Below are 144,179 nucleotides of genomic sequence, written 5' to 3' on the forward strand. Positions count from 1 at the left end.
TCTGCTGTACTCCGCTGCCTCCACTTCATAGGCTGCACTCCGCCGCCTCCACTTCACAGGCTGCACTCCGCTGCCTCTACTTCATAGGCTGCACTCTGCCACCTCTACTTCATAGGCTGCACTCCAGGCTGCACTCTGCCGCCTCTACTTCATAGACTGCACTTCGCCACCTCTACTTTATAGGCTGCACTCCACCGCCTCCACTTCATAGACTGCACTTCGCCGCCTCCACTTAATTGGCTTCACTCTGCCACCTCTACTTCATAGGCCGAAATCCTCTGCTTGTACTTCATAGGCCGCACTCCGCCCCCTCTACTTCGTACACTGCACTCCGCTGCCTCTACTTCATAGGCTGCACTCCAGGCTGCACTCTGCCGCCTCTTCTTCATAGACTGCACTCCGCCACCTCTACTTCATAGTCTGCACTGCGCCTCTTCTACTTCATAGACTGCACACCGCCGCCTCTACTTCATAGGCTGCAATCTGCCGCCTCTACTTCATAGGCTGCACTCCACCACCTCTACTTCATACGCTGCATTCTGCTGCCTCTACTTCATAGGCCGCACTCCACCGCCTCTACTTCATAAGCCGCACTCTGCAGCAGTCCGCTGCCTCCACTTCATAGGCTGCACTCTACCACCTTCACTTCATAGGCTGCTCTCCACCGCCTCTACTTCATAGGCCGCACTCTGCCGCCTCTACTTCATAGGCCGCACTCCACTGCCTCTACTTCATAGGACGCACTCCGCCGGCTCTACTTCATAGGCCGCACTCCACTGCCTCTACATCATAGGTCGCACTCCGCCACCTCTACTTCGTACGCTGCACTCCGCCACCTCTCTGCTGCCTTTACTTCATAGGCTGGGCTCCGCTGCCTCTACTTCATAGGCCACACTCCGCCGTCTCTACTTCATAGGCCGCACTCTGCCACCTCAACTTCCTACACTGTACTCCCCCACCTCTCCGCTGCCTCTACTTCATAGGCTGCATTCCACCGCCTCTACTTCAGAGCCCGCACTCTGCCACCTGTACTTCATAGGCCGCACTCCGCCACCTGTACTTCATAGGCCGCACTCTGCCACCTCTACTTCATAGGCCGCACTCTGCCACCTCTACTTCCTACTCTGCACTCCGCCACCTCTCTGCCGCCTCTACTTCATAGGCTGCACTCCACCGCCTCTACTTCGTAGCCCGCACTCTGCCACCTCTACTTCATAGGCCGCACTCTGCCGCCTGTACTTCATAGGCCGCACTCTGCCGCCTCTAATTCATAGGCTGCCCTCTGTAGCCTCTATTTCATAGGCAGCAATCTGCCGCCTCTACTTCATAGGCCGCACTCTGCCGCCTCCACTTCATAGGCTGCACTCCACCACCTCCACTTCATAGGCTGCACTCCGCCACCTCTACTTCATAGGCTGCAGTCCGCCGCCTCTACTTCATAGGCTGCATTCCACTGCCCCACTTCATTAAGTGCATTCCAACGCCTCTATTTCATAGGCCGCACTCCACCGCCTCTACTTCATAAGCTGCACTCTGCCACTTCTACTTCATTAGCTACACTTTGCCGCCTCTACTTCATAGGCTGCACTCCGCCGCCTCTACTTCATAAGCAGCACTCCGCCGCCTCTACTTCATAGGCTGCACTCCGCCTCTTCTACTTTATAGACCGCACTCCGCCGCCTCTACTTCATAGGCCGCACTCTGCCGCCTCTACTTCATAGGCCGCACTCCGCCGTCTCTACTTCATAGGCCACACTCTGCCGCCTCTACTTCCTACTCTGCACTCTGCCACCTCTCTGCCGCCTCTATTTCATAGGCTGCACTCCACCGCCTCTACTTCATAGCCCGCACTCTGCCACCTCTACTTCATAAGCCGCACTCTGCCACCTGTACTTCATAGGCCGCACTCTGCCGCCTCTACTTCATAGGCCACACTCTGCCACCTCTAATTCATAGGCTGCACTCCGCCGCCTCCACTTCATAGGCTGTACTCCTGCTCCTCCACTTCATAGGCTGCACTCCACCGCCTCTACTTCATAGGCCACACTCCACGCCTCTACTTCATAGGCTGCATTGCACTGCCCCTACTTCATAGGCTGTATTCCAATGCCTCTACTTCATAGGCTGCACTCCACCGCCTCTACTTCATAGGCTGCACTCCACCGCTTCTACTTCATTAGCTACACTCCGCCGCCTCTTCTTCATAGGATCCACTCCGCCTACTCCACTTCATAGGCTGCACTCCGCAGCATCTACTTCATGAGCAGCACTCCGCCGCCTCTACTTCATAGGCTGCACTTCGCCTCTTCTACTTCATAGACTGCACTCCACTGCCTCTACATCATAGGCTGCACTCCGTCTCTACTACTTCATAGACTGCATTCCGCTGCCTCTACTTCATAGGCTGCAATCTGCTGCCTCTACTTCATAGGCTGCACTCCACCACCCCTACTTCATACGCCGCATTCCGCCGCCTCAACTTCATAGGCCGCATTCTGCCACCTGTACTTCATAGGCTGCACTACAGGCTGCACTCTGCCGCCTCTACTTCATAGACTGTACTCCGCCGCCTCTACTTCATAGGCCGCACTCCACCGCCTGTACTTCATACGCTGCGCTCCGCCACCTCTACTTCATAGGCTGCACTCCAGGCTGCACTCTGCCACCTCTACTTCATATTCCACAATCTGCCACCTCTACTTCATAGGCTGCACTCCACCACCTCTACTTCATAGGCTGCATTCCGCGGCCTCTACTTCATAGGACGCACTCCACCGCCTCTACTTCATAGGCCTCACTCTGCTGTACCCCACTGCCTCCACTTCATAGGCTGCACTCCGCCGCCTCCACTTCACAGGCTGCACTCCGCTGCCTCTACTTCATAGGCTGCGCTCTGCCACCTCTACTTCATAGGCTGCACTCCAGGCTGCACTCTGCCGCCTCTACTTCATAGACTGCACTCCGCTGCCTCTACTTCATAGGCTGCACTCCGCCGCCTCTACTTCATAGGCCGCAATCTGCCACCTCTACTTCATAGGCCACAATCTGCCACCTCTACTTCATAGGCCGCACTCCACCACCTCTACTTCATTGGCTACATTCTGCCGCCTCTACTTCATAGGCCGCTCTTCGCTACCTCTACTTTATAGGCTGCACTCCACCGCCTCCACTTCATAGACTGCACTTCGCCGCCTCCACTTAATTGGCTTCACTCTGCCACCTCTACTTCATAGGCCGCACTCCTCTGCTTGTACTTCATAGGCCGCACTCCACCCCCTCTACTTCGTACACTGCACTCTGCTGCCTCTATTTCATAGGCTGCACTCCAGGCTGCACTCCGCCGCCTCTTCTTCATAGACTGCACTCCGCCGCCTCTACTTCATAGTCTGCACTGCGCCTCTTCTACTTCATAGACTGCACACCGCCGCCTCTGCTTCATAGGCTGCAATCTGCCGCCTCTACTTCATAGGCCGCACTCCACCACCTCTACTTCATACGCTGCATTCTGCCGCCTCTACTTCATAGGCCGCACTCCACCGCCTCTACTTCATAAGCCGCACTCTGCAGCAGTCCGCTGCCTCCACTTCATAGGCTGCACTCTACCACCTTCACTTCATAGGCTGCTCTCCACCGCCTCTACTTCATAGGCCGCACTCTGCCGCCTCTACTTCATAGGCCGCACTCCACTGCCTCTACTTCATAGGATGCACTCCGCCGCCTCTACTTCATAGGCCGCACTCCACCGCCTCCACTTCATAGGTCGCACTCCGCCACCTCTACTTCGTACGCTGCACTCCGCCACCTCTCTGCTGCCTTTACTTCATAGGCTGGGCTCCGCTGCCTCTACTTCATAGGTCGCACTCCGCCGCCTCTACTTAATAGGCCGCACTCTGCCACCTCTACTTCCTACACTGCACTCTGTCACCTCTCCTCTGCCTCTACTTCATAGGCTGCATTCCACAGCCTCTACTTCATAGGCCGCACTCCACTGCCTCTACTTCATAGGCCACACTCTGCAGCACTCCGCAGCACTCCGCTGCCTCCACTTCATAGGCTGCACTCTGCCACCTCCACTTCATAGGCTGCACTCCACTGCCTCTACTTCATAGGCCGCACTCTGCCGCCTCTACTTCATAGGCCACACTCCACCGCCTCTACTTTATAGCCCGCACTCTGCCACCTCTACTTCATAGGACGCACTCTGCCGCCTGTACTTCATAGGCCGCACTCTGCCGCCTCTACTTCATAGGCCACACTCTGCTGCCCCACTTCATAGGCTGCACTCCGTCGCCTCTATTTCATAGGCTGCATTCTGCCGCCTCTACTTCATAGGCTGCACTCTGCCGCCTCTATTTCATAGGCCGCAATCTGCCGCCTCTACTTCATAGGCCACACTCCGCCGCCTCTACTTCATAGGCTGCATTCCACCGCCCCTACTTCATAGGCTGCATTCCAATGCCTCTACTTCATAGGCCGCACTCCACCGCCTCTACTTCATAAGCTACACTCCACCGCTTCTACTTCATTAGCTACACTCCGCCGCCTCTACTTCATAGGCCGCACTCTGCTGCCTCTACTTCATAGGCCGCACTCTGCCGCCTCTACTTCATAGGCTGCACTCCGCTGCCTCTACTTCATAGGCCGCAATCTGCCGCCTCTACTTCATAGGCCGCACTCTGCCACCTCTACTTCATAGGCTGCATTCCACCGCCCCTACTTTATAGGCTGCATTCCAATGCCTCTACTTCATAGGCCGCACCCAACCGCCTCTACTTCATAAGCTGCACTCTGCCGTTTCTACTTCATCAGCTACACTCAGCCGCCTCTACTTCATAGGCTGCACTCCGCCTCTACTACTTCATAGACTGCACTCCGCCGCCTCCACTTCATAGGCTGCAATCTGCCATCTCTACTTCATAATTAACTACCACAAGGGCAGCCCTAACCACCTGAACCAGGGGCAATCAATAATGTATCCTAACAATGGTTCACAGAGTTTACTAAATAATCAGCATATAAAAAATATATATGATCAACACATAACCATACAAATTATACCGTGTTCCTAAAAACAATGAAAAACCAAACAAATTATAAAAAATGGATAGAAAAATGGAAAATAAGACCCTTATACAAAAAACAAGTTTAATCATCAGCATAAAATATTCTTAAATAAAATATAATGCTCAGACATACAAGCTGGTACAAATAATCAATTCAATAAACATATAAAACCAGACAAAAATGGCGTACACAAACAGAGATTTACATAAAAGTCGGAGTTCCAAAACAACACTGGAACTTCAACACACAGAACAATGTGTCCTCTATGAATTGTGGCCACAAATGCGTCGACGGCGTTTCGACCTTTGTCACAAGTACATGGTCATCATCAGGACAATTAGATAGCTGAGCATCTCACCAAATAATTAAATCCTTGATACAATCTAGCATACAGTTTACATCCGTGCTAGTGTATCGGTTGAATTCTAGAGTTATATATATAAGAAATGTGAGCTCTTAAAATTCAGCTTCCATTTGCTTAAGAATTCAATAACTTAGTGCAGTATAATTATACACATCCTGCTTGGTCTGACAAAAATCCCAGTCGTATCTATCTTCAGGGGGGTTCCCAGACGTTACTGGTTCAATTCACGCAACTTAATTTGCCGAATATGTTCTAGGTGCACTCCGCCACCTGTCCGCTGCCTTTACTTCATAGGCTGGGCTCCGCTGCCTCTCCTTCATAGGCCGCACTCTGCCGCCTCTACTTCCTACACTGCACTCCGCCACCTCTCCACTGCCTCTACTTCATAGGCTGCACTCCACCACCTCTACTTCATAGCCCGCACTCTGCCACCTCTACTTCATAGGCCGCACTCCGCCGCCTGTACTTCATAGGCCGCACTCTGCCGCCTCTACTTCATAGCCCGCACTCTGCCACCTCTACTTCATAGGCCGCACTCCGCCACCTGTACTTCATAGGCCGCACTCCACCACCTCTACTTCATATGATGCATTCCGCCGCCTCTACTTCATACGCCGCATTCTGCCGCCTCTACTTCATAGGCTGCACACCGCCGCCTCTACTTCATAGGCTGCAATCTGCCGCCTCTACTTCATAGGCTGCACTCCACCACCTCTACTTCATATGCTGCATTCTGCCGCCTCTACTTCATAGGCCGCACTCCACCGCCTCTACTTCATAAGCCGCACTCTGCAGCAGTCTGCTGCCTCCACTTCATAGGCTGCACTCTACCACCTTCACTTCATAGGCTGCTCTCCACCGCCTCTACTTCATAGGCCGCACTCTGCCGCCTCTACTTCATAGGCCGCACTCCACTGCCTCTACTTCATAGGATGCACTCCGCCGCCTCTACTTCATAGGCCGCACTCCACCGCCTCCACTTCATAGGTCGCACTCCGCCACCTCTACTTCGTACGCTGCACTCCGCCACCTCTCTGCTGCCTTTACTTCATAGGCTGGGCTCCGCTGCCTCTACTTCATAGGCCACACTCCGCCGTCTCTACTTCATAGGCCGCACTCTGCCACCTCAACTTCCTACACTGTACTCCCCCACCTCTCCGCTGCCTCTACTTCATAGGCTGCATTCCACCGCCTCTACTTCATAGCCCGCACTTTGTCACCTCTACTTCGTACGCTGCACTCCGCCACCTCTCTGCTGCTTTACTTCATAGGCTGGGCTCCGCTGCCTCTACTTCATAGGCCACACTCCGCCGTCTCTACTTCATAGGCCGCACTCTGCCACCTCAACTTCCTACACTGTACTCCCCCACCTCTCCGCTGCCTCTACTTCATAGGCTGCATTCCACCGCCTCTATTTCCTAGCCCGCACTCTGTCACCTCTACTTCATAGGCCGCACTCCGCCGCCTGTACTTCATAGGCCGCACTCTGCCGCCTCTACTTCATAGGCCGCACTCCGCTGCCTCTACTTCATAGGCCGCAATCTGCCGCCTCTACTTCATAGGCCGCACTCTGCCACCTCTACTTCATAGGCTGCATTCCACCGCCCCTACTTTATAGGCTGCATTCCAATGCCTCTATTTCATAGGCCGCACCCAACCGCCTCTACTTCATAAGCTGCACTCTGCCGTTTCTACTTCTTTAGCTACACTCAGCCGCCTCTACTTCATAGGCTGCACTCCGCCTCTACTACTTCATAGGCTGCACTCTGCCGCCTCTACTTCATAGGCCACACTCTGCCGCCCCACTTCATAGGCTGCACTCCGTCGCCTCTATTTCATAGGATGCATTCCGCCGCCTCTACTTCATACGCCGCATTCTGCTGCCTCTACTTCATAGGCTGCACACCGCTGCCTCTACTTCGTAGGCTGCAATCTGCCGCCTCTACTTCATAAGCCGCACTCCACCACCTCTACTTCATACGCTGCATTCTGCCGCCTCTACTTCATAGGCCGCACTCCACCGCCTCTACTTCATAAGCCGCACTCTGCAGCAGTCCGCTGCCTCCACTTCATAGGCTGCACTCTACCACCTTCACTTCATAGGCTGCTCTCCACCGCCTCTACTTCATAGGCAGCACTCTGCCGCCTCTACTTCATAGGCCGCACTCCACTGCCTCTACTCCATAGGACGCACTCCACCACCTCTACTTCATAGGCCGCACTCCACCGCCTCCACTTCATAGGTCGCACTCCGCCACCTCTACTTCGTACGCTGCACTCCGCCACCTCTCTGCTGCCTTTACTTCATAGGCTGGGCTCCGCTGCCTCTACTTCATAGGCCACACTCCGCCGTCTCTACTTCATAGGCCGCAGTCTGCCACCTCAACTTCCTACACTGTACTCCCCCACCTCTCTGCTGCCTCTACTTCATAGGCTGCATTCCACCGCCTCTACTTCATAGCCCGCACTCTGTCACCTCTACTTCGTACGCTGCACTCCGCCACCTCTCTGCTGCCTTTACTTCATAGGCTGGGCTCCGCTGCCTCTACTTCATAGACCACACTCCGCCGTCTCTACTTCATAGGCCGCACTCTGCCACCTCAACTTCCTACACTGTACTCCCCCACCTCTCCGCTGCCTCTACTTCATAGGCTGCATTCCACCGCCTCTACTTCCTAGCCCGCACTCTGTCACCTCTACTTCATAGGCCGCACTCCACCGCCTGTACTTCATAGGCCACACTCTGCCGCCTCTACTTCATAGGCCTCACTCTGCCACCTGTACTTCATAGGCCGCACTCTGCCGCCTCTACTTCATAGGCCCCACTCTGCCGCCCCACTTCAAAGGCTACACTCCGTCGCCTCTATTTCATAAGCTGCACTCCGCCGCTTCTACTTCATTAGCTACACACCGCCACCTCTACTTCATAGGCCGCACTCCGCCGCCTCTATTTCATAGACCGCACTCTGCCGCCTCTACTTCATAGGATACACTCCGCAGCCTCTATTTCATAGGCCGCAATCTGCCACCTCTACTTCATAGGCTGCATTCCACCGCCCCTACTTCATAGGCTGCATTCCAATGCCTCTACTTCATAGGCCGCACTCCACCACCTCTACTTCATAAGCTGCACTCTGCCGCTTCTACTTCATTAGCTACACTCCGCCGCCTCTACTTCATAGGCTGCACTCCGCCGACTCCACTTCATAGGTGCACTCCACCGACCACTTCATAGGCTGCACTCCGCCGCCTCTACTTCATAAGCAGCACTCCACCGCCTCTACTTCATAGGCTGCACTCCGCCGCCTCTACTTCATATGCTGCACTCCACCGCCTCTACTTCATAGGCTGTGCTCCGCCACCTCTACTTCGTAGGCTGCACTCCAGGCTGCACTCTGCCGCCTCTACTTCATAGACTGCACTCCGCTGCCTCTACTTCATAGGCTGCACTCCGCCGCCTCTACTTCATAGGCCGCACTCCACCACCTCTACTTCATACGCTGCATTCCACCGCCTCTACTTCATAGGCCGCACTCCACCGCCTCTACTTTATAGGCCACACCCTGCAGCACTCCGCTGCCTCCACTTCATAGGCTGCACTCTGCCACCTCCACTTCATAGGCTGCACTCCACTGCCTCTACTTCATAGGCCGCACTCTGCCGCCTCTACTTCATAGGCCGCACTCCACCGCCTCTACTTCAAAGGACGCACTCAGCCGCCTCTACTTCATAGGCCGCACTCCACCGCCTCCACTTCATAGGTCGCAGTCCGCCACCTCTACTTCGTACGCTGCACTCCGCCACTTCTCCGCTGCCTTTACTTCATAGGCTGGGCTCCGCTGCCTCTACTTCATAGGCCGCACTCCGCCGTCTCTACTTCATAGGCCGCACTCTGCCACCTCTACTTCATAGGCTGCACTCTAGGCTGCACTCCGCCGCTTCTACTTCATAGAGTGTACTCCACTGCCTCTACTTCATAGGCCGCACTCTGCCGCCTCTATTTCATAGGCCGCACTCCGCCACCTCTACTTCATAGGCAGCAATCTGCCGCCTCTACTTCTGAGGCCGCACTCCACCACCTCTACTTCATAGCCCGCACTCTGTCACCTCTACTTCATAGGCCGCACTCTGCCGCCTGTACTTCATAGGCCGCACTCTGCCGCCTCTACTTCATAGGCCACACTCTGCCGCCTCTAATTCATAGGCTGCAATCTGCCGCCTCTACTTCACAGGCCGCACTCCGCCGCCTCCACTTCATAGGCCGCACTCCGCTGCCTCTACTTCATAGGCTGCATTCCACTGCCCCTACTTCATAGGCTGCATTCCAACGCCTCTACTTCATAGGCCGCACTCCACCGCCTCTACTTCATAGGCTGCACTCTGCCGACTCCACTTGATAGGCTGCACTCCGCCTACTCCACTTTATAGGCTGCACTCCGCCGCCTCTACTTCATAAGCAGCACTCTGCCGCCTTTACTTCATAGGCTGCACTCCGCCTCTTCTACTTCATAGACCGCACTCCGCCGCCTCCACTTCATAGGCTGCACTCTGCCGCCTCTATTTCATAGTCGCACTCCACCACCTCTACTTCATAAGCTGCACTCTGCCGCTTCTACTTCATTAGCTACACTCCGCCGCCTCTACTTCATAGGCTGCACTCTGCCGACTCCACTTCATAGGTGCACTCTGCCACCTCCACTTCATAGGCTGCACTCCACTGCCTCTACTTCATAGGCCGCACTCTGCCGCCTCCACTTCATAGGTCGCACTCCACCACCTCTACTTCGTACGCTGCACTCCGCCACCTCTCCGCTGCCTTTACTTCATAGGCTGGGCTCCGCTGCCTCTACTTCATAGGCCGCACTCTGCCGTCTCTACTTCATAGGCCGCACTCTGCTGCCTCTACTTCATAGGCTGCACTCCAGGCTGCACTCCGCCGCCTCTACTTCATAGAGTGTACTCCACTGCCTCTACTTCATAGGCCGCACTCTGCCGCCTCTATTTCATAGGCCGCACTCTGCCGCCTCTACTTCATAGGCCGCAATCTGCCGCCTCTACTTCATAGGCCGCACTCCACCACCTCTACTTCATAGGCTGCATTCTGCGGCCTCTACTTCATAGGCCGCACTCCTTCGCCTCTACTTAATAGGCCGCACTCTGCCACCTCTACTTCCTACACTGCACTCTGCCACCTCTCCGCTGCCTCTGCTTCATAGGCTGCACTCCACCGCCTATACTTCATAGCCCGCACTCTGCCACCTCTACTTCATAGGCCGCACTCTGCCGCCTGTACTTCAAAGGCCGCACTCTGCTGCCTCTACTTCATAGGCCACACTCTGCCGCCACTAATTCATAGGCTGCACTCCGCCGCCTCTACTTCATAGGCCGCACTCCGCCGCTTCTACTTCATAGGCTGCATTCCACTGCCCCTAATTCATAGGCTGCATTCCAACGCCTCTACTTCATAGGCCGCACTCCACCGCCTCTACTTCATAAGCTGCACTCCGCTGCTTCTACTTCATTAGCTACACTCCGCCGCCTCTACTTCATAGGCTGCACTCCGCCGACTCCACTTCATAGGCTGCACTCCGCCTACTCCACTTCATAGGCTGCACTCCGCCGCCTCTACTTCATAAGCAGCACTCCGCCGCCTCTACTTCATAGGCTGCACTCCGCCTCTTCTACTTCATAGACCGCACTCCGCCACCTCTACAACATAGGCCGCACTCCGCCGTCTCTACTTCATAGGCCGCACTCCACCACCTCTACTTCATACGCTGCATTCCACCGCCTCTACTTCATAGGCCACACTCCACCGCCTCTACTTCATAGGCCACACTCCGCAGCACTCCGCAGCACTCCGCTGCCTCCACTTCATAGGCTGCACTCTGCCACCTCCACTTCCTAGGCTGCACTCCACTGCCTCTACTTCATAGGCCGCACTCTGCTGCCTCTACTTCATAGGCCGCACTCCACCGCCTCTACTTCATAGGACGCACTCCGCCGCCTCTACTTCATAGGCCGCACTCCACCGCCTCCACTTCATAGGTCGCACTCCGCCACCTCTACTTCGTACGCTGCACTCCGCCACCTCTCCGCTGCCTTTACTTCATAGGCTGGGCTCGCTGTCTCTCCTTCATAGGCCGCACTCTGCCGCCTCTATTTCATAGGCTGCACTCCATCGCCTCTATTTCATAGGCTGCAATCTGCCGCATCCACTGCATAGGCTGCCCTCCGCCACCTCCACTTCATAGGCCGCACTCCGCTGCCTCTACTTCATAGGCCGCACTCCACCGCCTCTACTTCATAAGCTGCACTCCGCCGCTTCTACTTCATTAGCTACACTCCGCCACCTCTACTTCATAGGCCGCACTCCGCTGCCTCTACTTCATAGGCCGCACTCTGCCACCTCTACTTCATAGGCTGCACTCCGCTGCCTCTACTTCATAGGCCGCAATCTGCCGCCTCTACTTCATAGGCCGCACTCTGCCACCTCTACTTCATAGGCTGCATTCCACCGCCCCTACTTTATAGGCTGCATTCCAATGCCTCTACTTCATAGGCTGCACCCAACCGCCTCTACTTCATAAGCTGCACTCCGCCTCTACTACTTCATAGACTGCACTCCGCCGCCTCCACTTCATAGGCTGCAATCTGCCATCTCTACTTCATAGGCCGCACTCCACCACCTCTACTTCATACGATGCATTCCGCCGCCTCTACTTCATAGGCTGCACTCCGCCTCTACTACTTCATAGACTGCACTCCGCCGCCTCCACTTCATAGGCTGCAATCTGCCATCTCTACTTCATAGGCCGCACTCCACCACCTCTACTTCATACGATGCATTCCGCCGCCTCTACTTCATAGGCTGCACTCCGTCGCCTCTATTTCATAGGCCACAATCCGCCGCCTCTACTTCATAGGCTGTGCTCCGCCACCTCTACTTCATAGGCTGCACTCCAGGCTGCACTCTGCCGCCTCTACTTCATAGACTGCACTCCGCTGCCTCTACTTCATAGGCTGCACTCCACCGCCTCTACTTCGTATGCTGCACTCCGCTGCCTCTACTTCATAGGCTGCGCTCCAGGCTGCACTCTGCAGCCTCTACTTCATAGACTGCACTCTGCCGCCTCTACTTCATAGGCAGCACTCCGCCTCTTCTACTTCATAGACTGCACTCCGCCTCTTCTACTTCATAGACTGCACTCCATCGCCTCTAATTTATAGGCTGCAATCTGCCCCCTCTACTTCATAGGCCGCACTCCACCACCTCTACTTCATAGGCTGCACTCTGCCGCCTCTACTTCATAGGCTGTACTCCACCGCCTCTATTTCATAGGCCGCAATCTGCTGCCTCTACTTCATAGGCCGCACTCCGCCGCCTCTACTTCATAGGCTGCATTCCACCGCCCCTACTTCATAGGCTGCATTCCAATGCCTCTACTTCATAGGCCGCACTCCACCGCCTCTACTTCATAAGCTGCACTCTGCCGCTTCTACTTCATTAGTTACACTCCGCCGCCTCTACTTCATAGGCCGCACTCCGCCGCCTCTACTTCATAAGCCGCACTCTGCCGCCTCTACTTCATAGGCTGCACTCCGCCGCCTCTATTTCATAGGCTGCAATCCGCCATCTCTACTTCATAGGCTGCGCTCCGCCACCTCTACTTCATAGGCTGCACTCCAGGCTGCACTCTGCCGCCTCTACTTCATAGACTGCACTCCACTGCCTCTACTTCATAGGCTGCACTCCACCGCCTCTACTTCGTATGCTGCACTCCGCTGCCTCTACTTCATAGGCTGCGCTCCAGGCTGCCCTCTGCAGCCTCTACTTCATAGACTGCACTCTGCTGCCTCTACTTCATAGGCTGCACTCCGCCTCTTCTACTTCATAGACTGCACTCCGCCACCTCTACTTCATAGGCTGCACTCCGCCTCTTCTACTTCATAGACTGCACTCCGTCGCCTCTAATTCATAGGCTGCAATCTGCCCCCTCTACTTCATAGGCCGCACTCCGCCGTCTCTACTTCATAGGCCGCACTCTGCCGCCTCTACTTCATAGGCTGCACTCTGCCGCCTCTATTTCATAGGCCGCAATCTGCCGCCTCTACTTCATAGGCTGTGCTCCGCCACCTCTACTTCATAGGCTGCACTCCAGGCTGCACTCTGCCGCCACTACTTCATAGACTGCACTCCGCTGCCTCTACTTCATAAGCTGCGCTCCAGGCTGCACTCTGCAGCCTCTACTTCATAGACTGCACTCTGCCGCCTCTACTTCATAGGCTGCACTCCGCCTCTTCTACTTCATAGACTGCACTCCACCACCTCTACTTCATAGGCTGCACTCCGCCTCTTCTACTTCATAGACTGCACTCCGTCGCCTCTAATTCATAGGCTGCAATCTGCCCCCTCTACTTCATAGGCCGCACTCCGCCGTCTCTACTTCATAGGCCGCACTCTGCCGCCTCTACTTCATAGGCTGCACTCCGCTGCCTCTATTTCATAGGCCGCAATCCGCCGCCTCTACTTCATAGGCTGTGCTCCGCCATCTCTACTTCATAGGCCGCACTCCGCTGCCTCTACTTCATAGGCTGCATTCCACCGCTCCTACTTCATAGGCTGCATTCCAATGCCTCTACTTCATAGGATGCACTCCACCGCCTCTACTTCATAAGCTGCACTCCGCCGCTTCTACTTCATTAGCTACACTCTGCCACCTCTACTTCATAGGCCGCACTCCGCCGCCTCTATTTCATAGGCCGCACTCTGTCGCCTCTACTTCATAGGCTACACTCCGCAGCCTCTATTTCATAGGCCGCAATCTGCCACCTCTACTTCATAGGCTGCATTCCACCGCCCCTACTTCATAGGCTGCATTCCAATGCCTCTACTTCATAGGCCGCACTCCACCACCTCTACTTCATAAGCTGCACTCTGCCGCTTCTACTTCATTAGCTACACTCCGCCGCCTCTACTTCATAGGCTGCACTCCGCCGACTCCACTTCATAGGTGCACTCCACCGACTCCACTTCATAGGCTGCACTCCGCCGCCTCTACTTCATAAGCAGCACTCCACCGCCTCTACTTCATAGGCTGCACTCCGCCGCCTCCACTTCATAGGCTGCACTCCACTGCCTCCACATCACATGCTGCACTCCACCGCCTCTACTTCATAGGCTGTGCTCCGCCACCTCTACTTCGTAGGCTGCACTCCCGGCTGCACTCTGCCACCTCTACTTCATAGACTGCACTCCGCTGCCTCTACTTCATAGGCTGCACTCCGCCGCCTCTACTTCATAGGCCGCACTCCACCACCTCTACTTCATACGCTACATTCCACCGCCTCTACTTCATAGGCCGCACTCCACCGCCTCTACTTCATAGGCCACACCCTGCAGCACTCCGCTGCCTCCACTTCATAGGCTGCACTCTGCCACCTCCACTTCATAGGCTGCACTCCACTGCCTCTACTTCATAGGCCGCACTCTGCCGCCTCTACTTCATAGGCCGCACTCCACTGCCTCTACTTCAAAGGACGCACTCAGCCGCCTCTACTTCATAGGCCGCACTCCACCGCCTCCACTTCATAGGTCGCAGTCCGCCACCTCTACTTCGTACGCTGCACTCCGCCACTTCTCCGCTGCCTTTACTTCATAGGCTGGGCTCCGCTGCCTCTACTTCATAGGCCGCACTCCGCCGTCTCTACTTCATAGGCCGCACTCTGCCACCTCTACTTCATAGGCTGCACTCTAGGCTGCACTCCGCCGCTTCTACTTCATAGAGTGTACTCCACTGCCTCTACTTCATAGGCCGCACTCTGCCGCCTCTATTTCATAGGCCGCACTCCGCCACCTCTACTTCATAGGCAGCAATCTGCCGCCTCTACTTCTGAGGCCGCACTCCACCACCTCCACTTCATAGCCCGCACTCTGTCACTTCTACTTCATAGGCCGCACTCTGCCGCCTGTACTTCATAGGCCGCACTCTGCCGCCTCTACTTCATAGGCCACACTCTGCCGCCTCTAATTCATAGGCTGCAATCTGCCGCCTCTACTTCACAGGCCGCACTCCGCCGCCTCCACTTCATAGGCCGCACTCCGCTGCCTCTACTTCATAGGCTGCATTCCACTGCCCCTACTTCATAGGCTGCATTCCAACGCCTCTACTTCATAGGCCGCACTCCACCGCCTCTACTTCATAAGCTGCACTCCGCCGCTTCTACTTCATTAGCTACACTCCGCCACCTCTACTTCATAGGCTGCACTCCGCCGACTCCACTTGATAGGCTGCACTCCGCCTACTCCACTTTATAGGCTGCACTCCGCCGCCTCTACTTCATAAGCAGCACTCTGCCGCCTTTACTTCATAGGCTGCACTCCGCCTCTTCTACTTCATAGACCACACTCCGCCGCCTCTACTTCATAGGCTGCACTCTGCCGCCTCTATTTCATAGTCGCACTCCACCACCTCTACTTCATAAGCTGCACTCTGCCGCTTCTACTTCATTAGCTACACTCCGCCGCCTCTACTTCATAGGCTGCACTCTGCCGACTCCACTTCATAGGTGCACTCTGCCACCTCCACTTCATAGGCTGCACTCCACTGCCTCTACTTCATAGGCCGCACTCTGCCGCCTCCACTTCATAGGTCGCACTCCGCCACCTCTACTTCGTACGCTGCACTCTGCCACCTCTCCGCTGCCTTTACTTCATAGGCTGGGCTCCGCTGCCTCTACTTCATAGGCCGCACTCTGCCGTCTCTACTTCATAGGCTGCATTCTGCGGCCTCTACTTCATAGGCCGCACTCCTTCGCCTCTACTTCATAGGCCGCACTCCACCGCCTCTACTTCATAGGACGCACTCCGCCGCCTCTACTTCATAGGCCGCACTCCACCGCCTCCACTTCATAGGTCGCACTCCGCCACCTCTACTTCGTACGCTGCACTCCGCCACCTCTCCGCTGCCTTTACGTCATAGGCTGGGCTCCGCTGTCTCTCCTTCATAGGCCACACTCTGCCGCCTCTATTTCATAGGCTGCACTCCATCGCCTCTATTTCATAGGCTGCAATCTGCCGCCTCCACTTCATAGGCTGCCCTCCGCCACCTCCACTTCATAGGCCGCACTCCGCTGCCTCTACTTCATAGGCCGCACTCCGCCGCCTCTACTTCATAGGCTGCATTCCACTGCCCCTACTTCATAGGCTGCATTCCAACGCCTCTACTTCATAGGCCGCACTCCACCGCCTCTACTTCATAAGCTGCACTCCGCCGCTTCTACTTCAGTAGCTACACTCTGCCGCCTCTACTTCATAGGCTGCACTCCGCCGACTCCACTTCATAGGCTGCACTCCGCCTACTCCACTTCATAGGCTGCACTCTGCCGCCTCTACTTCATAAGCAGCACTCCGCCGCCTCTACTTCATATGCTGCACTCCGCCTCTTCTACTTCATAGACTGCACTCCACTGCCTCTACTTCATAGGCCGCACTCCACCGCCTCCACTTCATAGGTCGCACTCCGCCACCTCTACTTCGTACGCTGCACTCCGCCACCTCTCCGCTGCCTTTACGTCATAGGCTGGGCTCCGCTGTCTCTCCTTCATAGGCCACACTCTGCCGCCTCTATTTCATAGGCTGCACTCCATCGCCTCTATTTCATAGGCTGCAATCTGCCGCCTCCACTTCATAGGCTGCCCTCCGCCACCTCCACTTCATAGGCCGCACTCCGCTGCCTCTACTTCATAGGCCGCACTCCGCCGCCTCTACTTCATAGGCTGCATTCCACTGCCCCTACTTCATAGGCTGCATTCCAACGCCTCTACTTCATAGGCCGCACTCCACCGCCTCTACTTCATAAGCTGCACTCTGCCGCTTCTACTTCAGTAGCTACACTCTGCCGCCTCTACTTCATAGGCTGCACTCCGCCGACTCAACTTCATAGGCTGCACTCCGCCTACTCCACTTCATAGGCTGCACTCCGCCGCCTCTACTTCATAAGCAGCACTCCGCCGCCTCTACTTCATATGCTGCTCTCCGCCTCTTCTACTTCATAGACTGCACTCCACTGCCTCTACTTCATAGGCTGCACTCCGTCTCTACTACTTCATAGACTGCATTCTGCCGCCTCTACTTCATAGGCTGCAATCTGCCACCTCTACTTCATAGGCCGCACTCCACCACCTCTACTTCATACGCGGCATTCCGCCGCCTCTACTTCATATGCCGCATTCTGCTGCCTGTACTTCATAGGCTGCACTCCAGGCTGCACTCCGCCGCCTCTACTTCACAGACTGTACTCCACCGCCTCTACTTCATAGGACGCACTCTGCCGCATCTACTTCATAGGCTGCATTCTGCCACCTCTACTTCATAGGCCGCACTCCGCCACCTCTACTTCATAGGCCGCACTCTGCCGTCTCTACTTCAATGGCCGCACTCTTCTGCCTCTACTTCCTACACTGCACTCCGCCACCTCTCCGCCGCCTCTACTTCATAGGCCGCACTCCGCCGCCTCTACTTCTTAGGCCGCACTCTGCTATCTCTACTTCATTGGCTGCACTCTGCCGCCCCTACTTCCTACACTGCACTCTGCCACCTCTCCGCCACCTCTACTTCATAGGCTGCACTCCACCGCCCCTACTTCAGAGCCTGCACTCTGCCACCTCTACTTCATAGGCCGCAATCTGCTGCCTCTACTTCATAGGCCACACTCCACCACCTCTACTTCATCGGCTGCGTTCTGCCGCCTCTACTTCATAGGCCGCACTCCGCCGCCTCTACTTAATAGGCCACCCTCTGCCACCTCTACTTCCTACACTGCCCTCCACCACCTCCTTGCTGCCTCTACTTCATAGGCTGCATTCCACCGCCTCTACTTCATAGCCCGCACTCTGTCACCTCTACTTCATAGGCCGCACTCTGCCGCCTCTACTTCATAGGCTGTACTCTGCCGCCTCTACTTCATAGGCCCCACTCCGCCGTCTCTACTTCATAGGCCGCACTCTGCCGCCTCTACTTCCTACTCTGCACTCCGCCACCTCTCCGCCGCCTCTACTTTATAGGCCGCACTCCGCCGCCTCTACTTCTTAGGCCGCACTCTGCTATCTCTACTTCATTGGCTGCACTCTGCCGCCTCTACTTCCTACACTGCACTCTGCCACCTCTCCGCCACCTCTACTTCATAAGCTGCACTCCACCGCCCCTACTTCAGAGCCCGCACTCTGCCACCTCTACTTCATAGGCCGCAATCTGCTGCCTCTACTTCATAGGCCGCACTCCACCACCTCTACTTCATAGGCTGCGTTCTGCCGCCTCTACTTCATAGGCCGCACTCCGCCGCCTCTACTTAATAGGCCGCACTCTGCCACCTCTACTTCCTACACTGCACTCCACCACCTCTCCGCTGCCTCTACTTCATAGGCTGCATTCCACCGCCTCTACTTCATAGGCCGCACTCTGTCACCTCTACTTCATAGGCCGTACTCTGCCGCCTCTACTTCATAGGCCCCACTCCGCCATCTCTACTTCATAGGCCGCACTCTACCGCCTTTACTTCCTACTCTGCACTCCGCCACCTCTCCGCCGCCTCTACTTCATAGGCTGCACTCCACCGCCTCTACTTCATAGCCCGCACTCTGCCACCTCTACTTCATAGGCTGCACTCCGTCGCCTCTATTTCAAAAGGCTGCAATCTGCCGCCTCTACTTCATAGCCTGCACTCTGCCACCTCTATTTCATAGGCCACAATCTGCCGCCTCTACTTCATAGGCCGTACTCCGCCACCTCTACTTCATAGGCTGCATTCCACCGCCCCTACTTCATAGGCTGCATTCCAATGCCTCTACTTCATAGGCCGCACTCCACCGCCTCTACTTCATAAGCTACACTCTGCCACTTCTACTTCATTAGTTACACTCCGCCGCCTCTACTTCATAGGCCGCACTCCTCCGCCTCTACTTCATAAGCCGCACTCTGCCGCCTCTACTTCATAGGCTGCACTCCGCCGCCTCTATTTCATAGGCTGCAATCTGCCGCCTCCACTTCATAGGCCGCACTCCGCCACCTACACTTCATAGGCCGCACTCTGCCATCTCTACTTCATAGGCCGCACTCTGCCGCCTCTACTTCATAGACTGCACTCCGCCACCTCTACTTCATAGGCTGCACTCCGCCGCCTCTACTTCATAGGCTGCACTCCACCACCTCTACTTCATACGCTGCATTCCGCCGTCTTTACTTCATAGGCTGCACTCTGCTGCCTCTACTTCATAGGCTGCATTCCACCACCTCTACCTCATAGACTGCATTCCAATGCCTCTACTTCATAGGCGGCACTCCACCGCTTCAACTTCATAAGCTGCACTCCGATACTTCTTCTTCATTAGCTACACTCCGCCTCCTCTACTTCATAGGCTGCAATCTGCCGCCTCCACTCCATAGGCCGCACTCCGCCACCTACACTTCATAGGCCGCACTCTGCCGCCTCTTCTTCATAGACTGCACTGCGCCTCTTCTACTTCATAGACTGCAGACCGCTGCCTCTACCTCATAGGCTGCAATCTGCCACCTCTACTTCATAGGCCGCACTCCACCACCTCTACTTCATACGCTGCATTCCGCCGTCTTTACTTCATAGGCTGCGCTCTGCTGCCTCTACTTCATAGGCTGCATTCCACCGCCTCTACTTCATAGACTGCATTCCAATGCCTCTACTTCATAGGCGGCACTCCACCGCTTCAACTTCATAAGCTGCACTCCGATACTTCTTCTTCATTAGCTACACTCAACCTCCTCTACTTCATAGGCTGCACTCCGCCGACTCCACTTCACAGGCTGCAGTCCACCGCCTCTACTTCATAGGCTGCGCTCTGCCACCTCTACTTCATAGGCTGCACTCCAGGCTGCACTCTGCCGCCTCTACTTCATAGACTGCACTCCGCTGCCTCTACTTCATAGGCTGCAGTCTGCTGCCTCTACTTCATAGGCCCCAATCTGCCACCTCTACTTCATAGGTCACAATCTGCCACCTCTACTTCATAGGCCGCACTCCACCGCCTCCACTTCATAGGCTGCACTCCGCCGCCTCCACTTTCTAGACTGCACTTCGCCGCCTCCACTTAATTGGCTGCACTCTGCCACCTCTACTTCATAGGCCACACTCCGCCGCCTCTACTTTGTACACTGCACTCCGCTGCCTCTACTTCATAGGCTGCGCTCCAGGCTGCACTCCGCTGCCTCTTCTTCATAGACTGCACTGCGCCTCTTCTACTTCATAGACTGCAGACCGCCGCCTCTACTTCATAGGCTGCAATCTGCCACCTCTACTTCATAGGCCGCACTCCACCACCTCTACTTCATACGCTGCATTCCGCCGTCTTTACTTCATAGGCCGCACTCCGCAGCACTCAGCTGCCTCCACTTCATAGGCTGCACTCTGCCACCTCCACTTCATAGGCTGCTCTCCACCGCCTCTACTTCATAGGCCGCACTCTGCTGCCTCTCCTTCATAGGCTGCACTCCACCGCCTCTACTTCATAGGACGCACCCTGCTGCCTCTACTTCATAGGCCGCAATCCACCGCCTCCACTTCATAGGTCGCACTCCGCCACTTCTACTTCGTACGCTGCACTCCGCCACCTCTCCGCTGCCTTTACTTCATAGGCTGGGCTCCGCTGCCTCTACTTCATAGGCCACACTCCGCCGTCTCTATTTCATAGGCCACACTCTGCCGCCTCTACTTCATAGGCTGCACTCCAGGCTGCACTCCACCGCCTCTACTTCATGGAGTGTACTCCACTGCCTCTATTTCATAGGCCGCACTCTGCTGCCTCTACTTCATAGGCCGCACTCTGCCACCTCTACTTCATAGGCTGCACTCCGCCGCCTGTACTTCATAGGCCGCACTCTGCCACCTCTACTTCATAGGCCGCACTCCGCCGCCTCTACTTCATAGGCCGCACTCTGCCGTCTCTACTTCATAGGCCGCACTCTGCCGCCTCTACTTCCTACTCTGCACTCTGCCACCTTTCCGCCGCCTCTACTTCATAGGCTGCACTCCACCGCCTCTACTTCATAGCATGCAATCTGCCACCTCTACTTCATAGGCCGCACTTTGCCGCCTGTACTTCATAGGCCGCACTCTGCCCCCTCTGCTTCATAGGCCACACTCTGCCGCCTCTACTTCATAGGCTGCACTCCATCGCCTCTATTTCATAGGCTGCAATCTGCCGCCTCTGCTTCATAGGCTACACTCCACCGCCTCTATATCATAGGCCGCAATCTGCTGCCTCTACTTCATAGGCCGAACTCCGCTAACTCTACTTCATAGGCTGCATTCCACCGCCCCTACTTCATAGGCTGCATTCCAATGCCTCTACTTCATAGGCCGCACTCCACCACCTCTACTTCATTAGCTACACTCCGCCCCCTCTACTTCATAGGCCACACTCCGCCGCCTCTACTTCATAGGCCGCACTCTGCCACCTCTACTTCATAGGCTACACTCCACCGCCTCTATTTCATAGGCTGCAATCTGCCACCTCTACTTCATAGGCTGCACTCCGCCGCCTCTACTTCATAGGCTGCATTCCCCCGCCCCTACTTCATAGGCTGCATTCCAATCCCTCTACTTCATAGGCCGCACTCCACCACCTCTACTTCATAAGCTGCACTCTGCCGCTTCTACTTCATTAGCTACACTCTGCCGCCTCTACTTCATAGGCTGCACTCTGTCGACTCCACTTCATAGGTGCACTCCACCGATTCCACTTCATAGGCTGCACTCCGCCGCCTCTACTTCATAAGCAGCACTCCGCCGCCTCCTATTCATAGGCTGCACTCCGCCGCCTCCACTTCATAGGCTGCACTCCGCCGCTTCCACTTCACAGGCTGCACTCCACCGCCTCTACTTCATAGGCTGCGCTCCGCCACCTCTACTTCGTAGGCTGCATTCCAGGCTGCACTCTGCCGCCTCTACTTCAGAGACTGCACTCTGCTGCTCTGCTTCATAGGCTGCACTCTGCCGCCTCTACTTCATAGGCCGCACTCCACCACCTCTACTTCATACGCTGCATTCCACCGCCTCTACTCCATAGGCTGCACTCCACCGCCTCTACTTCATAGGCCACACTCCGCAGCACTCCGCAGCACTCCGCTGCCTCCACTTAATAGGCTGCACTCTGCCACCTCCAATTCATAGGCTGCACTCCACTGCCTCTACTTTAATGGCCGCACTCTTCTGCCTCTACTTCCTACACTGCACTCCGCCACCTCTCCGCCGCCTCTACTTCATAGGCCGCACTCCGCCGCCTCTACTTCTTAGGCCGCACTCTGCTATCTCTACTTCATTGGCTGCACTCTGCCGCCCCTACTTCCTACACTGCACTCTGCCACCTCTCCGCCACCTCTACTTCATAGGCTGCACTCCACCGCCCCTACTTCAGAGCCCGCACTCTGCCACCTCTACTTCATAGGCCACACTCTGCCGCCTCTACTTTGTACACTGCACTCCGCTGCCTCTACTTCATAGGCTGCACTCCGCCACCTCCACTTCCTAGACTGCACTTCGCCGCCTCCACTTAATTGGCTGCACTCTGCCACCTCTACTTCATAGGCCACACTCTGCCGCCTTTACTTTGTACACTGCACTCCGCTGCCTCTACTTCATAGGCTGCGCTCCAGGCTGCACTCCGCCACCTCTTCTTCATAGACTGCACTGCGCCTCTTCTACTTCATAGACTGCAGACCGCCGCCTCTACTTCATAGGCTGCAGTCTGCCACCTCTACTTCATAGGCCGCACTCCACCACCTCTACTTCATACGCTGCATTCCGCCGTCTTTACTTCATAGGCCGCACTCCGCAGCACTCAGCTGCCTCCACTTCATAGGCTGCACTCTGCCACCTCCACTTCATAGGCTGCTCTCCACCGCCTCTACTTCATAGGACGCACCCTGCTGCCTCTACTTCATAGGCCGCAATCCACCGCCTCCACTTCATAGGTCGCACTCCGCCACTTCTACTTCGTACGCTGCACTCCGCCACCTCTCCGCTGCCTTTACTTCATAGGCTGGGCTCCGCTGCCTCTACTTCATAGGCCACACTCCGCTGTCTCTATTTCATAGGCCACACTCTGCCGCCTCTACTTCATAGGCTGCACTCCAGGCTGCACTCCACCGCCTCTACTTCATGGAGTGTACTCCACTGCCTCTACTTCATAGGCCGCACTCTGCTGCCTCTACTTCATAGGCCGCACTCTGCCGCCTCTACTTCATAGGCAGCAATCTGCCGCCTCTACTTCATAGGCCGCACTCCACCACCTCTACTTCATAGGCTGCATTCTGCCGCCTCTACTTCATAGGCCACACTCCGCCGTCTCTACTTAATAGGCTGCACTCTGCCACCTCTACCTCCTACACTGCACTCCGCCACCTCTCCGCTGCTTCTACTTCATAGGCTGCACTCCACCGCCTCTACTTCATAGCCCGCACTCTGCCACCTCTACTTCATAGGCTGCACTCTGCCGCCTGTACTTCATAGGCCGCACTCTGCCACCTCTACTTCATAGGCCGCACTCCGCCGCCTCTACTTCATAGGCCGCACTCCGCCGTCTCTACTTCATAGGCCGCACTCTGCCGCCTCTACTTCCTACTCTGCACTCTGCCACCTCTCCGCCGCCTCTACTTCATAGGCTGCACTCCACCGCCTCTACTTCATAGCATGCAATCTGCCACCTCTACTTCATAGGCCACACTTTGCCGCCTGTACTTCATAGGCCGCACTCTGCCCCCTCTGCTTCATAGGCCACACTCTGCCGCCTCTACTTCATAGGCTGCACTCCATCGCCTCTATTTCATAGGCTGCAATCTGCCGCCTCTGCTTCATAGGCTGCACTCCACCGCCTCTATATCATAGGCCGCAATCTGCTGCCTCTACTTCATAGGCCGAACTCCGCTAACTCTACTTCATAGGCTGCATTCCACCGCCCCTACTTCATAGGCTGCATTCCAATGCCTCTACTTCATAGGCCGCACTCCACCACCTCTACTTCATAGGCTACACTCCGCCGCCTCTATTTCATAGGCCGCAATCTGCCACCTCTACTTCATAGGCTGCACTCCGCCGCCTCTACTTCATAGGCTGCATTCCACCGCCCCTACTTCATAGGCTGCATTCCAATCCCTCTACTTCATAGGCCGCACTCCACCACCTCTACTTCATAAGCTGCACTCTGCCGCTTCTACTTCATTAGCTACACTCTGCCGCCTCTACTTCATAGGCTGCACTCTGTCGACTCCACTTCATAGGTGCACTCCACCGACTCCACTTCATAGGCTGCACTCCGCCGCCTCTACTTCATAAGCAGCACTCCGCCGCCTCCTATTCATAGGCTGCACTCCGCCGCCTCCACTTCATAGGCTGCACTCCGCCGCTTCCACTTCACAGGCTGCACTCTACCGCCTCTACTTCATAGGCTGCGCTCCGCCACCTCTACTTCGTAGGCTGCAGTCCAGGCTGCACTCTGCCGCCTCTACTTCAGAGACTGCACTCTGCTGCTCTGCTTCATAGGCTGCACTCTGCCGCCTCTACTTCATAGGCCGCACTCCACCACCTCTACTTCATACGCTGCATTCCACCGCCTCTACTCCATAGGCTGCACTCCACCGCCTCTACTTAATAGGCCACACTCCGCAGCACTCCGCAGCACTCCGCTGCCTCCACTTAATAGGCTGCACTCTGCCACCTCCAATTCATAGGCTGCACTCCACTGCCTCTACTTCATAGGCCGCACTCTGCCGCCTCCACTTCATAGGTCGCACTCTGCCACCTCTACTTCGTACGCTGCACTCCGCCACATCTCAGCTGCCTTTACTTCATAGGCTGGGCTCCGCTGCCTCTACTTCATAGGCCGCACTCTGCCGTCTCTACTTCATAGGCCGCACTCTGCTGCCTCTACTTCATAGGCTGCACTCCGCCGCCTCTACTTCATAGAGTGTACTCCACTGCCTCTACTTCATAGGCCGCACTCTGCCGCCTCTATTTCATAGGCCGCACTCTGCCGCCTCTACTTCATAGGCCGCAATCTGCCGCCTCTACTTCATAGGCCGCACTTCACCACCTCTACTTCATAGGCTGCATTCTGCGGCCTCAACTTCATAGGCCGCACTCCTTCGCCTCTACTTAATAGGCCGCACTCTGCCACCTCTACTTCCTACACTGCACTCTGCCACCTCTCCGCTGCCTCTACTTCATAGGCTGCACTCCACCGCCTATGCTTCATAGCCTGCACTCTGCCACCTCTACTTCATAGGCCGCACTCTGCCGCCTGTACTTCAAAGGCCGCACTCTGCTGCCTCTACTTCATAGGCCACACTCTGCCGCCACTAATTCATAGGCTGCACTCCGCCGCCTCTACTTCATAGGCCGCACTCCGCCGCCTCTACTTCATAGGCTGCATTCCACTGCCCCTACTTCATAGGCTGCATTCCAACGCCTCTACTTCATAGGCCGCACTCCACCTCCTCTACTTCATAAGCTGCACTCTGCCGCTTCTACTTCATTAGCTACACTCCGCCGCCTCTACTTCATAGGCTGCACTCCGCCGACTCCACTTCACAGGCTGCACTCCGCCTACTCCACTTCATAGGCTGCACTCTGCTGCCTCTACTTCATAAGCAGCACTCCGCCGCCTCTACTTCATAGGCTGCACTCCGCCTCTTCTACTTCATAGACCGCACTCCGCCGCCTCTACTTCATAGGCCGCACTCCGCCATCTCTACTTCATAGGCCGCACTCCACCACCTCTACTTCATACGCTGAATTCCGCCGCCTCTACTTCATAGGCCACACTCCACCGCCTCTACTTCATAGGCCACACTCCGCAGCACTCCGCAGCACTCCGCTGCCTCCACTTCATAGGCTGCACTCTGCCACCTCCACTTCCTAGGCTGCACTCCACTGCCTCTACTTCATAGGCCGCACTCTGCTGCCTCTACTTCATAGGCCGCACTCCACCGCCTCTACTTCATAGGACGCACTCTGCCGCCTCTACTTCATAGGCCGCACTCCACCGCCTCCACTTCATAGGTCGCACTCCGCCACCTCTACTTCGTACGCTGCACTCTGCCACTTCTCCGCTGCCTTTACTTCATAGGATTGGCTCCGCTGTCTCTTCTTCATAGGCCGCACTCTGCCGCCTCTATTTCATAGGCTGCACTCCATCGCCTCTATTTCATAGGCTGCAATCTGCCGCCTCCACTTCATAGGCTGCCCTCCGCCACCTCCACTTCATAGGCCGCACTCCGCTGCCTCTACTTCATAGGCCGCACTCCGCCGCCTCTACTTCATAGGCTGCATTCCACTGCCTCTACTTCATAGTCTGCATTCCAACGCCTCTACTTCATAGGCCGCACTCCACCGCCTCTACTTCATAAGCTGCACTCCGCCGCTTCTACTTCAGTAGCTACACTCTGCCGCCTCTACTTCATAGACTGCACTCCGCCGACTCCACTTCATAGGCTGCACTCCGCCTACTCCACTTCATAGGCTGCACTCTGCCGCCTCTACTTCATAAGCAGCACTCCGCCGCCTCTACTTCATATGCTGCACTCCACCTCTTCTACTTCATAGACTGCACTCCACTGCCTCTACTTCATAGGCTGCACTCCGTCTCTACTACTTCATAGACTGCATTCCGCCGCCTCTACTTTATAGGCTGCAATCTGCCGCCTCTACTTCATAGGCCGCACTCCACCACCTCTACTTCATACGCCACATTCCGCCTCCTCTACTTCATATGCCGCATTCTGCTGCCTGTACTTCATAGGCTGCACTCCAGGCTGCACTCCGCCGCCTCTACTTCATAGACTGTACTCCACCGCCTCTACTTCATAGGACGCACTCTGCCGCATCTACTTCATAGGCTGCATTCTGCCACCTCTACTTCATAGGCCGCACTCCGCCGCCTCTACTTCATAGGCCGCACTCTGCCATCTCTACTTCAATGGCCGCACTCTTCTGCCTCTACTTCCTACACTGCACTCCGCCACCTCTCCGTCGCCTCTACTTCATAGGCCGCACTCCGCCGCCTCTACTTCTTAGGCCGCACTCTGCTATCTCTACTTCATTGGCTGCACTCTGCCGCCTCTACTTCCTACACTGCACTCTGCCACCTCTCCGCCACCTATTCTTCATAGGCTGCACTCCACCGCCCCTACATCAGAGCCCGCACTCTGCCACCTCTACTTCATAGGCCGCAATCTGCTGCCTCTACTTCATAGGCCGCACTCCACAACCTCTACTTCATAGGCTGCGTTCTGCCGCCTCTACTTCATAGGCCGCACTCCGCCGCCTCTACTTAATAGGCCGCACTCTGCCACCTCTACTTCCTACACTGCACTCCACCACATCTCCGCTGCCTCTACTTCAGAGGCTGCATTCCACCGCCTCTACTTCATAGCCCGCACTCTGTCACCTCTACTTCATAGGCCGCACTCTGCTGCCTCTACTTCATAGGCTGTACTCTGCCGCCTCTACTTCATAGGCCCCACTCCGCCGTCTCTACTTCATAGGCCGCACTCTGCCGCCTCTACTTCCTACTCTGCACTCCGCCACCTCTCCGCCGCCTCTACTTCATAGGCTGCACTCCACCGCCTCTACTTCATAGCCCGCACTCTGCCACCTCTACTTCATAGGCTGCACTCTGCCGCCTGTAATTCATAGGCCGCACTCTGCCGCCTCTACTTCATAGGCCACACTCTGCCGCCTCTACTTCATAGGCTGCACTCTGTCACCTCTATTTCAAAAGGCTGCAATCTGCCGCCTCTACTTCATAGGCTGCACTCTGCCGCCTCTATTTCATAGGCCGCAATCTGCCGCCTCTACTTCATAGGCCGTACTCCGCCGCCTCTACTTCATAGGCTGCATTCCACCGCCCCTACTTCATAGGCTGCATTCCAATGCCTCTACTTCATAGGCCGCACTCCACCGCCTCTACTTCATAAGCTACACTCTGCCGCTTCCACTTCATTAGTTACACTCCGCCGCCTCTACTTCATAGGCCGCACTCCACCGCCTCTACTTCATAAGCCGCACTCTGTCACCTCTACTTCATAGGCTGCACTCCGCCGCCTCTATTTCATGGGCTGCAATCTGCCGCCTCCTCTTCATAGGCCGCACTCCGCCACCTACACTTCATAGGCCGCACTCTGCCATCTCTACTTCATAGGCCGCACTCTGCTGCCTCTACTTCATAGGCTGCATTATGCCACCTCTACTTCATAGGCTGCACTCCGCCACCTCTACTTCATAGGCCGCACTCCACCACCTCTACTTCATACTCTGCATTCCGCCGTCTTTACTTCATAGGCTGCGCTCTGCTGCCTCTACTTCATAGGCTGCATTCCACCGCCTCTACTTCATAGACTGCATTCCAATGCCTCTACTTCATAGGCGGCACTCCACCGCTTCAACTTCATAAGCTGCACTCCGATACTTCTTCTTCATTAGCTACACTCCGCCTCCTCTAGTTCATAGGCTGCAATCTGCCGCCTCCACTTCATAGGCCGCACTCCGCCACCTACACTTCATAGGCCACACTCTGCCGCCTCTTCTTCATAGACTGCACTGCGCCTCTTCTACTTCATAGACTGCAGACCGCCGCCTCTACTTCATAGGCTGCAATCTGCCACCTCTACTTCATAGGCCGTACTCCACCACCTCTACTTCATATGCTGCATTCCGCCGTCTTTACTTCATAGGCTGCGCTCTGCTGCCTCTACTTCATAGGCTGCATTCCACCGCCTCTACTTCATAGACTGCATTCCAATGCCTCTACTTCATAGGCGGCACTCCACCGCTTCAACTTCATAAGCTGCACTCCGATACTTCTTCTTCATTAGCTACACTCCGCCTCCTCTACTTCATAGGCTGCACTCCGCCGACTCCACTTCACAGGCTGCACTCCACCGCCTCTACTTCATAGGCTGCGCTCTGTCACCTCTACTTCATAGGCTGCACTCCAGGCTGCACTCTGCCGCCTCTACTTCATAGACTGCACTCCGCTGCCTCTACTTCATAGGCTGCACTCTGCTGCCTCTACTTCATAGGCCCCAATCTGCCACCTCTACTTCATAGGTCACAATCTGCCACCTCTACTTCATAGGCCGCACTCCACCGCCTCCACTTCATAGGCTGCACTCCGCCGCCTCCAATTCCTAGACTGCACTTCGCCGCCTCCACTTAATTGGCTGCACTCTGCCACCTCTACTTCATAGGCCACACTCCGCCGCCTCTACTTTGTACACTGCACTCCGCTGCCTCTTCTTCATAGACTGCACTGCGCCTCTTCTACTTCATAGACTGCAGACCGCCGCCTCTACTTCATAGGCCGCACTCTGCCATCTCTACTTCATAGGCCGCACTCTGCTGCCTCTACTTCATAGGCTGCACTCCGCCGCCTCTACTTCATAGAGTGTACTCCACTGCCTCTACTTCATAGGCCGCACTCTGCCGCCTCTATTTCATAGGCCGCACTCTGCCGCCTCTACTTCATAGGCCGCAATCTGCCGCCTCTACTTCATAGGCCGCACTTCACCACCTCTACTTCATAGGCTGCATTCTGCGGCCTCTACTTCATAGGCCGCACTCCTTCGCCTCTACTTAATAGGCCGCACTCTGCCACCTCTACTTCCTACACTGCACTCTGCCACCTCTCCGCTGCCTCTACTTCATAGGCTGCACTCCACCGCCTATGCTTCATAGCCTGCACTCTGCCACCTCTACTTCATAGGCCGCACTCTGCCGCCTGTACTTCAAAGGCCGCACTCTGCTGCCTCTACTTCATAGGCCACACTCTGCCGCCACTAATTCATAGGCTGCACTCCGCCGCCTCTACTTCATAGGCCGCACTCCGCCGCCTCTACTTCATAGGCTGCATTCCACTGCCCCTACTTCATAGGCTGCATTCCAACGCCTCTACTTCATAGGCCGCACTCCACCTCCTCTACTTCATAAGCTGCACTCTGCCGCTTCTACTTCATTAGCTACACTCCGCCGCCTCTACTTCATAGGCTGCACTCCGCCGACTCCACTTCATAGGCTGCACTCCGCCTACTCCACTTCATAGGCTGCACTCTGCTGCCTCTACTTCATAAGCAGCACTCCGCCGCCTCTACTTCATAGGCTGCACTCCGCCTCTTCTACTTCATAGACCGCACTCCGCCGCCTCTACTTCATAGGCCGCACTCCGCCATCTCTACTTCATAGGCCGCACTCCACCACCTCTACTTCATACGCTGCATTCCGCCGCCTCTACTTCATAGGCCACACTCCACCGCCTCTACTTCATAGGCCACACTCCGCAGCACTCCGCAGCACTCCGCTGCCTCCACTTCATAGGCTGCACTCTGCCACCTCCACTTCCTAGGCTGCACTCCACTGCCTCTACTTCATAGGCCGCACTCTGCTGCCTCTACTTCATAGGCCGCACTCCACCGCCTCTACTTCATAGGACGCACTCTGCCGCCTCTACTTCATAGGCCGCACTCCACCGCCTCCACTTCATAGGTCGCACTCCGCCACCTCTACTTCGTACGCTGCACTCTGCCACCTCTCCGCTGCCTTTACTTCATAGGATTGGCTCCGCTGTCTCTTCTTCATAGGCCGCACTCTGCCGCCTCTATTTCATAGGCTGCACTCCATCGCCTCTATTTCATAGGCTGCAATCTGCCGCCTCCACTTCATAGGCTGCCCTCCGCCACCTCCACTTCATAGGCCGCACTCCGCTGCCTCTACTTCATAGGCCGCACTCCGCCGCCTCTACTTCATAGGCTGCATTCCACTGCCTCTACTTCATAGTCTGCATTCCAACGCCTCTACTTCATAGGCCGCACTCCACCGCCTCTACTTCATAAGCTGCACTCCGCCGCTTCTACTTCAGTAGCTACACTCTGCCGCCTCTACTTCATAGGCTGCACTCCGCCGACTCCACTTCATAGGCTGCACTCCGCCTACTCCACTTCATAGGCTGCACTCTGCCGCCTCTACTTCATAAGCAGCACTCCGCCGCCTCTACTTCATATGCTGCACTCCGCCTCTTCTACTTCATAGACTGCACTCCACTGCCTCTACTTCATAGGCTGCACTCCATCTCTACTACTTCATAGACTGCATTCCGCCGCCTCTACTTTATAGGCTGCAATCTGCCGCCTCTACTTCATAGGCCGCACTCCACCACCTCTACTTCATACGCCGCATTCCGCCGCCTCTACTTCATATGCCGCATTCTGCTGCCTGTACTTCATAGGCTGCACTCCAGGCTGCACTCCGCCGCCTCTACTTCATAGGACGCACTCTGCCGCATCTACTTCATAGGCTGCATTCTGCCACCTCTACTTCATAGGCCGCACTCCGCCGCCTCTACTTCATAGGCTGCACTCTGCCATCTCTACTTCAATGGCCGCACTCTTCTGCCTCTACTTCCTACACTGCACTCCGCCACCTCTCCGCCGCCTCTACTTCATAGGCCGCACTCCGCCGCCTCTACTTCTTAGGGCGCACTCTGCTATCTCTACTTCATTGGCTGCACTCTGCCGCCTCTACTTCCTACACTGCACTCTGCCACCTCTCCGCCACCTCTTCTTCATAGGCTGCACTCCACCGCCCCTACATCAGAGCCCGCACTCTGCCACCTCTACTTCATAGGCCGCAATCTGCTGCCTCTACTTCATAGGCCGCACTCCACCACCTCTACTTCATAGGCTGCGTTCTGCCGCCTCTACTTCATAGGCCGCACTCCGCCGCCTCTACTTAATAGGCCGCACTCTGCCACCTCTACTTCCTACACTGCACTCCACCACATCTCCGCTGCCTCTACTTCAGAGGCTGCATTCCACCGCCTCTACTTCATAGCCCGCACTCTGTCACCTCTACTTCATAGGCCGCACTCTGCCGCCTCTACTTCATAGGCTGTACTCTGCCGCCTCTACTTCATAGGCCCCACTCCGCCGTCTCTACTTCATAGGCCGCACTCTGCCGCCTCTACTTCCTACTCTGCACTCCGCCACCTCTCCGCCGCCTCTACTTCCTAGGCTGCACTCCACCGCCTCTACTTCATAGCCCGCACTCTGCCACCTCTACTTCATAGGCTGCACTCTGCCGCCTGTAATTCATAGGCCGCACTCTGCCGCCTCTACTTCATAGGCCACACTCTGCCGCCTCTACTTCATAGGCTGCACTCTGTCGCCTCTATTTCAAAAGGCTGCAATCTGCCGCCTCTACTTCATAGGCTGCACTCTGCCGCCTCTATTTCATAGGCCGCAATCTGCCGCCTCTACTTCATAGGCCGTACTCCGCCGCCTCTACTTCATAGGCTGCATTCCACCGCCCCTACTTCATAGGCTGCATTCCAATGCCTCTACTTCATAGGCCGCACTCCACCGCCTCTACTTCATAAGCTACACTCTGCCGCTTCCACTTCATTAGTTACACTCCGCCGCCTCTACTTCATAGGCCGCACTCCACCGCCTCTACTTCATAAGCCGCACTCTGTCACCTCTACTTCATAGGCTGCACTCCGCCGCCTCTATTTCATGGGCTGCAATCTGCCGCCTCCACTTCATAGGCCGCACTCCGCCACCTACACTTCATAGGCCGCACTCTGCCATCTCTACTTCATAGGCCGCACTCTGCCGCCTCTACTTCATAGGCTGCATTACGCCACCTCTACTTCATAGGCTGCACTCCGCCGCCTCTACTTCATAGGCCGTACTCCACCACCTCTACTTCATACTCTGCATTCCGCCGTCTTTACTTCATAGGCTGCGCTCTGCTGCCTCTACTTCATAGGCTGCATTCCACCGCCTCTACTTCATAGACTGCATTCCAATGCCTCTACTTCATAGGCGGCACTCCACCGCTTCAACTTCATAAGCTGCACTCCGATACTTCTTCTTCATTAGCTACACTCCGCCTCCTCTACTTCATAGGCTGCAATCTGCCGCCTCCACTTCATAGGCCGCACTCCGCCACCTACACTTCATAGGCCACACTCTGCCGCCTCTTCTTCATAGACTGCACTGCGCCTCTTCTATTTCATAGACTGCAGACCGCCGCCTCTACTTCATAGGCTGCAATCTGCCACCTCTACTTCATAGGCCGTACTCCACCACCTCTACTTCATATGCTGCATTCCGCCGTCTTTACTTCATAGGCTGCGCTCTGCTGCCTCTACTTCATAGGCTGCATTCCACCGCTTCTACTTCATAGACTGCATTCCAATGCCTCTACTTCATAGGCGGCACTCCACCGCTTCAACTTCATAAGCTGCACTCCGATACTTCTTCTTCATTAGCTACACTCCGCCTCCTCTACTTCATAGGCTGCACTCCGCCGACTCCACTTCACAGGCTGCACTCCACCGCCTCTACTTCATAGGCTGCGCTCTGTCACCTCTACTTCATAGGCTGCACTCCAGGCTGCACTCTGCCGCCTCTACTTCATAGACTGCACTCCGCTGCCTCTATTTCATAGGCTGCACTCTGCTGCCTCTACTTCATAGGCCCCAATCTGCCACCTCTACTTCATAGGTCACAATCTGCCACCTCTACTTCATAGGCCGCACTCCACCGCCTCCACTTCATAGGCTGCACTCCGCCGCCTCCAATTCCTAGACTGCACTTCGCCGCCTCCACTTAATTGGCTGCACTCTGCCACCTCTACTTCATAGGCCACACTCCGCCGCCTCTACTTTGTACACTGCACTCCGCTGCCTCTACTTCATAGGCTGTGCTCCAGGCTGCACTCCACCGCCTCTTCTTCATAGACTGCACTGCGCCTCTTCTACTTCATAGACTGCAGACCGCCGCCTCTACTTCATAGGCTGCAATCTGCCACCTCTACTTCATAGGCCGCACTCCACCACCTCTACTTCATATGCTGCATTCCGCCGTCTTTACTTCATAGGCCGCACTCCGCAGCACTCAGCTGCCTCCACTTCATAGGCTGCACTCTGCCACCTCCCCTTCATAGGCTGCTCTCCACCGCCTCTCCTTCATAGGCCGCACTCTGCTGCCTCTCCTTCATAGGCTGCACTCCACCGCCTCCACTTCATAGGTCGCACTCCGCCACTTCTACTTCGTACGCTGCACTCCGCCACCTCTCCGCTGCCTTTACTTCATAGGCTGGGCTCCGCTGCCTCTACTTCATAGGCCACACTCCGCCGTCTCTATTTAATAGGCCACACTCTGCCGCCTCTATTTCATAGGCTGCACTCCAGGCTGCAATCCACCGCCTCTACTTCATGGAGTGTACTCCACTGCCTCTACTTCATAGGCCGCACTCTGCCGCCTCTACTTCATAGGCCGCACTCTGCCGCCTCTACTTCATAGGCAGCAATCTGTCGCCTCTACTTCATAGGCCGCACTCCACCACCTCTACTTCATAGGCTGCATTCTGCCGCCTCTACTTCATGGGCCACACTCCGCCGTCTATACTTAATAGGCCGCACTCTGCCACCTCTACCTCCTACACTGCACTCCGCCACCTATCCGCTGCTTCTACTTCATAGGCTGCACTCCACCGCCTCTACTTCATAGCCCGCACTCTGCCACCTCTACTTCATAGGCTGCACTCCGCCGCCTGTACTTCATAGGCCGCACTCTGCCGCCTCTACTTCATAGGCCGCACTCTGCCACCTCTACTTCATAGGCCGCACTCCGCCACCTTTACTTCATAGGCCGCACTCTGCCGTCTCTACTTCAATGGCCGCACTCTTCTGCCTCTACTTCCTACACTGCACTCCGCCACCTCTCCGCCGCCTCTACTTCATAGGCCGCACTCCGCCGCCTCTACTTCTTAGGCCGCACTCTGCTATCTCTACTTCATTGGCTGCACTCTGCCGCCCCTACTTCCTACACTGCACTCTGCCACCTCTCCGCCACCTCTACTTCATAGGCTGCACTCCACCGCCCCTACTTCAGAGCCCGCACTCTGCCACCTCTACTTCATAGGCCGCAATCTGCTGCCTCTACTTCATAGGCCGCACTCCACCACCTCTACTTCATAGGCTGCGTTCTGCCGCCTCTACTTCATAGGCCGCACTCCGCCGCCTCTACTTAATAGGCCACCCTCTGCCACCTCTACTTCCTACACTGCACTCCACCACCTCTCCGCTGCCTCTACTTCATAGGCTGCATTCCACCGCCTCTACTTCATAGCCCGCACTCTGTCACCTCTACTTCATAGGCCGCACTCTGCCGCCTCTACTTCATAGGCTGTACTCTGCCGCCTCTACTTCATAGGCCCCACTCCGCCGTCTCTACTTCATAGGCCGCACTCTGCCGCCTCTACTTCCTACTCTGCACTCCGCCACCTCTCCGCCGCCTCTACTTTATAGGCCGCACTCCGCCGCCTCTACTTCTTAGGCCGCACTCTGCTATCTCTACTTCATTGGCTGCACTCTGCCGCCTCTACTTCCTACACTGCACTCTGCCACCTCTCCGCCACCTCTACTTCATAAGCTGCACTCCACCGCCCCTACTTCAGAGCCCGCACTCTGCCACCTCTACTTCATAGGCCGCAATCTGCTGCCTCTACTTCATGGGCCGCACTCCACCACCTCTACTTCATAGGCTGCGTTCTGCCGCCTCTACTTCATAGGCCGCACTCCGCCGCCTCTACTTAATAGGCCGCACTCTGCCACCTCTACTTCCTACACTGCACTCCACCACCTCTCCGCTGCCTCTACTTCATAGGCTGCATTCCACCGCCTCTACTTCATAGGCCGCACTCTGTCACCTCTACTTCATAGGCCGCACTCTGCCGCCTCTACTTCATAGGCCGTACTCTGCCGCCTCTACTTCATAGGCCCCACTCCGCCATCTCTACTTCATAGGCCGCACTCTACCGCCTTTACTTCCTACTCTGCACTCCGTCACCTCTCCGCCGCCTCTACTTCATAGGCTGCACTCCACCGCCTCTACTTCATAGCCCGCACTCTGCCACCTCTACTTCATAGGCTGCACTCTGCCGCCTGTACTTCATAGGCCGCACTCTGCCGCCTCTACTTCATAGGCCACACTCTGCCGCCTCTACTTCATAGGCTGCACTCCGTCGCCTCTATTTCAAAAGGCTGCAATCTGCCGCCTCTACTTCATAGCCTGCACTCTGCCACCTCTATTTCATAGGCCGCAATCTGCCGCCTCTACTTCATAGGCCGTACTCCGCCACCTCTACTTCATAGGCTGCATTCCACCGCCCCTACTTCATAGGCTGCATTCCAATGCCTCTACTTCATAGGCCGCACTCCACCGCCTCTACTTCATAAGCTACACTCTGCCACTTCTACTTCATTAGTTACACTCCGCCGCCTCTACTTCATAGGCCGCACTCCTCCGCCTCTACTTCATAAGCCGCACTCTGCCGCCTCTACTTCATAGGATGCACTCCGCCGCCTCTATTTCATAGGCTGCAATCTGCCGCCTCCACTTCATAGGCCGCACTCCGCCACCTACACTTCATAGGCCGCACTCTGCCATCTCTACTTCATAGGCCGCACTCTGCCGCCTCTACTTCATAGGCTGCACTCCGCCACCTCTACTTCATAGGCTGCACTCCGCCGCCTCTACTTCATAGGCCGCACTCCACCACCTCTACTTCATACGCTGCATTCCGCCGTCTTTACTTCATAGGCTGCACTCTGCTGCCTCTACTTCATAGGCTGCATTCCACCACCTCTACCTCATAGACTGCATTCCAATGCCTCTACTTCATAGGCGGCACTCCACCGCTTCAACTTCATAAGCTGCACTCCGATACTTCTTCTTCATTAGCTACACTCCGCCTCCTCTACTTCATAGGCTGCAATCTGCCGCCTCCACTCCATAGGCCGCACTCCGCCACCTACACTTCATAGGCCGCACTCTGCCGCCTCTTCTTCATAGACTGCACTGCGCCTCTTCTACTTCATAGACTGCAGACCACCGCCTCTACTTCATAGGCTGCAATCTGCCACCTCTACTTCATAGGCCGCACTCCACCACCTCTACTTCATACGCTGCATTCCGCCGTCTTTACTTCATAGGCTGCGCTCTGCTGCCTCTACTTCATAGGCTGCATTCCAATGCCTCTACTTCATAGGCGGCACTCCAATGCCTCTACTTCATAGGCGGCACTCCACCGCTTCAACTTCATAAGCTGCACTCCGATACTTCTTCTTCATTAGCTACACTCCGCCTCCTCTACTTCATAGGCTGCACTCTGCCGACTCCACTTCACAGGCTGCACTCCACCGCCTCTACTTCATAGGCTGCGCTCTGCCACCTCTACTTCATAGGCTGCACTCCAGGCTGCACTCTGCCACCTCTACTTCATAGACTGCACTCCGCTGCCTCTACTTCATAGGCTGAAGTCTGCTGCCTCTACTTCATAGGCCCCAATCTGCCACCTCTACTTCATAGGTCACAATCTGCCACCTCTACTTCATAGGCCGCACTCCACCGCCTCCACTTCATAGGCTGCACTCCGCCGCCTCCACTTCCTAGACTGCACTTCGCCGCCTCCACTTAATTGGCTGCACTCTGCCACCTCTACTTCATAGGCCACACTCCGCCGCCTCTACTTTGTACACTGCACTCCGCTGCCTCTACTTCATAGGCTGCGCTCCAGGCTGCACTCCGCTGCCTCTTCTTCATAGACTGCACTGCGCCTCTTCTACTTCATAGACTGCAGACCGCCGCCTCTACTTCATAGGCTGCAATCTGCCACCTCTACTTCATAGGCCGCACTCCACCACCTCTACTTCATACGCTGCATTCCGCCGTCTTTACTTCATAGGCCGCACTCCGCAGCACTCAGCTGCCTCCACTTCATAGGCTGCACTCTGCCACCTCCACTTCATAGGCTGCTCTCCACCGCCTCTACTTCATAGGCCGCACTCTGCTGCCTCTCCTTCATAGGCTGCACTCCACCGCCTCTACTTCATAGGACGCACCCTGCTGCCTCTACTTCATAGGCCGCACTCCACCGCCTCCACTTCATAGGTCGCACTCCGCCACTTCTACTTCGTACGCTGCACTCCGCACCTCTCTGCTGCCTTTACTTCATAGGCTGGGCTCCGCTGTCTCTACTTCATAGGCCACACTCCGCCGTCTCTATTTCATAGGCCACACTCTGCCGCCTCTACTTCATAGGCTGCACTCCAGGCTGCACTCCACCGCCTCTACTTCATGGAGTGTACTCCACTGCCTCTACTTCATAGGCCGCACTCTGCTGCCTCTACTTCATAGGCCGCACTCTGCCGCCTCTACTTCATAGGCAGCAATCTGCCGCCTCTACTTCATAGGCCGCACTCCACCACCTCTACTTCATAGGCTGCATTCTGCCACCTCTACTTCATAGGCCACACTCCGCCGTCTCTACTTAATAGGCTGCACTCTGCCACCTCTACCTCCTACACTGCACTCCGCCACCTCTCCGCTGCTTCTACTTCATAGGCTGCACTCCACCGCCTCTACTTCATAGCCCGCACTCTGCCACCTCTACTTCATAGGCTGCACTCCGCCGCCTGTACTTCATAGGCCGCACTCTGCCGCCTCTACTTCATAGGCCGCACTCCGCCGCCTCTACTTCATAGGCCGCACTCCGCCGTCTCTACTTCATAGGCCGCACTCTGCCGCCTCTACTTCCTACTCTGCACTCTGCCACCCCTCCGCCGCCTCTACTTCATAGGCTGCCCTCCACCGCCTCTACTTCATAGCATGCAATCTGCCACCTCTACTTCATAGGCCGCACTTTGCCGCCTGTACTTCATAGGCCGCACTCTGCCCCCTCTGCTTCATAGGCCACACTCTGCCGCCTCTACTTCATAGGCTGCACTCCGTCGCCTCTATTTCATAGGCTGCAATCTGCCGCCTCTGCTTCATAGGCTGCACTCCACCGCCTCTATATCATAGGCCGCAATCTGCTGCCTCTACTTCATAGGCCGAACTACGCTAACTCTACTTCATAGGCTGCATTCCACCGCCCCTACTTCATAGGCTGCATTCCAATGCCTCTACTTCATAGGCCGCACTCCACCACCTCTACTTCATTAGCTACACTCCGCCCCCTCTACTTCATAGGCCACACTCCGCCGCCTCTACTTCATAGGCCGCACTCTGCCACCTCTACTTCATAGGCTACACTCCACCGCCTCTATTTCATAGGCCGCAATCTGCCACCTCTACTTCATAGGCTGCACTCCGCCGCCTCTACTTCATAGGCTGCATTCCACCGCCCCTACTTCATAGGCTGCATTCCAATCCCTCTACTTCAAAGGCCGCACTCCACCACCTCTACTTCATAAGCTGCACTCTGCCGCTTCTACTTCATTAGCTACACTCTGCCGCCTCTACTTCATAGGCTGCACTCTGTCGACTCCACTTCATAGGTGCACTCCACCGACTCCACTTCATAGGCTGCACTCCGCCGCCTCTACTTCATAAGCAGCACTCCGCCGCCTCCTATTCATAGGCTGCACTCCGCCGCCTCCACTTCATAGGCTGCACTCCGCCGCTTCCACTTCACAGGCTGCACTCCACCGCCTCTACTTCATAGGCTGCGCTCCGCCACCTCTACTTCGTAGGCTGCATTCCAGGCTGCACTCTGCCGCCTCTACTTCAGAGACTGCACTCTGCTGCTCTGCTTCATAGGCTGCACTCTGCCGCCTCTACTTCATAGGCCGCACTCCACCACCTCTACTTCATACGCTGCATTCCACCGCCTCTACTCCATAGGCTGCACTCCACCGCCTCTACTTCATAGGCCAACCTCCGCAGCACTCCGCAGCACTCCGCTGCCTCCACTTAATAGGCTGTACTCTGCCACCTCCAATTCATAGGCTGCACTCCACTGCCTCTACTTCATAGGCCGCACTCTGCCACCTCCACTTCATAGGTCGCACTCTGCCACCTCTACTTCGTACGCTGCACTCCGCCACATCTCCGCTGCCTTTACTTCAAAGGCTGGGCTCCGCTGCCTCTACTTCATAGGCCGCACTCTGCCGTCTCTACTTCATAGGCCGCACTCTGCTGCCTCTACTTCATAGGCTGCACTCCGCCGCCTCTACTTCATAGAGTGTACTCCACTGCCTCTACTTCATAGGCCGCACTCTGCCGCCTCTATTTCATAGGCCGCACTCTGCCGCCTCTACTTCATAGGACGCAATCTGCCGCCTCTACTTCATAGGCCGCACTTCACCACCTCTACTTCATAGGCTGCATTCTGCGGCCTCTACTTCATAGGCCGCACTCCTTCGCCTCTACTTAATAGGCCGCACTCTGCCACCTCTTCTTCCTACACTGCACTCTGCCACCTCTCCGCTGCCTCTACTTCATAGGCTGCACTCCACCGCCTATGCTTCATAGCCCGCACTCTGCCACCTCTACTTCATAGGCCGCACTCTGCCGCCTGTACTTCAAAGGCCGCACTCTGCTGCCTCTACTTCATAGGCCACACTCTGCCGCCACTAATTCATAGGCTGCACTCCGCCGCCTCTACTTCATAGGCCGCACTCCGCCGCCTCTACTTCATAGGCTGCATTCCACTGCCCCTACTTCATAGGATGCATTCCAACGCCTCTACTTCATAGGCCGCACTCCACCTCCTCTACTTCATAAGCTGCACTCTGCCGCTTCTACTTCATTAGCTACACTCCGCCGCCTCTACTTCAGAGGCTGCACTCCGCCGACTCCACTTCATAGGCTGCACTCCGCCTACTCCACTTCATAAGCTGCACTCTGCCGCTTCTACTTCATTAGCTACACTCCGCCGCCTCTACTTCATAAGCAGCACTCCGCTGCCTCTACTTCATAGGCTGCACTCCGCCTCTTCTACTTCATAGACCGCACTCCGCCGCCTCTACTTCATAGGCCGCACTCCGCCGTCTCTACTTCATAGGCCGCACTCCACCACCTCTACTTCATACGCTGCATTCCGCCGCCTCTACTTCATAGGCCACACTCCACCGCCTCTACTTCATAGGCCACACTCCGCAGCACTCCGCAGCACTCCGCTGCCTCCACTTCATAGGCTGCACTCTACCACCTCCACTTCCTAGGCTGCACTCCACTGCCTCTACTTCATAGGCCGCACTCTGCTGCCTCTACTTCATAGGCCGCACTCCACCACCTCTACTTCATAGGACGCACTCTGCCGCCTCTACTTCATAGGCCGCACTCCACCGCCTCCACTTCATAGGTCGCACTCCGCCACCTCTACTTCGTACGCTGCACTCTGCCACCTCTCCGCTGCCTTTACTTCATAGGCTTGGCTCCGCTGTCTCTTCTTCATAGGCCGCACTCTGCCGCCTCTATTTCATAGGCTGCACTCCATCGCCTCTATTTCATAGGCTGCAATCTGCCGCCTCCACTTCATAGGCTGCCCTCCGCCACCTCCACTTCATAGGCCGCACTCCGCTGCCTCTACTTCATAGGCCGCACTCCGCCGCCTCTACTTCATAGGCTGCATTCCACTGCCTCTACTTCATAGTCTGCATTCCAACGCCTCTACTTCATAGGCCGCACTCCACCGCCTCTACTTCATAAGCTGCACTCCGCCGCTTCTACTTCAGTAGCTACACTCTGCCGCCTCTACTTCATAGGCTGCACTCCGCCGACTCCACTTCATAGGCTGCACTCCGCCTACTCCACTTCATAGGCTGCACTCTGCCGCCTCTACTTCATAAGCAGCACTCCGCCGCCTCTACTTCATATGCTGCACTCCGCCTCTTCTACTTCATAGACTGCACTCCACTGCCTCTACTTCATAGGCTGCACTCCGTCTCTACTACTTCATAGACTGCATTCCGCCACCTCTACTTTATAGGCTGCAATCTGCCGCCTCTACTTCATAGGCCGCACTCCACCACCTCTACTTCATACGCCGCATTCCGCCGCCTCTACTTCATATGCCGCATTCTGCTGCCTGTACTTCATAGGCTGCACTCCAGGCTGCACTCCGCCGCCTCTACTTCATAGACTGTACTCCACCGCCTCTACTTCATAGGACGCACTCTGCCGCATCTACTTCATAGGCTGCATTCTGCCACCTCTACTTCATAGGCCGCACTCCGCCGCCTCTACTTCATAGGCCGCACTCTGCCATCTCTACTTCAATGGCCGCACTCTTCTGCCTCTACTTCCTACACTGCACTCCGCCACCTCTCCGCCGCCTCTACTTCATAGGCCGCACTCCGCCGCCTCTACTTCTTAGGCCGCACTCTGCTATCTCTACTTCATTGGCTGCACTCTGCCGCCTCTACTTCCTACACTGCACTCTGCCACCTCTCCGCCACCTCTTCTTCATAGGCTGCACTCCACCGCCCCTACTTCAGAGCCCGCACTCTGCCACCTCTACTTCATAGGCCGCAATCTGCTGCCTCTACTTCATAGGCCCCACTCCACCACCTCTACTTCATAGGCTGCGTTCTGCCGCCTCTACTTCATAGGCCGCACTCCGCCGCCTCTACTTAATAGGCCGCACTCTGCCACCTCTACTTCCTACACTGCACTCCACCACATCTCCGCTGCCTCTACTTCAGAGGCTGCATTCCACCGCCTCTACTTCATAGCCCACACTCTGCCACCTCTACTTCATAGGCTGCACTCTGCCGCCTGTAATTCATAGGCCGCACTCTGCCGCCTCTACTTCATAGGCCACACTCTGCCGCCTCTACTTCATAGGCTGCACTCCGTCGCCTCTATTTCAAAAGGCTGCAATCTGCCGCCTCTACTTCATAGGCTGCACTCTGCCGCCTCTATTTCATAGGCCGCAATCTGCCGCCTCTACTTCATAGGCCGTACTCCGCCGCCTCTACTTCATAGGCTGCATTCCAATGCCTCTACTTCATAGGCCGCACTCCACCGCCTCTACTTCATAAGCTACACTCTGCCGCTTCCACTTCATTAGTTACACTCTGCCGCCTCTACTTCATAGGCCGCACTCCACCGCCTCTACTTCATAAGCCGCACTCTGTCACCTCTACTTCATAGGCTGCACTCCGCCGCCTCTATTTTATGGGCTGCAATCTGCCGCCTCCACTTCATAGGCCGCACTCCGCCACCTACACTTCATAGGCCACACTCTGCCATCTCTACTTCATAGGCCGCACTCTGCCGCCTCTACTTCATAGGCTGCATTCCGCCACCTCTACTTCATAGGCTGCACTCCGCCGCCTCTACTTCATAGGCCGCACTCCACCACCTCTACTTCATACTCTGCATTCCGCCGTCTTTACTTCATAGGCTGCGCTCTGCTGCCTCTACTTCATAGGCTGCATTCCACCGCCTCTACTTCATAGACTGCATTCCAATGCCTCTACTTCATAGGCGGCACTCCACCGCTTCAACTTCATAAGCTGCACTCCGATACTTCTTCTTCATTAGCTACACTCCGCCTCCCCTACTTCATAGGCTGCAATCTGCCGCCTCCACTTCATAGGCCGCACTCCGCCACCTACACTTCATAGGCCACACTCTGCCGCCTCTTCTTCATAGACTGCACTGCGCCTCTTCTACTTCATAGACTGCAGACCTCCGCCTCTACTTCGTAGGCTGCAATCTGCCACCTCTACTTCATAGGCCGTACTCCACCACCTCTACTTCATATGCTGCATTCCGCCGTCTTTACTTCATAGGCTGCGCTCTGCTGCCTCTACTTCATAGGCTGCATTCCACTGCCTCTACTTCATAGACTGCATTCCAATGCCTCTACTTCATAGGTGGCACTCCACCGCTTCAACTTCATAAGCTGCACTCCGATACTTCTTCTTCATTAGCTACACTCCGCCTCCTCTACTTCATAGGCTGCACTCTGCCGACTCCACTTCACAGGCTGCACTCCACCGCCTCTACTTCATAGGCTGCGCTCTGTCACCTCTACTTCATAGGCTGCACTCCAGGCTGCACTCTGCCGCCTCTACTTCATAGACTGCACTCTGCTGCCTCTACTTCATAGGCTGCACTCTGCTGCCTCTACTTCATAGGCCCCAATCTGCCACCTCTACTTCATAGGTCACAATCTGCCACCTCTACTTCATAGGCCGCACTCCACCGCCTCCACTTCATAGGCTGCACTCCGCCGCCTCCAATTCCTAGACTGCACTTCGCCGCCTCCACTTAATTGGCTGCACTCTGCCACCTCTACTTCATAGGCCACACTCCGCCGCCTCTACTTTGTACACTGCACTCCGCTGCCTCTACTTCATAGGCTGTGCTCCAGGCTGCACTCCGCCGCCTCTTCTTCATAGACTGCACTGCGCCTCTTCTACTTCATAGACTGCAGACCGCCACCTCTACTTCATAGGCTGCAATCTGCCACCTCTACTTCATAGGCCGCACTCCACCACCTCTACTTCATATGCTGCATTCCGCCGTCTTTACTTCATAGGCCGCACTCCGCAGCACTCAGCTGCCTCCACTTCATAGGCTGCACTCTGCCACCTCCCCTTCATAGGCTGCTCTCCACCGCCTCTCCTTCATAGGCCGCACTCTGCTGCCTCTCCTTCATAGGCTGCACTCCACCGCCTCTACTTCATAGGACGCACCCTGCTGCCTCTACTTCATAGGCCGCACTCCACCGCCTCCACTTCATAGGTCGCACTCCGCCACTTCTACTTCGTACGCTGCACTCCGCCACCTCTCCGCTGCCTTTACTTCATAGGCTGGGCTCCGCTGCCTCTACTTCATAGGCCACACTCCGCCGTCTCTATTTAATAGGCCACACTCTGCCGCCTCTATTTCATAGGCTGCACTCCAGGCTGCAATCCACCGCCTCTACTTCATGGAGTGTACTCCACTGCCTCTACTTCATAGGCCGCACTCTGCCGCCTCTACTTCATAGGCCGCACTCTGCCGCCTCTACTTCATAGGCAGCAATCTGCCGCCTCTACTTCATAGGCCACACTCCACCACCTCTACTTCATAGGCTGCATTCTGCCGCCTCTACTTCATGGGCCACACTCCGCCGTCTATACTTAATAGGCCGCACTCTGCCACCTCTACCTCCTACGCTGCACTCCGCCACCTATCCGCTGCTTCTACTTCATAGGCTGCACTCCACCGCCTCTACTTCATAGCCCGCACTCTGCCACCTCTACTTCATAGGCTGCACTCCGCCGCCTGTACTTCATAGGCCGCACTCTGCCGCCTCTACTTCATAGGCCGCACTCTGCCGCCTCTACTTCATAGGCCGCTCTCTGCCGTCTCTACTTCATAGGCCGCACTCTGCCGCCTCTACTTCCTACTCTGCACTCTGCCACCTCTCCGCCGCCTCTACTTCATAGGCTGCACTCCACCGCCTCTACTTCATAGCACGCACTCTGCCACCTCTACTTCATAGGCCGCACTTTGCCGCCTGTACTTCATAGGCCGCACTCTGCCCCCTCTGCTTCATAGGCCACACTCTGCCGCCTCTACTTCATAGGCTGCACTCCGTCGCCTCTATTTCATAGGCTGCAATATGCCGCCTTTGCTTCATAGGCTGCACTCCACCGCCTCTATTTCATAGGCCGCAATCTGCTGCCTCTACTTCATAGGCCGAACTCCGCTAACTCTACTTCATAGGCTGCATTCCACCGCCCCTACTTCATAGGCTGCATTCCAATGCCTCTACTTCATAGGCCGCACTCCACCACCTCTACTTCATAAGCTGCACTCCGCCGCTTCTACTTCATTAGCTACACTCCGCCACCTCTACTTCATAGGCCGCACTCCGCCGCCTGTACTTCATAGGCCGCACTCTGCCACCTCTACTTCATAGGCCGCACTCTGCCGCCTCTACTTCCTACTCTGCACTCCGCCACCTCTCCGCCGCCTCTACTTCATAGGCTGCACTCCACCGCCTCTACTTCATAGCCCGCACTCTGCCACCTCTACTTCATAGGCCGCACTCTGCTGCCTGTACTTCATAGGCCCCACTCTGCCGCCTCTACTTCATAGGCCACACTCTGCCGCCTCTAATTCATAGGCTGCACTCCGTCGCCTCTATTTCATAGGCTGCAATCTGCCGCCTCTACTTCATAGGCCGCACTCCGCCACCTCCACTTCATAGGCTGCACTCTGCCACCTCCACCTAATAGGCCGCACTCTGCTGCCTCTACTTCATAGGCCGCACTCCACCGCCTCTGCTTCATAGGATGCACTCCGTCGCCTCTACTTCATAGGCCGCACTCCACCGCCTCCACTTCATAGGTTGCACTCCGCCGCCTCTACTTTATAGGCCGCACTCCGCCGCCTCTACTTAATAGGCCGCACTCTGCCACCTCTACTTCCTACACTGCACTCTGCCACCTCTCCGCTGCCTCTACTTCATAGGCTGCAGTCCACTGCCTATACTTCATAGCCCGCACTCTGCCACCTCTACTTCATAGGCCGCACTCTGCCGCCTGTACTTCATAGGCCCCACTCTGCCACCTCTACTTCATAGGCCGCACTCTGCTGCCTCTACTTCCTACTCTGCACTCCGCCACCTCTCCGCCGCCTCTACTTCATAGGCTGCACTCCACCGCCTCTACTTCATAGACTGCACTCTGCCACCTCTACTTCATAGGCCGCACTCTGCCGCCTGTACTTCATAGGCCCCACTCTGCCACCTCTACTTCATAGGCCGCACTCTGCTGCCTCTTCTTCCTACTCTGCACTCCGCCACCTCTCCGCCGCCTCTACTTCATAGGCTGCACTCCACCGCCTCTACTTCATAGGCCCCACTCTGCCGCCTCTATTTCATAGGCTGCACTCCGTCGCCTCTATTGCATAGGCTGCGATCTTCCGCCTCTACTTCATAGGCCGCACTCCGCCGCCTCCACTTCATAGGCTGCATTCCGCCGCCTCTCCTTCATAGGCTGCACTCCGCCGCCTCTACTTCATAGGCTGCATTCCACTGCCCCTACTTCATAGGCTGCATTCCAACGCCTCTACTTCATAGGCCGCACTCCACCGCCTCTACTTCATAAGCTGCACTCCGCCGCTTCTACTTCATTAGCTACACTCTGCCGCCTCTACTTCATAGGCTGCACTCCGCCGACTCCACTTCATAGGCTGCACTCCGCCTACTCCACTTCATAAGCAGCACTCTGCCGCCTCTACTTCATAGGCTGCACTCCGCCTCGTCTACTTCATAGACTGTACTCCACTGCCTCTACTTCATAGGCCGCACTCCGTCTTTACTACTTCATACACTGCATTCCGCCGCCTCTACTTCATAGGCTGCAATCTGCCGCCTCTACTTCATAGGCCGCACTCCACCACCTCTACTTCATATGCCGCATTCCGCTGCCTCTACTTCATATGCCGCATTCTGCTGCCTGTACTTCATAGGCTGCACTCCAGGCTGCACTCCGCCGCCTCTACTTCATAGACTGTACTCCACCGCCTCTACTTCATAGGACGCACTCTGCCGCCTCTACTTCATAGGCTGCATTCTGCGGCCTCTACTTCATAGGCCGCACTCCGCCGCTTCTACTTCATAGGCCGCACTCTGCCGTCTCTAGTTCATTGGCCGCACTCTTCCGCCTCTACTTCCTACACTGCACTCCGCCATCTCTCCGCCGCCTCTACTTCATAGGCTGCACTCCGCCACCTCTACTTAATAGGCCGCACTCTGCCAACTCTATTTCCTACACTGCACTCTGCCACCTCTCCACTGCCTCTACTTCATAGGCTGCATTCCACCGCCTCTACTTCATAGCCCGCACTCTGTCACCTCTACTTCATAGGCCGCACTCTGCCGCCTCTACTTCATAGGCCGCACTCCATCACCTCTACTTCATAGGCCCCACTCCGCCGTCTCTACTTCATAGGCCGCACTCTGCCCCCTTTACTTCATAGGCTGCAATCTGCCGCCTCTACTTCATAGGCCGCACTCTACCGCCTGTACTTCATATGCTGCACTCTGCCGCCTCTACTTTGTAGGCCACACTCTGCCGCCTCTACTTCGTAGGCTGCACTCCGTCGCCTCTATTTCATAGGCTGCAATCTGCCGCTCACTGTATATACTATGCACAATTCGGTCACTTATGTCACCTTGTCACAAATTCACTGACTCACTCTACAGTTTATTACTTTGGTAACCTTGCGTTACAAGTGTTATGTGTTTTTTTCATATAAATGATGCAATTTATATATAAAGAATGACATCACACCCTTCAAATCAAGCCTTACCGTGATTTGTACTTTGAGATTGTGTGGTCAACTTTTGATTGATTCCCTACTTTTTCTTGATTCATTTTTACAACAAAGTAATTGTTTTGCTCATACCCGACAGAACCATTGTTTTCTTATAATAATCTTACCCAGGTTCTGAGGGACACAGGTTCACCCCATTGTTTATACATTATAATACGTGCAGGTGCTGATCTGCGAGGGTATTGCTCTCTCATTTGTTTGTCTTCTATAAATGTGCGGACATTTTTTTACATTAATATTTGTCCTTGAACATTATCTTTCATTGTATTATGTCTGAAAAAGAGACACTGTCGTATACTGAAGAATATATAGCCAACCTAATAAAAGAACAGGGAAGCTCCGGCTTCCTTTTAGGCCCAGACAGATTATCAGTGGATGTTGGCCTTAATGAGAAATTGGCTAGACTAGAGCGGTTGGAGAAGAAATTAGTGCGCTCTAGACTGCATGGCCATGTATTGACCAAATATCTTGAATCGAACATAATTCCCAAGGGTTTGCAGGTTCGCAATGAACCAGCAATATTCATAGACGTACCTAAATTCAGGGAAGGGTTTAGTTTTGTGGCGAATAACTGTTCCAGGCACTGGATGGTGCTTGGAATAGAGACTGCAATTGAATACGTGAAAAAACTCACACAGGAGATTACGGAACTCAAGAGAGAAATCTTGGGGGACAGTGCTCTAACAAATGCCAAGGAGGCTCTGGAAAGGGCCGAGAAAACCTTAGTTGAGTTCAATACGACAACTTTGAATAAAAAACTGGATAAGCTGTCTAAGGACATTAGAAATTACGACAAAAAATCCACATATCCATACTTGGCGGAGGATTACTATCAACAGGATAGTCAAGGTTTCTTTTCCAATAAAAGCAGACAGGGCCCAAGAAGATTTAAGACCTTCTCTGACTCTACAGTTGGCAGTGGTTCAGATTCAGATTTGGATAGACCTTCCACCAGCCACCAGGATAACCAATTGTCCCTTTTTTTAGGGGAGGGCCCTCGACAATCAAACAGGGGTGGAGGTCAGGATCAGTTCTGGGGTCGCTCAAGAGGATGGAACAACCGAAGGGGAGGGAACAGTCGGCGCACCAATTCACGTGTCCGCTTCTTCCAGCCAGAAGCTCATGGGGAGATCTCGACCCGCAGACAAACATACCGATGGTGAATACGCATTCTGATGATACAATTACCATTTGTCCATTACCACTTTTGACGATGTCATTACCCTCACAGCAAAGCACCAAAACACTAATGTCTGATCATAATTCCCCAGCAATAATTACAAGTGAGATCCCATTGGAGCATCATGGAGACACACCGATATTAACTCCACAGTTGGAGCAACCCACTACTAGCGACTTTGGGAATGATATTTCCCAGCATGTACCAGTCCATCAAGCTAACATCAGCCTCGTAATGACTCAAGTAAACACTGACTCCATGCCCTCTGACACTTTAGATCCCATAATCAATCTCTCAGATTATGCACTAACAAATGAAGAAAAGATGGTCTTGTCGAAAGGGTTATCATTTGTACCCACATCTGTTCCTGATTCTTTTAATGTTAAGGTTGAATTGCAACGCTTCTTCTGGAAAATCCGGTTGAAATATTACTTTTCGAAAAACATCTATGTCCCAGCTGCCACAGCCACACCTTTCCGACCTATCTCAACATTTACACCAAGTGCATACATGATGAGCGAAAAAATACTCGCTTATGAAAAGATTGTACTTGAGGAGATCATGGGCCTACTTGAGAAAAAGGAATACATCAAATATAACATCAGTAAGCCTGAAAAGCTGGCTCTCTCAACTCTGGGAACTAATGAGGCAATTGTAATAAAAGCCGCGGATAAGGGTGGAGCAGTTGTCCTGCAGAACACACAAGACTATGTTGCAGAAATAGAGCTCCAATTGGCATGTAGAGACAGCTATTGCCCGGTACCAAGAGACCCCACATCTGAAATTAAATCATTGATTGAAAGGATTACGATGGATGGAGTATCACAAGGTTTCCTCAGTCAGTCTGAATGTGATTTTCTGAACAAACGTGAGGCCAGGATTCCGACTATATATACCCTCCCGAAGATTCACAAACGTCTGGACAAACCTCCAGGCAGACCAATTGTCTCGGGATGCGGTTCTATACTGGAACCGCTTAACCAATTCATAGATCACTTCTTGCAGCCATGGATACCACAGACTAAATCATATGTCCGCGACACGATGCATATCATCCAATTGTTGGAGGGACAACCATTTGATACTCAAACTCAGCTATTAGTCACGCTAGACGTATCCTCGCTTTATACCTCCATTCCCCAGACAAGGGCCCTTGAAGTGATCAAAGAAATCCTTGACAAAAGAACGAGACCGCACTGGATACCGACCGACTTTCTGCTGGGCTTGTTGGAAATTGCCATGAGACATAATTACTTTATTTTTATGAAGCAGTTTTATTATCAATGTAAAGGCGTGGCGATGGGGGCTACCTATGCGCCGAGTCTGGCCAATATCTTCATGGATGCATATGAAGAGGAACATCTGTATAACCACCAAAATCCATTCATTGACCACATCACTGTTTGGAAACGTTATATAGACGACGTTATAATGATCTGGTCTGGTACTAAGGACGAACTCAATCTGTTCTATAGCTGGCTGAATGCTAGATCCAATGATATCCAGTTCACCATGTTGAATGATAACAGTACCATCGATTTCCTGGATCTCACCTTTGAAGTTGATGATGGACAACTAATCTGTGACCTCTTTCGTAAACCAACGGAACGGAACACCCTCCTTAAGTATGACTCTCACCATCCACGCAGCTTAAGAGATAACCTTCCTTATGGTCAATACCTTAGACTAAGGAGGAACTGTACACGCAGAGCTGATTTCTTTAAAGAAACCGAGATCCTCACCGCTCGACTAAAGGAACGAGGGTATCCAGTGGGTCTCTTGAAACGCGCACGTAAACGCGCGTGGTATTGCCCGAGAGACGAACTCTTGCAGGTCAAGGAAAACAGATCGAAGAGTGAAAACATTGTTTGTGTCACATCCTTTAACACGAAGAGTAATGGGATGAAGAAAATTATCAAGAAGTACTGGAATCTTGTTGCCAGTGAGCTCCCTACCATTGAAGAACCTATCTTCGCGTTCAAACGGGGCAAGAATGTGAAAGACAGAGTGTTGTTAAGGCATACCTTGAACCACCGAAAACACATGGTCTCAGGGAACAGTTGGGCCTACCTTCCATTGTGGGCCATTACAAGTGTGGCCAATGTAAAGCCTGTCCGTTGTCAATAGAGGGCTCTTCCTTCACCCATAACAACAGAACATATAACTCATCAACTTTCACAAATTGCAACAGCTCCAATCTAATATATGTGATAAGATGTCCTTGTGATTCCCTGTATGTGGGACAAACAACACAAAAAATAAAAGTGAGGATACTACAACACATGAGTCGCATCAGATGCAAGACACAAGGGGCCCCCATGGTGGATCATTTTCTGGCACTAAGCCATCAGCCTGAAGAACTGAAATGGTGGGTGCTAGAAAAGGCAAGTCTTGCGCCCAGAGGGGGTTCAATGGCTTTGAATATGAAGAGAAAGGAATGTAGATGGATTCATTTCCTCAATACTGTCCAGCAAGGTCTCAATAGCCTCGAGGAAACATCCAGGGAGATGGGGCAACTATGATACTTCCCTTTGAACTCTGTATTGCATAACCTTTGGCTCATCTGCAGTCTGTATATATGAGTCATTCACAATTTTATCTTGATACCTTTATTCTACAGTGGCAATTTCACATGTGGATTTGGGACGGCCCTCAAACTCATACATGTAGTGTAGATGGATTCATTTCCCCAATACTGTCTAGCAAGGTCTTAATAGCCTTGAGGAAACATCCTGGGAGATGGGGCAACTATGATACTTCTCTATGAACTCTGTATTGCATAACCTTTGGCTCATCTGCAGTCTGTATATACGAGTCATTCACAAATTCATTTTGATAAACCTTGTTGTAAACAGGCACTTTCACATGTGGAATTGGGACGGCCCTCAAACTGTATTCAATCAATGTCTTTGAGCTTGCTGTTCTTAATAGTTGTCCTATTGCATACATGTGATGTAAACAATGACGCATGTCTTTTCCCTCGATATCATTGTCATCATGAACCAGTTCTATATGTATTCGCAGACGCAGAGATGGGGGGCTGCAATTTATCTCGGTGAATATACACAACTGTACATAATGTTTTAACTGCCTCGACTAGCACGCGTACAATCTCGTACAAACACCGACTGTTCTTAGTAGTGATCATAGTTGCCGGACACCCCCTCGACACACTGCTTTGCATACGTCTGCCTAATCACCTCCTACGTGCGAGAATAGCCTACACGTCCTAGCATTGCTGCACACCTCTATATAACCATCTCCTATGCGCATGAATAGTCCACACTCCCTGCAAATGCTCGCCGGTCTTTTACCTATTCAATCACTCTCTGTCAATGCTTGCCGGGGCAATTTTCCCCATCCAATCGCACGTTAATCAAGTTAACCTTGCAGATTGACACACTGCCTGTCGTTTTACGTCAGCATAGCGCGCGGTCTACCTCGCGCTGGCCTCAGCTGCTTCGGTTCCCCAAAGCGACCGTGGTTGCTAGGCAACCCTCCTGACACATCACTCTGTCTACGTCAGACAGGACTGCCCCGTTTACCTTCATGTAGCAGCCGGTCTGTCAGTTGCGGCTTCCTCCGACTGAGACAGGAGGTGCTGCAGCGTGAGTCGTGATCGCTTTGCTCCTTCTCTTCCCAAGTAAGCAATCATTCCCCAATCCAGTGACCATGGTTCTTTACTCGGTCACGAATAATTCCTCATTGAATGCTTATCCTTCCAGATAATAATAGGAATTCTATTTCGGATTGGTTCCGACGGAGTTCATTCACCGGAGTCGGCCTTACTTAAAGGAAAACGCCGTTTAAGGTGAGCGTCCTTTTGAGCACCGAAGTTGTTTTCTGTAACCGATGATTGCAGTGCTTAATTTCCCAAATCGGTTGAAATGGAGGGCATTTCTTGTAGTTTACTAACCCTTACTCTACCCCTTATCGTAATTTTCGCACTCCTCGTAACCTTACATTGTAAAGGCGTAGTCTCAGTGTTGGTTATTGACGGCATCACGCGCTTCACTTTGACTTACAGAGACTACATCGGATGAGGCGCTCTGTATTTCTACGCGTGAACGTTTGTTTGCCAGGCCATCCTAGACCACTGGCTAGGTGAGTGATGGCCTTTTATTATTCGGGACCACACATTAAAATAATCACACATTACAGTATTGATACGTACTTTACTTGCTCTTGCAGGTTGCCATCGTTTATTTTAATGTCCTGATGAAGACCCTACATGACGATTTAAAGTCGCTTACTCTGGGTTGAAACGTCGACGATAATTGCTAGGACCAGTCCAAGACCTGTTTTCCATATATGTTTTGATTCATTCGTGAAACAGTGTCATTGTGATTTTCCTCGATACTGGCCCTCCTCATGTATATTGTGTACATAAAAAGTTTTTTCTGTATTTGATCACTGTATATACTATGCACAATTCGGTCACTTATGTCACCTTGTCACAAATTCACTGACTCACTCTACAGTTTATTACTTTGGTAACCTTGCGTTACAAGTGTTATGTGTTTTTTTCATATAAATGATGCAATTTATATATAAAGAATGACATCACACCCTTCAAATCAAGCCTTACCGTGATTTGTACTTTGAGATTGTGTGGTCAACTTTTGATTGATTCCCTACTTTTTCTTGATTCATTTTTACAACAAAGTAATTGTTTTGCTCATACCCGACAGAACCATTGTTTTCTTATAAAAAGCCTCTACTTCATAGGCTGCACTCCGCCGCCTCTAATTCATAGGTCACAATCTGCCGCCTCTAATTAATAGGCCGCACTCCGCCGCCTCTACTTCATAGGCTGCATTCCACCGCCCCTACTTCATAGGCTGAATTCCAATGCCTCTACTTCATAGGCCGCACTCTACCGCCTCTACTTCATAAGCTACACTCCGCCGCTTCTACTTCATTAGTTACACTCCGCCGCCTCCACTTCATAGGCCGCACTCCGCCGACTCTACTTCATAAGCCGTACTCTGCCACCTCTCCTTCATCGGCTGCACTCCGCCGCCTGAATTTCATAGGCCGCAATCTGCCGCCTCCACTTCATAGGCCGCACTCCGCCACCTACACTTCATAGGCCGCACTCCGCCATCTCTACTTCATAGGCCACACTCCGCCACCTCTACTTCATATGCTGCGCTCCGCCACCTCTACTTCATAGGCTGCACTCCGCTGCCTCTACTTCATAGGCCTCAGTCTGCTGTACTCTGCTGCCTCCACTTCATAGGCTGCACTCCGCCGCCTCGACTTCATAGGCTGCACTCTGCCACCTCCACTTCATAGGCTGCACTCCGCTGCCTCCACTTCATAGACTGCACTTCGCCGCCTCCACTTAATTGGCTGTACTCTGCCACCTCTACTTCATAGGCTGCACTCCTCCGCCTGTACTTCATATGCCGCACTCCGCCGCCTCTACTTCGTACGCTGCACTCTGCTGCCTCCACTTCACAGGCTGCACTCCACCGTCTCTACTTCATAGGCTGCGCTCCGCCACCTCTACTTTGTAGGCTGCACTCTAGGCTGCACTCTGCCGCCTCAACTTCATAGACTGCACTCCGCTGCCTCTACTTCATAGGCTGCTCTCCGCTGCCTCTACTTCATAGGCTGCACTCCACCACCTCTACTTCATACACTGCATTCCACCGCCTCTACTTCATAGGCCGCACTCCACCACCTCTACTAAATAGGCCACACTCCACAGCACTCCGCAGCACTCCGCTGCCTCCACTTTATAGGTTGCACTCTGCCACCTCTATTTCATAGGCCGCACTCTGCCACCTCTACTTCATAGGCCACACTCCACCGCCTCAACTTCATAGCCCGCACTCTGCACCTCTACTTCATAGGCCGCACTCTGCCGCCTGTACTTCATAGGCTGCACTCTGCCACCTCTACTTCGTAGGCCACACTCTGCCGCCTCTACTTCGTAGGCTGCACTCCGTCGCCTCTATTTCATAGGCTGCAATCTGCCGCCTCTACTTCATAGGCTGCACTCCGCCGCCTCTAATTCATAGGTCGCAATCTGCCGCCTCTACTTAATAGGCCGCACTGCGCCGCCTCTACTTCATAGGCTGCATTCCACCGCCCCTACTTCATAGGCTGCATTCCAATGCCTCTACTTCATAGGCCACACTCCACCGCCTCTACTTCATAAGCTACACTCTGCCGCTTCTACTTCATTAGTTACACTCCGCCGCCTCTACTTCATAGGCCGTGCTCCGCCGACTCTACTTCATAAGCCGTACTCTGCCACCTCTACTTCATCGGCTGCACTCCGCTGCCTCTATTTCATAGGCCGCAATCTGCCGCCTCCACTTCATAGGCCGCACTCCGCCGCCTACACTTCATAGGCCGCACTCCGCCATCTCTACTTCATAGGCCGCACTCCGCCGCCTCTACTTCCTAGGCTGCGCTCCGCCACCTCTACTTCATAGGCTGCACTCCGCCGCCTCTACTTCATAGGCCTCACTCTGCTGTACTCCGCTGCCTCCACTTCATAGGCTGCACTCCGCCGCCTCGACTTCATAGGCTGCACTCTGCCACCTCCACTTCATAGGCTGCACTCTGCTGCCTCCACTTCATAGACTGCACTTCGCCACCTCCACTTAATTGGCTGCACTCTGCCACCTCTACTTCACAGGCTGCACTCCACCGCCTCTACTTCATAGGCTGCGCTCCGCCACCTCTACTTTGTAGGCTGCACTCCAGGCTGCACTCTGCCGCCTCTACTTCATAGACTGCACTCCGCTGCCTCTACTTCATAGGCTGCACTCCGCCGCCTCTACTTCAAAGGCCGCACTACACCACCTCTACTTCATACGCTGCATTCCACTGCATCTACTTCATAGGCCGCACTCCACCGCCTCTACTTCATAGGCCACACTCCGCAGCACTCCGCTGCCTCCACTTCATAGGCTGCACTCTGCCACCTCTACTTCATAGGCCGCACTCTGCCGCCTCTACTTCATAGGCCGCACTCCACTGCCTCTACTTCATAGGACGCACTCTGCCGCCTCTACTTCATAGGCCACACTCCACCGCCTCCACTTCATAGGTCGCACTCCGCCACCTCTCCGCTGCCTTTATTCATAGGCTGGGCTCCGCTGCCTCTACTTCATAGGCCGCACTCCGCCGTCTCTACTTTATAGGCCGCACTCTGCCGCCTCTACTTCATAGCCTGCACTCCAGGCTGCACTTCGCCGCCTCTACTTCATAGAGTGTACTCCACTGCCTCTACTTCATAGGCCGCACTCTGCCGCCTCTATTTCATAGGCCGCACTCCGCCGCCTCTACTTCATAGGCCGCAGTCTGCCGCCTCTACTTCATAGGCCGCACTCCACCACCTCTACTTCATAGGCTGCATTCTGCGGCCTCTACTTCATAGGCCGCACTCCGCCGCCTCTACTTAATAGGCCACACTCTGCCACCTCTACTTCCTACACTGCACTCTGCCACCTCTCCGCTGCCTCTACTTCATAGGCTGCACTCCACTGCCTATACTTCATAGCCCGCACTCTGCCACCTCTACTTCATAGGCCGCACTCCGCCGCCTGTACTTCATAGGCCGCACTCTGCTGCCTCTACTTCATAGGCCGCACTCCGCCGCCTCTACTTCATAGGCCGCACTCCGCCGTCTCAACTTCATAGGCCGCACTCTGCCGCCTCTACTTCCTACTCTGCACTCCGCCACCTCTCTGCCGCCTCTCCTTCATAGGCTGCACTCCACCGCCTCTACTTCATAGCCCTCACTCTGCCACCTCTACTTCATAGGCCACACTCTGCCGCCTGTACTTCATAGGCCGCACTCTGCCGCCTGTACTTCATAGGCTGCACTCTGCCGCCTCTACTTCATAGGCCACACTCTGCCGCCTCTAATTCATAGGCTGCACTCCGTCGCCTCTATTTCATAGGCTGCAATCTGCCGCCTCTACTTCATAGGCCGCACTCCACCGCCTCCACTTCATAGGCTGCACTCCGCCACCTCCAATTCATAGGCTGCACTCCACCACCTCTACTTCATAGGCCGCACTCTGCCGCCTCTACTTCATAGGATGCATTTCACTGCCCCTACTTCATAGGCTGTATTCCAACGCCTCTACTTCATAGCCCCCACTCCACCGCCTCTACTTCATAAGCTGTACTCCGCCGCTTCTACTTCATTAGCTACACTCCGCCGCCTCTACTTCATAGGCTGCACTCCGCTGACTCCACTTTATAGGCTGCACTCCGCCGCCTCTACTTCATAAGCAGCACTCCGCCACCTCTACTTCATGGGCTGCACTCTGCCTCTTCTACTTCATAGACCTCACTCCGCCGCCTCTACTTCATAGGCCGCACTCCGCCGTCTCTACTTCATAGGCCACACTCTGCCAACTCTACTTCCTACTCTGCACTCCGCCACCTCTCCGCCGCCTCTACTTCATAGGCTGCACTCCATTGCCTCTACTTCATAGCCCGCACTCTGCCACCTCTACTTCATATGCCGTACTCTGCCGTCTGTACTTCATAGGCCGCACTCTGCCGCCTCTACTTCATAGGCCACACTCTGCCACCTCTAATTCATAGGCTGCACTCCTTCGCCTCTATTTCATAGGCTGCACTCCATCGCCTCTACTTCATAGCCCGCACTCTGCCACCTCTACTTCATAGGCCGCAATCTGCCGCCTGTACTTCATAGGCCGCACTCCGCCGCCTCTACTTCATAGGCTGCACTCCGCCGACTCCACTTCATAGGCTGCACTCCGCCTACTCCACTTCATAGGCTGCACTCCGCAGCATCTACTTCATAAGCAGCACTCCGCCGCCTCTACTTCATAGGCTGCACTCTGCCTCTTCTACTTCTTAGACTGCACTCCACTGCCTCTACTTCATAGGCTGCTCTCCGCTGCCTCTACTTCATAGGCTGCACTCCACCACCTCTACTTCATACACTGCATTCCACCGCCTCTACTTCATAGGCCGCACTCCACCACCTCTACTAAATAGGCCACACTCCACAGCACTCCGCAGCACTCCGCTGCCTCCACTTTATAGGTTGCACTCTGCCACCTCTACTTCATAGGCAGCACTCTGCCGCCTCTACTTCATAGGCCACACTCCACCGCCTCAACTTCATAGCCCGCACTCTGCACCTCTACTTCATAGGCCGCACTCTGCCGCCTGTACTTCATAGGCTGCACTCTGCCACCTCTACTTCGTAGGCCACACTCTGCCGCCTCTACTTCGTAGGCTGCACTCCGTCGCCTCTATTTCATAGGCTGCAATCTGCCGCCTCTACTTCATAGGCTGCACTCCGCCGCCTCTAATTCATAGGTCGCAATCTGCCGCCTCTACTTAATAGGCCGCACTGCGCCGCCTCTACTTCATAGGCTGCATTCCACCGCCCCTACTTCATAGGCTGCATTCCAATGCCTCTACTTCATAGGCCACACTCCACCGCCTCTACTTCATAAGCTACACTCTGCCGCTTCTACTTCATTAGTTACACTCCGCCGCCTCTACTTCATAGGCCGCACTCTGCCGCCTCTACTTCATAGGCCACACTCTGCCGCCTCTAATTCATAGGCTGCACTCCGTCGCCTCTATTTCATAGGCTGCAATCTGCCGCCTCTACTTCATAGGCCGCACTCCACCGCCTCCACTTCATAGGCTGCACTCCGCCATCTCCAATTCATAGGCTGCACTCCACCACCTCTACTTCATAGGCTGCGCTCCGCCACCTCTACTTCATAGGATGCATTTCACTGCCCCTACTTCATAGGCTGTATTCCAACGCCTCTACTTCATAGCCCCCACTCCACCGCCTCTACTTCATAAGCTGTACTCCGCCGCTTCTACTTCATTAGCTACACTCCGCCGCCTCTACTTCATAGGCTGCACTCCGCTGACTCCACTTTATAGGCTGCACTCCGCCGCCTCTACTTCATAAGCAGCACTCCGCCACCTCTACTTCATGGGCTGCACTCTGCCTCTTCTACTTCATAGACCTCACTCCGCCGCCTCTACTTCATAGGCCGCACTCCGCCGTCTCTACTTCATAGGCCACACTCTGCCAACTCTACTTCCTACTCTGCACTCCGCCACCTCTCCGCCGCCTCTACTTCATAGGCTGCACTCCATTGCCTCTACTTCATAGCCCGCACTCTGCCACCTCTACTTCATATGCCGTACTCTGCCGTCTGTACTTCATAGGCCGCACTCTGCCGCCTCTACTTCATAGGCCACACTCTGCCACCTCTAATTCATAGGCTGCACTCCTTCGCCTCTATTTCATAGGCTGCACTCCATCGCCTCTACTTCATAGCCCGCACTCTGCCACCTCTACTTCATAGGCCGCAATCTGCCGCCTGTACTTCATAGGCCGCACTCCGCCGCCTCTACTTCATAGGCTGCACTCCGCCGACTCCACTTCATAGGCTGCACTCCGCCTACTCCACTTCATAGGCTGCACTCCGCAGCATCTACTTCATAAGCAGCACTCCGCCGCCTCTACTTCATAGGCTGCACTCTGCCTCTTCTACTTCTTAGACTGCACTCCACTGCCTCTACTTCATAGGCTGCTCTCCGCTGCCTCTACTTCATAGGCTGCACTCCACCACCTCTACTTCATACACTGCATTCCACCGCCTCTACTTCATAGGCCGCACTCCACCACCTCTACTAAATAGGCCACACTCCACAGCACTCCGCAGCACTCCGCTGCCTCCACTTTATAGGTTGCACTCTGCCACCTCTACTTCATAGGCAGCACTCTGCCGCCTCTACTTCATAGGCCACACTCCACCGCCTCAACTTCATAGCCCGCACTCTGCACCTCTACTTCATAGGCCGCACTCTGCCGCCTGTACTTCATAGGCTGCACTCTGCCACCTCTACTTCGTAGGCCACACTCTGCCGCCTCTACTTCGTAGGCTGCACTCCGTCGCCTCTATTTCATAGGCTGCAATCTGCCGCCTCTACTTCATAGGCTGCACTCCGCCGCCTCTAATTCATAGGTCGCAATCTGCCGCCTCTACTTAATAGGCCGCACTGCGCCGCCTCTACTTCATAGGCTGCATTCCACCGCCCCTACTTCATAGGCTGCATTCCAATGCCTCTACTTCATAGGCCACACTCCACCGCCTCTACTTCATAAGCTACACTCTGCCGCTTCTACTTCATTAGTTACACTCCGCCGCCTCTACTTCATAGGCCGTGCTCCGCCGACTCTACTTCATAAGCCGTACTCTGCCACCTCTACTTCATCGGCTGCACTCCGCTGCCTCTATTTCATAGGCCGCAATCTGCCGCCTCCACTTCATAGGCCGCACTCCGCCGCCTACACTTCATAGGCCGCACTCCGCCATCTCTACTTCATAGGCCGCACTCCGCCGCCTCTACTTCCTAGGCTGCGCTCCGCCACCTCTACTTCATAGGCTGCACTCCGCCGCCTCTACTTCATAGGCCTCACTCTGCTGTACTCCGCTGCCTCCACTTCATAGGCTGCACTCCGCCGCCTCGACTTCATAGGCTGCACTCTGCCACCTCCACTTCATAGGCTGCACTCTGCTGCCTCCACTTCATAGACTGCACTTCGCCACCTCCACTTAATTGGCTGCACTCTGCCACCTCTACTTCACAGGCTGCACTCCACCGCCTCTACTTCATAGGCTGCGCTCCGCCACCTCTACTTTGTAGGCTGCACTCCAGGCTGCACTCTGCCGCCTCTACTTCATAGACTGCACTCCGCTGCCTCTACTTCATAGGCTGCACTCCGCCGCCTCTACTTCAAAGGCCGCACTACACCACCTCTACTTCATACGCTGCATTCCACTGCATCTACTTCATAGGCCGCACTCCACCGCCTCTACTTCATAGGCCACACTCCGCAGCACTCCGCTGCCTCCACTTCATAGGCTGCACTCTGCCACCTCTACTTCATAGGCCGCACTCTGCCGCCTCTACTTCATAGGCCGCACTCCACTGCCTCTACTTCATAGGACGCACTCTGCCGCCTCTACTTCATAGGCCACACTCCACCGCCTCCACTTCATAGGTCGCACTCCGCCACCTCTCCGCTGCCTTTATTCATAGGCTGGGCTCCGCTGCCTCTACTTCATAGGCCGCACTCCGCCGTCTCTACTTTATAGGCCGCACTCTGCCGCCTCTACTTCATAGCCTGCACTCCAGGCTGCACTTCGCCGCCTCTACTTCATAGAGTGTACTCCACTGCCTCTACTTCATAGGCCGCACTCTGCCGCCTCTATTTCATAGGCCGCACTCCGCCGCCTCTACTTCATAGGCCGCAGTCTGCCGCCTCTACTTCATAGGCCGCACTCCACCACCTCTACTTCATAGGCTGCATTCTGCGGCCTCTACTTCATAGGCCGCACTCCGCCGCCTCTACTTAATAGGCCACACTCTGCCACCTCTACTTCCTACACTGCACTCTGCCACCTCTCCGCTGCCTCTACTTCATAGGCTGCACTCCACTGCCTATACTTCATAGCCCGCACTCTGCCACCTCTACTTCATAGGCCGCACTCCGCCGCCTGTACTTCATAGGCCGCACTCTGCTGCCTCTACTTCATAGGCCGCACTCCGCCGCCTCTACTTCATAGGCCGCACTCCGCCGTCTCAACTTCATAGGCCGCACTCTGCCGCCTCTACTTCCTACTCTGCACTCCGCCACCTCTCTGCCGCCTCTCCTTCATAGGCTGCACTCCACCGCCTCTACTTCATAGCCCTCACTCTGCCACCTCTACTTCATAGGCCACACTCTGCCGCCTGTACTTCATAGGCCGCACTCTGCCGCCTGTACTTCATAGGCTGCACTCTGCCGCCTCTACTTCATAGGCCACACTCTGCCGCCTCTAATTCATAGGCTGCACTCCGTCGCCTCTATTTCATAGGCTGCAATCTGCCGCCTCTACTTCATAGGCCGCACTCCACCGCCTCCACTTCATAGGCTGCACTCCGCCACCTCCAATTCATAGGCTGCACTCCACCACCTCTACTTCATAGGCCGCACTCTGCCGCCTCTACTTCATAGGATGCATTTCACTGCCCCTACTTCATAGGCTGTATTCCAACGCCTCTACTTCATAGCCCCCACTCCACCGCCTCTACTTCATAAGCTGTACTCCGCCGCTTCTACTTCATTAGCTACACTCCGCCGCCTCTACTTCATAGGCTGCACTCCGCTGACTCCACTTTATAGGCTGCACTCCGCCGCCTCTACTTCATAAGCAGCACTCCGCCACCTCTACTTCATGGGCTGCACTCTGCCTCTTCTACTTCATAGACCTCACTCCGCCGCCTCTACTTCATAGGCCGCACTCCGCCGTCTCTACTTCATAGGCCACACTCTGCCAACTCTACTTCCTACTCTGCACTCCGCCACCTCTCCGCCGCCTCTACTTCATAGGCTGCACTCCATTGCCTCTACTTCATAGCCCGCACTCTGCCACCTCTACTTCATATGCCGTACTCTGCCGTCTGTACTTCATAGGCCGCACTCTGCCGCCTCTACTTCATAGGCCACACTCTGCCACCTCTAATTCATAGGCTGCACTCCTTCGCCTCTATTTCATAGGCTGCACTCCATCGCCTCTACTTCATAGCCCGCACTCTGCCACCTCTACTTCATAGGCCGCAATCTGCCGCCTGTACTTCATAGGCCGCACTCCGCCGCCTCTACTTCATAGGCTGCACTCCGCCGACTCCACTTCATAGGCTGCACTCCGCCTACTCCACTTCATAGGCTGCACTCCGCAGCATCTACTTCATAAGCAGCACTCCGCCGCCTCTACTTCATAGGCTGCACTCTGCCTCTTCTACTTCTTAGACTGCACTCCACTGCCTCTACTTCATAGGCTGCTCTCCGCTGCCTCTACTTCATAGGCTGCACTCCACCACCTCTACTTCATACACTGCATTCCACCGCCTCTACTTCATAGGCCGCACTCCACCACCTCTACTAAATAGGCCACACTCCACAGCACTCCGCAGCACTCCGCTGCCTCCACTTTATAGGTTGCACTCTGCCACCTCTACTTCATAGGCAGCACTCTGCCGCCTCTACTTCATAGGCCACACTCCACCGCCTCAACTTCATAGCCCGCACTCTGCACCTCTACTTCATAGGCCGCACTCTGCCGCCTGTACTTCATAGGCTGCACTCTGCCACCTCTACTTCGTAGGCCACACTCTGCCGCCTCTACTTCGTAGGCTGCACTCCGTCGCCTCTATTTCATAGGCTGCAATCTGCCGCCTCTACTTCATAGGCTGCACTCCGCCGCCTCTAATTCATAGGTCGCAATCTGCCGCCTCTACTTAATAGGCCGCACTGCGCCGCCTCTACTTCATAGGCTGCATTCCACCGCCCCTACTTCATAGGCTGCATTCCAATGCCTCTACTTCATAGGCCACACTCCACCGCCTCTACTTCATAAGCTACACTCTGCCGCTTCTACTTCATTAGTTACACTCCGCCGCCTCTACTTCATAGGCCGTGCTCCGCCGACTCTACTTCATAAGCCGTACTCTGCCACCTCTACTTCATCGGCTGCACTCCGCTGCCTCTATTTCATAGGCCGCAATCTGCCGCCTCCACTTCATAGGCCGCACTCCGCCGCCTACACTTCATAGGCCGCACTCCGCCATCTCTACTTCATAGGCCGCACTCCGCCGCCTCTACTTCCTAGGCTGCGCTCCGCCACCTCTACTTCATAGGCTGCACTCCGCCGCCTCTACTTCATAGGCCTCACTCTGCTGTACTCCGCTGCCTCCACTTCATAGGCTGCACTCCGCCGCCTCGACTTCATAGGCTGCACTCTGCCACCTCCACTTCATAGGCTGCACTCTGCTGCCTCCACTTCATAGACTGCACTTCGCCGCCTCCACTTAATTGGCTGCACTCTGCCACCTCTACTTCACAGGCTGCACTCCACCGCCTCTACTTCATAGGCTGCGCTCCGCCACCTCTACTTTGTAGGCTGCACTCCAGGCTGCACTCTGCCGCCTCTACTTCATAGACTGCACTCCGCTGCCTTTACTTCATAGGCTGCACTCCGCCGCCTCTACTTCAAAGGCCGCACTACACCACCTCTACTTCATACGCTGCATTCCACCGCATCTACTTCATAGGCCGCACTCCACCGCCTCTACTTCATAGGCCACACTCCGCAGCACTCCGCTGCCTCCACTTCATAGGCTGCACTCTGCCACCTCTACTTCATAGGCCGCACTCTGCCGCCTCTACTTCATAGGCCGCACTCCACTGCCTCTACTTCATAGGACGCACTCTGCCGCCTCTACTTCATAGGCCGCAATCCACCGCCTCCACTTCATAGGTCGCACTCCGCCACCTCTCCGCTGCCTTTATTCATAGGCTGGGCTCCGCTGCCTCTACTTCATAGGCCGCACTCCGCCGTCTCTACTTCATAGGCCGCACTCTGCCGCCTCTACTTCATAGCCTGCACTCCAGGCTGCACTTCGCCGCCTCTACTTCATAGAGTGTACTCCACTGCCTCTACTTCATAGGCCGCACTCTGCCGCCTCTATTTCATAGGCCGCACTCCGCCGCCTCTACTTCATAGGCCGCAGTCTGCCGCCTCTACTTCATAGGCCGCACTCCACCACCTCTACTTCATAGGCTGCATTCTGCGGCCTCTACTTCATAGGCCGCACTCCGCCGCCTCTACTTAATAGGCCACACTCTGCCACCTCTACTTCCTACACTGCACTCTGCCACCTCTCCGCTGCCTCTACTTCATAGGCTGCACTCCACTGCCTATACTTCATAGCCCGCACTCTGCCACCTCTACTTCATAGGCCGCACTCCGCCGCCTGTACTTCATAGGCCGCACTCTGCTGCCTCTACTTCATAGGCCGCACTCCGCCGCCTCTACTTCATAGGCCGCACTCCGCCGTCTCAACTTCATAGGCCGCACTCTGCCGCCTCTACTTCCTACTCTGCACTCCGCCACCTCTCTGCCGCCTCTCCTTCATAGGCTGCACTCCACCGCCTCTACTTCATAGCCCGCACTCTGCCACCTCTACTTCATAGGCCACACTCTGCCGCCTGTACTTCATAGGCCGCACTCTGCCGCCTGTACTTCATAGGCTGCACTCTGCCGCCTCTACTTCATAGGCCACACTCTGCCGCCTCTAATTCATAGGCTGCACTCCGTCGCCTCTATTTCATAGGCTGCAATCTGCCGCCTCTACTTCATAGGCCGCACTCCACCGCCTCCACTTCATAGGCTGCACTCCGCCACCTCCAATTCATAGGCTGCACTCCACCGCCTCTACATCATAGGCCGCACTCTGCCGCCTCTACTTCATAGGATGCATTTCACTGCCCCTACTTCATAGGCTGTATTCCAACGCCTCTACTTCATAGCCCCCACTCCACCGCCTCTACTTCATAAGCTGTACTCCGCCGCTTCTACTTCATTAGCTACACTCCGCCGCCTCTACTTCATAGGCTGCACTCCGCCGACTCCACTTTATAGGCTGCACTCCGCCGCCTCTACTTCATAAGCAGCACTCCGCCACCTCTACTTCATGGGCTGCACTCTGCCTCTTCTACTTCATAGACCTCACTCCGCCGCCTCTACTTCATAGGCCGCACTCCGCCGTCTCTACTTCATAGGCCACACTCTGCCACCTCTACTTCCTACTCTGCACTCCGCCACCTCTCCGCCGCCTCTACTTCATAGGCTGCACTCCATTGCCTCTACTTCATAGCCCGCACTCTGCCACCTCTACTTCATATGCCGTACTCTGCCGTCTGTACTTCATAGGCCGCACTCTGCCGCCTCTACTTCATAGGCCACACTCTGCCACCTCTAATTCATAGGCTGCACTCCTTCGCCTCTATTTCATAGGCTGCACTCCATCGCCTCTACTTCATAGCCCGCACTCTGCCACCTCTACTTCATAGGCCGCAATCTGCCGCCTGTACTTCATAGGCCGCACTCCGCCGCCTCTACTTCATAGGCTGCACTCCGCCGACTCCACTTCATAGGCTGCACTCCGCCTACTCCACTTCATAGGCTGCACTCCGCAGCATCTACTTCATAAGCAGCACTCCGCCGCCTCTACTTCTTAGACTGCACTCCACTGCCTCTACTTCATTGGCTGCACTCCGTCTCTACTACTTCATAGACTGCATTCCGCCGCCTCTACTTCATAGGCTGTAATCTGCCGCGTCTACTTCATAGGCCACACTCCACCATCTCTACTTTATACGCCGCATTCCACCACCTCTACTTCATAGGCCGCATTCTGCCACCTGTACTGCATAGGCTGCACTCCAGGCTGCACTCTGCCGCCTCTACTTCATAGACTGTACTCCACCGCCTCTACTTCATAGGACGCACTCTGCCGCCTCTACTTCATAGGCTAAATTCTGCCGCCTCTACTTCATAGGCCGCACTCCGCTGCCTCTACTTCATAGGCTGCACTCTGCCGTCTCTACTTCATTGGCCGCACTCTTCCGCCTCTACTTCCTACACTGCACTCCACCATCTCTCTGCCGCCTCTACTTCATAGGCCGCACTCCGCCGCTGCTACTTCTTAGGCCGCACTATGCTATCTCTACTTCATTGGCCGCACTCTGCCACCTCTACTTCCTACACTGCACTCCGCCACCTCACCGCCACCTCTACTTCATAGGATGCACTCCACTGCCTCTACTTCAGAGCCCGCACTCTGCCACCTCTACTTCATAGGCCACACTCCGCCACCTGTACTTCATAGGCCGCACTCTGCCACCTCCACTTCATAGGCTGCACTCTGCTGCCTCCACTTCATAGACTGCACTTCGCCACCTCCACTTAATTGGCTGCACTCTGCCACCTCTACTTCACAGGCTGCACTCCACCGTCTCTACTTCATAGGCTGCGCTCCGCCACCTCTACTTTGTAGGCTGCACTCCAGGCTGCACTCTGCCGCCTCTACTTCATAGACTGCACTCCGCTGCCTCTACTTCATAGGCTGCACTCCGCCGCCTCTACTTCAAAGGCCGCACTACACCACCTCTACTTCATACGCTGCATTCCACTGCATCTACTTCATAGGCCGCACTCCACCGCCTCTACTTCATAGGCCACACTCCGCAGCACTCCGCTGCCTCCACTTCATAGGCTGCACTCTGCCACCTCTACTTCATAGGCCGCACTCTGCCGCCTCTACTTCATAGGCCGCACTCCACTGCCTCTACTTCATAGGACGCACTCTGCCGCCTCTACTTCATAGGCCACACTCCACCGCCTCCACTTCATAGGTCGCACTCCGCCACCTCTCCGCTGCCTTTATTCATAGGCTGGGCTCCGCTGCCTCTACTTCATAGGCCGCACTCCGCCGTCTCTACTTTATAGGCCGCACTCTGCCGCCTCTACTTCATAGCCTGCACTCCAGGCTGCACTTCGCCGCCTCTACTTCATAGAGTGTACTCCACTGCCTCTACTTCATAGGCCGCACTCTGCCGCCTCTATTTCATAGGCCGCACTCCGCCGCCTCTACTTCATAGGCCGCAGTCTGCCGCCTCTACTTCATAGGCCGCACTCCACCACCTCTACTTCATAGGCTGCATTCTGCGGCCTCTACTTCATAGGCCGCACTCCGCCGCCTCTACTTAATAGGCCACACTCTGCCACCTCTACTTCCTACACTGCACTCTGCCACCTCTCCGCTGCCTCTACTTCATAGGCTGCACTCCACTGCCTATACTTCATAGCCCGCACTCTGCCACCTCTACTTCATAGGCCGCACTCCGCCGCCTGTACTTCATAGGCCGCACTCTGCTGCCTCTACTTCATAGGCCGCACTCCGCCGCCTCTACTTCATAGGCCGCACTCCGCCGTCTCAACTTCATAGGCCGCACTCTGCCGCCTCTACTTCCTACTCTGCACTCCGCCACCTCTCTGCCGCCTCTCCTTCATAGGCTGCACTCCACCGCCTCTACTTCATAGCCCTCACTCTGCCACCTCTACTTCATAGGCCACACTCTGCCGCCTGTACTTCATAGGCCGCACTCTGCCGCCTGTACTTCATAGGCTGCACTCTGCCGCCTCTACTTCATAGGCCACACTCTGCCGCCTCTAATTCATAGGCTGCACTCCGTCGCCTCTATTTCATAGGCTGCAATCTGCCGCCTCTACTTCATAGGCCGCACTCCACCGCCTCCACTTCATAGGCTGCACTCCGCCACCTCCAATTCATAGGCTGCACTCCACCACCTCTACTTCATAGGCCGCACTCTGCCGCCTCTACTTCATAGGATGCATTTCACTGCCCCTACTTCATAGGCTGTATTCCAACGCCTCTACTTCATAGCCCCCACTCCACCGCCTCTACTTCATAAGCTGTACTCCGCCGCTTCTACTTCATTAGCTACACTCCGCCGCCTCTACTTCATAGGCTGCACTCCGCTGACTCCACTTTATAGGCTGCACTCCGCCGCCTCTACTTCATAAGCAGCACTCCGCCACCTCTACTTCATGGGCTGCACTCTGCCTCTTCTACTTCATAGACCTCACTCCGCCGCCTCTACTTCATAGGCCGCACTCCGCCGTCTCTACTTCATAGGCCACACTCTGCCACCTCTACTTCCTACTCTGCACTCCGCCACCTCTCCGCCGCCTCTACTTCATAGGCTGCACTCCATTGCCTCTACTTCATAGCCCGCACTCTGCCACTCTACTTCATATGCCGTACTCTGCCGTCTGTACTTCATAGGCCGCACTCTGCCGCCTCTACTTCATAGGCCACACTCTGCCACCTCTAATTCATAGGCTGCACTCCTTCGCCTCTATTTCATAGGCTGCACTCCATCGCCTCTACTTCATAGCCCGCACTCTGCCACCTCTACTTCATAGGCCGCAATCTGCCGCCTGTACTTCATAGGCCGCACTCCGCCGCCTCTACTTCATAGGCTGCACTCCGCCGACTCCACTTCATAGGCTGCACTCCGCCTACTCCACTTCATAGGCTGCACTCCGCAGCATCTACTTCATAAGCAGCACTCCGCCGCCTCTACTTCATAGGCTGCACTCTGCCTCTTCTACTTCTTAGACTGCACTCCACTGCCTCTACTTCATAGGCTGCTCTCCGCTGCCTCTACTTCATAGGCTGCACTCCACCACCTCTACTTCATACACTGCATTCCACCGCCTCTACTTCATAGGCCGCACTCCACCACCTCTACTAAATAGGCCACACTCCACAGCACTCCGCAGCACTCCGCTGCCTCCACTTTATAGGTTGCACTCTGCCACCTCTACTTCATAGGCAGCACTCTGCCGCCTCTACTTCATAGGCCACACTCCACCGCCTCAACTTCATAGCCCGCACTCTGCACCTCTACTTCATAGGCCGCACTCTGCCGCCTGTACTTCATAGGCTGCACTCTGCCACCTCTACTTCGTAGGCCACACTCTGCCGCCTCTACTTCGTAGGCTGCACTCCGTCGCCTCTATTTCATAGGCTGCAATCTGCCGCCTCTACTTCATAGGCTGCACTCCGCCGCCTCTAATTCATAGGTCGCAATCTGCCGCCTCTACTTAATAGGCCGCACTGCGCCGCCTCTACTTCATAGGCTGCATTCCACCGCCCCTACTTCATAGGCTGCATTCCAATGCCTCTACTTCATAGGCCACACTCCACCGCCTCTACTTCATAAGCTACACTCTGCCGCTTCTACTTCATTAGTTACACTCCGCCGCCTCTACTTCATAGGCCGTGCTCCGCCGGCTCTACTTCATAAGCCGTACTCTGCCACCTCTACTTCATCGGCTGCACTCCGCTGCCTCTATTTCATAGGCCGCAATCTGCCGCCTCCACTTCATAGGCCGCACTCCGCCGCCTACACTTCATAGGCCGCACTCCGCCATCTCTACTTCATAGGCCGCACTCCGCCGCCTCTACTTCCTAGGCTGCGCTCCGCCACCTCTACTTCATAGGCTGCACTCCGCCGCCTCTACTTCATAGGCCTCACTCTGCTGTACTCCGCTGCCTCCACTTCATAGGCTGCACTCCGCCGCCTCGACTTCATAGGCTGCACTCTGCCACCTCCACTTCATAGGCTGCACTCTGCTGCCTCCACTTCATAGACTGCACTTCGCCGCCTCCACTTAATTGGCTGCACTCTGCCACCTCTACTTCACAGGCTGCACTCCACCGCCTCTACTTCATAGGCTGCGCTCCGCCACCTCTACTTTGTAGGCTGCACTCCAGGCTGCACTCTGCCGCCTCTACTTCATAGACTGCACTCCGCTGCCTTTACTTCATAGGCTGCACTCCGCCGCCTCTACTTCAAAGGCCGCACTACACCACCTCTACTTCATACGCTGCATTCCACCGCATCTACTTCATAGGCCGCACTCCACCGCCTCTACTTCATAGGCCACACTCCGCAGCACTCCGCTGCCTCCACTTCATAGGCTGCACTCTGCCACCTCTACTTCATAGGCCGCACTCTGCCGCCTCTACTTCATAGGCCGCACTCCACTGCCTCTACTTCATAGGACGCACTCTGCCGCCTCTACTTCATAGGCCGCAATCCACCGCCTCCACTTCATAGGTCGCACTCCGCCACCTCTCCGCTGCCTTTATTCATAGGCTGGGCTCCGCTGCCTCTACTTCATAGGCCGCACTCCGCCGTCTCTACTTCATAGGCCGCACTCTGCCGCCTCTACTTCATAGCCTGCACTCCAGGCTGCACTTCGCCGCCTCTACTTCATAGAGTGTACTCCACTGCCTCTACTTCATAGGCCGCACTCTGCCGCCTCTATTTCATAGGCCGCACTCCGCCGCCTCTACTTCATAGGCCGCAGTCTGCCGCCTCTACTTCATAGGCCGCACTCCACCACCTCTACTTCATAGGCTGCATTCTGCGGCCTCTACTTCATAGGCCGCACTCCGCCGCCTCTACTTAATAGGCCACACTCTGCCACCTCTACTTCCTACACTGCACTCTGCCACCTCTCCGCTGCCTCTACTTCATAGGCTGCACTCCACTGCCTATACTTCATAGCCCGCACTCTGCCACCTCTACTTCATAGGCCGCACTCCGCCGCCTGTACTTCATAGGCCGCACTCTGCTGCCTCTACTTCATAGGCCGCACTCCGCCGCCTCTACTTCATAGGCCGCACTCCGCCGTCTCAACTTCATAGGCCGCACTCTGCCGCCTCTACTTCCTACTCTGCACTCCGCCACCTCTCTGCCGCCTCTCCTTCATAGGCTGCACTCCACCGCCTCTACTTCATAGCCCGCACTCTGCCACCTCTACTTCATAGGCCACACTCTGCCGCCTGTACTTCATAGGCCGCACTCTGCCGCCTGTACTTCATAGGCTGCACTCTGCCGCCTCTACTTCATAGGCCACACTCTGCCGCCTCTAATTCATAGGCTGCACTCCGTCGCCTCTATTTCATAGGCTGCAATCTGCCGCCTCTACTTCATAGGCCGCACTCCACCGCCTCCACTTCATAGGCTGCACTCCGCCACCTCCAATTCATAGGCTGCACTCCACCGCCTCTACATCATAGGCCGCACTCTGCCGCCTCTACTTCATAGGATGCATTTCACTGCCCCTACTTCATAGGCTGTATTCCAACGCCTCTACTTCATAGCCCCCACTCCACCGCCTCTACTTCATAAGCTGTACTCCGCCGCTTCTACTTCATTAGCTACACTCCGCCGCCTCTACTTCATAGGCTGCACTCCGCCGACTCCACTTTATAGGCTGCACTCCGCCGCCTCTACTTCATAAGCAGCACTCCGCCACCTCTACTTCATGGGCTGCACTCTGCCTCTTCTACTTCATAGACCTCACTCCGCCGCCTCTACTTCATAGGCCGCACTCCGCCGTCTCTACTTCATAGGCCACACTCTGCCACCTCTACTTCCTACTCTGCACTCCGCCACCTCTCCGCCGCCTCTACTTCATAGGCTGCACTCCATTGCCTCTACTTCATAGCCCGCACTCTGCCACCTCTACTTCATATGCCGTACTCTGCCGTCTGTACTTCATAGGCCGCACTCTGCCGCCTCTACTTCATAGGCCACACTCTGCCACCTCTAATTCATAGGCTGCACTCCTTCGCCTCTATTTCATAGGCTGCACTCCATCGCCTCTACTTCATAGCCCGCACTCTGCCACCTCTACTTCATAGGCCGCAATCTGCCGCCTGTACTTCATAGGCCGCACTCCGCCGCCTCTACTTCATAGGCTGCACTCCGCCGACTCCACTTCATAGGCTGCACTCCGCCTACTCCACTTCATAGGCTGCACTCCGCAGCATCTACTTCATAAGCAGCACTCCGCCGCCTCTACTTCTTAGACTGCACTCCACTGCCTCTACTTCATTGGCTGCACTCCGTCTCTACTACTTCATAGACTGCATTCCGCCGCCTCTACTTCATAGGCTGTAATCTGCCGCGTCTACTTCATAGGCCACACTCCACCATCTCTACTTTATACGCCGCATTCCACCACCTCTACTTCATAGGCCGCATTCTGCCACCTGTACTGCATAGGCTGCACTCCAGGCTGCACTCTGCCGCCTCTACTTCATAGACTGTACTCCACCGCCTCTACTTCATAGGACGCACTCTGCCGCCTCTACTTCATAGGCTGCATTCTGCCGCCTCTACTTCATAGGCCGCACTCCGCTGCCTCTACTTCATAGGCTGCACTCTGCCGTCTCTACTTCATTGGCCGCACTCTTCCGCCTCTACTTCCTACACTGCACTCCACCATCTCTCTGCCGCCTCTACTTCATAGGCCGCACTCCGCCGCTGCTACTTCTTAGGCCGCACTTTGCTATCTCTACTTCATTGGCCGCACTCTGCCACCTCTACTTCCTACACTGCACTCCGCCACCTCACCGCCACCTCTACTTCATAGGATGCACTCCACTGCCTCTACTTCAGAGCCCGCACTCTGCCACCTCTACTTCATAGGCCACACTCCGCCACCTGTACTTCATAGGCCGCACTCTGCCACCTCCACTTCATAGGCTGCACTCTGCTGCCTCCACTTCATAGACTGCACTTCGCCACCTCCACTTAATTGGCTGCACTCTGCCACCTCTACTTCACAGGCTGCACTCCACCGCCTCTACTTCATAGGCTGCGCTCCGCCACCTCTACTTTGTAGGCTGCACTCCAGGCTGCACTCTGCCGCCTCTACTTCATAGACTGCACTCCGCTGCCTCTACTTCATAGGCTGCACTCCGCCGCCTCTACTTCAAAGGCCGCACTACACCACCTCTACTTCATACGCTGCATTCCACTGCATCTACTTCATAGGCCGCACTCCACCGCCTCTACTTCATAGGCCACACTCCGCAGCACTCCGCTGCCTCCACTTCATAGGCTGCACTCTGCCACCTCTACTTCATAGGCCGCACTCTGCCGCCTCTACTTCATAGGCCGCACTCCACTGCCTCTACTTCATAGGACGCACTCTGCCGCCTCTACTTCATAGGCCACACTCCACCGCCTCCACTTCATAGGTCGCACTCCGCCACCTCTCCGCTGCCTTTATTCATAGGCTGGGCTCCGCTGCCTCTACTTCATAGGCCGCACTCCGCCGTCTCTACTTTATAGGCCGCACTCTGCCGCCTCTACTTCATAGCCTGCACTCCAGGCTGCACTTCGCCGCCTCTACTTCATAGAGTGTACTCCACTGCCTCTACTTCATAGGCCGCACTCTGCCGCCTCTATTTCATAGGCCGCACTCCGCCGCCTCTACTTCATAGGCCGCAGTCTGCCGCCTCTACTTCATAGGCCGCACTCCACCACCTCTACTTCATAGGCTGCATTCTGCGGCCTCTACTTCATAGGCCGCACTCCGCCGCCTCTACTTAATAGGCCACACTCTGCCACCTCTACTTCCTACACTGCACTCTGCCACCTCTCCGCTGCCTCTACTTCATAGGCTGCACTCCACTGCCTATACTTCATAGCCCGCACTCTGCCACCTCTACTTCATAGGCCGCACTCCGCCGCCTGTACTTCATAGGCCGCACTCTGCTGCCTCTACTTCATAGGCCGCACTCCGCCGCCTCTACTTCATAGGCCGCACTCCGCCGTCTCAACTTCATAGGCCGCACTCTGCCGCCTCTACTTCCTACTCTGCACTCCGCCACCTCTCTGCCGCCTCTCCTTCATAGGCTGCACTCCACCGCCTCTACTTCATAGCCCTCACTCTGCCACCTCTACTTCATAGGCCACACTCTGCCGCCTGTACTTCATAGGCCGCACTCTGCCGCCTGTACTTCATAGGCTGCACTCTGCCGCCTCTACTTCATAGGCCACACTCTGCCGCCTCTAATTCATAGGCTGCACTCCGTCGCCTCTATTTCATAGGCTGCAATCTGCCGCCTCTACTTCATAGGCCGCACTCCACCGCCTCCACTTCATAGGCTGCACTCCGCCACCTCCAATTCATAGGCTGCACTCCACCACCTCTACTTCATAGGCCGCACTCTGCCGCCTCTACTTCATAGGATGCATTTCACTGCCCCTACTTCATAGGCTGTATTCCAACGCCTCTACTTCATAGCCCCCACTCCACCGCCTCTACTTCATAAGCTGTACTCCGCCGCTTCTACTTCATTAGCTACACTCCGCCGCCTCTACTTCATAGGCTGCACTCCGCTGACTCCACTTTATAGGCTGCACTCCGCCGCCTCTACTTCATAAGCAGCACTCCGCCACCTCTACTTCATGGGCTGCACTCTGCCTCTTCTACTTCATAGACCTCACTCCGCCGCCTCTACTTCATAGGCCGCACTCCGCCGTCTCTACTTCATAGGCCACACTCTGCCACCTCTACTTCCTACTCTGCACTCCGCCACCTCTCCGCCGCCTCTACTTCATAGGCTGCACTCCATTGCCTCTACTTCATAGCCCGCACTCTGCCACCTCTACTTCATATGCCGTACTCTGCCGTCTGTACTTCATAGGCCGCACTCTGCCGCCTCTACTTCATAGGCCACACTCTGCCACCTCTAATTCATAGGCTGCACTCCTTCGCCTCTATTTCATAGGCTGCACTCCATCGCCTCTACTTCATAGCCCGCACTCTGCCACCTCTACTTCATAGGCCGCAATCTGCCGCCTGTACTTCATAGGCCGCACTCCGCCGCCTCTACTTCATAGGCTGCACTCCGCCGACTCCACTTCATAGGCTGCACTCCGCCTACTCCACTTCATAGGCTGCACTCCGCAGCATCTACTTCATAAGCAGCACTCCGCCGCCTCTACTTCATAGGCTGCACTCTGCCTCTTCTACTTCTTAGACTGCACTCCACTGCCTCTACTTCATAGGCTGCTCTCCGCTGCCTCTACTTCATAGGCTGCACTCCACCACCTCTACTTCATACACTGCATTCCACCGCCTCTACTTCATAGGCCGCACTCCACCACCTCTACTAAATAGGCCACACTCCACAGCACTCTGCAGCACTCCGCTGCCTCCACTTTATAGGTTGCACTCTGCCACCTCTACTTCATAGGCAGCACTCTGCCGCCTCTACTTCATAGGCCACACTCCACCGCCTCAACTTCATAGCCCGCACTCTGCACCTCTACTTCATAGGCCGCACTCTGCCGCCTGTACTTCATAGGCTGCACTCTGCCACCTCTACTTCGTAGGCCACACTCTGCCGCCTCTACTTCGTAGGCTGCACTCCGTCGCCTCTATTTCATAGGCTGCAATCTGCCGCCTCTACTTCATAGGCTGCACTCCGCCGCCTCTAATTCATAGGTCGCAATCTGCCGCCTCTACTTAATAGGCCGCACTGCGCCGCCTCTACTTCATAGGCTGCATTCCACCGCCCCTACTTCATAGGCTGCATTCCAATGCCTCTACTTCATAGGCCACACTCCACCGCCTCTACTTCATAAGCTACACTCTGCCGCTTCTACTTCATTAGTTACACTCCGCCGCCTCTACTTCATAGGCCGTGCTCCGCCGACTCTACTTCATAAGCCGTACTCTGCCACCTCTACTTCATCGGCTGCACTCCGCTGCCTCTATTTCATAGGCCGCAATCTGCCGCCTCCACTTCATAGGCCGCACTCCGCCGCCTACACTTCATAGGCCGCACTCCGCCATCTCTACTTCATAGGCCGCACTCCGCCGCCTCTACTTCCTAGGCTGCGCTCCGCCACCTCTACTTCATAGGCTGCACTCCGCCGCCTCTACTTCATAGGCCTCACTCTGCTGTACTCCGCTGCCTCCACTTCATAGGCTGCACTCCGCCGCCTCGACTTCATAGGCTGCACTCTGCCACCTCCACTTCATAGGCTGCACTCTGCTGCCTCCACTTCATAGACTGCACTTCGCCGCCTCCACTTAATTGGCTGCACTCTGCCACCTCTACTTCACAGGCTGCACTCCACCGCCTCTACTTCATAGGCTGCGCTCCGCCACCTCTACTTTGTAGGCTGCACTCCAGGCTGCACTCTGCCGCCTCTACTTCATAGACTGCACTCCGCTGCCTTTACTTCATAGGCTGCACTCTGCCGCCTCTACTTCAAAGGCCGCACTACACCACCTCTACTTCATACGCTGCATTCCACCGCATCTACTTCATAGGCCGCACTCCACCGCCTCTACTTCATAGGCCACACTCCGCAGCACTCCGCTGCCTCCACTTCATAGGCTGCACTCTGCCACCTCTACTTCATAGGCCGCACTCTGCCGCCTCTACTTCATAGGCCGCACTCCACTGCCTCTACTTCATAGGACGCACTCTGCCGCCTCTACTTCATAGGCCGCAATCCACCGCCTCCACTTCATAGGTCGCACTCCGCCACCTCTCCGCTGCCTTTATTCATAGGCTGGGCTCCGCTGCCTCTACTTCATAGGCCGCACTCCGCCGTCTCTACTTCATAGGCCGCACTCTGCCGCCTCTACTTCATAGCCTGCACTCCAGGCTGCACTTCGCCGCCTCTACTTCATAGAGTGTACTCCACTGCCTCTACTTCATAGGCCGCACTCTGCCGCCTCTATTTCATAGGCCGCACTCCGCCGCCTCTACTTCATAGGCCGCAGTCTGCCGCCTCTACTTCATAGGCCGCACTCCACCACCTCTACTTCATAGGCTGCATTCTGCGGCCTCTACTTCATAGGCCGCACTCCGCCGCCTCTACTTAATAGGCCACACTCTGCCACCTCTACTTCCTACACTGCACTCTGCCACCTCTCCGCTGCCTCTACTTCAAAGGCTGCACTCCGCTGCCTATACTTCATAGCCCGCACTCTGCCACCTCTACTTCATAGGCCGCACTCCGCCGCCTGTACTTTATAGGCCGCACTCTGCTGCCTCTACTTCATAGGCCGCACTCCGCCGCCTCTACTTCATAGGCCGCACTCCGCCGTCTCAACTTCATAGGCCGCACTCTGCCGCCTCTACTTCCTACTCTGCACTCCGCCACCTCTCTGCCGCCTCTCCTTCATAGGCTGCACTCCACCGCCTCTACTTCATAGCCCGCACTCTGCCACCTCTACTTCATAGGCCACACTCTGCCGCCTGTACTTCATAGGCCGCACTCTGCCGCCTGTACTTCATAGGCTGCACTCTGCCGCCTCTACTTCATAGGCCACACTCTGCCGCCTCTAATTCATAGGCTGCACTCCGTCGCCTCTATTTCATAGGCTGCAATCTGCCGCCTCTACTTCATAGGCCGCACTCCACCGCCTCCACTTCATAGGCTGCACTCCGCCACCTCCAATTCATAGGCTGCACTCCACCGCCTCTACATCATAGGCCGCACTCTGCCGCCTCTACTTCATAGGATGCATTTCACTGCCCCTACTTCATAGGCTGTATTCCAACGCCTCTACTTCATAGCCCCCACTCCACCGCCTCTACTTCATAAGCTGTACTCCGCCGCTTCTACTTCATTAGCTACACTCCGCCGCCTCTACTTCATAGGCTGCACTCCGCCGACTCCACTTTATAGGCTGCACTCCGCCGCCTCTACTTCATAAGCAGCACTCCGCCACCTCTACTTCATGGGCTGCACTCTGCCTCTTCTACTTCATAGACCTCACTCCGCCGCCTCTACTTCATAGGCCGCACTCCGCCGTCTCTACTTCATAGGCCACACTCTGCCACCTCTACTTCCTACTCTGCACTCCGCCACCTCTCCGCCGCCTCTACTTCATAGGCTGCACTCCATTGCCTCTACTTCATAGCCCGCACTCTGCCACCTCTACTTCATATGCCGTACTCTGCCGTCTGTACTTCATAGGCCGCACTCTGCCGCCTCTACTTCATAGGCCACACTCTGCCACCTCTAATTCATAGGCTGCACTCCTTCGCCTCTATTTCATAGGCTGCACTCCATCGCCTCTACTTCATAGCCCGCACTCTGCCACCTCTACTTCATAGGCCGCAATCTGCCGCCTGTACTTCATAGGCCGCTCTCCGCCGCCTCTACTTCATAGGCTGCACTCCGCCGACTCCACTTCATAGGCTGCACTCCGCCTACTCCACTTCATAGGCTGCACTCCGCAGCATCTACTTCATAAGCAGCACTCGGCCGCCTCTACTTCTTAGACTGCACTCCACTGCCTCTACTTCATTGGCTGCACTCCGTCTCTACTACTTCATAGACTGCATTCCGCCGCCTCTACTTCATAGGCTGTAATCTGCCGCGTCTACTTCATAGGCCACACTCCACCATCTCTACTTTATACGCCGCATTCCACCACCTCTACTTCATAGGCCGCATTCTGCCACCTGTACTGCATAGGCTGCACTCCAGGCTGCACTCTGCCGCCTCTACTTCATAGACTGTACTCCACCGCCTCTACTTCATAGGACGCACTCTGCCGCCTCTGCTTCATAGGCTGCATTCTGCCGCCTCTACTTCATAGGCCGCACTCCGCTGCCTCTACTTCATAGGCTGCACTCTGCCGTCTCTACTTCATTGGCCGCACTCTTCCGCCTCTACTTCCTACACTGCACTCCACCATCTCTCTGCCGCCTCTACTTCATAGGCCGCACTCCGCCGCTGCTACTTCTTAGGCCGCACTTTGCTATCTCTACTTCATTGGCCGCACTCTGCCACCTCTACTTCCTACACTGCACTCCGCCACCTCACCGCCACCTCTACTTCATAGGATGCACTCCACTGCCTCTACTTCAGAGCCCGCACTCTGCCACCTCTACTTCATAGGCCACACTCCGCCACCTGTACTTCATAGGCCGCACTCTGCCACCTCTACTTCATAGGCCGCACTCTGCCGCCTCTACTTCCTACTCTGCACTCCGCCACCTCTCCGCCGCCTCTACTTCATAGGCTGCACTCCACCGCCTCTACTTCGTAGCCCGCACTCTGCCACCTCTACTTCATAGGCCGCACTCTGCCGCCTGTACTTCATAGGCCGCACTCTGCCGCCTCTAATTCATAGGCTGCCCTCTGTAGCCTCTATTTCATAGGCTGCAATCTGCCGCCTCTACTTCATAGGCCGCACTCTGCCGCCTCTACTTCATAGGCTGCACTCCACCACCTCCACTTCATAGGCCGCACTCCGCCACCTCTACTTCATAGGCTGCAGTCCGCCGCCTCTACTTCATAGGCTGCATTCCACTGCCCCTACTTCATTGAGTGCATTCCAACGCCTCTATTTCATAGGCCGCACTCCACCACCTCTACTTCATAAGCTGGACTCTGCCACTTCTACTTCATTAGCTACACTCCGCCGCCTCTACTTCATAGGCTGCACTCCGCCGCCTCTACTTCATAGGCAGCACTCCGCCGCCTCTACTTCATAGGCCGCACTCTGCCGCCTCTACTTCATAGGCCGCACTCCGCCGTCTCTACTTCATAGGCCGCACTCTGCTGCCTCTACTTCATAGGCCGCACTCTGCCGTCTCTACATCATAGGCCACACTCTGCCGCCTCTACTTCCTACTCTGCACTCTGCCACCTCTCCGCCGCCTCTATTTCATAGGCTGCACTCCACCGCCTCTACTTCATAGCCCACACTCTGCCACCTCTACTTCATAAGCCGCACTCTGCCACCTGTACTTCATAGGCCGCACTCTGCCGCCTCTACTTCATAGGCCGCACTCCACCGCCTTTACTTCATAGGCTGCATTCCACTGCCCCTACATCATAGGCTGTATTCCAATGCCTCTACTTCATAGGCTGCACTCCACCGCCTCTACTTCATAAGCTGCACTCCGCCGCTTCTACTTCATTAGCTACACTCCGCCGCCTCTACTGCATAGGCTGTACTCCGCCTACTCCACTTCATAGGCTGCACTCCGCAGCATCTACTTCATAAGCAGCACTCCGCCGCCTCTACTTCATAGGCTGCACTTCGCCTCTTCTACTTCATAGACTGCACTCCACTGCCTCTACATCATAGGCTGCACTCCGTCTCTACTACTTCATAGACTGCATTCCGCTGCCTCTACTTCATAGGCTGCAATCTGCTGCCTCTACTTCATAGGCTGCACTCCACCACCCCTACTTCATAGGCCGCATTCTGCCACCTGTACTTCATAGGCTGCACTCCAGGCTGCACTCTGCCGCCTCTACTTCATAGACTGTACTCCGCCGCCTCTACTTCATAGGCCGCACTCCACCGCCTCTACTTCTTAGGCCACACTCTACTATCTCTACCTCATTGGCCGCCCTCTGCCGCCTCTACTTCCTACACTGCACTCCGCCACCTCTCCGCCACCTCTACTTCATAGGCTGCACTCCACCGCCTCTACTTCAGAGCCCACACTCTGCCACATCTACTTCATAGGCTGCACTCCGCCGCCTGTACTTCATAGGCCGCACTCTGCCACCTCTACTTCATAAGCTGCACTCCGTCGCCTCTATTTCATAGGCCGCAATCCACCGCCTGTACTTCATATGCTGCGCTCCGCCACCTCTACTTCATAGGCTGCACTCCAGGCTGCACTCTGCCATCTCTACTTCATAGACTGAACTCCGCTGCCTCTACTTCATAGGCTGCACTCCGCAGCCTCTACTTCGTAGGTCGCAATCTGCCACTTCTACTTCAAATTCCACAATCTGCCACCTCTACTTCATAGGCCGCACTCCACCACCTCTACTTCATAGGCTGCATTCCGCGGCCTCTACTTCATAGGCCGCACTCCGCCGCCTCTACTTCATAAGCCTCACTCTGCTGTACTCCGCTGCCTCCACTTCATAGGCTGCACTCCGCCGCCTCCACTTCACAGGCTGCACTCCGCTGCCTCTACTTCATAGGCTGCGCTCTGCCACCTCTACTTCATAGGCTGCACTCCAGGCTGCACTCTGCCGCCTCTACTTCATAGACTGCACTCCGCTGCCTCTACTTCATAGGCTGCACTCCGCCGCCTCTACTTCATAGGCCGCAATCTGCCACCTCTACTTCTTAGGCCACAATCTGCCACCTCTACTTCATAGGCCGCACTCCACCACCTCTACTTCATTGGCTACATTCTGCCGCCTCTACTTCATAGGCCGCACTTCGCCACCTCTACTTTATAGGCTGCACTCCACCGCCTCCACTTTATAGACAGCACTTCGCCGCCTCCACATAATTGGCTTCACTCTGCCACCTCTACTTCATAGGCGGCACTCCTCTGCTTGTACTTCATAGGCTGCACTCCGCCGCCTCTACTTCGTACACTGCACTCCGCTGCCTCTACTTCATAGGCTGCACTCCAGGCTGAACTCCGCCGCCTCTTCTTCATAGACTGCACTCCGCCGCCTCTACTTCATAGTCTGCACTGCACCTCTTCTACTTCATAGACTGCACACCGCCACCTCTACTTCATAGGCTGCAATCTGCCGCCTCTACTTCATAGGCCGCACTCCACCACCTCTACTTCATACGCTGCATTCTGCCGCCTCTACTTCATAGGCCGCACGCCACCGCCTCTACTTCATAAGCCGCACTCTGCAGCAGTCCGCTGCCTCCACTTCATAGGCTGCACTCTACCACCTTCACTTCATAGGCTGCTCTCCACCGCCTCTACTTCATAGGCCGCACTCTGCCGCCTCTACTTCATAGGCCGCACTCCACTGCCTCTACTTCATAGGACGCACTCCGCCGCCTCTACTTCATAGGCCGCACTCCACCGCCTCCACTTCATAGGTCGCACTCTGCCACCTCTACTTCGTATGCTGCACTCCGCCACCTCTCTGCTGCCTTTACTTCATAGGCTGGGCTCCGCTGCCTCTACTTCATAGGCCACACTCCGCCGTCTCTACTTCATAGGCCGCACTCTGCCACCTCTACTTCCTACACTGTACTCCCCCACCTCTCCGCTGCCTCTACTTCATAGGCTGCATTCCACCGCCTCTACTTCATAGCCCGCACTCTGTCACCCCTACTTCATAGGCCGCACTCCACCGCCTGTACTTCATAGGCCGCACTCTGCCGCCTTTACTTCATAGGCCGCACTCTGCCGCCTGTACTTCATAGGCCGCACTCTGCCGCCTCTACTTCATAGGCCACACTCTGCCGCCCCACTTCATAGGCTACACTCCGTCGCCTCTACTTCATAGGCTGCACTCTGCCGCCTCTATTTCATATGCCGCTATCAGCCGCCTCTACTTCATAGGCCGCACTCTGCCGCCTCTACTTCATAGGCATTCCACCGCCCCTACTTCATAGGCTGCATTCCAATGCCTCTACTTCATAGGCCGCACTCCACCGCCTCTACTTCATAAGCTACACTCCGCCGCTTCTACTTCATTAGCTACACTCCGCCGCCTCTACTTCATAGGCCACACTCCGCCACCTCTACTTCATAGGAAACACTCTGCCGCCTCGACTTCGTAGGCTGCACTCCGCCGCCTCTATTTTGTAGGCCGCACTCCACCACCTCTACTTCATAGGCTGCATTCCACCGCCCCTACTTTATAGGCTGCATTCCAATGCCTCTACTTCATAGGCCGCACCCAGCCGCCTCTACTTCATAAGCTGCACTCTGCCGCTTCTACTTCATAGGCTGCACGCCACCTCTTCTACTTCATAGACTGCACTCCGCTGCATCTACTTCATAGGCTGCACTCCGCCTCTACTACTTCATAGACTGCACTCCGCCGCCTCTACTTCATAGGCTGCAATCTGCCATCTCTACTTCATAGGCCGCACTCCACCACCTCTACTTCATACGCCGCATTCCACCGCCTCTACTTCATAGGCCGCATTCTGCCGCCTCTACTTCATAGGCTGCACTCCGTCGCCTCTATTTCATAGGCCGCAATCTGCTGCCTCTACTTCATAGGCTGCGCTCCGCCACCTCTACTTCATAGGCTGCACTCCAGGCTGCACTCTGCCGCCTCTACTTCATAGACTGCACTCCGCTGCCTCTACTTCATAGGCGGCACTCCGCCGCCTCTACTTTGTATGCTGCACTCCGCTGCCTCTACTTCATAGGCTGCGCTCCAGGCTGCACTCTGCAGCCTCTACTTCATAGACTGCACTCCGCCGCCTCTACTTCATAAGCTGCACTCCGCCTCTTCTACTTCATAGACTGCACTCCACCGCATCTACTTCATAGGCTGCAATCTGCCCCCTCTACTTCATAGGCTGCACTCCACCACCTCTACTTCATAGGCCGCACTCTGCCGCCTCTACTTTATAGGCTGCACTCCGCCGCCTCTATTTCATAGGCAGCAATCTGCCGCCTCTATGTGATAGGCCGCACTCCGCCGCCTCTACTTCATAGGCTGCATTCCACCGCCCCTACTTCATAGGCTGCATTCCAATGCCTCTACTTCATAGGCCGCACTCCACTGCCTCTACTTCATAAGCTGCCCTCTGCCACTTCTAATTCATTAGCTGCACTCCGCCGCCTCTACTTCATAAGCAGCACTCCGCCACCTCCACTTCATAGGCTGCACTCCGCCGCCTCCACTTCATAGGCTGCACTCCACCGCCTCCACTTCACAGGCTGCACTCCACCCCCTCTACTTCATAGGCTGCGCTCTTCCACCTCTACTTCATAGGCTGCACTCCAGGCTGCGCTCTGCCGCCTCTACTTCATAGACTGCACTCCGCTGCCTCTACTTCATGGGCTGCACTATGCCGCCTTTACTTCATAGGCCGCACTCCACCACATCTACTTCATACGCTGCATTCCACCGCCTCTAATTCATAGGCCGCACTCCACTGCCTCAACTTCATAGGCCACACTCCGCAGCACTCCGCTGCCTCCACTTCATAGGCTGCACTCTGCCACCTCCACTTCATAGGTCGCACTCCGCCACCTCTACTTCATAGGCTGCAATCTGCCGCCTCTAATTCATAGGCCGCACTCCACCACCTCTACTTCATAGGCTGCATTCTGCCACCTCTACTTCATAGGTCGCACTCCGCCGCCTCTACTTAATAGGCCGCACTCTGCCACCTCTACTTCCTACACTGCACTCTGCCACCTCTCCTCTGCCTCTCCTTCATAGGCTGCATTCCACCGCCTCTACTTCATAGCCAGCACTCTGTCAACTCTAGTTCATAGGCCGCACTCCGCCGCCTGTACTTCATAGGCCGCACTCTGCCGCCTCTACTTCATAGGCCGCACTCTGCCGCCTCTAGTTTATAGGCCCCACTCCACCGTCTCTACTTCATAGGCCGCACTCTGCCGCCACTACTTCCTACTCTGCACTCCGCCACCTCTCCGCCGCCTCTACTTCATAGGCTGCACTCCACCGCCTCTACTTCATAGCCCGCACTCTGCCACCTCTACTTCATAGGCCGCACTCTGCCGCCTGTAATTCATCAGCCACACTCTGCCGCCTCTACTTCATAGGCGACACTCTGCCGCCCCACTTCATAGGCTGCACTCCGTCGCCTCTATTTCATAGGCTGCATTCTGCCGCTGCTACTTCATAGGCTGCACTCTGCCGCCTCTATTTCATAGGCCGCAATCTGCCGCCTCTACTTAATAGACCGCACTCCACCGCCTCTACTTCATAAGCTACACTCCGCCGCTTCTACTTCATTAGCTACACTCCGCTGCCTCTACTTCATAGGCCGCACTCCGCCACCTCTACTTCATAGGCCGCACTCTGCGGCCTCGACTTCATAGGCTGCACTCCGCCGCCTCTATTTCATAGGCCGCAATCTGCCCCTCTACTTCATAGGCTGCATTCCACCGCCCCTACTTCATAGGCTGCATTCCAATGCCTCTACTTCATAGGCCGCACCCAACCGCCTCTACTTCATAAGCTGCACTCTGCCGCTTCTACTTCATTAGCTACACTCCGCCGCCTCTACATCATAGGCTGCACTCCGCCTCTTCTACTTCATAGACTGCACTCCGCTGCCTCTACTTCATAGGCTGCACTCCGCCTCTACTTCTTCATAGACTGCACTCCGCCGCCTCTACTTCATAGGCTGCAATCTGCCATCTCTACTTCATAGGCCGCATTCTGCCGCCTCTACTTCATAGGCTGCACTCCGTCGCCTCTATTTCATAGGCCGCAATCCGCCACCTCTACTTCATAGGCTGCGCTCCGCCACCTCTACTTCATAGGCTGCACTCCGCCGCCTCTACTTCGTATGCTGCACTCCGCTGCCTCTACTTCATAGGCTGCGCTCCAGGCTGCACTCTGCAGCCTCTACTTCATAGACTGCACTCTGCCTTCTCTACTTCATAGGCTGCACTCCGCCTCTTCTACTTTATAGACTGCACTCCGCCGCCTCTACTTCATAGGCTGCACTCCGCCTCTTCTACTTCATAGACTGCACTCCGTCGCCTCTAATTCATAGGCTGCAATCTGCCCCCTCTACTTCAGAGGCCGCACTCCACCACCTCTACTTCATAGGCCACACTCTGCCGCCTCTACTTCATAGGCTGTACTCCGCCGCCTCTATTTCATAGGCCGCAATCTGCTGCCTCTAGTTCATAGGCCGCACTCCGCCGCCTCTACTTCACAGGCTGCATTCCACCGCCCCTACTTCATAGGCTGCATTCCAATGCCTCTACTTCATAGGCCGCACTCCACCGCCTCTACTTCATAAGCTGCACTCTGCCGCTTCTACTTCATTAGCTACACTCCGCCGCCTCTACTTCATAGGCTGCACTCTGCCGACTCCACTTCATAGGTGCACTCCACCGACTCCACTTCATAGGCTGCACTCCGCCACCTCTACTTCATAAGCAGCACTCCGCTGCCTCCACTTCATAGTCTGCACTCCACCGCCTCCACTTCATAGGCTGCACTCCGCCACCTCCACTTCACAGGCTGCACTCCACCCCCTCTACTTCATAGGCTGCGCTCCGCCACCCCTACGTCATAGGCTGCACTCCAGGCTGCACTCTGCTGCCTCTACTTCATAGACTGCACTCCGCTGCCTCTACTTCATAGGCTGCACTCCGCCGCCTCAACTTCATAGGCCTCACTCCACCACATCTACTTCATATGCTGCATTCCACCGCCTCTACTTCATAGGCCGCACTCCACCGCCTCTACTTCATAGGCCACACTCTGCAGCACTCCGCAGCACTCCGCTGCCTCCACTTTATAGGCTGCACTCTGCCACCTCCACTTCATAGGCTGCACTCCACTGCCTCTACTTCATAGGCCGCACTCTGCCGCCTCTACTTCATAGGCCGCACTCCACCGCCTCCACTTCATAGGTCGCACTCCGCCACCTCTACTTCGTACGCTGCACTCTGCCACCTCTCCGCTGCCTTTACTTCATAGGCTGGTGTCCGCTGCCTCTACTTCATAGGCTGCACTCCGCTGTCTCTACTTCATAGGCCGCACTCTGCCGCCTCTACTTAATAGGCTGCACTCCAGGCTGCTATCCGCCACCTCTAATTCATAGAGTGTACTCCACTGCCTCTACTTCATAGGCCGCACTCTGCCGCCTCTATTTCATAGGCCGCAATCTGCCGCCTCTACTTCATAGGCCGCACTCCACCACCTCTACTTCATAAGCTGCACTCTGCCGCTTCTACTTCATTAGCTACACTCCGCCGCCTCTACTTCATAGGCTGCACTCTGCCGACTCCACTTCATAGGTGCACTTCACCGACTCCACTTCATAGGCTGCACTCCGCCACCTCCACTTCATAGGCTGCACTCCACCGCCTCCACTTCACAGGCTGCACTCCACCGCCTCTACTTCATAGGCTGCACTCCGCCACCTCTACTTCTTAGGCTGCACTCCAGGCTGCACTCTGCCGCCTCTACTTCATAGACTGCACTCCGCTGCCTCTACTTCATAGGCTGCACTCTGCCGCCTCTACTTCATAGGCCGCACTCCACCACCTCTACTTCATAACCCGCACTCTGCCACCTCTACTTCATAGGCCGCACTCTGCCGCCTGTACTTCATAGGCCACACTCTGCCGCCTCTACTTCATAGGCCACACTCTGCCGCCTCTAATTCATAGGCTGCAATCTACCGCCTCTACTTCACAGGCCGCACTCCGCCGCCTCCACTTCATAGGCTGCACTCCGCCGCCTCCACTTCATAGGCCGCACTCCGCCGCATCTACTTCATAGGCCGCACTCCGCCGCCTCTACTTCATAGGCTGCATTCCACTGCCCCTACTTCATAGGCTGCATTCCAACGCCTCTACTTCATAGGCCACACTCCACCGCCTCTACTTCATAAGCTGCACTCCGCCGCTTCTACTTCATTAGCTACACTCCGCCACCTCTACTTCATAGGCTGCACTCTGCCAACTCCACTTCATAGGCTGCACTCCGCCTACTCCACTTTATAGGCTGCACTCCGCCGCCTCTACTTCATAAGCAGCACTCTGCCGCCTCTACTTCATCGGCTGCACTCCGCCTCTTCTACTTCATAGACTGCACTCCGCCGCCTCTACTTCATAGGCTGCACTCTGCCGTCTCTACTTCATAGGCCGCACTCTGCCGCCTCTACTTCCCACTCCTCACTCTGCCACCTCTCCGCCACCTCTACTTCATAGGCTGCACTCCACCGCCTCTACTTCATAGCCCGCACTCTGCCACCTCTACTTCATATGCCGCACTCTGCCGTCTGTACTTCATAGGCCGCACTCTGCCACATCTACTTCATAGGCCACACTCTGCCGCCTCTAATTCATAGGCTGCACTCCGTCGCCTCTATTTCATAGGCTTCACTCCACCACCTCTACTTCATAGCCCGCACTCTGCCACCTCTACTTCATAGGCCGCACTCTGCCGCCTGTACTTCATAGGCCGCACGCTGCCGCCTCTACTTCATAGGCCACACTCTGCCGCCTCTAATTCATAGGCTGCACTCCGTCGCCTCTATTTCATAGGCTAAAATCTGCCGCCTCTACTTCATAGGCCACACTCCGCCACCTCCACTTCATAGGCTGCACACCGCCACCTCCACTTCATAGGCTGCACTCCACCGCCTCTACTTCATAGGCCGCACTCTGCCACCTCTACTTCATAGGCTGCATTCCACTGCCCCTACTTCATAGTCTGTATTCCAACGCCTCTACTTCATAGGCCGCACTCCACCGCCTCTACTTCATAAGCTGCACTCCGCCACTTCTACTTCATTAGCTACACTCCGCCGCCTCTACTTCATAGGCTGCACTCCGCCGACTCCACTTCATAGGCTGCACTCCGCCTACTCCACTTCATAGGCTGCACTCCGCAGCATCTACTTCATAAGCAGCACTCCACCGCCTCTACTTCATATGCTGCATTCCACCGCCTCTACTTCATAGGCCGCACTCCACCGCCTCTACTTCATAGGCCACACTCTGCCGCTTCTACTTCATTAGCTACACTCCGCCGCCTCTACTTCATAGGCTGCACTCTGCCGACTCCACTTCATAGGTGCACTCCACTGACTCCACTTCATAGGCTGCACTCCACCGCCTCTACTTCATAAGCAGCACTCCGCCGCCTCCACTTCATAGGCTGCGCTCCAGGCTGCACTCTGCAGCCTCTACTTCATAGACTGCACTCTGCCTTCTCTACTTCATAGGCTGCACTCCGCCTCTTCTACTTCATAGACTGCACTCCGTCGCCTCTAATTCATAGGCTGCAATCTGCCCCCTCTACTTCATAGGCCGCACTCCACCACCTCTACTTCATAGGCCACACTCTGCCGCCTCTACTTCATACGCTGTACTCCGCCGCCTCTATTTCATAGGCCGCAATCTGCTGCCTCTAGTTCATAGGCCGCACTCCGCCGCCTCTACTTCATAGGCTGCATTCCACCGCCCCTACTTCATAGGCTGCATTCCAATGCCTCTACTTCATAGGCCGCACTCCACCGCCTCTACTTCATAAGCTGCACTCTGCCGCTTCTACTTCATTAGCTACACTCCGCCGCCTCTACTTCATAGGCTGCACTCTGCCGACTCCACTTCATAGGTGCACTCCACCGACTCCACTTCATAGGCTGCACTCCGCCACCTCTACTTCATAAGCAGCACTCCGCTGCCTCCACTTCATAGTCTGCACTCCACCGCCTCCACTTCATAGGCTGCACTCCGCCACCTCCACTTCACAGGCTGCACTCCACCCCCTCTACTTCATAGGCTGCGCTCCGCCACCCCTACGTCATAGGCTGCACTCCAGGCTGCACTCTGCTGCCTCTACTTCATAGACTGCACTCCGCTGCCTCTACTTCATAGGCTGCACTCCGCCGCCTCAACTTCATAGGCCTCACTCCACCACATCTACTTCATATGCTGCATTCCACCGCCTCTACTTCATAGGCCGCACTCCACCGCCTCTACTTCATAGGCCACACTCTGCAGCACTCCGCAGCACTCCGCTGCCTCCACTTCATAGGCTGCACTCTGCCACCTCCACTTCATAGGCTGCACTCCACTGCCTCTACTTCATAGGCCGCACTCTGCCGCCTCTACTTCATAGGCCGCACTCCACCGCCTCCACTTCATAGGTCGCACTCCGCCACCTCTACTTTGTACGCTGCACTCTGCCACCTCTCCGCTGCCTTTACTTCATAGGCTGGTGTCCGCTGCCTCTACTTCATAGGCCGCACTCCGCTGTCTCTACTTCATAGGCCGCACTCTGCCGCCTCTACTTAATAGGCTGCACTCCAGGCTGCTATCCGCCACCTCTACTTCATAGAGTGTACTCCACTGCCTCTACTTCATAGGCCGCACTCTGCCGCCTCTATTTCATAGGCCGCAATCTGCCGCCTCTACTTCATAGGCCGCACTCCACCACCTCTACTTCATAAGCTGCACTCTGCCGCTTCTACTTCATTAGCTACACTCCGCCGCCTCTACTTCATAGGCTGCACTCTGCCGACTCCACTTCATAGGTGCACTTCACCGACTCCACTTCATAGGCTGCACTCCGCCACCTCTAGTTCATAAGCAGCACACCACCGCCTCCACTTCATAGGCTGCACTCCGCCACCTCCACTTCATAGGCTGCACTCCACCGCCTCCACTTCACAGGCTGCACTCCACCGCCTCTACTTCATAGGCTGCACTCCGCCACCTCTACTTCTTAGGCTGCACTCCAGGCTGCACTCTGCCGCCTCTACTTCATAGACTGCACTCCGCTGCCTCTACTTCATAGGCTGCACTCTGCCACCTCTACTTCATAGGCCGCACTCCACCACCTCTACTTCATAACCCGCACTCTGCCACCTCTACTTCATAGGCCGCACTCTGCCGCCTGTACTTCATAGGCCACACTTTGCCGCCTCTACTTCATAGGCCACACTCTGCCGCCTCTAATTCATAGGCTGCAATCTACCGCCTCTACTTCACAGGCCGCACTCCGCCGCCTCCACTTCATAGGCTGCATTCCACTGCCCCTACTTCATAGGCTGCATTCCAACGCCTCTACTTCATAGGCCACACTCCACCGCCTCTACTTCATAAGCTGCACTCCGCCGCTTCTACTTCATTAGCTACACTCCGCCACCTCTACTTCATAGGCTGCACTCTGCCAACTCCACTTCATAGGCTGCACTCCGCCTACTCCACTTTATAGGCTGCACTCCGCCGCCTCTACTTCATAAGCAGCACTCTGCCGCCTCTACTTCATCGGCTGCACTCCGCCTCTTCTACTTCATAGACTGCAGTCCGCCGCCTCTACTTCATAGGCTGCACTCTGCCGTCTCTACTTCATAGGCCGCACTCTGCCACCTCTACTTCCCACTCCTCACTCTGCCACCTCTCCGCCACCTCTACTTCATAGGCTGCACTCCACCGCCTCTACTTCATAGCCCGCACTCTGCCACCTCTACTTCATATGCCGCACTCTGCCGTCTGTACTTCATAGGCCGCACTCTGCCACATCTACTTCATAGGCCACACTCTGCCGCCTCTAATTCATAGGCTGCACTCCGTCGCCTCTATTTCATAGGCTTCACTCCACCACCTCTACTTCATAGGCCGCACTCTGCCGCCTGTACTTCATAGGCCGCACGCTGCCGCCTCTACTTCATAGGCCACACTCTGCCGCCTCTAATTCATAGGCTGCACTCCGTCGCCTCTATTTCATAGGCTAAAATCTGCCGCCTCTACTTCATAGGCCACACTCCGCCGCCTCCACTTCATAGGCTGCACACCGCCACCTCCACTTCATAGGCTGCACTCCACCGCCTCTACTTCATAGGCCGCACTCTGCCACCTCTACTTCATAGGCTGCATTCCACTGCCCCTACTTCATAGTCTGTATTCCAACGCCTCTACTTCATAGGCCGCACTCCACCGCCTCTACTTCATAAGCTGCACTCCGCCACTTCTACTTCATAAGCAGCACTCCACCGCCTCTACTTCATATGCTGCATTCCACCGCCTCTACTTCATAGGCCGCACTCCACCGCCTCTACTTCATAGGCCACACTCTGCAGCACTCCGCAGCACTCCGCTGCCTCCACTTCATAGGCTGCACTCTGCCACCTCCACTTCATAGGCTGCACTCCACTGCCTCTACTTCATAGGCCGCACTCTGCCGCCTCTACTTCATAGGCCGCACTCCACCGCCTCCACTTCATAGGTCGCACTCCGCCACCTCTACTTCGTACGCTGCACTCTGCCACCTCTCCGCTGCCTTTACTTCATAGGCTGGTGTCCGCTGCCTCTACTTCATAGGCCACACTCCGCCGTCTCTACTTCATAGGCTGCGCTCCGCCACCTCTACTTTGTAGGCTGCACTCCAGGCTGCACTCTGCCGCCTCAACTTCATAGACTGCACTCCGCTGCCTCTACTTCATAGGCTGCTCTCCGCTGCCTCTACTTCATAGGCCGCACTCCACCACCTCTACTTCATACGCTGCATTCCACTGCCTCTACTTCATAGGCCGCACTCCACCGCCTCTACTAAATAGGCCACACTCCGCAGCACTCCGCAGCACTCCGCTGCCTCCACCTAATAGGCTGCACTCTGCCACCTCTACTTCAGAGGCCGCACTCTGCCGCCTCTACTTCATAGGCCACACTCCACCGCCTCGACTTCATAGCATGCACTCTGCACCTCTACTTCATAGGCCGCACTCTGCCGCCTGTACTTCATAGGCTGCACTCTGCCACCTCTACTTCGTAGGCCACACTCTGCCGCCTCTACTTCGTAGGCTGCACTCCGTCGCCTCTATTTCATAGGCTGCAATCTGCCGCCTCTACTTCATAGGCTGCACTCCGCCGCCTCTAATTCATAGGTCGCAATCTGCCGCCTCTACTTAATAGGCCGCACTGCGCCGCCTCTACTTCATAGGCTGCATTCCACCGCCCCTACTTCATAGGCTGCATTCCAATGCCTCTACTTCATAGGCCGCACTCCACCGCCTCTACTTCATAAGCTACACTCTGCCGCTTCTACTTCATTAGTTACACTCCGCTGCCTCTACTTCATAGGCCGCACTCCGCCGACTCTACTTCATAAGCCGTACTCTGCCACCACTACTTCATCGGCTGCACTCCGCTGCCTCTATTTCATAGGGCGCAATCTGCCACCTCCACTTCATTGGCCGCACTCCGCCGCCTACACTTCATAGGCCACACTCCGCCATCTCTACTTCATAGGCCGCACTCCGCCGCCTCTACTTCATAGGCTGCGCTCCGCCACCTCTACTTCATAGGCTGCACTCCGCCGCCTCTACTTCATAGGCCTCACTCTGCTGTACTCCGCTGCCTCCACTTCATAGGCTGCACTCTGCCGCCTCGATTTCATAGGCTGCACTCCGCCACCTCCACTTCATAGGCTGCACTCTGCTGCCTCCACTTCATAGACTGCACTTCGCCGCCTCCACTTAATTGGCTGTACTCTGCCACCTCTACTTCATAGGCTGCACTCCTCCGCCTGTACTTCATATGCCGCACTCCGCCGCCTCTACTTCGTACGCTGCACTCTGCCGCCTCCACTTCACAGGCTGCACTCCACCGCCTCTACTTCATAGGCTGCGCTCCGCCACCTCTACTTTGTAGGCTGCACTCCAGGCTGCACTCTGCCGCCTCTACTTCATAGACTGCACTCCGCTGCCTCTACTTCATAGGCTGCACTCCGCCGCCTCTACTTCAAAGGCCGCACTACACCACCTCTACTTCATACGCTGCATTCCACCGCCTCTACTTCATAGGCCACACTCCACCGCCTCTACTTCATAGGCCACACTCCGCAGCACTCCGCAGCACTCCGCTGCCTCCACTTCATAGGCTGCACTCTGCCACCTCTACTTCATAGGCCGCACTCTGCCGCCTCTACTTCATAGGCTGCACTCCACCGCCTCTACTTCATAGGACGCACTCCGCCGCCTCTACTTCATAGGCCGCACTCCACCGCCTCCACTTCATAGGTCGCACTCCGCCTACTCCACTTCATAGGCTGCACTCCGCCGACTCCACTTCATAGGCTGCACTCTGCCGTCTCTACTTCATAGGCCGCACTCTGCCGCCTCTACTTCCCACTCCTCACTCTGCCACCTCTCCGTCACCTCTACTTCATAGGCTGCACTCCACCGCCTCTACTTCATAGCCCGTACTCTGCCACCTCTACTTCATATGCCGCACTCTGCCGTCTGTACTTCATAGGCCGCACTCTGCCACATCTACTTCATAGGCCACACTCTGCCGCCTCTAATTCATAGGCTGCACTCCGTCGCCTCTATTTCATAGGCTTCACTCCACCACCTCTACTTCATAGCCCGCACTCTGCCACCTCTACTTCATAGGCCGCACTCTGCCGCCTGTACTTCATAGGCCGCACGCTGCCGCCTCTACTTCATAGGCCACACTCTGCCGCCTCTAATTCATAGGCTGCACTCCGTCGCCTCTATTTCATAGGCTAAAATCTGCCGCCTCTACTTCATAGGCCACACTCCGCCACCTCCACTTCATAGGCTGCACACCGCCACCTCCACTTCATAGGCTGCACTCCACCGCCTCTACTTCATAGGCCGCACTCTGCCACCTCTACTTCATAGGCTGCATTCCACTGCCCCTACTTCATAGTCTGTATTCCAACGCCTCTACTTCATAGGCCGCACTCCACCGCCTCTACTTCATAAGCTGCACTCCGCCACTTCTACTTCATTAGCTACACTCCGCCGCCTCTACTTCATAGGCTGCACTCCGCCGACTCCACTTCATAGGCTGCACTCCGCCTACTCCACTTCATAGGCTGCACTCCGCAGCATCTACTTCATAAGCAGCACTCCACCGCCTCTACTTCATATGCTGCATTCCACCGCCTCTACTTCATAGGCCGCACTCCACCGCCTCTACTTCATAGGCCACACTCTGCCGCTTCTACTTCATTAGCTACACTCCGCCGCCTCTACTTCATAGGCTGCACTCTGCCGACTCCACTTCATAGGTGCACTCCACTGACTCCACTTCATAGGCTGCACTCCACCGCCTCTACTTCATAAGCAGCACTCCGCCGCCTCCACTTCATAGGCTGCGCTCCAGGCTGCACTCTGCAGCCTCTACTTCATAGACTGCACTCTGCCTTCTCTACTTCATAGGCTGCACTCCGCCTCTTCTACTTCATAGACTGCACTCCGTCGCCTCTAATTCATAGGCTGCAATCTGCCCCCTCTACTTCATAGGCCGCACTCCACCACCTCTACTTCATAGGCCACACTCTGCCGCCTCTACTTCATACGCTGTACTCCGCCGCCTCTATTTCATAGGCCGCAATCTGCTGCCTCTAGTTCATAGGCCGCACTCCGCCGCCTCTACTTCATAGGCTGCATTCCACCGCCCCTACTTCATAGGCTGCATTCCAATGCCTCTACTTCATAGGCCGCACTCCACCGCCTCTACTTCATAAGCTGCACTCTGCCGCTTCTACTTCATTAGCTACACTCCGCCGCCTCTACTTCATAGGCTGCACTCTGCCGACTCCACTTCATAGGTGCACTCCACCGACTCCACTTCATAGGCTGCACTCCGCCACCTCTACTTCATAAGCAGCACTCCGCTGCCTCCACTTCATAGTCTGCACTCCACCGCCTCCACTTCATAGGCTGCACTCCGCCACCTCCACTTCACAGGCTGCACTCCACCCCCTCTACTTCATAGGCTGCGCTCCGCCACCCCTACGTCATAGGCTGCACTCCAGGCTGCACTCTGCTGCCTCTACTTCATAGACTGCACTCCGCTGCCTCTACTTCATAGGCTGCACTCCGCCGCCTCAACTTCATAGGCCTCACTCCACCACATCTACTTCATATGCTGCATTCCACCGCCTCTACTTCATAGGCCGCACTCCACCGCCTCTACTTCATAGGCCACACTCTGCAGCACTCCGCAGCACTCCGCTGCCTCCACTTCATAGGCTGCACTCTGCCACCTCCACTTCATAGGCTGCACTCCACTGCCTCTACTTCATAGGCCGCACTCTGCCGCCTCTACTTCATAGGCCGCACTCCACCGCCTCCACTTCATAGGTCGCACTCCGCCACCTCTACTTCGTACGCTGCACTCTGCCACCTCTCCGCTGCCTTTACTTCATAGGCTGGTGTCCGCTGCCTCTACTTCATAGGCCGCACTCCGCTGTCTCTACTTCATAGGCCGCACTCTGCCGCCTCTACTTAATAGGCTGCACTCCAGGCTGCTATCCGCCACCTCTACTTCATAGAGTGTACTCCACTGCCTCTACTTCATAGGCCGCACTCTGCCGCCTCTATTTCATAGGCCGCAATCTGCCGCCTCTACTTCATAGGCCGCACTCCACCACCTCTACTTCATAAGCTGCACTCTGCCGCTTCTACTTCATTAGCTACACTCCGCCGCCTCTACTTCATAGGCTGCACTCTGCCGACTCCACTTCATAGGTGCACTTCACCGACTCCACTTCATAGGCTGCACTCCGCCACCTCTAGTTCATAAGCAGCACACCACCGCCTCCACTTCATAGGCTGCACTCCGCCACCTCCACTTCATAGGCTGCACTCCACCGCCTCCACTTCACAGGCTGCACTCCACCGCCTCTACTTCATAGGCTGCACTCCGCCACCTCTACTTCTTAGGCTGCACTCCAGGCTGCACTCTGCCGCCTCTACTTCATAGACTGCACTCCGCTGCCTCTACTTCATAGGCTGCACTCTGCCACCTCTACTTCATAGGCCGCACTCCACCACCTCTACTTCATAACCCACACTCTGCCACCTCTACTTCATAGGCCGCACTCTGCCGCCTGTACTTCATAGGCCACACTCTGCCGCCTCTACTTCATAGGCCACACTCTGCCGCCTCTAATTCATAGGCTGCAATCTACCGCCTCTACTTCACAGGCCGCACTCCGCCGCCTCCACTTCATAGGCTGCACTCCGCCGCCTCCACTTCATAGGCCGCACTCCGCCGCATCTACTTCATAGGCCGCACTCCGCCGCCTCTACTTCATAGGCTGCATTCCACTGCCCCTACTTCATAGGCTGCATTCCAACGCCTCTACTTCATAGGCCACACTCCACCGCCTCTACTTCATAAGCTGCACTCCGCCGCTTCTACTTCATTAGCTACACTCCGCCACCTCTACTTCATAGGCTGCACTCTGCCAACTCCACTTCATAGGCTGCACTCCGCCTACTCCACTTTATAGGCTGCACTCCGCCGCCTCTACTTCATAAGCAGCACTCTGCCGCCTCTACTTCATCGGCTGCACTCCGCCTCTTCTACTTCATAGACTGCAGTCCGCCGCCTCTACTTCATAGGCTGCACTCTGCCGTCTCTACTTCATAGGCCGCACTCTGCCACCTCTACTTCCCACTCCTCACTCTGCCACCTCTCCGCCACCTCTACTTCATAGGCTGCACTCCACCGCCTCTACTTCATAGCCCGCACTCTGCCACCTCTACTTCATATGCCGCACTCTGCCGTCTGTACTTCATAGGCCGCACTCTGCCACATCTACTTCATAGGCCACACTCTGCCGCCTCTAATTCATAGGCTGCACTCCGTCGCCTCTATTTCATAGGCTTCACTCCACCACCTCTACTTCATAGCCCGCACTCTGCCACCTCTACTTCATAGGCCGCACTCTGCCGCCTGTACTTCATAGGCCGCACGCTGCCGCCTCTACTTCATAGGCCACACTCTGCCGCCTCTAATTCATAGGCTGCACTCCGTCGCCTCTATTTCATAGGCTAAAATCTGCCGCCTCTACTTCATAGGCCACACTCCGCCGCCTCCACTTCATAGGCTGCACACCGCCACCTCCACTTCATAGGCTGCACTCCACCGCCTCTACTTCATAGGCCGCACTCTGCCACCTCTACTTCATAGGCTGCATTCCACTGCCCCTACTTCATAGTCTGTATTCCAACGCCTCTACTTCATAGGCCGCACTCCACCGCCTCTACTTCATAAGCTGCACTCCGCCACTTCTACTTCATTAGCTACACTCCGCCGCCTCTACTTCATAGGCTGCACTCCGCCGACTCCACTTCATAGGCTGCACTCCGCCTACTCCACTTCATAGGCTGCACTCCGCAGCATCTACTTCATAAGCAGCACTCCACCGCCTCTACTTCATATGCTGCATTCCACCGCCTCTACTTCATAGGCCGCACTCCACCGCCTCTACTTCATAGGCCACACTCTGCAGCACTCCGCAGCACTCCGCTGCCTCCACTTCATAGGCTGCACTCTGCCACCTCCACTTCATAGGCTGCACTCCACTGCCTCTACTTCATAGGCCGCACTCTGCCGCCTCTACTTCATAGGCCGCACTCCACCGCCTCCACTTCATAGGTCGCACTCCGCCACCTCTACTTCGTACGCTGCACTCTGCCACCTCTCCGCTGCCTTTACTTCATAGGCTGGTGTCCGCTGCCTCTACTTCATAGGCCACACTCCGCCGTCTCTACTTCATAGGCTGCGCTCCGCCACCTCTACTTTGTAGGCTGCACTCCAGGCTGCACTCTGCCGCCTCAACTTCATAGACTGCACTCCGCTGCCTCTACTTCATAGGCTGCTCTCCGCTGCCTCTACTTCATAGGCCGCACTCCACCACCTCTACTTCATACGCTGCATTCCACTGCCTCTACTTCATAGGCCGCACTCCACCGCCTCTACTAAATAGGCCACACTCCGCAGCACTCCGCAGCACTCCGCTGCCTCCACCTAATAGGCTGCACTCTGCCACCTCTACTTCAGAGGCCGCACTCTGCCGCCTCTACTTCATAGGCCACACTCCACCGCCTCGACTTCATAGCACGCACTCTGCACCTCTACTTCATAGGCCGCACTCTGCCGCCTGTACTTCATAGGCTGCACTCTGCCACCTCTACTTCGTAGGCCACACTCTGCCGCCTCTACTTCGTAGGCTGCACTCCGTCGCCTCTATTTCATAGGCTGCAATCTGCCGCCTCTACTTCATAGGCTGCACTCCGCCGCCTCTAATTCATAGGTCGCAATCTGCCGCCTCTACTTAATAGGCCGCACTGCGCCGCCTCTACTTCATAGGCTGCATTCCACCGCCCCTACTTCATAGGCTGCATTCCAATGCCTCTACTTCATAGGCCGCACTCCACCGCCTCTACTTCATAAGCTACACTCTGCCGCTTCTACTTCATTAGTTACACTCCGCTGCCTCTACTTCATAGGCCGCACTCCGCCGACTCTACTTCATAAGCCGTACTCTGCCACCACTACTTCATCGCTGCACTCCGCTGCCTCTATTTCATAGGGCGCAATCTGCCACCTCCACTTCATTGGCCGCACTCCGCCGCCTACACTTCATAGGCCACACTCCGCCATCTCTACTTCATAGGCCGCACTCCGCCGCCTCTACTTCATAGGCTGCGCTCCGCCACCTCTACTTCATAGGCTGCACTCCGCCGCCTCTACTTCATAGGCCTCACTCTGCTGTACTCCGCTGCCTCCACTTCATAGGCTGCACTCCGCCGCCTCGATTTCATAGGCTGCACTCCGCCACCTCCACTTCATAGGCTGCACTCTGCTGCCTCCACTTCATAGACTGCACTTCGCCGCCTCCACTTAATTGGCTGTACTCTGCCACCTCTACTTCATAGGCTGCACTCCTCCGCCTGTACTTCATATGCCGCACTCCGCCGCCTCTACTTCGTACGCTGCACTCTGCCGCCTCCACTTCACAGGCTGCACTCCACCGCCTCTACTTCATAGGCTGCGCTCCGCCACCTCTACTTTGTAGGCTGCACTCCAGGCTGCACTCTGCCGCCTCTACTTCATAGACTGCACTCCGCTGCCTCTACTTCATAGGCTGCACTCCGCCGCCTCTACTTCAAAGGCCGCACTACACCACCTCTACTTCATACGCTGCATTCCACCGCCTCTACTTCATAGGCCGCACTCCACCGCCTCTACTTCATAGGCCACACTCCGCAGCACTCCGCAGCACTCCGCTGCCTCCACTTCATAGGCTGTACTCTGCCACCTCTACTTCATAGGCCGCACTCTGCCGCCTCTACTTCATAGGCTGCACTCCACCGCCTCTACTTCATAGGACGCACTCCGCCGCCTCTACCTCATAGGCCGCACTCCACCGCCTCCACTTCATAGGTCGCACTCCGCCTACTCCACTTCATAGGCTGCACTCCGCCGACTCCACTTCATAGGCTGCACTCCGCCTACTCCACTTCATAGGCTGCACTCCGCAGCATCTACTTCATAAGCAGCACTCCGCCGCCTCTACTTCATAGGCTGCAATCTGCCGCCTCTACTTCATAGGCCGCACTCCACCACCTCCACTTCATAGGCTGCACTCCGCCACCTCCAATTCATAGGCTGCACTCCGCCGCCTCTACTTAATAGGATGCATTTCACTGCCCCTACTTCATAGGCTGTATTCCAACGCCTCTACTTCATAGGCCGCACTCCACCGCCTCTACTTCATAAGCTGTACTCCGCTGCTTCTACTTCATTAGCTACACTCCGCCGCCTCTACTTCATAGGCTGCACTCCGCCGACTCCACTTTATAGGCTGCACTCCGCCGCCTCTACTTCATAAGCAGCACTCCGCCACCTCTACTTCATGGGCTGCACTCTGCCTCTTCTACTTCATAGACCTCACTCCGCCGCCTCTACTTCATAGGCCGCACTCCGCCGTCTCTACTTCATAGGCCACACTCTGCCGCCTCTACTTCCTACTCTGCACTCCGCCACCTCTCCGCCGCCTCTACTTCATAGGCTGCACTCCATTGCCTCTACTTCATATGCCGTACTCTGCCGTCTGTACTTCATAGGCCACACTCTGCCACCTCTACTTCATAGGCCACACTCTGCCACCTCTAATTCATAGGCTGCACTCCTTCGCCTCTATTTCATAGGCTGCACTACATCGCCTCTACTTCATAGCCCGCACTCTGCCACCTCTACTTCATAGGCCGCACTCTGCCGCCTGTACTTCATAGGCCGCACTCTGCCGCCTCTACTTCATAGGCTGCACTCCGCCGACTCCACTTCATAGGCTGCACTCCGCCTACTCCACTTCATAGGCTGCACTCCGCAGCATCTACTTTATAAGCAGCACTCCGCCGCCTCTACTTCATAGGCTGCACTCTGCCTCTTCTACTTCATAGACTGCACTCCACTGCCGCTACTTCATTGGCTGCACTCCGTCTCTACTACTTCATAGACTGCATTCCGCCGCCTCTACTTCATAGGCTGTAATCTGCCACGTCTACTTCATAGGCCGCACTCCACCATCTCTACTTTATACGCCGCATTCTGCCGCCTCTACTTCATAGGCCGCATTCTGCCACCTGTACTGCATAGGCTGCACTCCAGGCTGCACTCTGCCGCCTCTACTTTATAGACTGTACTCCACCGCCTCTACTTCATAGGACGCACTCTGCCACCTCTACTTCATAGGCTGCATTCTGCCGCCTCTACTTCATAGCCCGCACTCCGCCGCCTCTACTTCATAGGCCGCACTCTGCCGTCTCTACTTCATTGGCCGCACTCTTCCGCCTCTACTTCCTACACTGCACTCCACCATCTCTCTGCCGCCTCTACTTCATAGGCCGCACTCCGCCGCCGCTACTTCTTAGGCCACACTCTGCTATCTCTACTTCATAGACTGTACTCCACCGCCTCTACTTCATAGGACGCACTCTGCCACCTCTACTTCATAGGCCGCACTCTGCCGCCTCTACTTCCTACTCTGCACTCCGCCACCTCTCCGTCGCCTCTACTTCATAGGCTGCACTCCACCGCCTCTACTTCGTAGCCCGCACACTGCCACCTCTACTTCATAGGCCGCACTCTGCCGCCTGTACTTCATAGGCCGCACTCTGCCGCCTCTAATTCATAGGCTGCCCTCTGTAGCCTCTATTTCATAGGCTGCAATCTGCCGTCTCTACTTCATAGGCCGCACTCTGCCGCCTCCACTACATAGGCTGCACTCCACCACCTCCACTTCATAGGCCGCACTCCGCCACCTCTACTTCATAGGCTGCAGTCCGCCGCCTCTACTTCATAGGCTGCATTCCACTGCCTCTACTTCATTGAGTGCATTCCAACGCCTCTATTTCATAGGCCGCACTCCACCACCTCTACTTCATAAGCTGGACTCTGCCACTTCTACTTCATTAGCTACACTCCGCCGCCTCTACTTCATAGGCTGCACTCCGCCGCCTCTACTTCATAGGCAGCACTCCGCCGCCTCTACTTCATAGGCCGCACTCTGCCGCCTCTACTTCATAGGCCGCACTCCGCCGTCTCTACTTCATAGGCCGCACTCCGCCGTCTCTACTTTATAGGCCGCACTCTGCCGCCTCTACTTCCTACTCTGCACTCTGCCACCTCTCCGCCGCCTCTATTTCATAGGCTGCACTCCACCGCCTCTACTTTATAGCCCGCACTCTGCCACCTCTACTTCATAAGCCGCACTCTGCCACCTGTACTTCATAGGCCGCACTCTGCCGCCTCTACTTCATAGGCCACACTCTGCCACCTCTAATTCATAGGCTGCACTCCGTCGCCTCTATTTCATAGGCTGCAATCTGCCACCTCTACTTCATAGGCTGCACTCCGCCGCCTCCACATCATAGGCTGTACTCCTGCTCCTCCACTTCATAGGCTGCACTCCACCGCCTCTACTTCATAGGCTGCACTCCACCGCTTCTACTTCATAGGCTGCATTCCACTGCCCCTACTTCATAGGCTGTATTCCAATGCCTCTACTTCATAGGCTGCACTCTACCGCCTCTACTTCATAAGCTGCACTCCGCCGCTTCTACTTCATTAGCTACACTCCACCGCCTCTACTTCATAGGCTGCACTCCGCCTACTCCACTTCATAGGCTGCACTCTGCAGCATCTACTTCATAAGCAGCACTCCGCCGCCTCTACTTCATAGGCTGCACTTCGCCTCTTCTACTTCATAGACTGCACTCCACTGCCTCTACATCATAGGCTGCACTCCGTCTCTACTACTTCATAGACTGCATTCCGCTGCCTCTACTTCATAGGCTGCAATCTGCCGCCTCTACTTCATAGGCTGCACTCCACCACCCCTACTTCATACGCCGCATTATGCCGCCTCAACTTCATAGGCCGCATTCTGCCACCTGTACTTCATAGGCTGCACCCCAGGCTGCACTCTGCCGCCTCTACTTCATAGACTGTACTCCGCCGCCTCTACTTCATAGGCCGCACTCCACCGCCTCTACTTCTTAGGCCACACTCTGCTATCTCTACTTCATTAGCCGCCCTCTGCTGCCTCTACTTCCTGCACTGCACTCTGCCACCTCTCCGCCACCTCTACTTCATAGGCTGCACTCCACCGCCTCTACTTCAGAGCCCACACTCTGCCACATCTACTTCATAGGCCGCACTCCGCCGCCTGTACTTCATAGGCCGCACTCTGCCACCTCTACTTCATAAGCTGCACTCCGTCGCCTCTATTTCATAGGACGCAATCCAGTGCCTGTACTTCATACGCTGCGCTCCGCCACCTCTACTTCATAGGCTGCACTCCAGGCTGCACTCTGCCATCTCTACTTCATAGACTGAACTCCGCTGCCTCTACTTCATAGGCTGCACTCCGCAGCCTCTACTTCGTAGGTCGCAATCTGCCACCTCTACTTCAAATTCCACAATCTGCCACCTCTACTTCATAGGCCGCACTCCACCACCTCTACTTCATAGGCTGCATTCCGCCGCCTCTACTTCATAGGCCTCACTCTGCTGTACTCCGCTGCCTCCACTTCATAGGCTGCACTCCGCCGCCTCCACTTCACAGGCTGCACTCCGCTGCCTCTACTTAATAGGCTGCGCTCTGCCACCTCTACTTCATAGGCTGCACTCCAGGCTGCACTCTGCCGCCTCTACTTCATAGACTGCACTCCGCTGCCTCTACTTCATAGGCTGCACTCCGCCGCCTCTACTTCATAGGCCACAATCTGCCACTTCTACTTCATAGGCCACAATCTGCCACCTCTACTTCATAGGCCACACTCCACCACCTCTACTTCATTGGCTACATTCTGCCGCCTCTACTTCATAGGCCGCACTTCGCCACCTCTACTTTATAGGCTGCACTCCACCGCCTCCACTTCATAGACTGCACTTCGCCGCCTCCACATAATTGGCTTCACTCTGCCACCTCTACTTCATAGGCCGCACTCCTCTGCTTGTACTTCATAGGCTGCACTCCGCTGTCTCTACTTCATAGGCTGCACTCCAGGATGCACTCCGCCGCCTCTTCTTCATAGACTGCACTCCGCCGCCTCTACTTCATAATCTGCACTGCGCCTCTTCTACTTCATAGACTGCACACCGCCGCCTCTACTTCATAGGCTGCAATCTGCCGCCTCTACTTCATAGGCCGCACTCCACCACCTCTACTTCATACGCTGCATTCTGCCGCATCTACTTCATAGGCCGCACTCCACCGCCTCTACTTCATAAGCCGCACTCTGCAGCAGTCTGCTGCCTCCACTTCATAGGCTGCACTCTACCACCTTCACTTCATAGGCTGCTCTCCACCGCCTCTACTTCATAGGCCGCACTCTGCCGCCTCTACTTCATAGGCCACACTCCACTGCCTCTACTTCATAGGACGCACTCCGCCGCCTCTACTTCATAGGCCGCACTCCACCGCCTCCACTTCATAGGTCGCACTCCGCCACCTCTACTTCGTACGCTGCACTCCGCCACCTCTCTGCTGCCTTTACTTCATAGGCTGGGCTCCGCTGCCTCTACTTCATAGGCCACACTCCGCCGTCTCTACTTCATAGGCCGCACTCTGCCACCTCTACTTCCTACACTGTACTCCCCCACCTCTCCGCTGCCTCTACTTCATAGGCTGCATTCCACCGCCTCTACTTCATAGCCCGCACTCTGTCACCTCTACTTCATAGGCCGCACTCCGCTGCCTGTACTTCATAGGCCGCACTCTGCCGCCTCTACTTCATAGGCCGCACTCTGCCGCCTGTACTTCATAGGCCGCACTCTGCCGCCTCTACTTCATAGGCCACACTCTGCCGCCCCACTTCATAGGCTACACTCCGTCGCCTCTATTTCATAAGCTGCATTCTGTCGCCTCTACTTCATAGGCTGCACTCTGCCGCCTCTATTTCATATGCCGCTATCAGCCGCCTCTACTTCATAGGCCACACTCTGCCGCCTCTACTTCATAGGCATTCAACCGCCCCTACTTCATAGGCTGCATTCCAATGCCTCTACTTCATAGGCCGCAATCCACCGCCTCTACTTCATAAGCTACACTCCGCCGCCTCCACTTCATAGGCTGCACTCCGCCGCCTCCACTTCATAGGCCGCACTCCGCCGCATCTACTTCATAGGCCGCACTCCGCCGCCTCTACTTCATAGGCTGCATTCCACTGCCCCTACTTCATAGGCTGCATTCCAACGCCTCTACTTCATAGGCCACACTCCACCGCCTCTACTTCATAAGCTGCACTCCGCCGCTTCTACTTCATTAGCTACACTCCGCCACCTCTACTTCATAGGCTGCACTCTGCCAACTCCACTTCATAGGCTGCACTCCGCCTACTCCACTTTATAGGCTGCACTCCGCCGCCTCTACTTCATAAGCAGCACTCTGCCGCCTCTACTTCATCGGCTGCACTCCGCCTCTTCTACTTCATAGACTGCAGTCCGCCGCCTCTACTTCATAGGCTGCACTCTGCCGTCTCTACTTCATAGGCCGCACTCTGCCACCTCTACTTCCCACTCCTCACTCTGCCACCTCTCCGCCACCTCTACTTCATAGGCTGCACTCCACCGCCTCTACTTCATAGCCCGCACTCTGCCACCTCTACTTCATATGCCGCACTCTGCCGTCTGTACTTCATAGGCCGCACTCTGCCACATCTACTTCATAGGCCACACTCTGCCGCCTCTAATTCATAGGCTGCACTCCGTCGCCTCTATTTCATAGGCTTCACTCCACCACCTCTACTTCATAGCCCGCACTCTGCCACCTCTACTTCATAGGCCGCACTCTGCCGCCTGTACTTCATAGGCCGCACGCTGCCGCCTCTACTTCATAGGCCACACTCTGCCGCCTCTAATTCATAGGCTGCACTCCGTCGCCTCTATTTCATAGGCTAAAATCTGCCGCCTCTACTTCATAGGCCACACTCCGCCGCCTCCACTTCATAGGCTGCACACCGCCACCTCCACTTCATAGGCTGCACTCCACCGCCTCTACTTCATAGGCCGCACTCTGCCACCTCTACTTCATAGGCTGCATTCCACTGCCCCTACTTCATAGTCTGTATTCCAACGCCTCTACTTCATAGGCCGCACTCCACCGCCTCTACTTCATAAGCTGCACTCCGCCACTTCTACTTCATTAGCTACACTCCGCCGCCTCTACTTCATAGGCTGCACTCCGCCGACTCCACTTCATAGGCTGCACTCCGCCTACTCCACTTCATAGGCTGCACTCCGCAGCATCTACTTCATAAGCAGCACTCCACCGCCTCTACTTCATATGCTGCATTCCACCGCCTCTACTTCATAGGCCGCACTCCACCGCCTCTACTTCATAGGCCACACTCTGCAGCACTCCGCAGCACTCCGCTGCCTCCACTTCATAGGCTGCACTCTGCCACCTCCACTTCATAGGCTGCACTCCACTGCCTCTACTTCATAGGCCGCACTCTGCCGCCTCTACTTCATAGGCCGCACTCCACCGCCTCCACTTCATAGGTCGCACTCCGCCACCTCTACTTCGTACGCTGCACTCTGCCACCTCTCCGCTGCCTTTACTTCATAGGCTGGTGTCCGCTGCCTCTACTTCATAGGCCACACTCCGCCGTCTCTACTTCATAGGCTGCGCTCCGCCACCTCTACTTTGTAGGCTGCACTCCAGGCTGCACTCTGCCGCCTCAACTTCATAGACTGCACTCCGCTGCCTCTACTTCATAGGCTGCTCTCCGCTGCCTCTACTTCATAGGCCGCACTCCACCACCTCTACTTCATACGCTGCATTCCACTGCCTCTACTTCATAGGCCGCACTCCACCGCCTCTACTAAATAGGCCACACTCCGCAGCACTCCGCAGCACTCCGCTGCCTCCACCTAATAGGCTGCACTCTGCCACCTCTACTTCAGAGGCCGCACTCTGCCGCCTCTACTTCATAGGCCACACTCCACCGCCTCGACTTCATAGCACGCACTCTGCACCTCTACTTCATAGGCCGCACTCTGCCGCCTGTACTTCATAGGCTGCACTCTGCCACCTCTACTTCGTAGGCCACACTCTGCCGCCTCTACTTCGTAGGCTGCACTCCGTCGCCTCTATTTCATAGGCTGCAATCTGCCGCCTCTACTTCATAGGCTGCACTCCGCCGCCTCTAATTCATAGGTCGCAATCTGCCGCCTCTACTTAATAGGCCGCACTGCGCCGCCTCTACTTCATAGGCTGCATTCCACCGCCCCTACTTCATAGGCTGCATTCCAATGCCTCTACTTCATAGGCCGCACTCCACCGCCTCTACTTCATAAGCTACACTCTGCCGCTTCTACTTCATTAGTTACACTCCGCTGCCTCTACTTCATAGGCCGCACTCCGCCGACTCTACTTCATAAGCCGTACTCTGCCACCACTACTTCATCGCTGCACTCCGCTGCCTCTATTTCATAGGGCGCAATCTGCCACCTCCACTTCATTGGCCGCACTCCGCCGCCTACACTTCATAGGCCACACTCCGCCATCTCTACTTCATAGGCCGCACTCCGCCGCCTCTACTTCATAGGCTGCGCTCTGCCACCTCTACTTCATAGGCTGCACTCCGCCGCCTCTACTTCATAGGCCTCACTCTGCTGTACTCCGCTGCCTCCACTTCATAGGCTGCACTCCGCCGCCTCGATTTCATAGGCTGCACTCCGCCACCTCCACTTCATAGGCTGCACTCTGCTGCCTCCACTTCATAGACTGCACTTCGCCGCCTCCACTTAATTGGCTGTACTCTGCCACCTCTACTTCATAGGCTGCACTCCTCCGCCTGTACTTCATATGCCGCACTCCGCCGCCTCTACTTCGTACGCTGCACTCTGCCGCCTCCACTTCACAGGCTGCACTCCACCGCCTCTACTTCATAGGCTGCGCTCCGCCACCTCTACTTTGTAGGCTGCACTCCAGGCTGCACTCTGCCGCCTCTACTTCATAGACTGCACTCCGCTGCCTCTACTTCATAGGCTGCACTCCGCCGCCTCTACTTCAAAGGCCGCACTACACCACCTCTACTTCATACGCTGCATTCCACCGCCTCTACTTCATAGGCCGCACTCCACCGCCTCTACTTCATAGGCCACACTCCGCAGCACTCCGCAGCACTCCGCTGCCTCCACTTCATAGGCTGTACTCTGCCACCTCTACTTCATAGGCCGCACTCTGCCGCCTCTACTTCATAGGCTGCACTCCACCGCCTCTACTTCATAGGACGCACTCCGCCGCCTCTACCTCATAGGCCGCACTCCACCGCCTCCACTTCATAGGTCGCACTCCGCCTACTCCACTTCATAGGCTGCACTCCGCCGACTCCACTTCATAGGCTGCACTCCGCCTACTCCACTTCATAGGCTGCACTCCGCAGCATCTACTTCATAAGCAGCACTCCGCCGCCTCTACTTCATAGGCTGCAATCTGCCGCCTCTACTTCATAGGCCGCACTCCACCACCTCCACTTCATAGGCTGCACTCCGCCACCTCCAATTCATAGGCTGCACTCCGCCGCCTCTACTTAATAGGATGCATTTCACTGCCCCTACTTCATAGGCTGTATTCCAACGCCTCTACTTCATAGGCCGCACTCCACCGCCTCTACTTCATAAGCTGTACTCCGCTGCTTCTACTTCATTAGCTACACTCCGCCGCCTCTACTTCATAGGCTGCACTCCGCCGACTCCACTTTATAGGCTGCACTCCGCCGCCTCTACTTCATAAGCAGCACTCCGCCACCTCTACTTCATGGGCTGCACTCTGCCTCTTCTACTTCATAGACCTCACTCCGCCGCCTCTACTTCATAGGCCGCACTCCGCCGTCTCTACTTCATAGGCCACACTCTGCCGCCTCTACTTCCTACTCTGCACTCCGCCACCTCTCCGCCGCCTCTACTTCATAGGCTGCACTCCATTGCCTCTACTTCATATGCCGTACTCTGCCGTCTGTACTTCATAGGCCACACTCTGCCACCTCTACTTCATAGGCCACACTCTGCCACCTCTAATTCATAGGCTGCACTCCTTCGCCTCTATTTCATAGGCTGCACTACATCGCCTCTACTTCATAGCCCGCACTCTGCCACCTCTACTTCATAGGCCGCACTCTGCCGCCTGTACTACATAGGCCGCACTCTGCCGCCTCTACTTCATAGGCTGCACTCCGCCGACTCCACTTCATAGGCTGCACTCCGCCTACTCCACTTCATAGGCTGCACTCCGCAGCATCTACTTTATAAGCAGCACTCCGCCGCCTCTACTTCATAGGCTGCACTCTGCCTCTTCTACTTCATAGACTGCACTCCACTGCCGCTACTTCATTGGCTGCACTCCGTCTCTACTACTTCATAGACTGCATTCCGCCGCCTCTACTTCATAGGCTGTAATCTGCCGCGTCTACTTCATAGGCCGCACTCCACCATCTCTACTTTATACGCCGCATTCTGCCGCCTCTACTTCATAGGCCGCATTCTGCCACCTGTACTGCATAGGCTGCACTCCAGGCTGCACTCTGCCGCCTCTACTTTATAGACTGTACTCCACCGCCTCTACTTCATAGGACGCACTCTGCCACCTCTACTTCATAGGCTGCATTCTGCCGCCTCTACTTCATAGCCCGCACTCCGCCGCCTCTACTTCATAGGCCGCACTCTGCCGTCTCTACTTCATTGGCCGCACTCTTCCGCCTCTACTTCCTACACTGCACTCCACCATCTCTCTGCCGCCTCTACTTCATAGGCCGCACTCCGCCGCCGCTACTTCTTAGGCCACACTCTGCTATCTCTACTTCATAGACTGTACTCCACCGCCTCTACTTCATAGGACGCACTCTGCCACCTCTACTTCATAGGCCGCACTCTGCCGCCTCTACTTCCTACTCTGCACTCCGCCACCTCTCCGTCGCCTCTACTTCATAGGCTGCACTCCACCGCCTCTACTTCGTAGCCCGCACACTGCCACCTCTACTTCATAGGCCGCACTCTGCCGCCTGTACTTCATAGGCCGCACTCTGCCGCCTCTAATTCATAGGCTGCCCTCTGTAGCCTCTATTTCATAGGCTGCAATCTGCCGTCTCTACTTCATAGGCCGCACTCTGCCGCCTCCACTACATAGGCTGCACTCCACCACCTCCACTTCATAGGCCGCACTCCGCCACCTCTACTTCATAGGCTGCAGTCCGCCGCCTCTACTTCATAGGCTGCATTCCACTGCCTCTACTTCATTGAGTGCATTCCAACGCCTCTATTTCATAGGCCGCACTCCACCACCTCTACTTCATAAGCTGGACTCTGCCACTTCTACTTCATTAGCTACACTCCGCCGCCTCTACTTCATAGGCTGCACTCCGCCGCCTCTACTTCATAGGCAGCACTCCGCCGCCTCTACTTCATAGGCCGCACCCTGCCGCCTCTACTTCATAGGCCGCACTCCGCCGTCTCTACTTCATAGGCCGCACTCCGCCGTCTCTACTTTATAGGCCGCACTCTGCCGCCTCTACTTCCTACTCTGCACTCTGCCACCTCTCCGCCGCCTCTATTTCATAGGCTGCACTCCACCGCCTCTACTTTATAGCCCGCACTCTGCCACCTCTACTTCATAAGCCGCACTCTGCCACCTGTACTTCATAGGCCGCACTCTGCCGCCTCTACTTCATAGGCCACACTCTGCCACCTCTAATTCATAGGCTGCACTCCGTCGCCTCTATTTCATAGGCTGCAATCTGCCACCTCTACTTCATAGGCTGCACTCCGCCGCCTCCACATCATAGGCTGTACTCCTGCTCCTCCACTTCATAGGCTGCACTCCACCGCCTCTACTTCATAGGCTGCACTCCACCGCTTCTACTTCATAGGCTGCATTCCACTGCCCCTACTTCATAGGCTGTATTCCAATGCCTCTACTTCATAGGCTGCACTCTACCGCCTCTACTTCATAAGCTGCACTCCGCCGCTTCTACTTCATTAGCTACACTCCACCGCCTCTACTTCATAGGCTGCACTCCGCCTACTCCACTTCATAGGCTGCACTCTGCAGCATCTACTTCATAAGCAGCACTCCGCCGCCTCTACTTCATAGGCTGCACTTCGCCTCTTCTACTTCATAGACTGCACTCCACTGCCTCTACATCATAGGCTGCACTCCGTCTCTACTACTTCATAGACTGCATTCCGCTGCCTCTACTTCATAGGCTGCAATCTGCCGCCTCTACTTCATAGGCTGCACTCCACCACCCCTACTTCATACGCCGCATTATGCCGCCTCAACTTCATAGGCCGCATTCTGCCACCTGTACTTCATAGGCTGCACCCCAGGCTGCACTCTGCCGCCTCTACTTCATAGACTGTACTCCGCCGCCTCTACTTCATAGGCCGCACTCCACCGCCTCTACTTCTTAGGCCACACTCTGCTATCTCTACTTCATTAACCGCCCTCTGCCGCCTCTACTTCCTGCACTGCACTCTGCCACCTCTCCGCCACCTCTACTTCATAGGCTGCACTCCACCGCCTCTACTTCAGAGCCCACACTCTGCCACATCTACTTCATAGGCCGCACTCCGCCGCCTGTACTTCATAGGCCGCACTCTGCCACCTCTACTTCATAAGCTGCACTCCGTCGCCTCTATTTCATAGGACGCAATCCAGTGCCTGTACTTCATACGCTGCGCTCCGCCACCTCTACTTCATAGGCTGCACTCCAGGCTGCACTCTGCCATCTCTACTTCATAGACTGAACTCCGCTGCCTCTACTTCATAGGCTGCACTCCGCAGCCTCTACTTCGTAGGTCGCAATCTGCCACCTCTACTTCAAATTCCACAATCTGCCACCTCTACTTCATAGGCCGCACTCCACCACCTCTACTTCATAGGCTGCATTCCGCCGCCTCTACTTCATAGGCCTCACTCTGCTGTACTCCGCTGCCTCCACTTCATAGGCTGCACTCCGCCGCCTCCACTTCACAGGCTGCACTCCGCTGCCTCTACTTAATAGGCTGCGCTCTGCCACCTCTACTTCATAGGCTGCACTCCAGGCTGCACTCTGCCGCCTCTACTTCATAGACTGCACTCCGCTGCCTCTACTTCATAGGCTGCACTCCGCCGCCTCTACTTCATAGGCCACAATCTGCCACTTCTACTTCATAGGCCACAATCTGCCACCTCTACTTCATAGGCCACACTCCACCACCTCTACTTCATTGGCTACATTCTGCCGCCTCTACTTCATAGGCCGCACTTCGCCACCTCTACTTTATAGGCTGCACTCCACCGCCTCCACTTCATAGACTGCACTTCGCCGCCTCCACATAATTGGCTTCACTCTGCCACCTCTACTTCATAGGCCGCACTCCTCTGCTTGTACTTCATAGGCTGCACTCCGCTGCCTCTACTTCATAGGCTGCACTCCAGGATGCACTCCGCCGCCTCTTCTTCATAGACTGCACTCCGCCGCCTCTACTTCATAATCTGCACTGCGCCTCTTCTACTTCATAGACTGCACACCGCCGCCTCTACTTCATAGGCTGCAATCTGCCGCCTCTACTTCATAGGCCGCACTCCACCACCTCTACTTCATACGCTGCATTCTGCCGCATCTACTTCATAGGCCGCACTCCACCGCCTCTACTTCATAAGCCGCACTCTGCAGCAGTCTGCTGCCTCCACTTCATAGGCTGCACTCTACCACCTTCACTTCATAGGCTGCTCTCCACCGCCTCTACTTCATAGGCCGCACTCTGCCGCCTCTACTTCATAGGCCACACTCCACTGCCTCTACTTCATAGGACGCACTCCGCCGCCTCTACTTCATAGGCCGCACTCCACCGCCTCCACTTCATAGGTCGCACTCCGCCACCTCTACTTCGTACGCTGCACTCCGCCACCTCTCTGCTGCCTTTACTTCATAGGCTGGGCTCCGCTGCCTCTACTTCATAGGCCACACTCCGCCGTCTCTACTTCATAGGCCGCACTCTGCCACCTCTACTTCCTACACTGTACTCCCCCACCTCTCCGCTGCCTCTACTTCATAGGCTGCATTCCACCGCCTCTACTTCATAGCCCGCACTCTGTCACCTCTACTTCATAGGCCGCACTCCGCTGCCTGTACTTCATAGGCCGCACTCTGCCGCCTCTACTTCATAGGCCGCACTCTGCCGCCTGTACTTCATAGGCCGCACTCTGCCGCCTCTACTTCATAGGCCACACTCTGCCGCCCCACTTCATAGGCTACACTCCGTCGCCTCTATTTCATAAGCTGCATTCTGTCGCCTCTACTTCATAGGCTGCACTCTGCCGCCTCTATTTCATATGCCGCTATCAGCCGCCTCTACTTCATAGGCCACACTCTGCCGCCTCTACTTCATAGGCATTCAACCGCCCCTACTTCATAGGCTGCATTCCAATGCCTCTACTTCATAGGCCGCAATCCACCGCCTCTACTTCATAAGCTACACTCCGCCGCTTCTACTTCATTAGCTACACTCCGCCGCCTCTACTTCATAGGCCACACTCCGCCACCTCTACTTCATAGGAAACACTCTGCCGCCTCTACTTCGTAGGCTGCACTCCGCCGCCTCTATTTCGTAGGCCGCACTCCGCCACCTCTACTTCATAGGCTGCATTCCACCGCCCCTACTTCATAGGCTGCATTCCAATGCCTCTACTTCATAGGCCGCACCCAGCCGCCTCCACTTCATAAGCTGCACTCTGCCGCTTCTACTTCATTAGCTACACTCCGCCGCCTCTACTTCATAGGCTGCACTCCACCGCTTCTACTTCATAGACTGCACTCCGCTGCATCTACTTCATAGGCTGCACTCCGCCTCTACTACTTCATAGACTGCACTCCGCCGCCTCTACTTCATAGGCTGCAATCTGCCATCTCTACTTCATAGGCCGCACTCCACCACCTCTACTTCATACGCTGCATTCCACCGCCTCTACTTTATAGGCCGCATTCTGCCGCCTCTACTTCATAGGCTGCACTCCGTCGCCTCTATTTCATAGGCCTCAATCTGCTGCCTCTACTTCATAGGCTGCGCTCCGCCACCTCTACTTCATAGGCTGCACTCCAGGCTGCACTCTGCCGCCTCTACTTCATAGACTGCACTCCGCTGCCTCTACTTCATAGGCTGCAACCCGCCGCCTCTACTTTGTATGCTGCACTCCGCTGTCTCTACTTCATAGGCTGCGCTCCAGGCTGCACTCTGCAGCCTCTACTTCATAGACTGCACTCCGCCGCCTCTACTTCATAAGCTGCACTCCGCCTCTTCTACTTCATAGACTGCACTCCACCGCATATACTTCATAGGCTGCAATCTGCCCCCTCTGCTTCATAGGCTGTACTCCACCACCTCTACTTCATAGGCCACACTCTGCCGCCTCTACTTCATAGGCTGCACTTCGCCGCCTCTATTTAATAGGCTGCAATCTGCCGCCTCTACGTGATAGGCCGCACTCCGCCGCCTCTACTTCATTGGCTGCATTCCACCGCCCCTACTTTATAGGCTGCATTCCAATGCCTCTACTTCATAGGCCGCACTCCACTGCCTCTACTTCATAAGCTGCCCTCTGCCACTTCTAATTCATTAGCTGCACTCCGCCGCCTCTACTTCATAAGCAGCACTCCGCCGCCTCCACTTCATAGGCAGCACTCCGCCGCCTCCACTTCATAGGCTGCACTCCACCGCCTCCACTTCACAGGCTGCACTCCACCCCCTCTACTTCATAGGCTGCACTCTGCCACCTCTACTTCATAGGCTGCACTCCAGGCTGCGCTCTGCCACCTCTACTTCATAGACTGCACTCCGCTGCCTCTACTTCATGGGCTGCACTCCGCCGCCTCTACTTCATAGGCCGCACTCCACCACATCTACTTCATACGCTTCATTCCACCGCCTCTAATTCATAGGCCGCACTCCACTGCTTCAACTTCATAGGCCACACTCCGCAGCACTCCGCTGCCTCCACTTCATAGGCTGCACTCTGCCACCTCCACTTCATAGGTCGCACTCCGCCACCTCTACTTCATAGGCTGCAATCTGCCACCTCTAATTCATAGGTCGCACTCCACCACCTCTACTTCATAGGCTGCATTCTGCCACCTCTACTTCATAGGTCGCACTCCGCCGCCTCTACTTAATAGGCCGCACTCTGCCACCTCTACTTCCTACACTGCACTCTGCCACCTCTCCTCTGCCTCTCCTTCATAGGCTGCATTCCACCGCCTCTACTTCATAGCCAGCACTCTGTCAACTCTACTTCATAGGCCGCACTCTGCCGCCTGTACTTCATAGGCCGCACTCTGCCGCCTCTACTTCATAGGCCGCACTCTGCCACCTCTAGTTTATAGGCCCACTCCGCCGTCTCTACTTCATAGGCCGCACTCTGCCGCCACTACTTCCTACTCTGCACTCCGCCACCTCTCCGCCGCCTCTACTTCATAGGCTGCACTCCACCGCCTCTACTTCATAGCCCGCACTCTGCCACCTCTACTTCATAGGCCGCACTCTGCCGCCTGTAATTCATCGGCCACACTCTGCCGCCTCTACTTCATAGGCGCCACTCTGCCGCCCCACTTCATAGGCTGCACTCCGTCGCCTCTATTTCATAGGCTGCATTCTGCCGCCTCTACTTCATAGGCTGCACTCTGCCGCCTCTATTTCATAGGCCGCAATCTGCCGCCTCTACTTAATAGACCGCACTCCACCGCCTCTACTTCATAAGCTACACTCCGCCGCTTCTACTTCATTAGCTACACTCCGCTACCTCTACTTCATAGGCCGCACTCTGCCACCTCTACTTCATAGGCCGAACTCTGCGGCCTCGACTTCATAGGCTGCACTCCGCCGCCTCTATTTCATAGGCCGCAATCTGCCGCCTCTACTTCATAGGCTGCATTCCACCGCCCCTACTTCATAGGCGGCATTCCAATGCCTCTACTTCATAGGCCGCACCCAACCGCCTCTACTTCATAAACTGCACTCTGCCGCTTCTACTTCATTAGCTACACTCCGCCGCCTCTACTTCATAGGCTGCACTCCGCCTCTTCTACTTCATAGACTGCACTCCGCTGCCTCTACTTCATAGGCTGCACTCCGCCTCTACTACTTCATAGACTGCACTCCGCCGCCTCTACTTCATAGGCTGCAATCTGCCATCTCTGCTTCATAGGCCGCACTCCACCACCTCTACTTCATACGCCGCATTCCGCCGCCTCTACTTCATAGGCCGCATTCTGCCGCCTCTACTTCATAGGCTGCACTCCGTCACCTCTATTTCATAGGCCGCAATCCGCCGCCTCTACTTCATAGGCTGCGCTCCGCCACCTCTACTTCATAGGCTGCACTCCGCCGCCTCTACTTCGTATGCTGCACTCCGCTGCCTCTACTTCATAGGATGCATTTCACTGCCCCTACTTCATAGGCTGTATTCCAACGCCTCTACTTCATAGGCCGCACTCCACCGCCTCTACTTCATAAGCTGTACTCCGCCGCTTCTACTTCATTAGCTACACTCCGCCGCCTCTACTTCATAGGCTGCACTCCGCCGACTCCACTTTATAGGCTGCACTCCGCCGCCTCTACTTCATAAGCAGCACTCCGCCACCTCTACTTCATGGGCTGCACTCTGCCTCTTCTACTTCATAGACCTCACTCCGCCGCCTCTACATCATAGGCCGCACTCCGCCGTCTCTACTTCATAGGCCACACTCTGCCGTCTCTACTTCCTACTCTGCACTCCGCCACCTCTCCGCCGCCTCTACTTCATAGGCTGCACTCCATTGCCTCTACTTCATAGCCCGCACTCTGCCACCTCTACTTCATATGCCGTACTCTGCCGTCTATACTTCATAGGCCACACTCTGCCGCCTCTACTTCATAGGCCACACTCTGCCACCTCTAATTCATAGGCTGCACTCCTTCGCCTCTATTTCATAGGCTGCACTACATCGCCTCTACTTCATAGCCCGCACTCTGCCACCTCTACTTCATAGGCCGCACTCTGCCGCCTGTACTTCATAGGCCGCACTCCGCCGCCTCTACTTCATAGGCTGCACTCCGCCGACTCCACTTCATAGGCTGCACTCCGCCTACTCTACTTCATAGGCTGCACTCCGCAGCATCTACTTCATAAGCAGCACTCCGCCGCCTCTACTTCATAGGCTGCACTCTGCCTCTTCTACTTCATAGACTGCACTCCACTGCCTCTACTTCATTGGCTGCACTCCGTCTCTACTACTTCATAGACTGCATTCCGCCGCCTCTACTTCATAGGCTGTAATCTGCCGCGTCTACTTCATAGGCCGCACTCCACCATCTCTACTTTATACGCCGCATTCCACCGCCTCTACTTCATAGGCCGCATTCTGCCACCTGTACTGCATAGGCTGCACTCCAGGCTGCACTCTGCCGCCTCTACTTCATAGACTGTACTCCACCGCCTCTACTTCATAGACTGTACTCCACCGCCTCTACTTCATAGGACGCACTCTGCCGCCTCTACTTCATAGGCTGCATTCTGCCGCCTCTACTTCATAGGCCGCACTCCGCCGCCTCTACTTCATAGGCTGCACTCTGCCGTCTCTACTTCATAGGCCGCACTCCACCGCCGCTACTTCTTAGGCCGCACTCTGCTATCTCTACTTCCTTGGCCGCACTCTGCCGCCTCTACTTCCTACACTGCACTCTGCAACCTCTCCGCCACCTCTACTTCATAGGCTGCACTCCACCGCCTCTACTTCAGAGCCCGCACTCTGCCACCTCTACTTCATAGGCCGCACTCCGCCACCTGTACTTCATAGGCCGCACTCTACCACCTCTACTTCATAGGCCGCACTCTGCCGCCTCTACTTCCTACTCTGCACTCCGCCACCTCTCCGCCGCCTCTACTTCATAGGCTGCACTCCACCGCCTCTACTTCGTAGCCCGCACTCTGCCACCTCTACTTCATAGGCCGCACTCTGCCGCCTGTACTTCATAGGCCGCACTCTGCCGCCTCTAATTCATAGGTTGCCCTCTGTAGCCTCTATTTCATAGGCTGCAATCTGCCGCCTCTACTTCATAGGCCGCACTCTGCCGCCTCCACTTCATAGGCTGCACTCCACCACCTCCACTTCATAGGCCGCACTCCGCCACCTCTACTTCATAGGCTGCAGTCTGCCGCCTCTACTTCATAGGCTGCATTCCACTGCCCCTACTTCATTGAGTGCATTCCAACGCCTCTATTTCATAGGTCGCACTCCACCACCTCTACTTCATAAGCTGGACTCTGCCACTTCTACTTCATTAGCTACACTCCGCCGCCTCTACTTCATAGGCTGCACTCCGCCGCCTCTACTTCATAGGCAGCACTCCGCCGCCTCTACTTCATAGGCCGCACTCTGCCACCTCTACTTCATAGGCCGCACTCCGCCGTCTCCACTTCATAGGCCGCACTCTGCTGCCTCTACTTCATAGGCCGCACTCCGCCGTCTCTACTTCATAGGCCGCACTCTGCCGCCTCTACTTCCTACTCTGCACTCTGCCACCTCTCCGCCGCCTCTATTTCATAGGCTGCACTCCACCGCCTCTACTTCATAGCCCACACTCTGCCACCTCTACTTCATAAGCCGCACTCTGCCACCTGTACTTCATAGGCCGCACTCTGCCGCCTCTACTTTATAGGCCACACTCTGCCGCCTCTAATTCATAGGCTGCACTCCGTCGCCTCTATTTCATAGGCTGCAATCTGCCACCTCTACTTCATAGGCCGCACTCTGCCGCCTCCACTTCATAGGCTGTACTCCTGCTCCTCCACTTCATAGGCTGCACTCCACCGCCTCTACTTCATAGGCCGCACTCCACCGCTTCTACTTCATAGGCTGCATTCCACTGCCCCTACTTCATAGGCTGTATTCCAATGCCTCTACTTCATAGGCTGCACTCTACCGCCTCTACTTCATAGGCTGCACTCCGCCGCTTCTACTTCATTAGCTACACTCCACCGCCTCTACTTCATAGGCTGCACTCCACCTACTCCACTTCATAGGCTGCACTCCGCAGCATCTACTTCATAGGCTGCACTTCGCCTCTTCTACTTCATAGACTGCACTCCACTGCCTCTACATTATAGGCTGCACTCCGTCTCTACTACTTCATAGACTGCATTCCGCTGCCTCTACTTCATAGGCTGCAATCTGCCGCCTCTACTTCATAGGCTGCACTCCACCACCCCTACTTCATACGCCGCATTCTGCCGCCTCAACTTCATAGGCCGCATTCTGCCACCTGTACTTCATAGGCTGCACTCCAGGCTGCACTCTGCCACCTCTACTTCATAGACTGTACTCCGCCGCCTCTACTTCATAGGCCGCACTCCACCGCCTCTACTTCTTAGGCCACACTCTGCTATCTCTACTTCATTGCCGCCCTCTGCCGCCTCTACTTCCTGCACTGCACTCTGACACCTCTCCGCCACCTCTACTTCATAGGCTGCACTCCACCGCCTCTACTTCAGAGCCCACACTCTGCCACATCTACTTCATAGGCCGCACTCCGCCACCTGTACTTCATAGGCCGCACTCTGCCACCTCTACTTCATAAGCTGCACTCCGTCGCCTCTATTTCATAGGCCGCAATCCACCGCCTGTACTTCATACGCTGCGCTCCGCCACCTCTACTTCATAGGCTGCACTCCAGGCTGCACTCTGCCATCTCTACTTCATAGACTGAACTCCACTGCCTCTACTTCATAGGCTGCACTCCACAGCCTCTACTTCGTAGGTCGCAATCTGCCACCTCTACTTCAAATTCCACAATCTGCCACCTCTACTTCATAGGCCGCACTCCACCACCTCTACTTCATAGGCTGCATTCCGCGGCCTCTACTTCATAGGCCGCACTCCGCCGCCTCTACTTCATAGGCCTCACTCTGCTGTACTCCACTGCCTCCACTTCATAGGCTGCACTCCGCCGCCTCCACTTCACAGGCTGCACTCCGCTGCCTCTACTTAATAGGCTGCGCTCTGCCACCTCTACTTCATAGGCTGCACTCCAGGCTGCACTCTGCCGCCTCTACTTCATAGACTGCCCTCCGCTGCCTCTACTTCATAGGCTGCACTCCGCCGCCTCTACTTCATAGGCCTCAATCTGCCACCTCTACTTCATAGGCCACAATCTGCCACCTCTACTTCATAGGCCGCACTCCACCACCTCTACTTCATTGGCTACATTCTGCCGCCTCTACTTCATAGGCCGCACTTCGCCACCTCTACTTTATAGGCTGCACTCCACCGCCTCCACTTCATAGACTGCACTTCGCCGCCTCCACATAATTGGCTTCACTCTGCCACCTCTACTTCATAGGCCGCACTCCTCTGCTTGTACTTCATAGGCTGCACTCCGCTGCCTCTACTTCATAGGCTGCACTCCAGGCTGCACTCCGCCGCCTCTTCTTCATAGACTGCACTCCGCCGCCTCTACTTCATAATCTGCACCGCGCCTCTTCTACTTCATAGACTGCACACCGCCGCCTCTACTTCATAGGCTGCAATCTGCCACCTCTACTTCATAGGCCGCACTCTACCACCTCTACTTCATACGCTGCATTCTGCCGCCTCTACTTCATAGGCCGCACTCCACCGCCTCTACTTCATAAGCCGCACTCTGCAGCAGTCCGCTGCCTCCACTTCATAGGCTGCACTCTACCACCTTCACTTCATAGGCTGCTCTCCACCGCCTCTACTTCATAGGCTGCACTCTGCCGCCTCTACTTCATAGGCCACACTCCACTGCCTCTACTTCATAGGACGCACTCTGCCGCCTCTACTTCATAGGCCGCACTCCACCGCCTCCACTTCATAGGTCGAACTCCGCCACCTCTACTTCATACGCTGCACTCCGCCACCTCTCTGCTGCCTTTACTTCATAGGCTGGGCTCCGCTGCCTCTACTTCATAGGCCACACTCCGCCGTCTCTACTTCATAGGCCGCACTCTGCCACCTCTACTTCCTACACTGTACTCCCCCACCTCTCCGCTGCCTCTACTTCATAGGCTGCATTCCACCGCCTCTACTTCATAGCCCGCACTCTGTCACCTCTACTTCATAGGCCGCACTCCACCGCCTCTACTTCATAGCCCGCACTCTGCCACCTCTACTTCATAGGCCGCACTCTGCTGCCTGTACTTCATAGGCTGCACTCTGCCGCCTCTACTTCATAGGCCACACTCTGCCACCTCTACTTCATAGGCTGCACTCCGTCGCCTCTATTTCATAGGCTGCAATCTGCCGCCTCTACTTCATAGGCTGCACTCTGCCGCCTCTATTTCATATGCCGCTATCAGCCGCCTCTACTTCATAGGCCGCACTCCGCCGCCTCTACTTCATAGGCATTCCACCGCCCCTACTTCATAGGCTGCATTCCAATGCCTCTACTTCATAGGCCGCACTCCACCGCCTCTACTTCATAAGCTACACTCCGCCGCTTCTACTTCATTAGCTACACTCCGCCGCCTCTACTTCATAGGCCACACTCCGCCACCTCTACTTCATAGGAAACACTCTGCCGCCTCTACCTCGTAGGCTGCACTCCGCCGCCTCTATTTCGTAGGCCGCACTCCGCCACCTCTACTTCATAGGCTGCATTCCACCGCCCCTACTTCATAGGCTGCATTCCAATGCCTCTACTTCATAGGCCGCACCCAGCCGCCTCTACTTCATAAGCTGCACTCTGCCGCTTCTACTTCATTAGCTACACTCCGCCGCCTCTACTTCATAGGCTGCACTCCACCGCTTCTACTTCATAGACTGCACTCCGCTGCATCTACTTCATAGGCTGCACTCCGCCTCTACTACTTCATAGACTGCACTCCGCCGCCTCTACTTCATAGGCTGCAATCTGCCATCTCTACTTCATAGGCCGCACTCCACCACCTCTACTTCATACGCCGCATTCCACCGCCTCTACTTCATAGGCCGCATTCTGCCGCCTCTACTTCATAGGCTGCACTCCGTCGCCTCTATTTCATAGGCCTCAATCTGCTGCCTCTACTTCATAGGCTGCGCTCCGCCACCTCTACTTCATAGGCTGCACTCTGCCGCCTCTACTTCATAGACTGCACTCCGCTGCCTCTACTTCATAGGCTGCAACCCGCCGCCTCTACTTTGTATGCTGCACTCCGCTGTCTCTACTTCATAGGCTGCGCTCCAGGCTGCACTCTGCAGCCTCTACTTCATAGACTGCACTCCGCCGCCTCTACTTCATAAGCTGCACTCCGCCTCTTCTACTTCATAGACTGCACTCCACCGCATCTACTTCATAGGCTGCAATCTGCCCCCTCTACTTCATAGGCTGCACTCCACCACCTCTACTTCATAGGCCGCACTCTGCCACCTCTACTTCATAGGCTGCACTCCGCCGCCTCTATTTCATAGGCCGCAATCTGCCGCCTCTACATGATAGGCCGCACTCCGCCGCCTCTACTTCATAGGCTGCATTCCACCGCCACTACTTCATAGGCTGCATTCCAATGCCTCTACTTCATAGGCCGCACTCCACTGTTTCTACTTCATAAGCTGCCCTCTGCCACTTCTAATTCATTAGCTGCACTCCGCCGCCTCTACTTCATAAGCAGCACTCCGCTGCCTCCAATTCATAGGCTGCACTCCGCCGCCTCCACTTCATAGGCTGCACTCCACCGCCTCCACTTCACAGGCTGCACTCCACCCCCTCTACTTCATAGGCTGCGCTCTGCCACCTCTACTTCATAGGCTGCACTCCAGGCTGCGCTCTGCCGCCTCTACTTCATAGACTGCACTCCGCTGCCTCTACTTCATGGGCTGCACTCCGCCGCCTCTACTTCATAGGCCGCACTCCACCACATCTACTTCATACGCTGCATTCCACCACCTCTAATTCATAGGCCGCACTCCACTGCCTCAACTTCATAGGCCACACTCCGCAGCACTCCGCTGCCTCCACTTCATAGGCTGCACTCTGCCACCTCTACTTCATAGGCTGCAATCTGCCGCCTCTAATTCATAGGCCGCACTCCACCACCTCTACTTCATAGGCTGCATTCTGCCACCTCTACTTCATAGGTCGCACTCCGCCGCCTCTACTTAATAGGCCGCACTCTGCCACCTCTACTTCCTACACTGCACTCTGCCACCTCTACTATGCCTCTCCTTCATAGGCTGCATTCCACCGCCTCTACTTCATAGCCAGCACTCTGTCAACTCTACTTCATAGGCTGCACTCCGCCGCCTGTACTTCATAGGCCGCACTCTGCCGCCTCTACTTCATAGGCCGCACTCTGCCGCCTCTAGTTTATAGGCCCCACTCCGCCGTCTCTACTTCATAGGCCGCACTCTGCCGCCACTACTTCCTACTCTGCACTCCGCCACCTCTCCGCCGCCTCTACTTCATAGGCTGCACTCCACCGCCTCTACTTCATAGCCCGCACTCTGCCACCTCTACTTCATAGGCCGCACTCTGCCGCCTGTAATTCATCGGCCACACTCTGCCGCCTCTACTTCATAGGCGACACTCTGCCGCCCCACTTCATAGGCTGCACTCCGCCGCCTCTATTTCATAGGCTGCATTCTGCCGCCTCTACTTCATAGGCTGCACTCCGCCACCTCTATTTCATAGGCCGCAATCTGCCGCCTCTACTTAATAGACCGCACTCCACCGCCTCTACTTCATAAGCTACACTCCGCTGCCTCTACTTCATAGGCCGCACTCCGCCACCTCTACTTCATAGGCCGCACTCTGCGGCCTCGACTTCATAGGCTGCACTCCACCGCCTCTATTTCATAGGCCGCACTCCTCTGCTTGTACTTCATAGGCTTCACTCCGCTGCCTCTACTTCATAGGCTGCACTCCAGGCTGCACTCCGCCGCCTCTTCTTCATAGACTGCACTCCGCCGCCTCTACTTCATAATCTGCACTGCGCCTCTTCTACTTCATAGACTGCACACCGCCGCCTCTACTTCATAGGCTGCAATCTGCCACCTCTACTTCATAGGCCGCACTCCACTGCCTCTACTTCATAAGCCGCACTCTGCAGCAGTCCGCTGCCTCCACTTCATAGGCTGCACTCTACCACCTTCACTTCATAGGCTGCTCTCCACCGCCTCTACTTCATAGGCCGCACTCTGCTGCCTCTACTTCATAGGCCGCACTCCACTGCCTCTACTTCATAGGACGCACTCTGCCGCCTCTACTTCATAGGCCGCACTCCACCGCCTCCACTTCATAGGTCGCACTCCGTCACCTCTACTTCGTACGCTGCACTCCGCCACCTCTCTGCTGCCTTTACTTCATAGGCTGGGCTCCGCTGCCTCTACTTCATAGGCCACACTCCGCCGTCTCTACTTCATAGGCCGCACTCTGCCACCTCTACTTCATACACTGTACTCCCCCACCTCTCCGCTGCCTCTACTTCATAGGCTGCATTCCACCGCCTCTACTTCATAGCCCGCACTCTGTCACCTCTACTTCATAGGCCGCACTCCGCCGCCTGTACTTCATAGGCCGCACTCTGCCGCCTCTACTTCATAGGCCGCACTCTGCCGCCTCTACTTCATAGTCCACACTCTGCCGCCCCACTTCATAGGCTACACTCCGTTGCCTCTATTTCATAAGCTGCATTCTGTCGCCTCTACTTCATAGGCTGCACTCTGCCGCCTCTATTTCATATGCCGCTATCAGCCACCTCTACTTCATAGGCCGCACTCCGCCGCCTCTACTTCATAGGCATTCCACCGCCCCTACTTCATAGGCTGCCTTCCAATGCCTCTACTTCATAGGCCGCAATCCACCGCCTCTACTTCATAAGCTACACTCCGCCGCTTCTACTTCATTAGCTACACTCCGCCGCCTCTACTTCATAGGCCACACTCCGCCACCTCTACTTCATAGGAAACACTCTGCCGCCTCTACTTCGTAGGCTGCACTCCGCCGCCTCTATTTCGTAGGCCGCACTCCGCCACCTCTACTTCATAGGCTGCATTCCACCGCCCCTACTTCATAGGCTGCATTCCAATGCCTCTACTTCATAGGCCGCACCCAGCCGCCTCTACTTCATAAGCTGCACTCTGCCGCTTCTACTTCATTAGCTACACTCCGCCGCCTCTACTTCATAGGCTGCACTCCACCGCTTCTACTTCATAGACTGCACTCTGCTGCCTCTACTTCATAGGCCGCACTCCACTGCCTCTACTTCATAGGACGCACTCTGCCGCCTCTACTTCATAGGCCGCACTCCACCGCCTCCACTTCATAGGTCGCACTCCGTCACCTCTACTTCGTACGCTGCACTCCGCCACCTCTCTGCTGCCTTTACTTCATAGGCTGGGCTCCGCTGCCTCTACTTCATAGGCCACACTCCGCCGTCTCTACTTCATAGGCCGCACTCTGCCACCTCTACTTCCTACACTGTACTCCCCCACCTCTCCGCTGCCTCTACTTCATAGGCTGCATTCCACCGCCTCTACTTCATAGCCCGCACTCTGTCACCTCTACTTCATAGGCCGCACTCCGCCGCCTGTACTTCATAGGCCGCACTCTGCCGCCTCTACTTCATAGGCCGCACTCTGCCGCCTCTACTTCATAGGCCACACTCTGCCGCCCCACTTCATAGGCTACACTCCGTTGCCTCTATTTCATAAGCTGCATTCTGTCGCCTCTACTTCATAGGCTGCACTCTGCCGCCTCTATTTCATATGCCGCTATCAGCCACCTCTACTTCATAGGCCGCACTCCGCCGCCTCTACTTCATAGGCATTCCACCGCCCCTACTTCATAGGCTGCCTTCCAATGCCTCTACTTCATAGGCCGCACTCCACCGCCTCTACTTCATAAGCTACACTCCGCCGCTTCTACTTCATTAGCTACACTCCGCCGCCTCTACTTCATAGGCCACACTCCGCCACCTCTACTTCATAGGAAACACTCTGCCGCCTCTACTTCGTAGGCTGCACTCCGCCGCCTCTATTTCGTAGGCCGCACTCCGCCACCTCTACTTCATAGGCTGCATTCCACCGCCCCTACTTCATAGGCTGCATTCCAATGCCTCTACTTCATAGGCCGCACCCAGCCGCCTCTACTTCATAAGCTGCACTCTGCCGCTTCTACTTCATTAGCTACACTCCGCCGCCTCTACTTCATAGGCTGCACTCCACCGCTTCTACTTCATAGACTGCACTCCGCTGCATCTACTTCATAGGCTGCACTCCGCCTCTACTACTTCATAGACTGCACTCTGCTGCCTCTACTTCATAGGCCGCACTCCACTGCCTCTACTTCATAGGACGCACTCTGCCGCCTCTACTTCATAGGCCGCACTCCACCGCCTCCACTTCATAGGTCGCACTCCGTCACCTCTACTTCGTACGCTGCACTCCGCCACCTCTCTGCTGCCTTTACTTCATAGGCTGGGCTCCGCTGCCTCTACTTCATAGGCCACACTCCGCCGTCTCTACTTCATAGGCCGCACTCTGCCACCTCTACTTCCTACACTGTACTCCCCCACCTCTCCGCTGCCTCTACTTCATAGGCTGCATTCCACCGCCTCTACTTCATAGCCCGCACTCTGTCACCTCTACTTCATAGGCCGCACTCCGCCGCCTGTACTTCATAGGCCGCACTCTGCCGCCTCTACTTCATAGGCCGCACTCTGCCGCCTCTACTTCATAGGCCACACTCTGCCGCCCCACTTCATAGGCTACACTCCGTTGCCTCTATTTCATAAGCTGCATTCTGTCGCCTCTACTTCATAGGCTGCACTCTGCCGCCTCTATTTCATATGCCGCTATCAGCCACCTCTACTTCATAGGCCGCACTCCGCCGCCTCTACTTCATAGGCATTCCACCGCCCCTACTTCATAGGCTGCCTTCCAATGCCTCTACTTCATAGGCCGCACTCCACCGCCTCTACTTCATAAGCTACACTCCGCCGCTTCTACTTCATTAGCTACACTCCGCCGCCTCTACTTCATAGGCCACACTCCGCCACCTCTACTTCATAGGAAACACTCTGCCGCCTCTACTTCATAGGCTGCACTCCGCCGCCTCTATTTCGTAGGCCGCACTCCGCCACCTCTACTTCATAGGCTGCATTCCACTGCCCCTACTTCATAGGCTGCATTCCAATGCCTCTACTTCATAGGCCGCACCCAGCCGCCTCTACTTCATAAGCTGCACTCTGCCGCTTCTACTTCATTAGCTACACTCCGCCGCCTCTACTTCATAGGCTGCACTCCACCGCTTCTACTTCATAGACTGCACTCCGCTGCATCTACTTCATAGGCTGCACTCCGCCTCTACTACTTCATAGACTGCACTCCGCCGCCTCTACTTCATAGGCTGCAATCTGCCATCTCTACTTCATAGGCCGCACTCCACCACCTCTACTTCATACGCCGCATTCCACCGCCTCTACTTCATAGGCCGCATTCTGCCGCCTCTACTTCATAGGCTGCACTCCGTCGCCTCTATTTCATAGGCCTCAATCTGCTGCCTCTACTTCATAGGCTGCGCTCCGCCACCTCTACTTCATAGGCTGCACTCTGCCGCCTCTACTTCATAGACTGCACTCCGCTGCCTCTACTTCATAGGCTGCAACCCACCGCCTCTACTTTGTATGCTGCACTCCGCTGTCTTTACTTCATAGGCTGCGCTCCAGGCTGCACTCTGCAGCCTCTACTTCATAGACTGCACTCCGCCGCCTCTACTTCATAAGCTGCACTCCGCCTCTTCTACTTCATAGACTGCACTCCACCGCATCTACTTCATAGGCTGCAATCTGCCCCCTCTACTTCATAGGCTGCACTCCACCACCTCTACTTCATAGGCCGCACTCTGCCGCCTCTACTTCATAGGCTGCACTCCGCCGCCTCTATTTCATAGGCCGCAATCTGCCGCCTCTACGTGATAGGCCGCACTCTGCCGCCTCTACTTCATAGGCTGCATTCCACCGCCCCTACTTCAGAGGCTGCATTCCAATGCCTCTACTTCATAGGCCGCACTCCACTGCCTCTACTTCATAAGCTGCCCTCTGCCACTTCTAATTCATTAGCTGCACTCCGCTGCCTCTACTTCATAAGCAGCACTCCGCTGCCTCCAATTCATAGGCTGCACTCCGCCGCCTCCACTTCATAGGCTGCACTCCACCGCCTCCACTTCACAGGCTGCACTCCACCCCCTCTACTTCATAGGCTGCGCTCTGCCACCTATACTTCATAGGCTGCACTCCAGGCTGCGCTCTGCCGCCTCTACTTCATGGGCTGCACTCCGCCGCCTCTACTTCATAGGCCGCACTCCACCACATCTACTTCATACGCTGCATTCCACCACCTCTAATTCATAGGCCGCACTCCACTGCCTCAACTTCATAGGCCACACTCCGCAGCACTCCGCTGCCTCCACTTCATAGGCTGCACTCTGCCACCTCCACTTCATAGGTCGCACTCCGCCACCTCTACTTCATAGGCTGCAATCTGCCGCCTCTAATTCATAGGCCGCACTCCACCACCTCTACTTCATAGGCTGCATTCTGCCACCTCTACTTCATAGGTCGCACTCCGCCGCCTCTACTTAATAGGCCGCACTCTGCCACCTCTACTTCCTACACTGCACTCTGCCACATCTACTATGCCTCTCCTTCATAGGCTGCATTCCACCGCCTCTACTTCATAGCCAGCACTCTGTCAACTCTACTTCATAGGCCGCACTCCGCCGCCTGTACTTCATAGGCCGCACTCTGCCGCCTCTACTTCATAGGCCGCACTCTGCCACCTCTAGTTTATAGGCCCCACTCCGCCGTCTCTACTTCATAGGCCGCACTCTGCCGCCACTACTTCCTACTCTGCACTCCGCCACCTCTCCGCCGCCTCTACTTCATAGGCTGCACTCCACCGCCTCTTCTTCATAGCCCGCAGTCTGCCACCTCTACTTCATAGGCCGCACTCTGCCGCCTGTAATTCATCGGCCACACTCTGCCGCCTCTACTTCATAGGCGACACTCTGCCGCCCCACTTCATAGGCTGCACTCCGTCGCCTCTATTTCATAGGCTGCATTCTGCCGCCTCTACTTCATAGGCTGCACTCTGCCGCCTCTATTTCATAGGCCGCAATCTGCCGCCTCTACTTAATAGACCGCACTCCACCGCCTCTACTTCATAAGCTACACTCCGCCGCTTCTACTTCATTAGCTACACTCCGCTGCCTCTACTTCATAGGCCGCACTCCGCCACCTCTACTTCATAGGCCGCACTCTGCGGCCTCGACTTCATAGGCTGCACTCCGCCGCCTCTATTTCATAGGCCACAATCTGCCGCCTCTACTTCATAGGCTGCATTCCACCGCCCCTACTTCATAGGCTGCATTCCAATGCCTCTACTTCATAGGCCGCACCCAACCGCCTCTACTTCATAAGCTGCACTCTGCCGCTTCTACTTCATTAGCTACACTCCGCCGCCTCTACTTCATAGGCTGCACTCCGCCTCTTCTACTTCATAGACTGCACTCCGCTGCCTCTACTTCATAGGCTGCACTCCGCTTCTACTACTTCATAGACTGCACTCCGCCGCCTCTACTTCATAGGCTGCAATCTGCCATCTCTACTTCATAGGCCGCACTCCACCACCTCTACTTCATATGCGGCATTCCGCCGCCTCTACTTCATAGGCCGCATTCTGCCGCCTCTACTTCATAGGCTGCACTCCGTCACCTCTATTTCATAGGCCGCAATCCGCCACCTCTACTTCATAGGCTGCGCTCCGCCACCTCTACTTCATAGGCTGCACTCCGCCGCCTCTACTTTGTATGCTGCACTCCGCTGCCTCTACTTCATAGGCTGCGCTCCAGGCTGCACTCTGCAGCCTCTACTTCATAGACTGCACTCTGCCTTCTCTACTTCATAGGCTGCACTCCGCCTCTTCTACTTCATAGACTGCACTCCGCCACCTCTACTTCATAGGCTGCACTCCGCCTCTTCTACTTCATAGACTGCACTCCGTCGCCGCTAATTCATAGGCTGCAATCTGCCCCCTCTACTTCATAGGCCGCACTCCACCACCTCTACTTCATAGGCCGCACTCTGCCGCCTCTACTTCATAGGCTGTACTCCGCCGCCTCTATTTCATAGGCCGCAATCTGCTGCCTCTACTTCATAGGCCACACTCCGCCGCATCTACTTCATAGGCTGCATTCCACCGCCCCTACTTCATAGGCTGCATTCCAATGCCTCTACTTCATAGGCCGCACTCTGCCGCTTCTACTTCATTAGCTACACTCCGCCGCCTCTACTTCATAGGCTGCACTCTGCCGACTCCACTTCATAGGCTGCACTCCGCCGCCTCTACTTCATAAGCAGCACTCCGCCGCCTCCACTTCATAGTCTGCACTCCGCCGCCTCCACTTCATAGGCTGCACTCCGCCACCTCCACTTCACAGGCTGCACTCCACCCCCTCTACTTCATAGGCTGCGCTCCGCCACCCCTACGTCATAGGCTGCACTCCAGGCTGCACTCTGCTGCCTCTACTTCATTAGCTACACTCCGCCGCCTCTACTTCATAGGCTGCACTCCGCCTCTTCTACTTCATAGACTGCACTCCGCTGCCTCTACTTCATAGGCTGCACTCCGCCTCTACTACTTCATAGACTGCACTCCGCCGCCTCTACTTCATAGGCTGCAATCTGCCATCTCTACTTCATAGGTCGCACTCCACCACCTCTACTTCATACGCCGCATTCCGCCGCCTCTACTTCATAGGCCGCATTCTGCGGCCTCTACTTCATAGGCTGCACTCCGTCGCCTCTATTTCATAGGCCGCAATCCGCCACCTCTACTTCATAGGCTGCGCTCCGCCACCTCTACTTCATAGGCTGCACTCCGCCGCCTCTACTTCGTATGCTGCACTCCGCTGCCTCTACTTCATAGGCTGCGCTCCAGGCTGCACTCTGCAGCCTCTACTTCATAGACTGCACTCTGCCTTCTCTACTTCATAGGCTGCACTCCGCCTCTTCTACTTCATAGACTGCACTACGCCACCTCTACTTCATAGGCTGCACTCCGCCTCTTCTACTTCATAGACTGCACGCCGTCGCCTCTAAATCATAGGCTGCAATCTGCCCCCTCTACTTCATAGGCCGCACTCCACCACCTCTACTTCATAGGCCGCACTCTGCCGCCTCTACTTCATAGGCTGTACTCCGCCGCCTCTATTTCATAGGCCGCAATCTGCTGCCTGTACTTCATAGGCCGCACTCCGCCGCCTCTACTTCATAGGCTGCATTCCACCGCCCCTACTTCATAGGCTGCATTCCAATGCCTCTACTTCATAGGCTGCACTCCACCGCCTCCACTTCACAGGCTGCACTCCACCCCCTCTACTTCATAGGCTGCGCTCTGCCACCTCTACTTCATAGGCTGCACTCCAGGCTGCGCTCTGCCGCCTCTACTTCATAGACTGCACTCCGCTGCCTCTACTTCATGGGCTGCACTCCGCCGCCTCTACTTCATAGGCCGCACTCCACCACATCTACTTCATACGCTGCATTCCACCGCCTCTAATTCATAGGCCGCACTCCACTGCTTCAACTTCATAGGCCACACTCCGCAGCACTCCGCTGCCTCCACTTCATAGGCTGCACTCTGCCACCTCCACTTCATAGGTCGCACTCCGCCACCTCTACTTCATAGGCTGCAATCTGCCGCCTCTAATTCATAGGCCGCACTCCACCACCTCTACTTCATAGGCTGCATTCTGCCACCTCTACTTCATAGGTCGCACTCCGCCGCCTCTACTTAATAGGCCGTACTCTGCCACCTCTACTTCCTACACTGCACTCTGCCACCTCTCCTCTGCCTCTCCTTCATAGGCTGCATTCCACCGCCTCTATTTCATAGCCAGCACTCTGTCAACTCTACTTCATAGGCCGCACTCCGCCGCCTGTACTTCATAGGCCGCACTCTGCCGCCTCTACTTCATAGGCCGCACTCTGCCACCTCTAGTTTATAGGCCCCACTCCACCGTCTCTACTTCATAGGCCGCACTCTGCCGCCACTACTTCCTACTCTGCACTCCGCCACCTCTCCGCCGCCTCTACTTCATACGCTGCACTCCACCGCCTCTACTTCATAGCCCGCACTCTGCCACCTCTACTTCATAGGCCGCACTCTGCCGCCTGTAATTCATCGGCCACACTCTGCCGCCTCTACTTCATAGGCGACACTCTGCCGCCCCACTTCATAGGCTGCACTCTGTCGCCTCTATTTCATAGGCTGCATTCTGCCGCCTCTACTTCATAGGCTGCACTCTGCCGCCTCTATTTCATAGGCCGCAATCTGCCGCCTCTACTTAATAGACCGCACTCCACCGCCTCTACTTCATAAGCTACACTCCGTCGCTTCTACTTCATTAGCTACACTCCGCTGCCTCTACTTCATAGGCTGCACTCCGCCACCTCTACTTCATAGGCCGCACTCTGCGGCCTCGACTTCATAGGCTGCACTCCGCCACCTCTATTTCATAGGCCGCAATCTGCCGCCTCTACTTCATAGGCTGCATTCCACCGCCCCTACTTCATAGGCTGCATTCCAATGCCTCTACTTCATAGGCCGCACCCAACCGCCTCTACTTCATAAACTGCACTCTGCCGCTTCTACTTCATTAGCTACACTCCGCTGCCTCTACTTCATAGGCTGCACTCCGCCTCTTCTACTTCATAGACTGCACTCCGCTGCCTCTACTTCATAGGCTGCACTCCGCCTCTACTACTTCATAGACTGCACTCCGCCGCCTCTACTTCATAGGCTGCAATCTGCCATCTCTACTTCATAGGCCGCACTCCACCACCTCTACTTCATACGCCGCATTCTGCCGCCTCTACTTCATAGTCCGCATTCTGCCGCCTCTACTTCATAGGCTGCACTCCGTCACCTCTATTTCATAGGCCGCAATCCGCCGCCTCTACTTCATAGGCTGCGCTCCGCCACCTCTACTTCATAGGCTGCACTCCGCCGCCTCTACTTCGTATGCTGCACTCCGCTGCCTCTACTTCATAGGATGCATTTCACTGCCCCTACTTCATAGGCTGTATTCCAACGCCTCTACTTCATAGGCCGCACTCCACCGCCTCTACTTCATAAGCTGTACTCCGCCGCTTCTACTTCATTAGCTACACTTCGCCGCCTCTACTTCATAGGCTGCACTCCGCCGACTCCACTTTATAGGCTGCACTCTGCCGCCTCTACTTCATAAGCAGCACTCCGCCACCTCTACTTCATGGGGTGCACTCTGCCTCTTCTACTTCATAGACCTCACTCCGCCGCCTCTACTTCATAGGCCACACTCTGCCACCTCTACTTCCTACTCTGCACTCCGCCACCTCTCCGCCGCCTCTACTTCATAGGCTGCACTCCATTGCCTCTACTTCATAGCTCGCACTCTGCCACCTCTACTTCATATGCCGTACTCTGCCGTCTGTACTTCATAGGCCACACTCTGCCACCTCTAATTCATAGGCTGCACTCCTTCGCCTCTATTACATAGGCTGCACTACATCGCCTCTACTTCATAGCCCGCACTCTGCCACCTCTACTTCATAGGCTGCACTCTGCCGCCTGTACTTCATAGGCCGCACTCCGCCGCCTCTACTTCATAGGCTGCACTCCGCCGACTCCACTTCATAGGCTGCACTCCGCCTACTCTACTTCATAGGCTGCACTCCGCAGCATCTACTTCATAAGCAGCACTCCGCCGCCTCTACTTGATAGGCTGCACTCTGCCTCTTCTACTTCATAGACTGCACTCCACTGCCTCTACTTCATTGGCTGCACTCCGTCTCTACTACTTCATAGACTGCATTCCGCCGCCTCTACTTCATAGGCTGTAATCTGCCGCGTCTACTTCATAGGCCGCACTCCACCATCTCTACTTTATACGCCGCATTCCACCGCCTCTACATTCTGCCACCTGTACTGCATAGGCTGCACTCCAGGCTGCACTCTGCCGCCTCTACTTCATAGACTGTACTCCACCGCCTCTACTTCATAGGACGCACTCTGCCGCCTCTACTTCATAGGCCGCACTCCGCCGCCTCTACTTCATAGGCTGCACTCTGCCGTCTCTACTTCATTGGCCGCACTCTTCCGCCTCTACTTCCTACACTGCACTCCACATCTCTCTGCCGCCTCTACTTCATAGGCCACACTCCGCCGCTGCTACTTCTTAGGCCGCACTCTGCTATCTCTACTTCCTTGGCCGCACTCTGCCGCCTCTACTTCCTACACTGCACTCTGCCACCTCTCCGCCACCTCTACTTCATAGGCTGCACTCCACCGCCTCTACTTCAGAGCCCGCACTCTGCCACCTCTACTTCATAGGCCGCACTCCGCCACCTGTACTTCATAGGCCGCACTCTACCACCTCTACTTCATAGGCCGCACTCTGCCGCCTCTACTTCCTACTCTGCACTCCGCCACCTCTCCGCCGCCTCTACTTCATAGGCTGCACTCCACCGCCTCTACTTCGTAGCCCGCACTCTGCCACCTCTACTTCATAGGCCGCACTCTGCCGCCTGTACTTCATAGGCCGCACTCTGCCGCCTCTAATTCATAGGCTGCCCTCTGTAGCCTCTATTTCATAGGCTGCAATCTGCCGCCTCTACTTCATAGGCCGCACTCTGCCGCCTCCACTTCATAGGCCGCACTCCGCCACCTCTACTTCATAGGCTGCAGTCCGCCGCCTCTACTTCATAGGCTGCATTCCACTGCCCCTACTTCATTGAGTGCATTCCAACGCCTCTATTTCATAGGCCGCACTCCACCACCTCTACTTCATAAGCTGGACTCTGCCACTTCTACTTCATTAGCTACACTCCGCCGCCTCTACTTCATAGGCTGCACTCCGCCGCCTCTACTTCATAGGCAGCACTCCGCCGCCTCTACTTCATAGGCCGCACTCTGCCGCCTCTACTTCATAGGCCGCACTCCGCCGTCTCTACTTCATAGGCCGCACTCTGCTGCCTCTACTTCATAGGCCGCACTCCGCCGTCTCTACTTCATAGGCCGCACTCTGCCGCCTCTACTTCCTACTCTGCACTCTGCCACCTCTCCGCCGCCTCTATTTCATAGGCTGCACTCCACCGCCTCTACTTCATAGCCCGCACTCTGCCACCTCTACTTCATAAGCCGCACTCTGCCACCTGTACTTCATAGGCCGCACTCTGCCGCCTCTACTTCATAGGCCACACTCTGCCGCCTCTAATTCATAGGCTGCACTCCGTCGCCTCTATTTCATAGGCTGCAATCTGCCACCTCTACTTCATAGGCCGCACTCTGCCGCCTCCACTTCATAGGCTGTACTCCTGCTCCTCCACTTCATAGGCTGCACTCCACCGCCTCTACTTCATAGGCTGCACTCCACCGCTTCTACTTCATAGGCTGCATTCCACTGCCCCTACTTCATAGGCTGTATTCCAATGCCTCTACTTCATAGGCTGCACTCTACCGCCTCTACTTCATAAGCTGCACTCCGCCGCTTCTACTTCATTAGCTACACTCCACCGCCTCTACTTCATAGGCTGCACTCCGCCTACTCCACTTCATAGGCTGCACTCCGCAGCATCTACTTCATAAGCAGCACTCCGCCGCCTCTACTTCATAGGCTGCACTTCGCCTCTTCTACTTCATAGACTGCACTCCACTGCCTCTACATCATAGGCTGCACTCCGTCTCTTCTACTTCATAGACTGCACTCCGCTGCCTCTACTTCATAGGCTGCACTCCGCCTCTACTACTTCATAGACTGCACTCCGCCGCCTCTACTTCATAGGCTGCAATCTGCCATCTCTACTTCATAGGCCGCACTCCACCACCTCTACTTCATACGCCGCATTCCGCCGCCTCTACTTCATAGTCCGCATTCTGCCGCCTCTACTTCATAGGCTGCACTCCGTCACCTCTATTTCATAGGCCGCAATCCGCCGCCTCTACTTCATAGGCTGCGCTCCGCCACCTCTACTTCATAGGCTGCACTCCGCCGCCTCTACTTCGTATGCTGCACTCCGCTGCCTCTACTTCATAGGATGCATTTCACTGCCCCTACTTCATAGGCTGTATTCCAACGCCTCTACTTCATAGGCCGCACTCCACCGCCTCTACTTCATAAGCTGTACTCCGCCGCTTCTACTTCATTAGCTACACTCCGCCGCCTCTACTTCATAGGCTGCACTCCGCCGCCTCTACTTCATTAGCTACACTCCGCCGCCTCTACTTCATAGGCTGCACTCTGCCGACTCCACTTCATAGGCTGCACTCCGCCGCCTCTACTTCATAAGCAGCACTCCGCCGCCTCCACTTCATAGTCTGCACTCCGCCGCCTCCACTTCATAGGCTGCACTCCGCCACCTCCACTTCACAGGCTGCACTCCACCCCCTCTACTTCATAGGCTGCGCTCCGCCACCCCTACGTCATAGGCTGCACTCCAGGCTGCACTCTGCTGCCTCTACTTCATTAGCTACACTCCGCCGCCTCTACTTCATAGGCTGCACTCCGCCTCTTCTACTTCATAGACTGCACTCCGCTGCCTCTACTTCATAGGCTGCACTCCGCCTCTACTACTTCATAGACTGCACTCCGCCGCCTCTACTTCATAGGCTGCAATCTGCCATCTCTACTTCATAGGTCGCACTCCACCACCTCTACTTCATACGCCGCATTCCGCCGCCTCTACTTCATAGGCCGCATTCTGCCGCCTCTACTTCATAGGCTGCACTCCGTCGCCTCTATTTCATAGGCCGCAATCCGCCGCCTCTACTTCATAGGCTGCGCTCCGCCACCTCTACTTCATAGGCTGCACTCCGCCGCCTCTACTTCGTATGCTGCACTCCGCTGCCTCTACTTCATAGGCTGCGCTCCAGGCTGCACTCTGCAGCCTCTACTTCATAGACTGCACTCTGCCTTCTCTACTTCATAGGCTGCACTCCGCCTCTTCTACTTCATAGACTGCACTACGCCACCTCTACTTCATAGGCTGCACTCCGCCTCTTCTACTTCATAGACTGCACGCCGTCGCCTCTAAATCATAGGCTGCAATCTGCCCCCTCTACTTCATAGGCCGCACTCCACCACCTCTACTTCATAGGCCGCACTCTGCCGCCTCTACTTCATAGGCTGTACTCCGCCGCCTCTATTTCATAGGCCGCAATCTGCTGCCTGTACTTCATAGGCCGCACTCCGCCGCCTCTACTTCATAGGCTGCATTCCACCGCCCCTACTTCATAGGCTGCATTCCAATGCCTCTACTTCATAGGCTGCACTCCACCGCCTCCACTTCACAGGCTGCACTCCACCCCCTCTACTTCATAGGCTGCGCTCTGCCACCTCTACTTCATAGGCTGCACTCCAGGCTGCGCTCTGCCGCCTCTACTTCATAGACTGCACTCCGCTGCCTCTACTTCATGGGCTGCACTCCGCCGCCTCTACTTCATAGGCCGCACTCCACCACATCTACTTCATACGCTGCATTCCACCGCCTCTAATTCATAGGCCGCACTCCACTGCTTCAACTTCATAGGCCACACTCCGCAGCACTCCGCTGCCTCCACTTCATAGGCTGCACTCTGCCACCTCCACTTCATAGGTCGCACTCCGCCACCTCTACTTCATAGGCTGCAATCTGCCGCCTCTAATTCATAGGCCGCACTCCACCACCTCTACTTCATAGGCTGCATTCTGCCACCTCTACTTCATAGGTCGCACTCCGCCGCCTCTACTTAATAGGCCGTACTCTGCCACCTCTACTTCCTACACTGCACTCTGCCACCTCTCCTCTGCCTCTCCTTCATAGGCTGCATTCCACCGCCTCTATTTCATAGCCAGCACTCTGTCAACTCTACTTCATAGGCCGCACTCCGCCGCCTGTACTTCATAGGCCGCACTCTGCCGCCTCTACTTCATAGGCCGCACTCTGCCACCTCTAGTTTATAGGCCCCACTCCACCGTCTCTACTTCATAGGCCGCACTCTGCCGCCACTACTTCCTACTCTGCACTCCGCCACCTCTCCGCCGCCTCTACTTCATACGCTGCACTCCACCGCCTCTACTTCATAGCCCGCACTCTGCCACCTCTACTTCATAGGCCGCACTCTGCCGCCTGTAATTCATCGGCCACACTCTGCTGCCTCTACTTCATAGGCGACACTCTGCCGCCCCACTTCATAGGCTGCACTCTGTCGCCTCTATTTCATAGGCTGCATTCTGCCGCCTCTACTTCATAGGCTGCACTCTGCCGCCTCTATTTCATAGGCCGCAATCTGCCGCCTCTACTTAATAGACCGCACTCCACCGCCTCTACTTCATAAGCTACACTCCGCCGCTTCTACTTCATTAGCTACACTCCGCTGCCTCTACTTCATAGGCTGCACTCCGCCACCTCTACTTCATAGGCCGCACTCTGCGGCCTCGACTTCATAGGCTGCACTCCGCCACCTCTATTTCATAGGCCGCAATCTGCCGCCTCTACTTCATAGGCTGCATTCCACCGCCCCTACTTCATAGGCTGCATTCCAATGCCTCTACTTCATAGGCCGCACCCAACCGCCTCTACTTCATAAACTGCACTCTGCCGCTTCTACTTCATTAGCTACACTCCGCTGCCTCTACTTCATAGGCTGCACTCCGCCTCTTCTACTTCATAGACTGCACTCCGCTGCCTCTACTTCATAGGCTGCACTCCGCCTCTACTACTTCATAGACTGCACTCCGCCGCCTCTACTTCATAGGCTGCAATCTGCCATCTCTACTTCATAGGCCGCACTCCACCACCTCTACTTCATACGCCGCATTCTGCCGCCTCTACTTCATAGTCCGCATTCTGCCGCCTCTACTTCATAGGCTGCACTCCGTCACCTCTATTTCATAGGCCGCAATCCGCCGCCTCTACTTCATAGGCTGCGCTCCGCCACCTCTACTTCATAGGCTGCACTCCGCCGCCTCTACTTCGTATGCTGCACTCCGCTGCCTCTACTTCATAGGATGCATTTCACTGCCCCTACTTCATAGGCTGTATTCCAACGCCTCTACTTCATAGGCCGCACTCCACCGCCTCTACTTCATAAGCTGTACTCCGCCGCTTCTACTTCATTAGCTACACTTCGCCGCCTCTACTTCATAGGCTGCACTCCGCCGACTCCACTTTATAGGCTGCACTCTGCCGCCTCTACTTCATAAGCAGCACTCCGCCACCTCTACTTCATGGGGTGCACTCTGCCTCTTCTACTTCATAGACCTCACTCCGCCGCCTCTACTTCATAGGCCACACTCTGCCACCTCTACTTCCTACTCTGCACTCCGCCACCTCTCCGCCGCCTCTACTTCATAGGCTGCACTCCATTGCCTCTACTTCATAGCTCGCACTCTGCCACCTCTACTTCATATGCCGTACTCTGCCGTCTGTACTTCATAGGCCACACTCTGCCACCTCTAATTCATAGGCTGCACTCCTTCGCCTCTATTACATAGGCTGCACTACATCGCCTCTACTTCATAGCCCGCACTCTGCCACCTCTACTTCATAGGCTGCACTCTGCCGCCTGTACTTCATAGGCCGCACTCCGCCGCCTCTACTTCATAGGCTGCACTCCGCCGACTCCACTTCATAGGCTGCACTCCGCCTACTCTACTTCATAGGCTGCACTCCGCAGCATCTACTTCATAAGCAGCACTCCGCCGCCTCTACTTGATAGGCTGCACTCTGCCTCTTCTACTTCATAGACTGCACTCCACTGCCTCTACTTCATTGGCTGCACTCCGTCTCTACTACTTCATAGACTGCATTCCGCCGCCTCTACTTCATAGGCTGTAATCTGCCGCGTCTACTTCATAGGCCGCACTCCACCATCTCTACTTTATACGCCGCATTCCACCGCCTCTACATTCTGCCACCTGTACTGCATAGGCTGCACTCCAGGCTGCACTCTGCCGCCTCTACTTCATAGGCCGCACTCCGCCGCCTCTACTTCATAGGCTGCACTCTGCCGCCTCTACTTCATAGGCCGCACTCTTCCGCCTCTACTTCCTACACTGCACTCCACATCTCTCTGCCGCCTCTACTTCATAGGCCACACTCCGCCGCTGCTACTTCTTAGGCCGCACTCTGCTATCTCTACTTCCTTGGCCGCACTCTGCCGCCTCTACTTCCTACACTGCACTCTGCCACCTCTCCGCCACCTCTACTTCATAGGCTGCACTCCACCGCCTCTACTTCAGAGCCCGCACTCTGCCACCTCTACTTCATAGGCCGCACTCCGCCACCTGTACTTCATAGGCCGCACTCTACCACCTCTACTTCATAGGCCGCACTCTGCCGCCTCTACTTCCTACTCTGCACTCCGCCACCTCTCCGCCGCCTCTACTTCATAGGCTGCACTCCACCGCCTCTACTTCGTAGCCCGCACTCTGCCACCTCTACTTCATAGGCCGCACTCTGCCGCCTGTACTTCATAGGCCGCACTCTGCCGCCTCTAATTCATAGGCTGCCCTCTGTAGCCTCTATTTCATAGGCTGCAATCTGCCGCCTCTACTTCATAGGCCGCACTCTGCCGCCTCCACTTCATAGGCCGCACTCCGCCACCTCTACTTCATAGGCTGCAGTCCGCCGCCTCTACTTCATAGGCTGCATTCCACTGCCCCTACTTCATTGAGTGCATTCCAACGCCTCTATTTCATAGGCCGCACTCCACCACCTCTACTTCATAAGCTGGACTCTGCCACTTCTACTTCATTAGCTACACTCCGCCGCCTCTACTTCATAGGCTGCACTCCGCCGCCTCTACTTCATAGGCAGCACTCCGCCGCCTCTACTTCATAGGCCGCACTCTGCCGCCTCTACTTCATAGGCCGCACTCCGCCGTCTCTACTTCATAGGCCGCACTCTGCTGCCTCTACTTCATAGGCCGCACTCCGCCGTCTCTACTTCATATGCCGCACTCTGCCGCCTCTACTTCCTACTCTGCACTCTGCCACCTCTCCGCCGCCTCTATTTCATAGGCTGCACTCCACCGCCTCTACTTCATAGCCCGCACTCTGCCACCTCTACTTCATAAGCCGCACTCTGCCACCTGTACTTCATAGGCCGCACTCTGCCGCCTCTACTTCATAGGCCACACTCTGCCGCCTCTAATTCATAGGCTGCACTCCGTCGCCTCTATTTCATAGGCTGCAATCTGCCACCTCTACTTCATAGGCCGCACTCTGCCGCCTCCACTTCATAGGCTGTACTCCTGCTCCTCCACTTCATAGGCTGCACTCCACCGCCTCTACTTCATAGGCTGCACTCCACCGCTTCTACTTCATAGGCTGCATTCCACTGCCCCTACTTCATAGGCTGTATTCCAATGCCTCTACTTCATAGGCTGCACTCTACCGCCTCTACTTCATAAGCTGCACTCCGCCGCTTCTACTTCATTAGCTACACTCCACCGCCTCTACTTCATAGGCTGCACTCCGCCTACTCCACTTCATAGGCTGCACTCCGCAGCATCTACTTCATAAGCAGCACTCCGCCGCCTCTACTTCATAGGCTGCACTTCGCCTCTTCTACTTCATAGACTGCACTCCACTGCCTCTACATCATAGGCTGCACTCCGTCTCTTCTACTTCATAGACTGCACTCCGCTGCCTCTACTTCATAGGCTGCACTCCGCCTCTACTACTTCATAGACTGCACTCCGCCGCCTCTACTTCATAGGCTGAAATCTGCCATCTCTACTTCATAGGCCGCACTCCACCACCTCTACTTCATACGCCGCATTCCGCCGCCTCTACTTCATAGTCCGCATTCTGCCGCCTCTACTTCATAGGCTGCACTCCGTCACCTCTATTTCATAGGCCGCAATCCGCCGCCTCTACTTCATAGGCTGCGCTCCGCCACCTCTACTTCATAGGCTGCACTCCGCCGCCTCTACTTCGTATGCTGCACTCCGCTGCCTCTACTTCATAGGATGCATTTCACTGCCCCTACTTCATAGGCTGTATTCCAACGCCTCTACTTCATAGGCCGCACTCCACCGCCTCTATTTCATAAGCTGTACTCCGCCGCTTCTACTTCATTAGCTACACTCCGCCGCCTCTACTTCATAGGCTGCACTCCGCCGCCTCTACTTCATGGGGTGCACTCTGCCTCTTCTACTTCATAGACCTCACTCCGCCGCCTCTACTTCATAGGCCACACTCTGCCACCTCTACTTCCTACTCTGCACTCCGCCACCTCTCCGCCGCCTCTACTTCATAGGATGCACTCCATTGCCTCTACTTCATAGCCCGCACTCTGCCACCTCTACTTCATATGCCGTACTCTGCCGTCTGTACTTCATAGGCCACACTCTGCCACCTCTAATTCATAGGCTGCACTCCTTCGCCTCTATTTCATAGGCTGCACTACATCGCCTCTACTTCATAGCCCGCACTCTGCCACCTCTACTTCATAGGCTGCACTCTGCCGCCTGTACTTCATAGGCCGCACTCCGCCGACTCTACTTCATAGGCTGCACTCCGCCGACTCCACTTCATAGGCTGCACTCCGCCTACTCTACTTCATAGGCTGCACTCCGCAGCATCTACTTCATAAGCAGCACTCCGCCGCCTCTACTTGATAGGCTGCACTCTGCCTCTTCTACTTCATAGACTGCACTCCACTGCCTCTACTTCATTGGCTGCACTCCGTCTCTACTACTTCATAGACTGCATTCCGCCGCCTCTACTTCATAGGCTGTAATCTGCCGCGTCTACTTCATAGGCCGCACTCTACCATCTCTACTTTATACGCCGCATTCCACCGCCTCTACATTCTGCCACCTGTACTGCATAGGCTGCACTCCAGGCTGCACTCTGCCGCCTCTACTTCATAGACTGTACTCCACCGCCTCTACTTCATAGGACGCACTCTGCCGCCTCTACTTCATAGGCCGCACTCCGCCGCCTCTACTTCATAGGCTGCACTCTGCCGTCTCTACTTCATTGGCCGCACTCTTCCGCCTCTACTTCCTACACTGCACTCCACATCTCTCTGCCGCCTCTACTTCATAGGCCGCACTCCGCCGCTGCTACTTCTTAGGCCGCACTCTGCTATCTCTACTTCCTTGGCCGCACTCTGCCGCCTCTACTTCCTACACTGCACTCTGCTACCTCTCCGCCACCTCTACTTCATAGGCTGCACTCCACCGCCTCTACTTCAGAGCCCGCACTCTGCCACCTCTACTTCATAGGCCGCACTCCGCCACCTG

Source organism: Triturus cristatus, chromosome 1_1 (assembly GCF_964204655.1).
Source record: "Triturus cristatus chromosome 1_1, aTriCri1.1, whole genome shotgun sequence".
In the NCBI taxonomy this organism is placed as follows: Eukaryota; Metazoa; Chordata; class Amphibia; order Caudata; family Salamandridae; genus Triturus; species Triturus cristatus.